This window comes from Eleutherodactylus coqui, chromosome 2, assembly GCF_035609145.1.
Source record: "Eleutherodactylus coqui strain aEleCoq1 chromosome 2, aEleCoq1.hap1, whole genome shotgun sequence".
NCBI classification, from domain to species: domain Eukaryota; kingdom Metazoa; phylum Chordata; class Amphibia; order Anura; family Eleutherodactylidae; genus Eleutherodactylus; species Eleutherodactylus coqui.
The window spans coordinates 23,966,209-24,110,387 of NC_089838.1; the positions used below are offsets into that span (position 1 = coordinate 23,966,209).

At 45.4% G+C, this 144,179-nt stretch overlaps 3 protein-coding genes across 4 annotated transcripts in view; 1 reads left to right on the forward strand and 2 right to left on the reverse strand.

Moving 5' to 3' along the window:
• Positions 1-11,737: 11,737 nt before the first annotated feature.
• BLTP3B (bridge-like lipid transfer protein family member 3B) lies at positions 11,738-101,398 on the reverse strand. Of its 2 annotated transcripts, XM_066590486.1 has the most exons (21): positions 101,172-101,398; positions 75,339-75,501; positions 74,950-74,988; positions 73,489-73,580; positions 68,022-68,211; positions 64,658-64,798; positions 59,618-59,794; positions 57,241-57,421; positions 54,989-55,072; positions 54,446-54,628; positions 52,461-52,567; positions 47,849-47,990; positions 44,845-45,038; positions 40,355-41,727; positions 37,986-38,152; positions 37,309-37,451; positions 34,920-35,070; positions 25,735-25,991; positions 22,273-22,381; positions 19,201-19,409; positions 11,738-12,524 (listed from the first exon to the last, which is right to left on the reverse strand). In XM_066590486.1, the coding sequence occupies exons 1-21, from the start codon at positions 101,213-101,215 to the stop codon at positions 12,402-12,404; spliced, it is 4,269 nt and encodes a 1,422-aa protein (XP_066446583.1). In that variant the 5' UTR covers positions 101,216-101,398; the 3' UTR covers positions 11,738-12,401. The 2 variants fall into 2 exon arrangements, with proteins under 2 accessions (XP_066446583.1, XP_066446584.1); XM_066590487.1 differs by lacking the exons at positions 11,738-12,524; positions 19,201-19,409; positions 22,273-22,381; ... (1 more) ...; positions 34,920-35,070; positions 37,309-37,451 and having other exon boundaries at positions 37,986-38,094.
• Positions 101,399-122,404: 21,006 nt separating this feature from the next.
• Positions 122,405-131,674, forward strand: CKAP4 (cytoskeleton associated protein 4). The gene is made up of 2 exons (XM_066590489.1): positions 122,405-122,880; positions 130,275-131,674. The coding sequence occupies exons 1-2, from the start codon at positions 122,551-122,553 to the stop codon at positions 131,586-131,588; spliced, it is 1,644 nt and encodes a 547-aa protein (XP_066446586.1). The 5' UTR covers positions 122,405-122,550; the 3' UTR covers positions 131,589-131,674.
• Positions 131,675-142,943: 11,269 nt separating this feature from the next.
• Positions 142,944-144,179, reverse strand: part of IKBIP (IKBKB interacting protein) — an 18,858-nt gene continuing 17,622 nt past the window's right edge. The window contains exon 3 of the mRNA XM_066590491.1: positions 142,944-143,782. Coding sequence (XP_066446588.1) covers positions 143,045-143,782 — 738 coding nt within the window. The 3' untranslated portion in view covers positions 142,944-143,044. The remainder of the gene's footprint in view (positions 143,783-144,179) is intronic.

Genomic DNA, 144,179 nt, shown 5'->3' on the forward strand with positions numbered 1-144,179 from the left:
ATGCAGTTCACGACCACAGGTCCGTTTCTGACAACAGGGGAGGGACACAAAGCATTGGCTGGCCAAAATGACAGCACCGCCTTTCGTCGTCATCTCGATATTGGATACGAGTGGTCAGAACTTGGGAGAACAGGAAGGAGAATCGCTGCCGCGTGCTGGACCCGAAGCGACTGACGGACAGCCACCGAGCTGCAAGCGCTGCCCCGTCATCTATATGAGCCTGTCCGTTAGTAGAAGCTCACAGCCTGCCACTGCGAGGTACTACCTGCGGCCTCGCATCCTCCAGTTATAGCTTGCATAGACCCCCCCCCCTCCCCTTTGGGATGCATTCATAGCCATCCTGGGCCGCGGGTCGGACACCCCTGTCCTAACCAATTAAAGGGGTTGTCCCGCGCCAAAACGGGTTTGTTTTTTTTTCAATAGGCCCCCCGTTCGGCGTGAGACAAACCCGATGCAGGGGTAAAAAAAAAAAAACGGATAGTACTTACCCGAATCCCCGCGCTGCGGCGACTTCTTACTTACCTTGCGAAGATGGCCGCCGGGATCTTCACCCACGGTGGACCGCAGGTCTTCTCCCATGGTGCACCGTGGGCTCTGTGCGTTCCATTGCCGATTCCAGCCTCCTGATTGGCTGGAATCGGCACACGTGACGGGGCGGAGCTACGAGGAGCAGCTCTCCGGCACGAGCGGCCCCATTCAGAAGGGAGAAGACCGGACTGCGCAAGCGCGTCTAATCGGGAGATTAGACGCTGAAATTAGACGGCACCATGGAGACGGGGACGCTAGCAACGGAGCAGGTAAGTGAATAACTTCTGTATGGCTCATATTTAATGCACGATGTATATTACAAAGTGCATTAATATGGCCATACAGAAGTGTATACCCCCACTTGCTTTCGCGGGACAACCCCTTTAACCTCAAGTTCCATACAGATGAATAGAGTGACAGTGCGCATGCTCTACCACCACTCCATCCGTATGGGGGAAACAACCCCCTATCTTTTGGATAGGGCGTAACTTTAAATCTTGGATAACCCCTTTAATAAATCTGGGCCATTGTTTTAAGCTGTTGGCTAGTTTAGAAAACCTACATTCATGCACTTTGTTGGGGATTTCTGAGTTAATAGAGAGGATCCTTTCTTTAGGAGTGGAGAACAGTTACAAAGAGAGTCTCTAACTCTGGAGGACCCGTCCTGTCCTGCATTATAAAGAAGACTCATTATTATGAATGAGCACTGTGTAATGCTTAGTTTCCCCTGTGGTGGCACTGCAGAAAAATTGAACACTTATTACTAGATTTACCCACAGATAAGAACTTATCACTGGAGGTCTTAGCGGGTGGAAAACTTGAGATTAACTTTTTGTCAAGCGACCCTTCTAAAAAATAGGGATTGTCCAAAGCAGAAAAAAACCTTTAAATCCAGTTTTCCCAACTGGCAGCTCAATAAACTCTGCATAAGCAGTCAGTAACAGTAATCCGTCCATAGGAGTGGCCGATATTCGTGTGACTGCAAGCCTTGGTTTATTATGATAAGACAGAAAATTGAGTTTCTTTATCTGTTTACCTAATATATCTCCTTCTACACGTAGAAGTTATTTCCCGGGAGATCAAAAAAGACGAAGCTATTTGCCATTTGCAACTATAAAGGAAAATATACGGTGGAGATAAAATGTGGTTTAATGCACCTTGCCCAGACTGGCATAGTATAATTTACAGTGACCTTCATGGTTTGCAGAAATTCGCAGTTGCAGACACATCAGCAGAGCTGGAAGTCTGGTGGCTTGTTAAAATGTAGATTTAAAAATAAATCTATAAAGCGGAAAAAAAAGCAGCCGGCTCCTGCGGACGAATAATGGCCGTCTCCCCATTACACATCTATACTGCATTAGGGAGGAGAGTCAATGAAAGTGTTATAAGAGCCGATTTAGCTACAGGAAGGACGAAAAGGGAATTTGCCAAGAAGATTGATCACCTGCGCTAATATAGTTGCAAACGAAGACAGAAAAAAAAAAACACCAATATTACGGCCGGTACGGTGACTGACACAGGGGGGCATAATTTACCACCGTTTGTTTAGTGTCTCTTGTAGGGTGCACTATTTTATATTTTTACTATGTTACAGTGGCATGCTGCCAGACTGTGCCTCAAGTGTTGTGTTGGGGTGCATTTTCCTTGTCTGTGGCCCGGGGCATAGGGGTGCAAAAACTGCCCTATGATAGTCCGCATCAATGGTGAAGCATGTGGTTGCCAGGTTGCCCATTAAGATGCGTGGATTCGTCTTATGTGACTGGCTCACAGCCAAGAATAGATCCCAAATCCTGGTTCCACTCAGTTAATCTGGCAGCAGGAAGCTTTTCCAAGCTTAGGCAAAAGAAAGATGGGCGGTTGTATTAGGGCTGGCTGCAGGGAGTAGTGGGGAGGGGGGGGTGTGGACACGGGGCTCCATATTTTACTGGGCAATAGGATGGAGGTTGTACTGGGGCCTCGTGCGGTGTACATATATTACATTACTGATTGTAATGATCTCCCGATTACATCCTGTATTGTACTGAAAAGCTGCACTCACTATTCTGCTGGTGGAGTCACTGTGTACATATATTACTTATCCTGTACTGATCCTGAGTTACATCCTGTATTATACTGCAGAGCTGCACTCACTATTCTGTTGGTGGAGTCACTGTGTACATATATTACTTATCCTGTACTGATCCTGAGTTACATCCTGTATTATACTGCAGAGCTGCACTCACTATTCTGCTGGTGGAGTCACTGTGTACATATATTACTTATCCTGTACTGATCCTGAGTTACATCCTGTATTATACTCCAGAGCTGCACTCACTATTCTGCTGGTGGAGTCACTGTGTACATATATTACTTATCATGTACTGATCCTGAGTTACATCCTGTATTATACTCCAGAGCTGCACTCACTATTCTGCTGGTGGAGTCACTGTGTACATACATTACTTATCCTGTACTGATCCTGAGTTACATCCTGTATTATACTCCAGAGCTGTACTCACTATTCTGGTGCTGGAGTCACTGTGTACATATATTACTTATCATGTACTGATCCTGAGTTACATCCTGCATTATACTCCAGAGTTGTACTCACTATTCTGCTGGTGGAGTCACTGTGTACATACATTACTTATCCTGTACTGATCCTGGGTTACATTCTGTATTATACTCCAGAGCTGCACTCACTATTCTGCTGGTGGAGTCACTGTGTACATACATTACTTATCCTGTACTGATCCTGATTTACATCCTGTATTATACAACAGAGCTGCACTCACTATTCTGCTGGTGGAGTCACTGTGTACATACATTACTTATCCTGTACTGATCCTGAGTTACATCCTGTATTATACCCCAGGGCTGCTCTCACTATTCTGCTGGTGGAGTCACTGTGTACATAGATTACTTATCCTGTACTGATCCTGAGTTACATCCTGTATTATACTCCAGAGCTGCACTCACTGTTCTGCTGGGGAAGTCACTGTGTACATACATTACTTATCCTGTATTATGCCCCAGAGCTGCACTCACTATTCTGCTGGTGGAGTCACTGTGTACATACATCACTTATCCTGTACTGATCCTAAGTTACATCTTGTATTATACTCCAGAGCTGCACTCACTATTCTGCAGGTGGAGTCACTGTGTACATACATTACTTATCCTGTACTGATCCTGAGTTACATCCTGTATTATACTCCAGAGTTGTACTCACTATTCTGGTGGTGGAGTCACTGTATACATACATTACTTATCCTGTACTGATCCTGAGTTACAGCCTGTATTATACTCCAGAGCTGCACTCACTATTCTGCTGGTGGAGTAACTGTGTACATACATTACTTATCCTGTACTGCTCCTGAGTTACATCTTGTATTATACTCCAGAGCTGCATTCACTATTCTGCTGCTGGAGTCACTGTGTACATACATTACTTATCCTGTACTGATCCTAAGTTACATCTTGTATTATACTCCAGAGCTGCATTCACTATTCTGCTGCTGGAGTCACTGTGTACATACATTACTTATCCTGTACTGATCCTAAGTTACATCTTGTATTATACTCCAGAGCTGCATTCACTATTCTGCTGCTGGAGTCACTGTGTACATACATTACTTAGGCCGGCAGCACACGAGCGGATATTTGCTGCAGAATCCGCAATCGGCAACCGCAACAAATACCGTTCTGAGAATGCTATGTAAAAGTGCTTCTTCCTGCACACTCGCGGAAATCAATTGCAATTTGCACGAGCGGAGGAAAAACTGCAGCATGCTCTATTTTGGTGCGGATTTCACACAGACGGCTTCCAGTGAAGTCAGTGGAAGCCGTCCGACACATGGCCCTTCCGCAACTGACATTGCGGAAAGGTCACGGATTTCACATCATTGCCTATCAACAGCGTGAAAAAAATAATCAGATATTCCTCACTACTGGTGGTCTGTCAAGGACAGCCTGAGCCCGGTCACCCTGTGTGCCCTCACTGGTCCCAACACCTCCTTCCAGTCTGGTCAGACGCTCCTCTCTACTGGTGGTCTGTAGGGGGTGTCCTGAGCCTGGTCACCTTGTGTGCCCTCACTCGTCTACTGGTCCCAACACCTCCTTCCAGTCTGGTCAGACGCTCCTCTCTACTGGTGGTCTGTCGGGGGTCCCGAGCCCGGTTGCCTCGTGTGCCCTCCCGCATCCACTGGTCCCAACACCTTCTAACAGTCTGGTCAGAGCCGCCCAGGAGGCGGCCAATTCATTGATACGACCATCCAGCTTCTTACATCCCAGTAATGCGCCCCTCTTACACTCTGGTAACGGGGTGAAATCAATTCTCTGCATCATAGAGGTATCTAGTGGTCAACAAGCTCTACACAAGCGGAAGAGGAGGTCACTACACACAAGGAGCCTCAGAGAGCCTTTTATAGGCCAAGGGGGAACCAGTTTTAGGGCCTCAGGTGACCGTTCATCTAATCACCACAACTCTAATCATTTGTATATCTGTCTGAGATGTAGTTACATGCAAGGTTTTGCAGCAAGACGGCAACTCCTACTAGGGGCGCAATTTTGGGGGGGCAAAGCGTACACATTTTTTTTAATGGCAGAATACATAAAAACGGTTTTCACCTGCATTTATTTGATTATTAATACAATATGGTATCATTGTTCTCCAAGTTACAATTCTAGACAAACAATCTAAGTGCCTCACATCCACGGGTCTTTCATATGGATGGTGAGTGCGATATTGTACCATTCATGTATTTTACTGAATGCATTGAATCAACCACCACAGTCCAGGGAGAAAAACTAGATGAACCCTTGAATTTCATAACTTGCACATCCCTCTTTAGCAGCAATCACCTTCTCCAAATCTTTCCTGTAGCTGCAAATAATATTTACACGTTAAGGAAATAGTTTGGACTATTCCTCCCTACAAACGTGCTCTAGTTCATCAATATTTCTGGGATGCCTTGTCTGCACAACCCTAGGCAGGTTATGCAACAGGATCTCAATAAGGTTAAGGTCTTGTCTCTGGCTGAAGTGTAGGTATAGGGGGTATAGAGATAGTCACTAGTGGGTCTTGATGGCCAACCAGGAGAGGAGAGGAGACAGAGGGGAGAGAGGAAAGAAATGGAGTAAAGTAAGAGAAGGGAGGAGAGGAAAATGATCTGTTTTCAGACTACTCACTGCCAAAATCAGTCCACAGTCCTTTGCTACATTGCATTCTGGGATGAATGCATGTTTCTATATGAGATGACCATATAGAACTCAATGTAATAACTATATTGTACAGAACTGAAGTCTCCTGAGCGATATCCATCAACAGTCTCATTTTCCGAAGGACTGTCCCGTGACCCAGGGTGCGGAGGTCATGCAAATTTAAATAAAAATGGAAGGGCTGTGTCATTTTAGGAGCATCCTACAATTTGAGATTCAAACATTGTAACTGAGTATTCTGGTCCCCAGTCCTATTGTATGGCATGTTTAAAGAGTCAAATCACAGGTGCCGCTGTGGAGGCCTTAATATTTCAGCACTAATTTGCATATTGAATGGTTGAGGAGTAGGCGTGAGCAGGTCCTACACAGGCATTGAACAAGCAGGGAATGATGGATGTGTTGAGCTCAGAGACATAAAAAAAATTATGTAGATTTAATCGCTAATTAAGCTTTAAACTGGGGTTAAAAAGTGAACTTGCACTTTGAGAAGTTTGTCGATGCCTTTATGATAAAAGCTGCATGTTAAAAAGCCTTATTGTGATATTCAGATGTGCGCTATAACGGAATTTCCTGCTTTTATAGACTATAGTTAGCAGCTTCATCACAAACTATTCTGTGTGAGAATTTTCCAAGTCCAAGAACAAAGCAAATTAAACTGCGAGTAAGGAAAAGGCGGAGGTTTTATTATCAGAAGCCGGAGGTGGTCTCGGGTCAGTCTATTTATAACCCCTTCATTGGTCCCCACTAATTTTGTGTAACATACTTAGCTGCGGAGGTGCAGGCAGCCATGCTGTTACATACAAAAGGCGGGATTACTATTTACCTCTCGCGCATAAACAACTAAAAGCTTCAGAATAGTCTAAAATTAAGACTTTGAATTGGTACATCGAGGCCGGTTAGGGAAGGTTCTCCTGATGCCCTAGTCCAATACCAGACTTTTCTGATAGGCATGCTACATTATAGGCACATTTTTGTTCCCCTTGCATTCAGACTGCCCACCACAGATGCCCATCTCTCCTTAATGGGGTTAACTAGAAAAACATTTGAAGATTGCTTTAAAAAAAAAAAATCCTCACCTGATCCACCACCACTCCCATTCTATCAATGCCTGGTCTCTCAGCAATGATATCCCAGGGGCACAGGGACATGTGACTACAATGATTAGCTGCAGGGTCACACTCTCTATTGTTGGGATGCCATCGTGCCTGCGAAAGGAAGTGGAGAGCAGCAGGGGCCAGGACTCTGTGGAATGTGAATGGGAGGAGATCTAAATTTTGGGGCGTTTCCTGAGCAAGTTTTCAAAAAAAAAAAAAAAAAAACTTGGGATCTGAGTAACCCCTTTAACAAAAACAAAAATCAAAACAAAAACTGCTGGTCTAAATAAATATTTCCCATTATGCGGGCAGCAAGTTTTTGCAGTCTACCGGTCACTTAAGAAAATGACAAACAATTTGACAACCCCTCTGCTACGTAATAACATCATGTAGACAGTTTCCACTGTATGGAGAGTATTTAAAGAGAAGCACCCAATTATATGCGTAATATACAGTATTTCGCAGCTAGATCCAATTTGTAAAGTTTCGCCCTTTTTGACTTCAGTATAACTAGCAGCACTTACCTGCTGTATGAAAAAACAGAATGCTGTAGGCTGGCTTCCGCAGATCTCTAGATAGTAACAGCTATGTAAATGTAAATATGTCTGCAAAAGAGTCCTTAAGTGAAGAGTAGGAAGGACTCTGCAGCGTCCGAGGAGCGAGCCCTCAGCCGAGGAAACAAAAAAAACTATAAAACACAATTTTTTAAAAGGCATTCTGACTTTGTAGCATTTTTTCCACCTCTGCCTTAAACTTTTGCACCAGTACTATATATACATACACACTTTTGTAAAAAAAATGTTAAAAAAAGTCAAGCACCTGAAAGGTTTGCTGCATGAAGTTACATCTCAGGCAAATATACAAATGCTTAGAGTTGTGGTGTGATTAGATGGACGGTCTGGTCACCGGAGGCCCTACAAGTGGTTTCCCCCTTGGCCTATCAAGGGCTCTCTGAGGCTCCTTGTGTGTAGTGACCTCTTCTTCCGATTGTGTAGAGCTTGTTGACCACTAGACGCCTCTATGATGCAAGCCAAGATATTTAATCCAGTTAAAGAGAGTTTGAGAGGGGCCGCATTATTACAATGCGCAAATCTGAATGGTTATAGCAATAAATGGCTGCCCCCTGGGTGGTTCAGACCAGACTGTTTGAAGTGTTTGGACCAGTGGATGCATAAGGGCAGGAACACAAGGTGACGGGGTTCAGGACACCCTCAACACACCACCAGTATACAGAATCGTCTGACAAGCACAAGACGTTACAACTGTTTCATCGTATGGCATCCAGATACAGGTGGCACATTCCTTACAGGAGGCACTTCCAGGCACTTGGCTGAAGGACATTTGGTCTTACGGTGCCCATTACATGTACTGCCTTTGCCACCCACCGATTGTCGCCTCCATTTGCAGTGCTGTCGTAAATGATGAAACAGGATGATACAGAATGGAACTGGGTTGTCTTCAGCCTCGAATCCAGGTTTAGTTTGGGCACTGACGATAGCCGTGTTGGTGTCCGGTGACCTCAGGGTGAGCATCTCAATCCTGCCTTTGCTGTGGAGCGGCACACTGCTTCCCCTGCTCGTGTTATGGTCTGGGGGCCATAGTGTACAGCAGTTGGTCACCCCTAGTAGTGGTACAAGGGACATTGACAGCTCAGTGAAATGTTCAGGACATCCTGCAGCCACATGTGTTCCTCTCATGGCGGTTTCCCAGAGGCAGCATGATAATGCTCAGCCGCACACACAAGGGGTCACAGGAAGCCCCCTCAACATTGTCACACTTCTGTGGCTGCCCGATCAGCATATTTAATCACCAAAACAACGTGTATGGGACCATCTGGGACACCAACTTCAACAGCCTGCGAGTTTGCACAAATGTTACAGCAAATGTGGACCGATATGCCGCAAAATACAATGCGGAACCTGTATACCTCCATACCCACCCGTATCACATCTTGTATCCAAGTTAGAGATGGCTCAACAGGGTACTAGAGCCTCCATGCCCGCCATTATCACATCTTGTATTCAAGCTAGAGGCAGTACAACAGGGTACTAGAGTCTCCATGCCCACCCGTATCACACTTGTATCGACCAAGCTAGAGGCGGTACAACAGGTACTAGAGCCTCCATGCCCACCCATATCACATCTTGTATCCAAGCTAGAGGCGATGCAACAGGGTACTAGAGCCTCCATGCCCACCCACATCACATCTTGTATCCAAGCTAGAGGCAGTACAACAGGGTACTAGAGCCCCCATGCCCACCATTATCACATCTTGTATCCAAGCTAGAGGCGGTACAACAGGGTACTAGAGCCTCCATGCCCACCCATATCACATCTTGTATCCAAGCTAGAGGCGGCTCAACAGGGTACTAGAGCTTCCATGCCCGCCCCTATCACCTCTTGTATCCAAGCTAGAGGAGGTACAACAGGGGTCAGTCTTCTGTAATAAATTCTCCTTTTGCTCTGATATTGTAATCACTTGTCCATACTCAGAAAAATTATTCCGTGGAATTAGAAATAGTTCTAATGGAAAGATATAAAGGCGTCTGCCATTTTGAATACTTTAAATACTCTGGGAACACCAACGTGGAGGTCTATTTGCCTGCTGCCCTACTTTTCTGTAGCCCATCCTGTAGCTACTATGGTGATGATGAGCGAGTGTGAGGCAGAGCGTGTAATTACATAATACTTACACACAAGTTGTCTGTATGTGTTGTAATATTCTATCCATCCATCCCAAAAGAACAACTTTGTGTGGACTTCTTTAAGAATATATAAAAGTATGAATTCATCATTCTCCAACCTCAACCTGACTTGTTATTGTATTGGGGAAAAAAGACATTAGAAATGGGAAAATTAAGTGAGGTGAGCAACTTTCAATATCGGTGCTAGACTAGCCAGGACATTTTATACACTGCCAAGCTTGTGGGGTTTTCTTGTACAATGATGCCGAGCATACCAAGAATGGCATATCTGACCATAGCTTGTGTCTGGCATTTGCAGCTCATCCACATTCACTTCAAGGGCGCTGAGCTGCAATACCAGTCACAATCTGTGGACAGGGGTGGTGCTGTTGTTGGAAGAAAACCACCATGTTTTTCTAATCCTGCATAGCCTTCTTTAAACATATGAATCTATCTATCTATATCCGTTTTGTCGGGACCGACTCTCGGACACTTTATGGATCAGCCTTCTCCAGGCTGTTCCGTTTTGGACTCCTTTGATCGTTTGCATGTCGGCAACATTCTTTTGTGGCCAGGTCTTATTTTGCCGCTGACCACTCCAAGCAATGAATTAGCTTGCATTAGGTGGCCAAAGTATGAAAGGCTGCTTCATAATTTTGCTGTCCATCATAAACCTTGGTTTGATGCGGTTTGGACAGTTTTGTTCGTGATCTTGGCGGTAGAAGGAAGTCATAGGAGTTTCTTTCAATACTAAAGTTCAAAGGCATCAATCTTCCTCTGGTCCGTTTTCTTCAGTGTCCAAGTTTCGCAGTGGCAAGTTGTGATTGGGAAGAGGATTTCATTGATTTCATTGACCATCTGGCATTTCATTGCATTTTGAGGTTTTTGTTTTTCCAGATCTTATCAATTCTTAACTTTGCGCTCCAACCTAGCGCAATTCCTAGTTTTATTTCGGGTCCCAATTCTTCATTGCGGTCGATTTTCGACCCAAGGAAGGTGAAAGTCTTGAACTGCTTTGATTTCTTCATTGTTGATTCAGATTTTTCCTGTTCCGTTCCCAGCCGTTGTCATGATCTTAGTTTTTTAGATAATTGAGTATAGACCAACCTTTTCACTTCCTCCTTTAACTTTTATTAACGGTTCAAGATCTTTCTGGCTTTCTGTCAGCAAGGTTGTATCATCTGCATATCTGAAATTCTGGGTGTTTCTCATACCAATCTTGAACGTTGGACTCAAGATCGCCTCTGTATACAGGTTGAACAATGCAGGAAATAAGATGCACCCTTGGAGTACACCACTGCCGTAACTATAGGGGATGCTGTTGCACCCGGGCCCAGGAGCTTTAGGCTTCATGTCCACAGGGAAAAGAAGAATTAAAATCCACAGCGGATTTTAACTCTTCGCCCGCACGTGGATCCGCACCCCATAGGGATGCATTGACCACCTGCGGGTAGATAAATACCCACGGATGGTCAATAAAAGTGAATTTAAAAAAATATGGAGCATGACAAAAAATGGACATGCTCCATTTAGGTGCGGGTCTCCAGCGGGGACGGCTCCCGCAGGCTTCTATTGAAGCCTATGGAAGCCGTCCGGATCCACAGGAGACCTAAAATAAGAATAAACTTACCCGCAGCGGACCGTGCAGATCTTCTCTTCTTCACGGCCGGCGGCGTGCCGCGCGCATGCGCCAGGCCAAAGAAAGAAGATCCGGCCGCAAAGAAGAGAAGATCTGCACAGTCCGCTGCGGGTAAGTTTATTCTTATTTTCAGCCCTCATGTCCGCGGGGCAGGAGGGACCCGCTACATGAGGCCTTAGGGAGCCCGTAAGGCCTCTCTTCTCCATATAGGGAGCCCAGTACTATGAATAAAGCATTATAGTTGGGGGCCCTGTTACAGGTTTTGCATTGGGGCCCAGGAGCTTCATATTACACCTTTGGCGTATACCTTTCCTGATTCTGAACCATTCTGTGCTACCGTTTAGAGGTCCTGACTGTAGCCTCTTGGCTCGCATATAACTGTATAAGTTGCCCCCGATGTCCTGGGACTCCCATTTGTGTTAGGCATGGCCACAGCTTGTCGTGTTCAGTGCAATCGAAGGCCTGGCTGTAATTTAGAAAGCATATGTAGACCTCCTTCTGGTATTCTCAGACCTTTTTCCATATGAATAAGATTTAAAAGTTTCCTCCCTTGAGTAAGCCATGCCCTAAAATAAATCACCACTACAAAGAAATCAATGCAGCTGCATCAAATTATTTATTGATAGTGCAAATAAAAATTTTAAAATAATCCTCGAAACAATATTAAAATCAATTCTGCCTAAAGATAATTAACATTACTCAGTGTTACTTTCCTTAAATAATTAAACAATTTCCCAAAACATTTTCCTGTTAATACTACGGGAAAAAAAAAAAAAAAAAAAAAAAAAAAGGCAGAGCTTCGCCTTTAAAGTTTAATAGACAGCTACGAGGGTTTGGTTGGGATTAGGAGGGGAGAAAAAAAAAAAAAAAAGTTTTTTTTTCCCCCTTTTTCCAAAAACAGCCCCCCTCTTGTCCATGGGTTGAGTTTAGTAGTGCAGCTCTTCCCCATTCAAGTCAACAGAACTGAGCTGTAATAACAGAACCACCAGATGAACAGGAGCGGCACCGTTTCTAGAAGGTAGACCCTTTTTTCTAATTCTGGATGACCCCTTTAAGACAACGGAGCTGAATGAATGCACTGTAAGGATGGTCGTGTAAAACACTGAGTCTTTATACTTCGTTTTCATGTCCGCCAACGAAAAAAAAAAAAAAAAATTGTCTTGCTGACTTTCCAATTAACGTAATCTAGCCGTAGTCAGAAATGCTACTAAATGTGTCCAACGGGTTATAGTCCAGTACAAAATCCAAGAGCCAGTGCTATTTGTCCAGTGTTAGCCTCTTAATCTGATGAAGCAAGCTGTCCCTTTGCATGTGGGCGTCGGCAAGAGCAGTCTTGGTTTTGGCCAATTCCTGCTTCAGACATTCATTTTCGTCAAGAAGCTGCAGAAAAAAAAAAAGAAGAGAAATACAAAATTACCAAAATTTTATGCATAATAGTTTATGATTTACAGAATGGACGGCTGAATATAGATTCTCTCCTGACTTTTGCCTAAAGAGGAAAAAAAAAAACAATGTAGGAAAATCCACGTTTGCCACCAATGCTGGGGCTCATTCACATCAGCGTTGTTGTTTTCTGTTCCGCCAGGGGGGGGCAGCCAAATGGAAAAAAAATGTCTCAGCTTTACTTCCTGTTGATTTCAACAAGATTTTCTGTTACGCTCAGCTTGGCTCTGTCTGCTTTTAAATTTTTCTAACCCTCTACATGCCCCAGGTACACATATGTACATCCTGGGTGCGGCTCTTAATCCTTTACATGCTGCTATCAATTCTAAGAGTGGCATTCAATTCCTCCACCTGCAATAGGATCGTGAAGGGTCATCAAGGTCTTACTGAAGACCCCCAAGGCTGCCATATATTTCTGCCTGTTAAGACGTGCCAATACGATGCCAGGTGAAATAACATATACTGCACTACTGTATATGAAATAAGTGATCAAACAATTCCAAGTTCAAGTCCCCTTAAGGGACTGAAAGCAAAAGTGAAAATAGGCAATAAAAGGATACTAAAAAGTGCGGCTCCATTTTTTTCTATGGGGAGGAGAGAGATAGCCAAGCAACGCAATGTGTCTGTGTTCTATTGAGTGGAATGGAGCCTCTGCGAATGTGCGACCAGCAGCTCCATTCCCCACTGAACTACAGAAATGGGATAATGCATCTTAAATTGTGAAATACAGGGAACATGAGTCCCCATTCTTGGGATCAGTAAGGCTCTCAGGGTTTGGACCCTAGCCAATCTATCAGTTTTCACCCCATCCAAAAATTACCTATAATCAAAACAACACTTTAGCTGTAAACTTACCTGGAGCAACCAGTGTCAGACAGCTGCTCACGAGGCAAATAGGATCATGGGGGGGAGCAACAAAAGAGGTCTAGGGGCTCATGATGAGAACATTGTTATTCCTCTTTAAAAGTCACTGGTCAGACCACACATGGAATATTGTGGACAGTTTTGGGCAGCGGTACTCAAGAAGGACATATAAGAGCTTGAGCGTGTACAAAGGCAGGCAACTAAAGTAATAAATGGAATGGGCGGACTACAATACCCAGAGAGGTTATTTAGCTTACAAAAAAGACGGCTGAGGGGCGACCTAATAATCATGTATAAATATATCAGGGGACAATACAGAGATCTCTCCCATCATCTACCTATACCCAGGACTGTGGCTGTAACAAGGGGGCGCCCTGTACATCTAGAGGAAAGAATGTTTCTACACCAACATAGAAGGGGGTTCTTTACTGTAAGAGCAGTGAGACTATGGAACTCTTTGCCTGAGGATGCGGTGATGGCGAACTCGATAAAAGAGTACAAGAGGGGCCTGGACGCCTTCCTTGGGCGATACAATATTACATGTTATAGTCACTGATTACTTCAGAAAGGTCGGTGATCCGGGGATTATTCCGATTGCCAGAATGGAGTCAGGAAGGAAATTCTTTCCTCTAAAATGTGAAAAAATTGGCTTCTACCTCGTTTTTTTTCTGCCTTCCTCTGGATCAACATTGGGGGGTGTAATAGGCTGAACTGGATGGACATGTGTCTATTCAGCCTTATATATGTTACTAAATCACTTTGTTGCATTTTTTGTTTTTTGGAAGGTGAAATGAACCAAAAAAATTAAAAAGAAAGCATTTCGATTCAGTTTTGCCGTTTCCCTTTTTTAAATAACATTTGCCAAGCGAGATAAACCTGGGTCATCACAGATGCAGCAATACCAAACATATATTTTTTTTTCAAGACGGAAAAGCGCACAAAAGGGTTTTGAATTGGGGGGGGGGGGGATTTTTGTCTTATTTGTAAGCTTTTTTTATGTTCCTGTAGCGGACTTGAACTATGCCTATGATCAATCAGATAATACACTGCAGCACTTCTATTCTGCAGTGTATCATCTCTGGTCTTGGCTACCACATGCCATGGCAGATCTGGAAGCCATTGTACGGCATCCAATTGGCATGGCAGCCTATCAGCCCTCTGCGATTAAATGGCAAAGGGCCAATGACCTAATAGCAGGAGCTCATTCTCTCGGTTAACCACTTACATGCTGCGATCAACATTGCTAAAAGTCATCCATGTACAGCATTTCATATTAACCCCTTCTCTATCAGGACATACATGTATGTCATAGGGTAGGAAGAGGCTAATAGCATATCTTTCATCACAAACCACCCATTATATCACATGACTGACTGCATTTTTCTAAAGTACGACCTAAGAATTTCCATTCAATGACTGCAAACAGAGATATTGAATACAGCAAGGAATTGATGCAGACAGTCTACTACAAAACTGTGTCATTTATGATATAAAGTAACAGCGATTTGCCAAAATTTGGATACGAATTAAGCAACCAATACAAAGACAGACAATGCTGATTGCATCTGAAAAGATGTAAAATGTGATAATTACGCTGAAAAGTGAGCTTTAACGCTACGGTGCACGAGGATTCTAAAAACGCTTCTGAAAGATAACAGCCGCCATCACAAAGACCAATAAATATTTCAGCACCAGCTACTTATTAATCTAGAACTCGCCATAAAGCGCGTCAATCTCCTCCGAGACATAAGAGGTGGACCGGGCCCCCAATCAGATCTTCTGATTACACTGCGCACTTCAAAGACATAAGTGATAATTAACTTGGACAGAGAGTTCATGGAGCAGAAAAAGTAGGTTTTTTTTTTTATGGAAATCATCATTTCTTGCCTTTAACTTTTGTCTGATCTACAATTACTCTGCATTCTATTAGTCTCTTTTATCACACATTTCCCTAAAGCGCAGTCATTTTATCTGAAATAGGAAAAAGAGAAGCGAGATACGGCGAGTAGATCTATAAAACCGGAATTAAAAGCCAAATCTGGATGTAAAAGAGAAGAACGTACCTTTTACATTAACCCCTTAACGAGCCCATTTTCACTGCTGTAGATTAAGGTATCCTGTGCTGCCCTGAAACGCCTTCCCTACTAATAGCTTAGCTCCTGCTGTAAGGGCCGGGATTGGCAAAAACTCCAGTCCCAGCCATTTAACCCTTTGATCACTGCAGTCAATAGTGACCACAGCAGGAGGTCTTTTTTTCATTCAAGCCTTGATTCATCTGTGTTCCGTCGAAGGCCAACCCAACCAAAGACCGCAGCAGTGAGTGTTCTTTCAAAGACCCACAGGGACCGTTCAGCTAAGGATCACTTAGACATATTTGTGTTTGTTCGAGAGCCAATATGCATTAAGTAGGAGGGCAAAGTTTAACAAAAAAAAGTCAGGAGCCAATCAGCATTCGGTGGGAGGCACACACAAGTACAAGCACAAACTTCCCAGCAGAGTTATTGGCTAGTCGTCGAAAGACAACAATTACATATTTATATCAGACGATAATTAATCAAGCAGCGACTAATTTTAGGGGAGAAATAATGAAGCGACTAGTGCACGAATTCTCGCTGGTCACTGGCTGGTTGCAGTGTTTACATGGAACAACTGTTACTTACACTCCATCGTGTGACTTTTTGGACAACAGTTGTCCCACATCAAATCAACTTAAAGGGGTTCTGTCACTAAAAATGCTCTACTTATCTATTCCTGCCCCATCAGTCTACTTACCAGATTTTCACCTCCCTTATCTTCTCCTGTCTCCTGCAGTCCAGGGGGTCACTTCACCTCCAGCTGCCTGATTCTTCTCCTTCCTGTGAGGTTATGTACATTAGGTTGGCAGTCTGCCAATGTACGTTATGTCACAGATCACAGGCCAGCAGGAGGACTGCCTATCTTCTTCAGAGATTGCTCATGCAAGCTGTCTCTGAAATAGATTACAATTCCTTCCTAGGCAGTGAAGCTACAGCACGGGGATGTGACCTTCACTGACCCAGCAGGAAGGAGTTTGTGATGAGCAGCCTTCATAACAAGCTGGGCTCATCCTGCAGTGAGCTGACCTGGGGCACTGCAGGAGCTCAAACAGGAGAAGATGTGATAAGGAGACTGACAGGGAAGGAATAGGTAAGTTTAGATAATTTTTTTTTTTTTTTATGACAAAACCCCTTTAAGCTAAAAACTTTAGAAACTTTACGCTATGGATGTTGCCACAAATATGCATCGATTCAGCAACTGCATTCACAGTGTTCTATGCGGATTCCCATTAACGTGTCATCACTTGCTGTGGCTTTACAGTACGGAAAAAAAAAAAAAATCATCACACCCAAACTCTGCAGCAGAATTGGAGCATCTGAAGCTACCCTAAGTGTATAATTTAATGCATGAATATCTCTTCTGTACATCTTAAAAGAGTCGTTTTGTTTCTTTGTAAAATGTTCTTGGTTTTCTGCAAGATCTGCTCTGGTGAATGGGACAGTCTTAGAAGTTAGTGCAACAAATTTGCTGCATGTAAGTAAATCCTAGGTCCTGCCCTTTGCAGCAACAGCCTAATGACACAGACTAAGAATAGTCATAAAAACACAAAGGATAATGTGATAGTGTGAACAGAGAGTCTTGTGAGGAATGAGCTGGCCCAGGCACTGAAGAGCTGGGAGAGAGCTGAGAGACCGACTAATTCTTGGAGTGGCGCTACCTAGCTGTTGCAGTACATGTGTCAGAGAAAGGTCTGAAAAATCAGCTGCAATCACCGACCACAAGCACCAAGCTGTCACCAGGAGAACACACCAGCAAAAGCAGATAGATCGACAGTCAGTATCCGGATATTCAAGTTCTGTTGGTGTGTAATCGTGGATGGCATCACCCAGGCTTTTTATCGGTACAACGGATTGTTTTGACTTCATCACTGTACAGCCTCCCCAAAGGTCCTGTGCTAACAATTTGTTCAGGAGACAGTGACTGCATATTTCAGGTAGCGGATTTAGTCATTGGGTTAGCCCAAGTTCCTACAAGTTACTACAGAGACTCCTATTTTCAACTAGCATCTCTAGAGCTATTTACCCCTGGCCAGGGTAAACCATTTACAGACTGTGATTATTATATATTGCGTGCACAATATTAAGGACATCTCATCCGCAGGGTATAGACTGAGTTATAGCCTTAATTGAATGTGTTAGTAATCGGTTTGCATTGAATCCAATTAAATACTGTTGTATGTTCTTGTCATATTTTTTTGTTGTAATATAGTAACATAGTATGTAAGACCGAATGAAGACAATGCCCATCTAGTCCAGCCTGTTTATCCTCTTGTGTTGTTGATCCAGAGGAAGGCAAAAAACCTCAAGAGGCAGAAGCCAATTAGTCTTTTTGGGGGAAAATTCCTTCCCAACTCCCTAATGGCAATCAGACTAATCCCTGGATCAACCCCTAATAGTTCCTACCTGCCTGTATAACCGGATTAACAATTAACCTAAGATTTATAACCTATAATATCCTTCCGCTCTAGAAAGACATCAAGTCCCCTTTTAAACTCCTCTATGGATTTTGCCATCACCACGTCCTCAGGCAGAGAGTTCCACTGTCTAACTGCTCTTACAGTAAAGAACCCCTTTCTGTGTTGGTGATGAAACCTGCTTTCCTCTAGAAGTAGCGGATGCCCTCTAGTTACAGTCGTAGTCCTGGGTGTAAACAGATCCTGGGAGAGATCCTTGTATTGTCCCCTCATGTATTTATACATAGTTATTTGGTCGCCCCTCAGCCGTCTTTTTTCCAGGGTAAATAACCCCAATTTTGATGCCTCTCTGGGTATTCCAGTCCCGTCATTTCATGTATTAGTTTAGTCGCTCTTCTTTGAACCCCCTCCAGCACTAACATCTTTCCTGAGCACCAGTGACCAGAACTGTGCGCAGTATTCCATGTGAGGCCTTACAAGTGCCTTATATAGTGGGAGGATAATGTTCTTGTCCTTCGCCCCTATACCTCTTTTAATGCATCCCCAAGACTTCATTAGCTTTTGCAGCAGCTGACTGGCATTGATTGCTCCTGTTAAGTCTATAGTCCACTAGTACCCCCAGGTCTTTTTCCATATCACTTTTCCCTAGCTGTACCCCATTTAGTGTATATTGGTGACGTCCGTTTCTTCTGCCCATGTCCATAACCTTACATTTATCAATATTGAACTTCATTTGCCATTTTTCTGCCCAAGCCCCCGGCTTATCTCGGTCCGTTTGTAGCCGCACATTGTCCTCCGTTGCATTGATTATATATTGTATAATTTAGTGTCATCTGCAAATATTGATATTTTGCTGTGCAGCCCCTCTATCAGGTCATTGATAAATATATTGAACAGTATGGGGCCTAATACTAAACCCTGTGGCACCCCACTAGCGACGGTGGCCCATTCAGAGTACATTTAGTAACACATTGTATGTTCAGTCTAGCCATAACTGGAATCATATTTCGCACCTGCAACTACATCTAGAACTGTGGCGCCCTCTATGGAGCGGTGTCTGCATATGTCCTCTTCACCATTCTACACATGCAGTAATCTCTTGCTTGAGATGGACTGATCCCCACTGAACTGAGAGCTTTACATCACAAAGAAGCTGGATAATCAGAGCGTCACTTTCAAGGTGATCCCAAGGTCAGAGTCTAAGACTATGATTAACACATCAGAGCTCAACCCTTCCAGCAACGGATAGAAGTAACGTACCTGCTCCATATTAATCACTGGCATTTTCCTATCGTGGCTCCTTTCTACATCCAGCGGCTCAGGGGGTGCGGGGCTGTCACAAAGTGTCTGTGTGCATATTGTAGCGGTACTTCTGTGCTGTGTACGTCTGGTACTGTCAGAGTTTACTGGAGGGATCTCATGTAATTCCTTGTGAATGACACTGCTGTCAGTGCTGGAGTCTGGATTACCTTTAAATGAAAGAAAAGGATGTTAGAAATGTCTTAATAAAAAGTCTTCATATATAGATATTAGGTGTCAAGACGACTTGGCGACAATTCACCAGCCTACATATCGAGGGCATGTCCGGGGGAGAAGGGGAATTTGACTGAAACAAAGCTGTGGCAAATGTAGCTTATTTTACATGTAAAGCTTATAAATCTGTGGATGTCACCTGACTGCATTGCAAAATGGTGAAAATAGTCGCTGGCAATCCACAAGTTTTCTGCACAAGTATGAGCATGCTGTGGATTGGAAAATCCATAGTGGGCACGGATTTTTGTGCAGATTTAGGGGGGGGGGGGAGTTCACTTGTATTGTAATGTAAGTTACTGTGGATTTCTGATGCAGAAAAATGCAAATTTGGTACCAATTAATACGTTTACCAATAGAGACCCCTTTAAAATGTTAAAGGGATCATTCCCAGCAAAAATATTCATCTACAGGACAAGTGATAAATGTATGATCACGTAAGGGTCAATGGCTGGAACCTCCAGATGTCACAAGGACAGGGCACCCACAGTCCTCCAGCTGAATGGAGAGGCGATGCCCATGCATGACCCCCGCTCTACTCACTTCTATAAGACTGCCTGAGATAGCTGAGGGTATTCCCACTCCATTCACCCAGGGTGCATCACTCATCAGCCCTAGGGGTTCCTGCAGTTAGATCCCCCAGGAATAAAACATTTATCACTACCTAGTAGAAGGACCTGTCCTGGGAAGGCGAGTGCAGTCTATTATCATCCAAACGAACGAAACTGAGTGATAATTATTCAGTTTAACCCTTTAAGGACCAGGCTGTTTTGTACCTTAAGGACCAGACACTATTTAGGCAATTTACCCATGTGGTGGTTTTACTGAACCATTTTTTTCCTTTAGTTACCAAAATTATTTTTGCTGCGTTTTTCTTCCCCATGACATATATGGCTATTTTTTTTAATCTCTTTTTCGCAGTTTTCTGTTTTTTAGTTTTATTGGGGGTAAAAAGCCACCAAGAATTTTTTTTTTTTTTTTAACATTTATGTCCCCCATGACATCATATAAGATCTCTGGGGGACATTCTCATGCGCTTTTTTTTTTTTTGACACTTTTCCACTGTAGCTGGAGCGTCCATAGGAACCCCAGTTACATAGAAACACATCCCTCTGTAATGACAATAGTCACTTATACAGCTGATCTGGGTCTGCTAGGATCCTGCAGCTGTCACGTGACCGCCGGCTCACATAGTGGAAGAAATACTTCCACTTCTTAGTACATAGCGTTCATTGAGCGCTATGTACCAGGGAAGGAGAAGGCAGAAGTGGTTAAAAAACAATTCTCCCTTCTCCTTTGGCTTCTTGGCTGTGACTAACAGCTGACAACCCAACCTGCTGCTTGAATGCAGAAGCAGGGGCTTTAATCCCCTGCCACATTTTTACTATTGGCTGGGATTTAAACCCAGGACCAAGCGCCGTAGATTTACAGTGCTCGGTCCTAAAATGGGTTAAACACAGGCAAACAACTGAACGACAAGTGCGAGGTTCTCGCTCGTGGTTCAGTGCCACCTGGTATAAAAACCAAAAACAATCGGAAGAGTGATCAATTAAGGTAATAAAATACAAAACAGTGGAAATGGAAACTGACTATTTCATGCCTGGCTACAATACGAAACATAGAAAACTAAAGATCCTTTTCTGTGTAATTTGTTCTTAATTCAGTACATATGGCCTCACTTACCAAAGCTCAACTTTCATTTCATAAACAGCTCTGGTAAAATGAAAGCTGATCTCTCATTGGTTGCTATAGGTAGCGAAGACAGTCTTAGGCTTCTTTCACATGAGCGCATATTGGCCGGCGATTCACGGCCGGCCTATATGCACTGTGATCTGATGCAATGGATTCCAATGCATCAGATCCTATGGGCATATTTGTGAGACGTAAAGACGCCCGGCCAAGCCAATATAGCACCGAGCGTTTTTACGTCGGAGCCAAAACATAGTTCTGGAACTATATTTTGACCAGAATACGTCCAGCCGCTGCACGGGCTCCTATGGGAGCCCATGGCAGCGTCCGCAGTTGGGAGGAAGTTTAGCAGCATTGCTTCTAAACTCCCTTTCTCTCTTCTCCCCCCACCCGTGCAGGCTCAGCTGTCTTTCTCCCCTCTCGTTCTGTGCAATGGGAGGGGGTGGGATGGGGCGGATCCAAGCGTTGGTCCACCCTGCCTCCTACCATTGATGCTATAGGCAAGGGGCGGAGCTAAGTGCCTGCCCTCTCCCTGCTCCTTGTCCATAGCCATCAATGGGAGGAGGCAGGGCAGACCGCTGCTTAGCTCTGCCCCACCCGCCCCCCTCCCATTGCATGGAACAAGGAAGAGAGGTGAGCCTGCGATGGGGAGAGAGGGGAAGTGGGCGATGGCCTGGTGAGCTCAGCGCATTTACACCAGGCTCATCAGGCCATATGAACGGGCGCACAAACGTCTGATTTGTGCGCCCGTTCACCAAATCTGTAACTAACAACGTAGCGTATATTGGCCGGCTGTGAAAACAGACAGCCGATATGCGCTCGTGTGAAAGAAGCCTTACTGTTAGCCATTTTTGATAAATGAGGCCCTTTAGAATTTCTATCAATGTATCCAAACTCTCAGCTGTAACCTAGTTGGGCAAAATTAGACAAAAAAAAAATAAGAAAAAAGTTGGTTTCTGGCACAAAACAGCACCACTCTTATCAATGGTTGTGTCAGGTATTGCAGCTCAACTTCAAATCACTTGAATGCTGCAATACCAGACTCGGCCCATGGATAAGGGTGGTGCTGCATTTCATACATGACTTAGACAAACAAGGAGCATTTGTGCTTACCTTTGATACAAAAGGATCCATCATCATACCTCTCAATTAAGAGATTCTGAATATTAAGGACAATTGGCTCCGGTTCTGGGTCACTATTGTTATTCCTGGGGCTATCATCCTAAAGGTTGGGGGAAAAAAGAAAAGCCGTAAGTCACTGCGCCATCATAAAACATGGCAACGGCAAGCTTGTGCCGAGTAGCTGTCTGCATAGGAGGACTGATATACGCATCACTAAAAAGGTACCAGGAGTGAATATGTTATGTATAATCGATTGATTTCCTCTCATGCACTAATCACTGGGATTCAATGCGCTCCAATAGTCGCACTTACATTCATTGTTTGGAAGCTCTTTGTAGCCCCATAAGGCACCACACTCCGGATAGAACGCATAACTACAACAGATATAGCAACAATTAACTGGACTGACAACTTTCTTCGAAAGTTATCTTATCTTAAAGGCAATTTGTCTGGTCAGAACAGCACCATAAACTAAGTAGGTGGTGGGGAGTCGGGTGATGGAATGTTTATGCTCACCCATTCCCAGCTACCCACAGTGTCCGCTGATCAAGATCGCGCTGGGCACAAAGAGAGGTCTCTTTGAGGGCAGAGTGCACACTTTCCTATAGACTTGTAGAGTGATATCTTCATGCATAGGCCATTCTTCACTGGAGGCCATTAATAGTTAATTGGCAGGGGGCCACCTCTCGGGACCCCAGCTGATCATGTACAGGGGTACAGAGCAGAAACAGTTGGCTCTGACTCCTGTGTAGTGGCCAAGATTTGTAATTATTGGTGCAGCAGTCATTGATTTTAATAAAAGCTGTACCTACTATTACCAGTGCTGGCCAAAACACAGAAGTCAGAGCAGCAGCTGATGCTCTGACCGCTATAGATTGTGGCGCTGACACCTGGTCAGCTGATTGGTCAAGGTCCCGAGCGGTGGACCCCAGCCAATAAACCTAGTGATGACCTATACTGAGCATAGGCCATCAGTAGTACTGTATTTGTATGGAAAGCTCCTTTAAACATACATCTGTAGTAGTGGATATAGGGCTTCAAAAGTCACAAGCAGCTGTGGATTATAACGTGGGCAATTCGGGTGGCTCATGGTTACCTACATTGCCAATCATCATAAGAACATCTGCAATAGCTGAAGCCACTGGATGCACTGTAGTGGGCAGCACACAATGTAAGGAGAGAGGGAAGTAGCAGGGAGAGAGGGAATGTGGTCTTCTGCCTTACTCCATCCTGGATGAGTTGCAGCTTCTAATCTCCTCATGTAAGAAGTCTGGCGACAGCAGAAATGGGGAGGAGAAGGGGGGGGGGACCAAGAATATATGGCGGCTACACACTATATATGCAGGTGGGTATACATAAGGTTATATAGTTAGAGCAAAATAGGGTGTATGTGGGGCGCAAAATAGCCATAACCAGAGGTTTAGAAGATATGGATATAGTTCCGAATATATGACTATGCGGGGAACTTTTTATTATGTCGTGTAAAAGCAGTGGCTTTCACTCTTTGCAAAATCCGCAGCCAAATCAGCAACAAAATCTACGTGTCACACCTGCACAAAAGTGCTGCGGATTCACACGAAGGTATATCGGCTCGGTTTTGAAGCCGAGCTGATATACATCGTCCTCATCTGCAGGGGGGGGGGGGCTGGAAGAGCCAGGAGCAGGAACTGAGCTCCCGCCCCCTCTCTGCCCCTCTGCACTATTTGCAATGGGGAGAGGCAGGAAGGGGGCGGGGCTAATTCGCGGGGAACTTAGCCCCCGCCCCCGTCCCACCTCCTTTCATTGTAAATAGTGCAGAGGGGCGAAGAGGGGGTGGGAGCTCAGTTCCTGCTCCTGGCTCTTCCATCCTCCCACCCTGCAGATAAGGATGACGTATATCGGCTCGGCGTGAAAACCGAGCCGATATACGTTCGTGTGAATCCAGCCAAAATCTGTAGGGAGGGGCACGAGTTTAAAGAACAGCCTGCGGGATTAGTATACCAAATCCACAACTGGGCACGGCCAGACCTATGAAAAATGCAAGCAGATGCTTAGAAATTGCAGGAGACTGAAACGTATCCAGTTTTGTTCTGTCTTTTTATTGTATTCTTTATTTTGCCTATTTATCTCCATTTTATGGTTAATAATACATACACATAGAGGGAAGGGCCAGTGGTGAGCAGCGCCTGGGATTAGACCACACTTAATCTATAATTTATAGTGTAATAAACATTTATAGAGTAATACAAGGAGCCATTATTAGTGGTGATTCATGTATGAATATTTTCTGCAGACGCAGTATTGGGAGCTTTGGGAATCCCCAGGGTTTCATAGATATTGGGCAATGTAAGATAATGGGTTTCTGCATGTGGTGAAGTTGTAAAGTCATTTTTCATCCAATATCCTTCATCCTTGCAAGAGCAAGAATTAAGCAAGATGCTTCTTACTGCCCAAAACTTCCCTTGGATGATCATAAAGACCCAGTTATAGCAATGCAATCCACATTGGCCATAACCTTCCCATGATACCTTTCCGCTCAGTACTATTGGCTAGAGAAGAGAATTACTATGAAGAGTTCTTAGTATTAGGTAGGTATCCATCGTAGTCAATGAATGCCTCATGATTCTTCAGATATGCAGAATGCAAATTAGCTCATACAAGAAACTCCACCAAAAGAGGATTGAGTATATAAAGACAGACTGTCGCGGCTGGAGGAGGTACATCACAGTTGGGCCGTTCTTCCTTTTAGAGGGGTCTCTGGTTTTGGCTGACATGAGCTACTATGCATACTTTTCCCCATGGAGCATCATAATAAATCTCCATACACCCACTGGGTCTCTTCAATGAGAACCAGTACCCCCTCAGATATGCAGACCTGAAAAGTAAGCAGCTTCCTTACTTTGTGCTCATAGTTGATCACCAGGTGTTTCAGCATTGGAACCAATGGTGGTCAGTTCATCATTGATGGAAGTGACCTTGGGATAGCTTTTCTCCAAATTAAGCAAAACCCTATATAACTGCGGAAATTCTACCACCATACTTAGTAATCATGGGCCATGGCTATATATGTAGAAGACTATATGGACATGATGAGGACAGTACGCAGAGGTCCCATTGATGTGGTTGTATGGTAAGAAAACACAATGTATGCATTGACGTTTGCCCATGTCCTACTCAACATTGTGAAATCTATGCAGCTACAGAAAACATTTGGTGGAGGGGATTGTTGCTAAAGGGGGATAAAGCAGCTTATTAAAATTCAAGGGTTCACTAACATTCCCTCCATGCACTTTGGATGATTACTCAAGGTGCTCAAAAACAGACTTGAAATGGTACAATTCTGTGTGCTATTAATGAGGTTGTATTGGTCTAAAATGTGACTAAAAGAACAAATCAGACCGCAGTAACCAATGCAGAAATCCAATAATTCCAATGGGGTCACTTACTTTGTCTTGTAACTGTTTAAATACTAACCTGTAAGTGTAGCTTTGCCTTCTGAACTCTTATCTTCATTGGCATAACTTCTGCAACTGCATCGTCATCTATGAAGTGATGGATATTCGCAAGGGTGGAGGTTAAGAACTCGGAGCTAAAATCTGTCACTTGGCACTGGAGGAAACCATTTTCAGCAGCAAGTAGAGAATAGCGCTTAGCACTAGGACCGGTCTCCAGTCTCAGGCTGATCTCCGGACATGACTTTCTGTGCTCCACCGATGACTTTTGATCAGCATCTGTTTGAGGACATAGAAATATCAACATCTGCTCTTGTTGACCTAAATATAGCAGATTGCTCCACATTTGCATTCTGACATCCACATAAAGACTCTTATATATAACATACTCTACCGTGATGCAGCATGGTCTCTCTTTGCCAGCTGCTGCAATGAATGTCTGTGTAGGGTTGACATGGATATCGAGCAGCGTATGTACCGAGCAAACGACCATCTCAGCAGTCAGACTACTAGGCGCTTTATTTGGTGCCAGTTTTAGTTGTTTGCTTTCCCTAACCTGGTTTTGTTTTCTATTGAGTTTATACTTAAAGGGGTTCTGACACACACACAAAATTTTTTTACTCACCTTGCCTGGCCAGGACCGATCGCCAGGCATGTCCCCTCTAGCCGGCATCTTCTTCTGTGGCTTGTAGAAGCAGAGCAGAAGTGGTCAAAATGACCGCTTCCTGCTCTGCTCCGTCCGTCAGCCACTTCCGAGGTGAACGGACGGGCCGCCCACAGCAAGCAAGTCACAAGCAGTGCTTGCTGTGGGCGGCCCGTCCGTCCCGGCTGAACTCCGAGATTCTGTGCGTGCGCAGTGGAGACGCGGCCCGTCCTGACTCCTGTCAGAGGGCAACTCTCTACTGCGTATGCGCGCGATCCCGGAGCGGCGCGGCTCGTGGAGGAAGAAGCAGAAGAACAGCGCCTGCCGGGAGATGAACCCCCCCGATGTCAACAACAACAGGAGACAAGGTAAGTATTAGTTTTTATGCTTTAGCAGCCATTAAAGCATGGGTTCCCTGGGTCCATTAGGCAGACCAGGGAACAATGGCTGCTAAAGCATAAAAAAATTATTCATGTCAGAACCCCTTTAAAGAGTTTGTCTGGGACTTCAACTATTGATGACCTATCCTGAGCATGGGTCATCAATATTAAATCGGCGGTCGTCTGACACTCAGGACCCCAGGTGATCAGTTGATCAAGTGTAAAGTCTGAGCACCACATTATACAAGAGTCGGAGCAGAAGCTCCACTCAGAATTCCCATCAATCAGCTGACTGCATCACCCACTAGCACTATGGATGGCACTGGAAGCACTTAGTACTATCCATATTGTAGTGGTCCCAGTTTCGCGCTGCAGGCACAGCTCTCATTGAAATTAGTTGTGGGGATTCCGAGGGGTGGACCCTCGTCGATCAACTATTGATGACCTATCCTGAGGATAGTAAATTTCCTGGGACAACTCCTTTTAACTTATACTACCTTGATGTGACTTGAATACTGCCCAATTACCCTCCTGTACCACCAAATCCAACTTTGCTACATCACAGTTACTGAAGCCTATATTGCCCGAGTACCCTCCTGACTATCAGAACTCTACCACGTTTCTAACTCTACTACACTACCATTATAGATCCCTAACCGTGCGAGCAGGAATTATTTGTGGCCATAACCTATACCAACCATATCTCCAACTTCTCTACCACTTTTCTAGTTCCACCAGGCTAACTGAAAAGTACTAAAGTCCTAGGGTCTCCCGATTACCTTGACCATGCAAAGTTGTTGAAAAAACAAAGGGGGGGAAGGGGGGGTGCTGTAGGTGAAAATCGTACTGGCCGATTGGTTCTCTCTATGGCCTTCATAAACAGACTACTACAAAGAAATCTGGTGAATCTCATTGCTAGGCAATGGGATCAATTACAAACGGTATCTTTCGTATATCATATAAGGGAGAAATTAACACCAGTGATGACAGAATTTGGAACATATGCCTGCTATATTTAGTTTTCATAAACGGTACCTATGCATCCAAATTCCTCTATCTTAGTTTATCTCCATATGTCCATTTATCCAACTTCCTGCTTTAGTGGAAAGTATAAAAAAAGGATATCAAAGAACTTCTCTCAAGGGCTTTTTACAAGTCCTGATGGTCAAGCAAGAACGTTCGCCTGAATGCTTGTTTGCGCCATCATCAGGTTGTGTAAATATGCCCCCAATCAGCTCATGGACAAGAAAACAGTCAGTCATTGGCTGATCACATTTTTTAGGAAGACTAGATTGACCCGATGTTTGCTACGTTGTTGAGCCGAGGATTCGGCTAGAATTTTTCTCTGTCCACGGCTTGGTCCATTTCACGTTTTGGGGACAAAATCACCCCGGTAGACACTTGAAATGAAAGTTGCTTAACAACGCTTGATTCTGGCTGAAGCACAACAGCAAAACTAGACTTAACATAGGAACTTTGACCTGGCCTGACAGATCACTAGTATCAAATTCAAATTTTATGATTTTATGGTGGTGGTGGTGAGGATATCACAAATCTAATGACACCAAGATCATCCACCAAAGGTCACACTAAGGGGTCAAAGTGTGGTGCAAGGTAAAGTCTGTAGACTTTTTTGTATTAGATGTGAAGCCAACCAACAATAGTTGTACTGGGACAAATGATATTAACGATCCTTCATCCCCATACCAGCGATCTTCTGTTTGTGAATGGCAGTAAACCACCACCAATTGGCACGCTTTATTAATCAGCGTTGATTCTCGGCCTACGTAAAATAGGACCCATATAAAGAGACAGGTTTGAACAGAAGAGGAACTATTACGTCCATGGAGTGAAAACGGCAGAAGAGGAAATTAAGTTTTCCATCTCCCAGTACATTCCTTATTGCAACATGCAAGGATCCATGAACACCACAATCCAGAATATCTGCAAGATATCCTCTTGTCCTGTTGGATATGAGTGTCAAGAAGAAAAAAAGAGCCCGTTCCAAGAGGCTGCTTCTTGGCTTTTCTTTGGGTACTCCATAGCCATAATCTCCAGTCCAATTCTGATGCATGCCTGACTGCTGCACATTTAACACTTAAGAAAATAAATAGAATTGTAGCCATGAATCATCACAAAAAGGAGGGAAAGAGTAAGGGTCCTGTTACATGGAACGATCATTATTCAGTTTATCGCTGTATCATGTGAAACTGAAGTGTTCACTTTAAACACTGCCAGCGACTGAATGACAAGAGAAGGGGAAAAAAAACCCAACAACGATCGATCTGTGTAACAGGCAGTCATTTATTTCTGAACAACCGCATGTTCACTGTGAATGGAGGCGGATAGCCGAAAACAATCTCTGGTCCGCTCCTCCTCTATTCAAGAGTGGATGTGCTTCCGACCAATGGTGCTGCAAGTACAGGATTCACAAGGTTATGGTCTCATACATGCAGTAACAGCTGTACGGCAAGACAAAGATTCCATACTTGTCAACAGTGCAATACCAGAAGGCAAATAGGTGGAATTTACGCAAATGTCCATAAAAAGGGTGAATTTTTACATTAAAATTATATGCAAAGTTGCCTCATGTTTTATTTGGAAGGATCGGAGTTTGGGATAGTTTTATCTAGTCGTTCCAAGGTACAGTGATTTTGTGACCCCCCATAAGGTGTCTAAAGATTCTGGAGGTAGTCCAGGAGAAACGAGAGGAGGGGCATAACATACTATGCAGAATGAATACCTCCAGGGTAGAATACCACAGTAATTTAGCATGTAAGCTAAAAGACTTTTTTTCCCTCATCGATTCAATATGAATCCATGGGGAATGAAAGCATATGGAATCCATGTCAGAAGTTTAAAGCATATGGATGTACAGTATAGGCCAATAGCAGTCCATGGGCGCCATACAACGTGAATACAGCCCTCTGCAAGGGCCCTAAAAGGTAACTTCCTCCAGATTTCATTCTCCAGTAAGGAAAGGACTACATGGCAACTGAGTGCAGCACATGTCACAGCATTGCATGCAATGTAAGTGAATGCTGCACGTTGCCACGACAGATGCAAGGAATCCAACAGATTTGGTGGATTTCTTGTGATTGTCATTTTGCAATATGATCACATTGCGGCTGTATAGCCCAAGCCTAAATGTCAATTGGCAATGATTTTTTTGTGTGCAAGGAAGAAGCAGATGATATTAGGAGCTCTCATTGAACACTTCCTATCATCTAGGGTTAGGGAAGGGCAGATGGCTCACATACCATTAAGAAATCGCGCTTCACCTCTAGAGCAGCGTTTCCCAACTTCAGTCCTCACCGTCATGTTTTCAGGATTTCCTCAGTGTTACACAGGTGATGTAATTATTATCAGTGCCTCAGACATTGCCATAAGTATTCTTACTATAGAATATCCTGAAAACGTGACCTGTTGGTGGTCCCTGAGGACTGGAGTTGGGAAATATTGCTCTAGACCTATACTGAGACGATTCCTCCAGTTTGCTCTAGCCTTTTGAATCTAGTAGAACAGTGCCACCAAGTGGTCAGTACCAAGATGATCACTTATACTACACAATGAACACTGCCCTAACAGATTTTTTTTTTTTCCTTAGGGTTTACAGTACTTGTATTTGATGCCTGTATTACATCCAGATTTTAACCCAATATTAGCAAATACATCAGTTTACATATTTTATTACCGTAATTGAAGTATGTAGCATGTTCAATTACAGAGGTCAAAAATATGTCATCTATATTTACTTGTATTTTTGGTTGGGCAATGCAGTTGAAAACATACAGATCTTAAAAGAGATCCTCTGGGACTTTATTATTGATGTCCTATATACAGGGTAGGTCATCAATAGTTGACTAGCGGGGTCTGCTACGCAGAATCACTGGTGATCACTGTTAGTGTATAAGGAACCAGTAGCGGACCATTCCATGACCGTGGCCAGGGTTGGTAATTGCAAGCCTTGAACATGCAATCCTCTGATCGTTCGTATAACACACTGTAATACTTTTGTACTGCAGTGTATTATGCCTACTGCAGTAGATTTTACAGACACTGCAGGCCGGAAAGCCTGGTGTCATCGCAACCGCACCCCCTCTGCACATCATGCATGATCAAATCACTATGGGGCCAGTGGGCTGACAAAGGAAACCACCGTCCTCTGTTAAGGCATTAAACACAACTGGTATCAGTGTTCTCTATGATCCCACCTAATTGTGATGGGTGCCAGCTGTATATAATAATACAGATAGTACCCGCAAATGATGGTGCGGGCATAGCCCTTGAGCCTACACCATCACTGCACTACAATAGTACAGTGGCTCATGCTAACTGCATGCAACCTGCAACGTACTGTTATAGCATCCTCCACACATTTAATTTTTGCATTTCTTTGGTCGCTCTGCCTGGACCGCCGTCCTGCTTAGCACTTCGTACTGGTATTAAACCGAGTTAAAACATTTAACCCACATGAAAAAAAAAACACAAAAAAACAGTTTTTATTAAAAATATTCTACCGCTTACTGTATACAGCTCCAATCGTTATAGACAGTAGGCATTCTGGTAGTTGTGTTACTCCCATCTGCCACTTTTTCTACTGTCTGTAGGTCGTCAAGATGAATGGGCAGAGGAAGTAGTGTAACACATGACTGCAGGATCAGACAACACAGGATTTCTCTGTAACCATGGAGACACACAGGCCTGCATTGGAACTGTATACACATTGTACAACATTTAGAAAATCAAGACCATTTGCAAGTCGGCTTCATTTGTAATTCTGAAGGATGGAACTTTTGGGTCGTTTTCTCTGGTGGTTCTAAGATACCGCAATACAACAATGATGATGATTTGTGAGCCCTATGGTCTACAATGTAACCATATGACCAGAAGCCTGACCCAAGAACAACATTGTCAACTACGAAGCCTAATTAGCTATGGTTACCCATTTATCATGGTATACTGTATGTACAAGAAGTAAATACGGGCATATATGTGGAATAGAATGTGCTCGCCGTTGTAGAGCTCTCCGCTTCTCTTGGCAGATGGCTGTAAATATGTTGTGTTCTCCATAATCCCCCTCGATGTGTGCTTGAGGCACTTGTGTCTTTACAGATTAATTTAAGGCAATTGGTTTTATAAAGCCATAATTCCTAAAAAAAACAAAAACCTGCAGTTCCTCTCTGGGATTTACGACACTGTGTTACTGCTTGGAAGGTACCCACAAGCATCTAAGGGGAGTCCTCCTTTAGGAAGATTTAGCCCTTCCCCTCGTGAAGATGCCTCCTACTGTACTCCCAATATTAATAGTCCCCGTCCCAGATGGATTAGTCCGACTGTATTAGTTGGCCTAGTTTACGCCAGATTTTACAACAAAAATTTGTGTGAAAATTTGGCATAATTTGTGTTACATCCAGGCCATGCCCCCCATTTCACAAAGCCACACCCCCTTTTAGACACGTTGAAAAAATTAAAATGCGCAAAACGTGTAAGAGTTTTCCGGCTTAAAAGAGAACTTGTTATAAATTAACTAAGTATTAAAAAAATACATCCCCCTGCTCCCTGCCGCCTCCCCTAACTGCACCATCACTTAGTTTATGGTACTATGGGGACGTGACAGGAGCCCTTTAAAGAAAACCCGTCACCTCTGTTTAGCATGGTGCATAAATAAAGCACAGAACTAGAATCAGGAGCTACAACCTTTTCCAAAATGTATTTACCTTGCTCTAAATAAACGCTGAATAATCACTTTTTGAACATTTCCTGCGCAACATGTAAGTTACCGTATGCAGGAACCTCTCTGCTGGACTTTCCCATAAACCCGCCACTCTCGCACTTGTGCTGCGATTTAGCTGCCCAGTGCATGCACAGATGTACACTGCAAACCTTCTCATAACAGGGACAGATCTGCGCATGCGCCGGTCAGCTATATCATGGTGCAAGAGTGTGATCTTGCAGCACTCCATGGATGGCGTTTAGTACATCATCCACATCATAGGGGAAGAGAGGGGTGGGCCTACTGGATAATACACCAGCCACCAGAGACGGTCTGGCCCACCGGATCTGTCTGCATTATTTACATGCGGCGCAGGAAATGATTCAACTCTGATTATTTAGGAATGAGTTTACCAAGAGCGATGTCTGAATAAGGTTTGGGTCCAGCTGTAGCTCCTGACTCCAGCGCTGGGTTCTACTTACTACACCCAACAATGCTGACAGGTGTCCTTCTATTTGTCCTAAAAACTAGTAAATTTTCAATAGTAAATCTGCCCTATTGTGTTGGAATTCAGCACCGTTTTCAAGATCTCTGCTGACTTCAGTGAATAAGAACATTCTTCTTTACATTAGGAAGGCAGAAAACCTGTTAAAAAAAACAGCCCTGCGCTCAGCTGAGAAGCAGATACAATGGTTTCCTGTTTAGGCCTCATGTCCACGGGGCCGATCGGATTCTGCATGCGGATTTCTGCTGCAAAAGACCTGCGGAAACCTTATGCGGGAAATAGCGGATGTAAGGCGGTTCATCCACGCAGAAAAAAAATCTGCAACCCCACCTCCCTAACTGATTCCAGTCTTCCAATCCGGAGCGCATCCGCAACTGTATTTGCGGATGCGCTGCGGATTGTCCGCATCCATTGACTTCTATTGAGCCTGTCCGCACGGAATCCGCACTGAAATGGAGCGTGTGCGATTTGTTTTCCGCACCAAATATTCCGCAAATCAAATCCGCATGCTTGAATTCAGTTGTGGATGCCAATGCTTCCCTATGGGCACTTTGAATTGTGGATCTTCTGTGTGGGTGACCCAATGCGGATTCTGATAATCAAATCCGCCCTTGGACATTGGGCCTTAGACAATGCTCTACGAGCTAAACACATCACAGCTGCTACACACATCTCACAGTAACTGCACCAGTAGAATAATAATATAGGAGTATATTACAGGAAGTAACTCTTGAGCAGTACAGGATAAGTAATGTATGTACACAGTGACTCTACCAGCAGAATAATGAGTGCAGCTCTGCAGTATAACACTAGCAGTACCACATAAGTAGTGAAATAGGTATAAAATTATTTTAAAAGTGGGCATATCCTTTTTTTTTTTTTAACAAACCACAATATGCCCTCTCCGCCACGATTTGTGGTGCTTATGTGCCACTTTTTAGCTTATGGATTCCAGTGGAGACAAAAGCACTACATTGAAAAGATGCAGGTAGAGAGCATAATTGTAGTAGTAGTGGGTATTAGTGTATTTTGACGCCACCTGAAGCTAGGGGTTTGACAGGAGGAACACCCCTCTCACACCCCTAGCTTTGGATTGGCTCAAGAGCTGAAGGTGCTAGTACCCTGGATTAGTGGCAGAAGGCGTCGGGGCTCAGCGAAATAGGCTATGTTCTGTTCCCTCCACCCCTCCGTGTCTGCTCCTCACTCGCGATGCCCACCTCCCCCGTCTGCGCTGCGGGCTACAGCGCTGCACTTAAAGGCTCATGTCCCCCTGTCTGAGGTCCGTGTGCCCTGCTTCCGCACTCACTGCTGCAGTCCTCAGCGGCTGTGCTCCACCGCCGTTAATGTGACATCCGTGCCGGGCGCTCCATTGCTGATAGCTGTGGCCCTCTGTGCTTGTGGTCCGCCGCAGGGAAACCCACATCAGGTGGGGGTGGAAGGTGGGCGTTGTGTGTTTCTGCACTCTGTGGCCTGCGCATAATATCTTTCCCCCTGGTCCTGTCGCCTCTCTGCTGCCGCAGCTCTGTTCAACTCATATCGCGTGTGGGTGCCACTTGTGAAGCGCCGATGCCGGCTCAGTAGTAAGCGCTTCAAGACTATTTAGCCTCTGTGCTCCAACTGTTAGGCAGCCTGCCCGTTTGCACGACGGGTCGCAGAAAAGCATGTTACCACTTATTTTAGTGGGCTTCCAGGGCCTATTTAGTAGCCTGATATTCAGCCAATCAGGTACAGGGGGCGTCACCCCCGTCAGTCTTGACTCCACCAGGACTTCCTGGTGGCGTCAAGATACACTAATACCGTAGTAGTGCTATGGGCTTAGAAGCAGAAGCAAAACATAGCACTTTGCAAGAACTATGGCATGCCTTGCCTACCCCCACCCATCCCTTCTTTGGGAAGAAGTGAAACAGGTAGTTTTCAAGGAGAACCCCTCTGTAGTAAATATATAAGGGAAGACATTACTTACTCATGTTCCGGCTGTTGAGGTATTGCCAGACACCAACATTCCCTAGCTGTTTTGGTATCACTTGGTTAATCTGAAGACCAGCAATGACATCTTCTCCTTTGATGTCAATCGCGCCATTAATACCGATGATTTTAAATACTACCACGGACATCTGTGCAGAAGAGAATAAAGGGGGGGGGGGGGGGGGCTTGTTAATGGATCCTGGATGCACATGTGAAAACTGCAATACAATAACCTATCAAATGTAATTGGATACCTGAGCAAGAATCAAAAGCAGTATTTATTTGCATATGTTAATACTTAGTTGGGTCTCCTTTGGCCCTAATGACATTGGATACTATCTGTGACATACGATCTACTAACACCTGATACACTTCAGCTGGTGTATCCCTCCGTTCATCCTGCAAACGTCTGTTAAATTCTCTCAAAAAAGATGCATTGGACCACCTACAAACAGCATGGTTATTGGACAGTTGAGCAGTGGAAGAACGTTCTATGGCGTGACGAATCATACTATTCCATTTTGAAATTAGATGGACGTACCTGGGTGTGGAGGATGCTGGGAAACACCTTCTGCCTGAGTGTGTTGTGCCAACTTACAGTTTAGTATGACAGAGTTTCCATTATAGTATGGGGATGTTTTACATGGCATGGTCTTAGTCTATACCCTGACATTCTAGACACGTGGTGACGAACCTATGGCACGCGTGCCAGGAGGGCACGCAGAGCACTCTCTGTTGGCACGCACATGCTGACGGCTGCTCACCACTTTAGTTATTACCAGTCAGGGCACTATTAGTGGCGCCAATTCCGGGTGCACACACTGACGGGATATTTCTCCATTGACCTCTCCTCCTTTATTCCGCAGGAGGAGTCCAGGCGCACACACATCTGTACCAAGAAGAGAAGCAGTGGCAATTCGATGACAAGGAGGAGGTAAGTATATTAAGTATATCTGTCTCAGGGGGACACTATTACTACTGAGGCCAATATAGGGGGCCACTGTAACTATTGACGCCACTGTAGGAGGGTCACCATTACTACTCAGGCCACTCTGCATGCAGCAGCATACCTCGAGCAGACTTAGGGCATATTTACCCATAGCTGAAGTTTCCGGGGCAAATTAAACAGCATTTCCACATCCCAAAAACTCTCACCATTGGTGCGGATTTTTCCTGGAAATCAGCCACGTAGTCGCAGCCAATTTCATACTATGTGGCGCTCCCCCTCACCTACTCCAAATGCTTCGCTCTATAAGCGCTCCCTAGCTTTCGGTTCCCAGTAGACTGGTCAGGTGAGGCCACTACTGGTTCCTAGCAGCCTGAAGTCGGGGAGCCTGATTACAGGGAAGCCTTCAGAGGAGGTGAGGGGGGGGGGGGGGGGAACGCTGCACAGTATGAAATCAGCTGTGGATACGCCACTGATTTCCAGTCAAAACATGCACCAATGGAACTCCAGCGCTCCAACTAGGAAAAAACGCAAGGCGTTGAAATGGCCCTGACCTTTTTAGAACGATGGAGGTAAAATAATATGTTGTGATAAGCTCCGCCCCCTGACATGTTGGCACTTTGCAATGAATAAGTGGGTTTTGGGTTGCAGTTTGGGCACTTGGTCTCTAAAAGGTTCACCATCACTGTTCTAGACAATAATGTGCTGGCAACAATGTGACAATACTCTGGGAATGGTCGGCCATACTTCCAACAAGACACCGTGCCGTGTCACAAGTCCAACACTATTTTACATTGTTTTGAAGGTATGGATATTCCATGATTGGAATGGTCTGCACTGAGTCCCGATCTGAGCCCTACTGAACATCTGTGGGACAAACTGGGTCATTTTTCTTTGAGAAAAGTGAGCAGATGTTTGCAGGATGAATGGAGGGAAATACCGGCTGAAGTGTATCGGACGTTAGTAGAAAGTATGCAACGTAGAGTATCCGATGTCATTAGGGCCCAAGGAGCCCCACTAGGTATTAACACATGGAAATAAAGAATACTTTTGATTCTTGCTCAGATGTCCAATTACTTTTAGTAGGACAGTGTATTTTTTTCCTAATTTTTGCATGTTAAGCTAGTAGCTCATATGTGATAGATTATGGCACAAGTCCCCCAATGTTAAGGCACCCTGTACCTGCAACAGTTTCTCTCTAGATTGGTTATGCACAACAGAATGATCAAAATTAAAATTTGCTGTTACATTTGAAGCAATCCCCAGCCAATAACCTCTAAAGATAGAGCTAGAATTTGGATGCCATGGGCGACAACTTTACTTTAGTCATTGCAGACGTTTTGATAAAGCTGCCCTGATGTAGTTAAGAGACTATGCATGTTGTTGGAAATGTAGAGTGGCAGTATGCAGCAGTTGGAGAGGCGGATCTGTATAGAATTACCACATCTTGTCTGGAGTCCTGTGTACTTTCATCCACCGCGCTAACTGCATCTGGCGATGACACGCAGTAATCCTCGTTCCTCAGCTCCACGCTGGCCGTGTCTACTGTAGACTGATAATTCAAGGAGGAGAAGTCTTCCAAGCCTAGGAGAAAGAAAACTTGTATAGTTAGCCATCTGTAGTGAAGTCATGTGCGCCACACTGGGCATAAAAAAAGTTACCCTCTAGCAGCACCTGAGAGGCTTCTGAATACGGCAGACCCAGTGGGTATTTGCTAGGCCTCCAGCTGCCAAAGCAGCCCATCAGCGCACTGCAATCGTGTCATGGATGAAAACCACTTAGATGACACAGTCAATAGAAACAGCAGCATCTAATGCATTAAATAGCCAGGATTGGAGGTTTCTCCAATTCCATCTGTTAGAGCAGGAACCCAGCTGTCATTAGAGAGCCAAGATCCCGCTATACCCAACATGAGCACCTATGCTGGGCTAAACCTGCTGCACAGTGATGATACGGCATATGAATAGATCTAAGGCCCTTTAGTGACCTCAGTAAAAAGCTTTATTAGTGGTCAATAAGGTGTTAATCAGAAAAAAAAATAAAATTAATATATATATATACACACACGCGCACGCACACACACACAGGTCAGTTCTTGAATATTTGCCTTCTTCCTACCTGCTTCTAACGGGTCACTCCCATCACTCTCCACCAAATGTTCATCCAGCAAGTTGCTATCGATGGAGATATTGTCCAAGGAGAACTGGGAAGGAGTCCTCTTCATGTTCTTGTAAGAAACAGAGAAGGTAGGCAGGTTGGACGAGGAGCGTTCCTTAGGGGTTCCACTTAACAAAAATATATGGAAACGAGGTTTCAAAAATCAAAACTAATAAAAACTTCAAAAAGTGCATAATAAATAAGGAGAGCAGAAACAAAAAGTTGCAAAAAACTTAAAGGGGAAGTCATAATTTTCTGTGTTAGTCTATGAATACCGTTACCTAAAAGGAAACAAGTCTGTAGTAAATTTTTCTAGCACTTTAGAGTATGTCCATGGATTGGAATTTCTGACATAGATCAGGTTACGTCCGATTGTCACCTTTTTTGGCTGCCTGAATGCTTTAACGTCATGATGATCTATTACGGCGCAGCTAACGAAAGCAGCTGCAAGATTGTCTAAGATTGGCCATATACATTAGGTTTAGATTTGGCGAACTTACCAATTTCAGTGAGCACGCTTGTGGGCCTTCCAGCAGATATCCGAGGAGAGAAGAATCAGGCAGTATCTTATAGTGGTCCCCTGCACACGGGCGGGATTTCCCGCAGAATTTCCGCCCGTGGAGGCTGCCATAGGATTGCGTTAGAAAACGCAATCCTATGCAGACGGTCACGATTTGTCCGTGCGAAATCTCGAGCGGCATGCTCTATTTCTGAGCAGTGCTCGCAGAGTCCCACACAGAAATGTCACTCCCCGGCCACTGGCTCCGCTCTGCGCATGCACCGGCTGGCCGTCAGCTGGCACAACACAGAGCCGGAGACGCGGGAGCAGGTGAGTGCCACACTGCTGCCTGCAGGGTCTCAGGTCGGGTCCCGCTGCGAGAATTTTCGCAGCGTGATCCGACCCGGCCGTCTGCGGGCGGCCATAAGCTTAGCATGCATGTGTATAAACAAGCCAAACAAGTGTTCGGCCTACAGACACCTATGGAATATGGCCCTATGCTGCAAATGATGTCTGAAACACATAGGGGGGAATTTATTAACCACTTTGTGACTTCCACCATACATGTTTGACGCAAGTGAGTAGGGTTTGTATGGGTCGCCCTCGAGAGCTAAGCCCACTTCCTATGCAGCAAGTGCTGGCTGTCTATGACAGCTGATACCCGGCTGCAACCGGAGTACTCAAATCTGACAGCTACTTTTAAAATGTCCTGACAGAGGACAGTAGAATCCTGAAGTATTGCAGTAAGTTGTATAAGCATTCAAATGATCACTAGTTTAAGTCCCCTATGAGGACAAAGTAAAAATAATCAAGTTAGCATTAAAAAAAAAAAATCTTAAAAAAAAAATAAAAAAAAAAAAAATTCCAATTTCAAAAATAAAATTAAAGCAAAAACATCATATTTGGTAATGCAGCATCCATAAAATATTAAAATAATGCATTTTTTTTATACTACATAGAAAACACCATCAGAAAAAATAAATAAAACGCCAGAATTTTTTTTCGGCAGCCAGTCTCTCTAAGGTAAAATGTAATAAAAAGCAATCAAAAAGTCAAATATACCAATGGTGCCAATAGAATCTACCGGGCATCATGCAAAAAGTAAGAATTCACACAATCCCATCAAATGAAAAATTAAAAAAAAAAAAAAAGTTATGGTACTCAGAAGATGATACGGTTTTTTTTTTGTTTCCTTAAAGAGATTGTTATTGTTTAAAAGTAGTATAGCAGAAAAAGAAGCTATGGCATCACAGTAATTGTACTGACCCACAGAATAAAAAAAGTTCGAATGTCATTTTTGCTGTACTGTGTACGCTGTAAAAACAAAGCCAAACCAGCCCCCCCCCCCCCCCCACACCAAAATAAATAAATAAATGGCGGGGGTTTTTTTAAATTTCACTCCACTTAAAAACTGATTTTCAGTAAACTATATGGTACATTAAAGCAGCATTATTGAAACATGCAACTCATCTTGCAAAATACAAGCCCTCAGACAGCTAGGTCCGCAGAGAATGTAAAAAAACTTTATTGAAAGTTGGTACCGTAGTAGAGAACAAAAATTAAAAAATTAAAAATGCCCAAAGGGTTAAGATTGGCATTTTATTCCGTGCGCTGCAGCAAGATGCTTCAATCTTAAGAGGCGCACACCTCTTGATCAATTTGACGTACCTTTGACTGTTCATGTGCCACAAAATGAAATTTAGCATAAATGGCAGCAAGATTGTCAGGCTGTGAAGGCCCCACACCCCTTCACCCTTACATATCTAGGGTATTCCAAAAAAAATAGGATTCATACAGAATATGATAGGAAATAAGATGGTCAAATCCTTACCTGGTGTCAATGTGCTTCTTCTGCAACTCTAAAAAATGTGCATTGAGGAGAGGGTTATCCGTTATAGACTCATTATCAGAGGCTTGAAGGTTACCAAAGTTTTCTTCAATATCTTTGACAGGGTTGGAGATGCTGTCATCACTACTGAAGTGGTCAACATCATTAAGACCATTGACATTGATAACCTGACATAAAGCTCCATCTTCTCCTTTCAGCGATGTCCTATCAGAAGCCCCTTCCAAACTGGGCGTCCTTTTCAAAATGTCAGTGTCACTAGGTGATTTGGTCAAAGTCTCTGGCAAAACAACCTTTTTGGGTTCTAGTATTGCTCCCGAGTCACCACTGACCGAGTCCATGAGTAAATCAATAGGGGGATTAACCACGACAACATCTTGAGTACCATCTGATGGAAGAGTTGGTTTATTGTCCCCAATTGGGCTACCATCCCGGGAAAGCGGGCAATGGGGCATGTTTTCCTCTGGCAATGGATGCAGCAATAAAGAAATTTCAGCACTTTTTAGCAGCACGCCTATGGACAGTTTGGTCTCCTCCGCTGGTTTCCCAGTCACGGCCTCCACATCCTTGCGTAGATTGTCCATGACTTGCTTTAGTGAATCCTGGAGCAGCAGTAAGAAAATATACTGATAGTGATTGATTTGTAAACTGACATGTTTTTGTATGTGTGCAAGCACTTGGATGTCCGCTTGAGGAGACTCACGGACAGGGGGGCAGGACAAGCTGCTGTCTAGGGACTGGGACTTCTGTAATGGGATGCTCCGGCCATCCAGTTCAGTGCTGTAATATTGTTTTAATAGTTTCTTGCGCTGAATACGGCCGGCAAAGTCCGTAGATTCGCTTTTGGAAAGATTTACCAGAGGATTGCAGCTAGCGGCAATCTGTTTCTGAGACTGGGCAAAACGCGTGGGCTGGCAGACCCAGATTGAAAATGGAAAAGCGTCGACAAAACCTACCGGTCTACCTTTCCCACTTTTTATCCCTTCGTAGTCAACCCAAAACTGTGTGAAATGTATAGCCCAGATGTCTTTAGCAGCAGAGGTTTTTAGTGCATTGGTGTCCAGCTTTGGTGTAATGAATCCCTTGTATACATCATGCATTTTAGTATCCTGTTCAAAAGCATGCCTCTGGAATATGGGGTGCAGAAAGTCAAAACTGTCCACTGACTTGGGGAAGGAGGTGAATGATTTAGAATAGAAGGGGTATTCTTTAAAGTCTTGAAATATGGCTTCAAGGTCTGAACGCCTACAGTTAGGAGATTGCCTGGTGTTGCTTGCTATCATTTCAGATGTTTGGATACTGATGGCTGTTGGCTGGTCATGGTGACAATCAGTTTTTGTTTGAGAAGGTATGATTAACTGTGGAGAAAAAAAAAAATTGGGGTGAGGGGGATATTGGGGAGAAAATTGGAAAAGAATGAGTAAGAACATTAAGAGATCAGTGATAAACACCATTATTATGCAGCCCACAAAAAGCCTGTTGAGATACCATTCATGCCTATATTGTGTATTATATGCATAGCACACTTAGTCTTCATATGTCCTTTCCTCATTAGTATCCAGCAGGGTCGCTCTCTATGCAATTATGTGAAGACAGGAAATTTTCTTTACCAAAAATAATTTCAACCAAACCTGGATAATGCAAAGTTCTACTTTTGACCTATAAGACACAAATTGTGGACCATCTATGGTCGGTTCGTGCTTGTTCTTTATAGGTCCTCCTTCCCCATCCTTTAAAGGAGTTTTTTGGGACTCAAGTATTGATGATCTAGTCTTAGAATAGGTCATCAATATTTGATTGTGGGGGTCCGCCACTCGAGTTCCCCAAAGATCAAATATCTGAAGATGCTTGACGAAGGCTCACTACAGGGCCGAAACGTCGCTTTTGTTTTTATGGAGATTCAATAAAATAAGCACCTGATGGTGCCGTCTGCATTTTAAAGAATTCCTGGTGTGCTGCTCTATTTTCTGAATTCCTTATCTGTATCTGTACCCATACCTAAACCATGCTGCACAGAGACACACCTTGAACCTTCTGGGCCCCAATGCAAAACCTGTAAAAGGGCCTCCAACTATAATGCTTTATTCATAGTACTGGGCTCCCTATAGGGAGAAGAGAGTCCTTATGGGCCCCCTAAGGCTCCTGGGCCTGGGTGCAACCGCATCCCCTGCACCCTCTATAGTTACGCCCCTGGTCCGAAGGATAGGTGATCAATATTGGAATCCCGAAAAACCCTTTAAATTTTTTTTAACTCGATTATATCTATCTACACTCCAAACCTAGAAATCAAGATCTGTGGGCCACTTCTGGCGCTACTGGATATAGATACAGGGATCAAAGTGGCGAGGTTGAATCCTTTATTTATTACTGCACATTGTAGTATCAAACGGGCAACTTCATCAGGTAAAACCATTAAGGTAAAGCAGAGATCCCATCCAAAACATATTTAAACCCCCCTGCTTTTCCTTGATAATTTACACCTGATGAAGGCAATACCAGGCTCGTACTAGCCAAACAGGGAGTCTGTGAATCTCCCTGTGGCCCCCGAACCAACAAGTGTGCCTTTCTATGTATTTCCTATTAGCAACTCTGATAAAACAACAACTACTTACCTGAATGCCAAACTTGTGGCAAAATAAAGGTTACATTGTCGACACAGTGGGACCTGTCTACTGTACCCAGGGGCGCACTTTCTGACTATGTCCAAGCAACACAAGGGAGGATGCAACAGCCATAAAGTTGCAAGATGCAGCAAGGATCATGGCTGCTCAGGAACCGTAGCAGCTGGAATAGGAATGCCTTAGCAAGAGGCCCGATTCCTTGGAGGAGAACCTGTCACGACTCTTGAATGACAGGCGATTTTCCAGTACTCCTGCTCAGTAAGGCTAGGTCTTCATGCAAAACTGTAGCAAAAAAGCCAAATTTTGCAGTGATTTGGGGGGAAAATCAGAGCATGTAGGCACATTCACTGTGGAGCCCTGCTAGTAAGAGGGGAAGGAAGCTGTATCAGCACGTGAAGGCCACCAACTGGTCTCATCTACAGACCACACAAGCCAGAGTACATCTGCCAGAGGGCCACAAGGTGAAGCAGTTAAGGAACATATATTTAGTCTATTTGCATTATCCACAGAGTGTACACTATGAAGTGCTGTGGTTTTTTCCCCCTTCGGTGATTAACCCTTCAAATATAGTACACTAAACAGGGTTTAGGGTATGGCTTCCCATTGTTTCAGGAGGCACCTCACTAGCCAGAACTTGGTAATACCTATGCCTTACAACTCTCAGACTGAGTTTAAGGAGCTACCCTTAAGGGTTAAATCATTGCTATGACAATGGACTGTGAATTGCAACAAAAATTGTGCCAAAATTACTACATGTGCTAAAATTTGCCTGAAATTTTGACACTATGCAACTGAGCATGCCCCGAGAGCTTTCTGGTGAGAGGATAGCAGCACTATAAAAGGTTTTGGGTGCTACGTCACAGGAGAAGAGAATGGAGACTATGTAGAGCTGAGGTGCTGCTGAACAAAGGTGCAATTGCCTGCAGAGAGTGGCTGCCAAGAGAGGAGAGTAATGGCTGGAGCTGTAACAAGAGAACAGTGATGAGGGTGTGCCTTTTCGCCTGTAGCCAGAAGAGAGAGTATGTGCCGAGTCTCCAACCCAGTAGGACATCTAGACATCACAAGGATGCCAGGAAACCATGGTAGAGGAGAGATTCTGACCCTGAACTAGCATGGATCATTCAAAGCGAGTACTCCCACACGAGATACGGTGAGACTGGCTTCAGTAAAACTGCTAGGAGTGTACACCGTTCGGGCCATTACTAGCTGAACAAGTCTCTAAATTGTCTATAAAGTCATCTCCAAATGGGATTGACTTCTTCCAGACCTTTGTGTAAGAGCCTCGACCCAAACTGAGGATCCTCTGGTACTCTATTGGGCCAGTCCAATCCTGAACCTCGCTAGTAGTTGAAGTCCATGCCAAAAAGTAAAAACAGACATATTATAATAGAACACACTACAGTTTAATATTGCAACTAAATAGGCAACTTTTTCAGCCAAAGAGATCCTGTGTTTCATCTTATCCCGTACCATGAAGAAGTGGACACAGTTTGAGAAGCCCTTTTTTTTTTTTAATAGAAGGCCTCGTCAAATTTACGCACTGCAAGAAACCTACTCCACTTCCAGTCCCTCTCTCCCGTCACCACCATATTACAGTAGGTTTCTATATGGCCATTCGATCGGAAGCCTCCTGTATGACCAGACATTATCCTTTATGAAAAATATCCCTGTAGTGTGAAGAATGAAGCCAAATTTTGGAAAGTCAGCATAAAAGATTTGAATGCGGGCCTGGCAGAGTGTTATAAAATATACATGACTTTTATCTATCATTTATGTCTAGATTAGCTGATCCACATGAAATACCAAGCTGAATTATTCAGTAGTGTTTATGCAGTCATCACTGACTTGTTTTACCTTCAGCATGAGGCCATCTACCCGGATGTCGATATGCTCGTCTGACTTTGAGCTGTCGTTCAACATGTACATCGCCATGAACTGGTCGACGCTCTGCCTCAGGTCCAGGATAAATTGGTTCAGCCACAAAATGCTCCGCTCATCCACGGTTAACTGCAGAGCATTCAACTGGACATAGAGGTTGGGACTTGGTACTATGGGAAATACATTTTTTTAAGATTATGTTAGGATAATTGCACATTAAACAACATTTGAGTTTTAGGCATATATATAAAAACTTGAGTATCTGGGCAAGTTCACACTGCATGGGTCATACTCGTTGGCCATGGCCCCTTCTCTCACTTTTCCCTCCTCTCCAAGTTGCAGACATCCTTCGGCCCTTAGGTGTGGTAGTTGCTGTCACTTTTGCCTGCCTCTTAAAGCGCTAGTGCATGTACCCATTTTTCCCATCCCCAACCTATCCAGGCACTTCCCAGGTTAGTTAAGGCATTGTTCCCCCACTGGAAGGTGCCTAAACAATAAAGTCCCTTGTGTTTCACATGAAAGTGTTCCAGTATTCTGCTTGCTACCCGGTTTTGACCTACCCATTTCAACCTTGGCCTGTTTTCTTACTAAGTCTTGCCCAAATGCCACCTGTCCTATCCTCCAGCCTGTTATACTGACTCTGTACTTGCATATTCCACTACTACTATGCTTCGGTGTCTTTTGGCCCACTCGGGTCAGCTGTTATTGTACTGAGACTATTTCTGGAATAACATTCAAAAGGCTCCCTGCGGCGAAGACCAGATCCCTCAAAATGGGACTAACAGGTGAAGACCAGGTGACCCTTCAGAACATCCCTTGAGAGTAGAGTAAAGCCAAATCAGTCAGTCCCACAGTGGGTCCACTTGAAAGCATGTGCCTAAGGCATCCATAGGAGGGAAGGGCACCGCTTTACAACTAAAATAAATAGTTATGTTTGTGTAACTTTAGTGATGCTGACCATCTTGCTTTGAAAGCAGTTTAGCAGCAATAAAATCAGCACACCACTATCTGTGTGCTGATAACATCCAGATTTGCTGTACAGAGGTCTATCATAGAGTTTATGACTTCCTCACTCTCTGGCTTCTCCATTCTGCACCGCAGGGGTTAAGATTCCTTCCTTCTGTCTCACTCTAAAGGTGTAAGGAGGAAGAGCACCCAGATTACAGGGATTTAGCCTTGAAGAAACAGGCAGATATGGTGTGTCATGGTAGAAGGGGAATTAGAGTGTACTGTACTGTAGTTTGTGCATGTATGGATGTAAGGTGTGTGTGTGTGTATACACACATACACACACACACACACACACACACACACACACATTTGTTTCTGTAATTCTGCATCTACATATACATTTGTGCATATGTACATTTATGTGTGGGCACTATGGATGACATATTAATGCCATACTTGCCAACTACCATGGAATGTCTGGGGGACTTCCTTGAAAAAAGGGGAGGTCTCCTGGACTCCCAGAAGATCCAGCAATGTCCCAGTTGCCGCGTTTTCTTTTAAATATCCTGAACTCTCCTCTCCTGCAGCCCTCTTCACGATTAGACACCGTTCCCGCACTAAGATGTTGTCTGTTGACTACAGTAGTCAGGGACCGAAGAAAACTGCAGCAACAGGGTGAGAATCAGCATATCATCTATGGAGTCTATTTTGAGGAAAACCCTGATCTGGGGTCTGTAGTAAGAGGGAGTCATGTCTGAGCATCTGTATTTATGGGGTCTTAGTATCTGTTAAGGGGATCTGGTCTAGCATCTGTATTTAGAAGGTTGGGCCTGTATTTGATTAGGGGGGTCTGGTGAAAAATCAGACTGGGAGGCCTATTGCATATAAATGGGCACAGCACAAGGTATGCCACCCTATGCACCTTTTTAAAATGTCTCTGATGTCTATTCTCAAAAGTATGATTCACACATCATTATTTACTATGCTGTCGTTTTCTGACCCAGGGTTTCTTCTGAATCACCAAAAATGGTATTCAGATGGAACCACCAAGCAGAAGTGAGAACTTTAATGAGTCAAATAGAATTACAGGCTAGAATGAGTTATTTTTGGTGAACAGCACATTGTAGTCGACTGCGCCATTCTGTCTTCCAATAATAAATTGAAAAGAATGGAAACCATGTCAAACGGCGATACCTCTGGAATCTGGCCAATTAAAACCGACAGCTCCATCCAGGGTTCTGTCTGAGTGCAGTTTTCAGTGATTGAGATAGAATCCCTGGACAAAAAGGCTGGGTGCACAGTAAAGCACTTACACGGAGCACATTCAGACTGTGTCTAGGGCAGCACCCCCTGCAGCTATAGCCCTGGGTCCACCCCCACTGCGTTACAGCATGTCTGTTTGGTGCATATTCCAAATGTATCCATAAGACCCCTTTCATCCAATCGATGGCAAAAGAGTATCCATTGGGGTCATGTAAAAAAAGTCTCTAACATGCCTAGTCTATCAAACCCTGCATGTCATATTGATATCTGGATTTTGTGCTATTTTCGCCTTCGGGTATCTAGTAGGGATGAGCGAGCGTACTCGGAAAAGCACTACTCACTTGAGTAATTTGCTTTATCCAAGTATCGCTGTGCTCGTCCCTGAAGATTCGGGTGCCGGCACCGAGCGGGGAGCTGCAGGGGAGAGCAGGGAGGAACGGAGGGGAGATCTTTCTCTCCCTCTCTCCCGCCCGCTCTCCCCTGCGACTCACCTGTCAGCCGCAGCGGCACCCGAATCTTCAGGGACGAGCACAGCGATACTCGGATAAAGCAAATTACTCGAGCGAGTAGTGCTTTTCCGAGTACGCTCGCTCATCTCTAGTATCTAGTAAGAAAAACTCCTCTGTTGCATTTTGCGGATTCACTATGGTTTACAAAGATTTTTTTTAAACTACTCCCTATAAACTACAGGCTGAAGCTAGTAAAGCCGATAATGATGTATCTTTGGGGATCCTGTAAGGTAATTCAGAGAAAGAGTTGTTCTTACTGGGGAAATTCTTTCCATCTGGGAAATAATATTCAGTAAATTCAATATGAATCGCAGACATTTCCTGGGGAAGATACAAGCTCTTCTTATAGCAAGAAATCATAGTCTTAGGGGAAGATCGACACTGATCCGCTGTGGACACCTGAAAAACAATAAATTTATAACAGTTCTGTCAAAAAGGTCATTGCAATATATATATATATATATATATATATATATATATATATATATATATATATATATATTAGGGCAGAAATAGAAGCAGTTTTGTTTTTTAACGTCTTAACATCCACAACTTATTCATGCACGGTCCCAGATTTTTACCTGCACTATGGCAAATATACAGCTCGGATCTAGAGAAACTGCTCTAATCCTGCAATTAGGCCAGAGCAAAGGTGCTCATACACCCTCAATAGTCATCGGCCAAACTTTCATTCAGTTAACAGCCGTTCCTCCCGACTTCACTGATGTGCACACTTACTTCGGCCGAGCCCATGTCTTTTACATGGGGAGAAGGAGATAAGCCACAGCTAGACACGCTAGTGCAGTGTTCTCCAACTCCAGTCCTCAGGGACCGCCAACAGGTCATGTTTTCAGGATTGTCTCAGCATTACACAGGTAATTATTGTCAGTGCCTCAGACATTACCACCGGTGTTCTCACTATAGGATATCCTGAAAACATGACCTGTTGGTGGTCCCTGAGGACTGGAGTTGGGGACCCCTGCTCTAGTGGAACCAAAAGGATCAGGTGTTGAAATTCAATATCCCGGATTCCTCTTTTCCCAGTCATTAGGGGGAAAGTCCTTCATGCATTCAACAGTCATCTGGTTCCACCAACATCGGCAGTTCAGATGACTGTAGACTAATGTGTATGAGGGCTTTTAGTGTCGTTAAACTGTGAGGGTATATGTATATATTGCCATATGTTTTTTATGCTTTTATACCTGTATGCAAGTTCTATTCAAAGTTAAAATGAGAAAAACTTATGTCGCCTTACATCAGATATTCCAAAAGTTTGCAAGGCTGAGAGACATGTGTCCAGAAATTCAGAGATGATACAGAACCGAACACGAAGGCCGTGTGCTTGGCTGTTTTCCCAGAGGCGCCGTATCAAGATAACGACTGTTTAACTACGTATATGATTATCAGTGTCTCAGCCGGAAATCCGGACTTAACATATATGGTTATGCGGTGAATTTGAGCCAATGAGACCATCACCCATTCCTAGTGATGAGACCAAAGGGTATAAGATCCCATGTAATCTGTAATAAAGTGCGCAGTTATGTCCCCGTGTGAGGAACTATACCAGACCTCCGTGTGTGGTGTCTCTTCTTTACCGCCGGCAGCGGGGCATTGGGGTGGGCCTGATTGGTGCTGTACGCAGAATTTCCCTGACAAAACCATCAAGTTGCTAAAAAATTATCTGGACTTTGAGGATCACAACATTATGATTGTTAGGAGGTTAAAAATTAAGACTTTTCCATTGCAGGGTATTGGATTAGTTAACATTTGATTTGCAAGCTTTTGATTTAATATAAATGGTGCTTTACAACCCTAGTGCACCCAGAAAACTGGGGGTTTTGGTGTGGGTGGGGGGGTGGAGGAGGCGGACAATATTTTTGAGACATTTAAAATAAATATACATATATGTTACTCAGTGTTCTGAATACTGAGGAACGGAAGACATTAAGAATAAGAAGGAGTTGCCTCTTCAGGCTCGTCATCTGTCAGGTTCTTAAATGGCTTTTCTGTGTATGTCGGTTTCTGGCTAGGTTTTCTCTGGAGTCCTTTATTTTAGCTGTCCAGCCATCCATAAATCCCATCTGCAACAAATTACATTCTTGGAGGAGGATGGATGCTGGGAGGCAGATATGATATGAAAGGGAAACTTACATCTATAGTCTTTAGATTAGACAAACACTTATGTCTCAGGGCTAATACCCTGTTTCCCTGGAAATAAGACATACCCTGAAAATAAGACATGGCATGATTTTCCAGAATTTTTGAGGATGCAAAATGATATTTCAGGCTTTTTGAGGATGCTTGAAATATAAGCCCTACTCAAAAATTAAGCCCTGCTAACAGTTAATTAAAAAAGTCTATTTAAATAGTGTCCAGACAGCTATACATGTAAAAAAGTTAAACCTTTTTGAACAAAAATTAATATAAGACACTGTCTTATTTTCAGGGAAACAGGGTATGTACTCATGGACAACTATTTATGCGTGTGTGGGGAGTCATCCAAGATTTTGACATTTCCCATGTAGGAAATAAAAAAAACCAGAAGTATATCTAATATATGTACCATTGAAATTCTCCACCTGAACTATGCAGTAACTGTCACCAACAGTCCCTTGGGGACCAGGCTGCGGTGACATTGTGTTCATGACTGTCTCCATTAATTCCTTGGGTGTTATAACCACATATCATCACTCAGCTACCATTACTAAGGCCTACAAACAGGCCCGATGGGGACCATTTCTAAGGATACGTCCAAGGCGTAAATGCTGTTCATTTTACACATCCACAATGGTGCAGATTTTCCTTACCCATTTCTGCAAAGATTTTACTAAAGCTCTGCTCACATTTCCCCCCCCCCCAAAAAAAAAAAATCGACTTGCTGTGTGGATTTAAAGTCTACAGGCGTTTGCTGCATTTCACCCTTTGCGATACATAGGGTGAAATCTGCTGCAAATTTTCATACAACACGTGGTTTGTGCTGTTGCGGCAAAATGCCACTAGAGGGCACAAGCGTGGAGTTACCAGATAATGACGTCATATAACGGAGGAATACAATACCAGAGCTCACACAAGTATGGTTTCAGTAAAATATTCCTAGCTGACCACAATCAGGCAGCTTTATTTATAGCCCCATACATTGGGGTGTTACAACATCATTGGACGGTTTTCAATCCCACATCTGATTGGTTACTTTAGACATTAAACTGCATTCATTGGATACATTCTGATTTTCTTGACAGAGTTCCAAGTGGCGCAGTAGAAATTTCTTACAGTTCTTATCTTATCTCAACATATGTGTCCCTGCTCATAGCTAAAAGCACACGGTCACGTGTACATTCCATGCTTACTCTGTAACGTAGGTAATAATTCAAACATCACACACACACACACACACACACACACACACACACACACATATATCACACACACACACACATATATAACACACACACACACATATATAACACACACACACACACACACACACACACATATATCACACACACACATATATCACACACACACCACACACACACCACACACACACCACACACCACACACACACCACACACACACACACCACACACACACCACACACACACACCACACACACACCACACACACACCACACACACACCACACACACCACACACACACACACCTTCCCTCTCCATGACGTAAAGTGTACGTCATGGGAGCAGGGCCCTTTCCGCAAAATGATGTACCCTTACGTCATAGGGACGATCTTGCGCTATCCCGCAGCTGGTAACATCTAATTGGGATTTTATTCATAGATTTCCAAGAAGAACAACAGAGGGACAGACCAATGAAGAGTTCTAACAAAAGAGGTTACAAAATCATTTCCTGGAGCATGCAAGTATTCACTAGAAAGAGGTCAGGAAAGCAGGTGGATCCTCTTTACCCTGTAGAGGTGCACAACACAGAAGGGCCTGTAGAGGGCTGCAGACAGGACTTCTGCTGCTAGGGTTAACACCAAGGGGTGGAGCAGGAACCAGATAAAAGCCAGTTCTTGCCAAAAGCAAGAGAGAGAGGACCAGTGCAGCAGGCTGGTGGCCTAGCAGTGGCCAGAGTCCGACAGGGGTGACAACCCTGGACTCACACCCAAGTGGGGTGCATATGAACGGTGTATATTGACGTTGGATGATATTGCTGTGTACCACTAAAAGTTATGGTACTTGTACTTTAAATGACAGGTAGTCCGGGGAGCTGTGTCTCATACTCACCTGGTCCCCCTTTCCTGTGTTGTTCCCAGGTGTAGTCAGCATGCACACACAAGCTCGACTCTTTTCAGAAGGCTGTGTGCCCATTCCCATTTACCTCTATGGGATTGTGTGCGCAGCATTCTGAAAGGAGTTAAGTTTGCTTTGAACGCACCAACTTTACTAGTAAACACCGCAGGAACAGGAAAATTGATGAGTATGGCTCCCTGGATTCCACATCACCTAAACTATAAGCACCATAACCTACTTTAAGGTGCTTAGAGTCGATGACAGGTTCCCAGTTTACACTTCGCATGAGAATAAGGACCTCTACCCAAAAGAAGAGATTTTTTTCCATCCACTAACCACATTTATTATGCGTCCACCGGATAGGTTATGTATTAAAATCCTGGAAGACCCCACTGATCACTATAACAGGGGTCTACCATTTGTGGTTCCTCCTCACTAGAACATCCACACAAAGGAGGCGCTGTATGGAGTGGCAATCAAGCATGTACTTTACTGCACCATAAACCGGTAGGGTGGATACTTGACAGCCAAACAACAACGATCTAAGCATAGAAATACAGATCTAATATAGAAGCACGATAAAAAAGTGTTAGGATGTTTGCGATGTAATGTCACTCACTTGATAAATATTAAAATCAGCAAGTCTAACCACAAAAGAGCTGGATAATAGTTTGGATTGGAGTTGCTCCAACGTTGCTGTAGGAAACGACCCGCTGGATTCAGAGCCTGAAAAGACGAATATATATTAAACTGCTGACAAAATTAATAAGTGCGCCCCCCCATACTTATACAATGCATTAGGAATGACGGTAAAACATATGGAATTAACCCTTTGCAATCCAATTTTGGATTTAGGATTTCCTAGGGGGTTTTTCTCTTTCTGCCATTATACAACGACACCATCTGCTGGCTAGAGCCAGTACTGCAGTATGGGACATGCTGGAGAGGCCCCCGAAAACAGAGCGGCCAGTAATATAAAGTAAGAATACCCTGCCGGACATATTCCGACATCGGAGCTGTACAGCCTTCAGTCAGAATGTCTTTAGACGTCAGACAGTGGATTGGAAAGAGTTAAACTAAATGTACAATTAGTCTATGAATAGATTGCAATAAAGCCCTTATTTTACTCCAGAGCTGAGATCACAATTCTACAGGTTTCTGAGCTAACCTAGGATTCCTCACTGACTCCATGCCCATAAAGAGCTTCGTACAGCGGGAGTTTTCGTCTTCCAGACGTCTTACAGTAGTCTGGTCTAGACAGGTTATCTGTCTTGCTACATTACAGAAGCTCAGCTCATCTGGAAGGGATATTTCCGTCCACAGACACGTTGACCGTTTGCAATAGAACAAAGCAGAATTGTAAATGCAGCTTTAGTTGGCTGAAATGCTTCCCAAACTTTTTCATGGATCCAGCTGGTTTCCATTTCCTCCTTTTGAAGTTGTTAGTTAAAACCTCATTATGTAAAGTTTGCTAAACTTAAACAGGCAGTCTGGGGCAAAAACAGTTCTCAAGTACTCATTTGGGCTAATTGAAAGTCCCTCGGAGTAAAAAGCAGCTACATAAAGATCTCCTCCTGGCAGCCCCATCTCTTGGTGGTCCTGCACAGATATTGGACATGCTGTAATCATTTTTAACCCCTTAAGGACCAAGCTGTTTTGTACCTTAAGGACCAGACACTTTTTAGGGATTTTACCCATGTGGCGGTTTTACTGCTCTATTTTTTTTCCTTTAGCTACCAAAATTATTTTTGCTGCGTTTTTTTTTCCGTGACATATAGGACTATTTTTTTTTATATCTTTTTCACTAACTTTTTTTTCCCGGTTTTTGTTTTATTGTGGGAAAGAAGCTAAAAAAAATTCATTTTTTTAACATAATTTTTTTTAAATTATTTTTATGTTTACACTAAAATAAAGTATGGGAATGGGTTCCTCTATTTGTTTCGGACATTTTGATATATAGTATGTATGGTTTTGGTTTACAGGGCGCATACGGTGACGGTTTTTGTTGGCGTCGGCTTTGTGTTATTCTCTTTCTTTTGTATGTATTGTTGTTTTATTCATTTATTATGTCCCCCATGACGTCATATAAGACCTCTGGGGGACAATCACATTTTTTTTTTCTTTATTTGACACTTTCCCACTGTAGCTGGGGTGTCCATAGGAGCCCTAGTTACAGGGCAGAGCAACCCCTGTGGTGACATTAGTCACCTGCAGAGCTGCCAGGATCTAGTCTGACCCTCCAGCTCTGCAGTAGCAGGGAATCCCAGGAGGTCACATGACCCCCCGAGGCTCCCGTACATCTTACTTTCACTTTCCCTATACAGTGCTCATTGAGCACTGTATATCGGGGAAGCAGAAGGCAGAAAGGGTTAAAAACCCCTCCTGCCTTCTGCTCCGGGTTATCAGCTGTCACTAACAGCTGATAACCGTTTCCTGCCTCTGGCTGATTGCAGAGCAGGAGATTTAAAGCACCGGTGCTCTAAAAGCCCAGGACCAGCCGCCGTAACTTTACTGTGGCTGGTCCTAAACGGGTTAAGGGCTTTGCAACAAAAAGGAAACTCCTTGTATGTAAACAAATGACAAGCTAATCCCAGAAAATCTCACCTGGGTGGGAATACTGCTGGGGTATGTTGGGCATGGATTTTGTAGGCGACCCAGAACCATGATCCTTTACTGCTTGCTTCAACATATCCACATTACACTTAAACTCCTGAAGCAACTCCTGCGCCCAAGCACATCTCGTCTTGGTGGCATCTCCGTAATACATCCAGTGGCTGCAGCTGTCATCTGGGAACATGAGAGTCACAAGTGAACATGTAGAGAGTCAAGCGCTGTACAAACTGACACATTTACTATTAGACAACATTAAATTGGGGCTTAATAATGAAAATACCGGCTGAAAAAGCAAAGGTGGAGACGCTGCTCATAATCCAGCACCAATCATAGCCTACTGATGCCAGATTAAAGGAATGAATTATATATATTTATGTACTGCCATGTAGGTTTGACTTTAAAACCCCGGACGCTGCCAACTGTTTTCAAACAGATTGGTTTATGATCATCATGTAATAACTTTGGATATTTTAATATTCATTGTATTAATAACTAGTATTCACCATATAGGACAAAAAAAAGCACAATACAAACCTTCCCTATGATATGGGTAATAGTCCACTGTTAGCTGACAAAATGACAACTGCATGGCTCCTCCCGTAATTCTCCTGTCCAAAACTGTAAAAGAAGTGTTAATTTATACATATAAAGTGAAGGATAAAGCTAATAGAAAAGCTACAGGTAACCCTAACCCCAAGTAGACGTATACTTGTGCTGTATATGTGTGCATCGGTCATGTTTCTTAACTATTTATCACCATCCAACATCACTCACCCGTCACTCTATGCTTTCCCTATATCCAACCTCTGCTCTCTCAACCGTCCCTCTAACCTTTCCCTTTACCCAACCCTCTCTCACCAGTTACCTGATCCTTTCCCTATACACAACCCTCTCCTGTTTTTACTGCTCATCCTATCTTTCCCCTACACCGTCTCGCATACCACTCATCCTGTCCTAACCCTGTCTCACCAGTCACCCTATCCTTTCCATACACCCAACCCTTACCTTTATCTCACTCGTCACCATATGCTATGCCTACGTCCAACCCTACCCTCTCGCTTACCTGTCACCCCATCCTTTTCCTATACCCAACCTTTTACTCTCTCACCCGTCATCCTATACTTTTCCTATACTAAACGCTCTTCTGTTTTTCCCCCGTCACCTTATCCTTTCTCCATACTGAAACCTCTCTCTCTCACCAGTCATCATATAATTTCCATATGCCCAACCTGCTCACGCACCTTGTTCCACCTCTAAGGGCTCCCACCCACTGGCGATATTTTCTCCACTGCGATGCGATTCTAAAATTAAAGTCTCGCATCGCAGTGCGAGAAGAAAAAAAAATTGTCATCACGCTAACATATCGCCAATCTTTTCAATGGGGCCAGCGGCAGCAGCGCTAGCCCCATTGAAAAGAGATGGAGAATGCCGGGGACTTCTTCCGCAGCTGTGACAGCTGTGACCCGCAGGGATGAAGGAAACTCCTGCCACAGCTGTGACAGAAGTCCCCGGCATTCTATTCCATTGCTTGAAATCAATGGTTTCAGCCAAGCCCCGCGGAATAATTATCAGGGAAAGGGCTTGAAATATAAGCCCTTCGCCAATAATCATCAATAAGTGGTGAAAAAATAAAAAAAAGTTATTACTCACCTCTCCTGCGCTCAGCCGCATCCTCCGGCTGGCTCCCCGGAACTGCTATGAAGCTCTTTCAGCAGTCGGGGATTTAAAAATTCCCGACTCTTGAAAGGGCTGAGCAGATTGGCTGAGGGCTCAGCCAATAGCAGCTACTGCTTAGCTATTGGCTGAGCGCTCAGCCAATCACACATAGCCCTTAGCTAATCATTCATGAATAGCTATATCTTAGAATAGCTATAGAATAGAATGCCGTGGACTTCTGCCACAGCTGTGACAGAGGATTCCTTCATTCCCGCGGGGATGAAGGAAACTCCTGCCACAGCTGTGACAGAAGTCCACGGCATTCTCCCTATGCTTTCAATGGGGCTAGCGCTGCTGTCGCTAGCCCCATTGAAACCACTTGCGATATGCCGGTTCTATACCGGCCTCTTTGCTGTGATGCAAGAGTTTTCTCGTGCTCTCGCAGTGCAAGAAAGAAAATATCGCAAGTGGGTGGGAGCCCTTAGGGTGCTTTCACACTGAACAATTATAGTTAAAAAAAAACCAAAAACCGCTGGATGGTTCGAAATTGAATAATTACAGATCGAACGATGAACAATAATTCACTTGCTTATCATTCATTTCATGCAAGCATGAAAATCATTGGCTCGTTCACTAATCTTTCGGTGTAAACACCAATCGTACAGTCGTTCCCGTTGGCACAGTGACTGCGAGCGAACGATTTGTCTGCCTTTTGGCATTACAAACCAACAGTTAGATGTGCTCTAGAGATGAGCGAGCGTACTCGAAAAAGCACTACTCACTCGAGTAATTTGCTTTATCCGAGTATCGCTGTGCTCGGGTCTGAAGATTCGGGTGCCGGCACGGAGCGGGGAGCTGCAGGGGAGAGCGGGGAGGAACGGAGGGGAGATCTTTCTCTCCCTCTCTCCCGCCCGCTCTCCCCTGCTCCCCGCTGCGACTCACCTGTCAGCCGCAGCGGCACCCGAATCTTCAGACCCGAGCACAGCGATACTCGGATAAAGCACATTACTCGAGCGAGTAGTGCTTATCCGAGTACGCTCGCTCATCTCTAATGTGCTCCTTTTCCCTATAAGAAGGCTTGTCTGATGGGCAGCTATCCTAAATAACTGGAAAGGCTTTGGATTTTTCACCTTTTTCCTTAATGTGAATGTCATCACAGATGTGCAGATCCAGGTGGGAAATAATTAGATGATAGGAGGTTTCCTTCACATCGAAGTCTCGGAAGAGCTTTAAAATGGCTTGGTTCTGCTCCGGTGTTGCTGAACTTTGCTGGGTCTTCACTTGCTGGGAGCTGGTGGGGGGCGTCCAACTCTGTAAGTTGACATTAATGGTTTTATTAACTTGATCAAAGGGATCGTCTTTCTATATACAATCACTAAAGAGGTAACCTCATCGCTCCCAAAAGAAAAAACAACCTGTTCTCACATCCAGGGACTGTGAAGCATTACATTGCGGAAATCAAGGAATGCTAGTAAGCCCCCAACATAAAATCGGCTCAGCTATGGCTAATATAGGGTGGCAATAAGAAACCCCTCTGTTACTGCCATATGCTATAGTACTATTTTGGAAAGGATATTGCTATACAGAATCCCTAGAATAATCTATTGCATCTTCACTAGGCTCCAGGCTGCCATGGCAACCATCAGCAACCGAAGATTGCATTGTGGGGGACCAATGGAGGGGACAGTTTCCCCTGCTGTCCACCAGCTTAGATGCTGCAGCCAGCGTTGACCGTGGCATAAACGGTTAAATGGTCACGATTGGATCTCCAATTGAGGCCATTGCCAGTGGGTGTCAGCCATTCAACCCAGCTGTCATCCATCAAGTATGGCGCAGGCTCAGTTCCCGGGCCCACTCTATACACCCCCCGATGCTGGTGGATATACATGTATGCCCTCTTACGCAAACTGGTTAAACTTATTCTTCAAGAATGTTTGGCGATTTGTTTTACATTTTTGATGTCACAATCAAATTATTTTTAAAAGGATCCCAATATACTACAGTTTCCACACACTGACCACTAAGCCGAAAAGTAGTTTGCCACATCCTGCTTTGTAGAGAGAAAACTTTTCAGCAGTAATCTCATTATCATCACAGGCAGGATTACAATGACTGTAACACATATATAAATAGAACAGAATCCACTAATCACAATAGGGGATGTCACTGCTCACCTCCTCCCCCTCCCTGCACAAGTCACAGAGCATGCCCATAGCACTCTCCCATAAGAGTCAGTGGGACAGCTCCTGTCCTTGTCTCCTATTGTCCAAGTGGCTGCTGTAAAGTATCCCTCCAAGGCTGCATTCACACAGGGCGGATTTGCCGCGGTTCTGCCGCAGCAGATCCGCCCGCGGCAAACCCGCCCACGGCCGCTAATCTCTGGATTAGCCAGCCATGTGGACGAGGTTTCTCAGAAACCTCGTCCACACGGGATGGCTAAACTGCAGCAGTAAATAAATGTGTTCTATCTAAAGATGAGCGAGTATACTCGCTAAAGGCAATTGCTCGAGCGAGCATTGCCTTTAGCGAGTATCTCCCCGCTCGAGACGGAAGGTTCGGGTGCCGGCGCGGGGGAGCGGTGAGTAGGGGAAGTCATCAGGAGGGAGCGGGGAGGGAGAGAAATCTCCCTCTGTTCCGCCCCGCTCTCCCCCGCAGCTCCGTGCCCGCTGCCGACACCCGAACCTGCAGTCTCGAGTGGGGAGATACTCGCTAAAGGCAATGCTCGCTCGAGCAATTGCCTTTAGTGAGTATACTCGCTCATCTTTAGATAGAACCCATTTATTTCAACGAGTCTGCTCACATAACCGTATTTTTTCCGCATGCATTTCGGTCACACCAAAAAATACGCAGTATGCTTTATTTTCCTGCGCATTTGCGCATGAAAATAGCACATATTGAGCTAATTAACTAAATTGCTCATTGCAACGAATCAGAGCATGGTTGCATGTTTTTCTTGCCCATGCAATATGCAGTGAATATGTGGGCGTAAACGCTCTTAAGCCCGTGTGACACCGGCCTTACAGGACTTAAGCTTGCAATCATTTGATTACACCAGTGTTTCCCAACTCCAGTACTCAGGGACCCCAACAGGTCATGTTTTCAGGATCTCCTATTGTCCTGTGGCAATGTCGGAGGCGCCGACAATAATTATATCACCTGTGCAATACTGAGGAAATCCAGAAAACGTCACCTGTTCGGGGTCCGTGAGGACTGGAGTTGGGAAACACTGGCTTACACCATATACTGCAATACTTCAATACTTGGCATTTCTGCCAGGCCTCAAACCTGTATTAATAGGCAAAAATATATGGCGGCCCTGGGAGCTTTTAGAAGGGCCCCATCTGCCATAAAAACTGAATGGCACTTCGCAATCTCAGCTTCTGATCCCGCTCCATAGAAAAACCACACCACCAGGATATATATATATATATGCCCTGGAGCATGAAAGGTTAATTAGTATTAAAAACAATGAAGGTGGTAGATTCCCTTTAACAAAAGGAAGCTTACCTGTGCGGGCTGTGTGGAGGCGGCCATACTCTTCCTCTGCGTAGTGGACTTCTCTATTACTTCACTTAGGGACTTGGCATACTGGACCATGGCCTTCAGCTGCGAGTCCGTCAGCACCCACAACAGGTCATCCAGCATGAGGACCAGCTTTGATGCCAGCACGTTACAATCTTTTAGCTGTTGAAAAACACATGCTGAGGATTAGAGGACTTCTCTTTCCTGCCCGTGAGCCCCTCTAGGAGTCAGAGAGGAGAGCCACCAAGTATCTATATACTACATAACTGGCGATGTAAATGAATGGCGGCACGTTATACTACATTTCCATGGATGAACCTCATCTCTAGAGATGGAGCTAGTCAAGGCAGCCGAGGGATCGTCTTTATGAGATATTAATAAAATCATTTCGGTGGCGTTTGTAATTTTCTGAAACATTGCAGTTTTCATGTTGGCCACTAGGGCACCCATAGTACACTATTACCAGTTGATCACAGGTTCCCTTTTAAGTTGTAATAAACTATAAGGACCATAAACTTAGTTTTGGCGCTTATAGATTAGAGTGACTCTTTTCAGAAGGCTGTGGGCCTGTATTCACATTCATCTCTAAAGTAGCGCACGCAGCTTTCGGAAGAGAATCGCGCTTGCTGTACGTATGCTGACTTTGCTGGGGAAGACTGCAAGAATTTAGGACGGGGGGAGTATGAAAAAAGGCTCTCTGGACTCCCCGTCACCTCAACTATAAAGACCAGAACTTGTTTCATGGTGCTTCTAGTTGATGACAAGTTGACTTTGTATTTATTGCCATAGGGTTGGACATGATTATACAAGCACTGGCACAGATTTACTATTGAAATGTGTTTGTTTTCTAGTGCAGATTGTGCCAGAAGATTGTCCGACATGGTTTGCACCCCATTTATCATTGCTTTCTAGACACTTTCTACAGCTTTTCAAAAATAAAAAAATAAAAAAAAAGGCATTTGGCTTTTTAAAAAGCAGGTATGGCCTAAATGTGAGATTGTGCATATAAAAAGGAAAACAAATTATAGTGCAACTTTCTGGTGAAAACTAAACGAATTATTAGGTGCTATGCGGCCGATTTAGGCCTCATGCCCACGGCCCCGTTGGACTCCGCCAGCGGAAGATCACAACAGAGTCCGAAACTGCGCCCTCCAAAGACCCTGACTCGCCGGCAAAAAGCGATGACGCAGCCAGCGGTGGCCAGCGATGTGTAATCACGCGATACTTCCGCTGTGCTCACGGCATGACGAATGGCTTCCATTGACTACAATGGAAGTAGGCCACGCGTTTTTCTGCGGCAATTAGAAATCGCAGCATGCTCTTTCACGCTACGGAGTTCCACGGTAGAATTCCACAGAGTGAACATTGAGCTATTAGGTTCAATAGAACCCAATAGCTGCAGGATAACACCGTGGATCACCGTCTCCGACGGCTTAAATCCGTCTGTGGGCATTAGCCCTTACTAAAAGCGGGACAAATGTTTATATATTGTCTAATTGCCTACTTTAAGTTTGCACTGCCTACCTTAAATTGTGCCAGATTTATTACAGTGATCTGCTGAGTGATAAATATGTCAAGGTTTAAGACTACCTAGTCTAAATTTATACCCCTAGTTGGCCTCGTTTATGAAAAAAAAATAAAATAAAAAAATAGTGCCTCAAATTTTGGCGTACAATGTTACATTTACGCCATGCTCGTATTTCTATGAAGAAGTACAAGTGGAGAAAAAAAAAAAGAAAAGCACCCAAAAGTTTCTAAAACACATAGTAAATGTGGCGCAAAGCATGCTCAACAATAAAAAAAATAACACATTGCAACATAAAACTAATATTCAATAGTAAATCTGTCTCACTGCCTAAAAGTCTTAAAATATACCAGATTTAGTACAGCGGCCCTGGTGGATGATAAATATGTCAGACCTTTAGACTGTCTAGTCTAACTTTAGATATTGGTTTAGTTTATCCCAAAACTTGGTGCAATTTAGGCCACACCCCCTTTCACAAAGTCACAACTAGAGATGAGCGAGCGTACTCGGATAAGCACTACTCGCTCGAGTAATTGGCTTTATCCGAGTATCGCTGTGCTCGGGCCTAAAGATTCGGGTGCCGCTGCGGCTGACAGGTGAGTCGCAGCGAGGAGCAGGGGAGAGCGGGCGGGAGAGAAGGAGAGAAAGATCTTACCTCCGTTCCTCCCCGCTCTCCCCTGCAGCTCCCCGCTCCGTGCCGACAACCGAATCTTTAGACCCGAGCACAGCGATACTCGGATAAAGCAAATTACTCGAGCGAGTAGTGCTTATCCAAGTACGCTCGCTCATCTCTAGTCACAACCCTTGGTCAGACGAGTTCAAGGGGTATCTGAAAGTGTCTAAAAACACTATAAATGTGGGGCAAACCATATAAGACAGTTTTGTGGCACAACTTGAACTTGAAAACTGGTGTAGATCCAATACAAAGTCTGTCTCCATAGATTAAGACTAGACATTCTGAAGGTATGCCAGAATGACCAACCAGCAGAACCCGTGGGATTAATCTGGTCTATTTTAAAGACTGTCTAGTCTACATTTCCACAAACAGACCGTATTGGTAAATTTTCACCATTTATGTGCTGTTTTTAAACAGGTTATAAATATAAACTTTGAAAGAAAAGGCCCCCTATTGTTCCTCCAAGTGTTACACCTCTTCACCCTATAGCTGGAAGACTCCCCCCATCTCCAAGTTATGCGGTTATCCTCTCCATGGACTTATATTTGTATAGAGCTCTAATGGAGTCAACGGAAAGCTCCCAGAGCTCAACTTAAAAATATGGAAATCTTCAATGGACGAGTACGGTCCCCCCAACATGTAACATAGTAGGTTAGGCTTAATGAAGACAATGTCCATTTATTTCAGCCTGCTTCAACCCCTGTTGCTTATTTAGATGAATTTAGAAGATAATGATAATTAAACTGTCCACCCAGCAGGCAAAAATGGTACAGCCTCAACTAATGCATAAATGGGACAGATTTGAAAGTGAAAGTAAAACAAAATTTCTCTCAAGATGGCAGCTGATAAGCATCAGACAGGAAGCTACACTGCATGGAAGTGGCTGGAATACACCGAGAAGAACTCCAGAGTGTGACAGGTAATCAGATGAGGTGTGCAAGCATGGAAAGTAGTCTATACTGGGAGTATTTTTCTGCACTGTCACTTCCTGAGGATGTATTCAAGCGAGGGGTAAAAACATCACCAAAAAACACATCAAAGCCACACGGATGTCTATCATGGTATTAAGGTAAAACTCATGTGGTATTGCTGATGTGGTGTTTGGTTCTGTTTTTACTGCATCCAAACCACCAGTGTGAATACACCCTGATGTGCATTAACTTATAGCAGACATTGTATTTAATTTTAGATTTTGGTGCAGATCCACAGCGGATTTCATCATTTCAACTGAAAGGCCATCAATAGTTTACCACTGGACAACCCCTTTAAGAAGATCCCCTTGAAACTACATGCATATACCAACTGAAGGCTTAGGGCTCATGTCCACGGGGAAAAGAAGAATTAAAATCCGCAGCGGATTTTAACTCTTCTCCCGCGCGCGGATCCGCACCCCATAGGGATGCATTGACCACCCGCGGGTAGATAAATACCCACGGATCGTCAATAAAAGGGATTTTAAAAAAAATGGAGCATGAAAAAATCTGGACCATGCTCCATTTTCATGCGGGTCTCCCGCGGGGACGGCTCCCGCGGGCTTCTATTGAAGCCTATGGAAGCCGTCCGGATCCGCGGGACACAAAAATCACATTTTACTTACCCGCTCCGGTTCTTCTCTTCGGCGCCGCGCCATCTTCTCTCAGCCGCGGCCGGATCATTTTGCTTCGGCCCGGCGCATGCGCGGGGCACGTCACCGACGTCATCGTGCACATCCGCCGAGCCGAAGAATGAAGATCCGGCCGCGACGAGAGAAGATGACGCCGCCGCGAAGAGAAGAAACGGAGCGGATCGGAGGTAAGTTTATTGTCATTTATTCTTCTTTTCAGCGCTCACGTCCGCGGGGCAGGAGGGACCCGCTACGGATTCTACATGTAGAATCCGTAGCGGGCCCGATTTTCCCCGTGGACATGAGGCCTTAAAGGATGATTGGTTATTAGAGATAAGCGATTATACTCACGAAGGCACAGAGTAGTGCCTTAGCCGAGTATCTCCCCGCTCATCTCTAAAGATTCGGGGGCCGGCGAGGAACGGAGGGGAGATGTCTCTCTCCCTCTTTCCCCCCTCCCCCCCCCCCGCCACTCACCTGTCACCCGCGCCGGCCCCCGAATCCTTAGAGACCAGCGAGGAGATACTCGGCTAAGGCACTACTCGCTCGAGTAATGTGCCTTAGCGAGTATCATCTCTATTGGTTATGTCTGGCTTCCGAACGATGGCTAAAAAACTGGCATTAAAAAGTAAAGTTGCCCTTTCAAGAGGCTGTACGGGTGCAAGGCAGTTTTTTGTTTTTTTTAATTGATCTGGGCCTGTTTAAACACTAAACTCTGCGGCACTCAGCTGTCCTCTACCGTAGCAATCCAGGGCAACAGCTGCATGGGCCTCCTGAACTTTGTTTTGGCACTACCACCTGACCACTGCAGCCAATCAGAGGCCGTAATGGTCATGTGCTGTTCTCCGGCCATCATCGTCAATATGCTAGGAACCATGATGTCAGGAGAATGGCACCTGACCGCAAAACAAAGTCCGAGGTTGCAGAGTTGGATCACAGGAGCAGAGAATGGGTAAATACCCCAACTTTTATGGCTTTAACAGGCCTATGTCAATTTTGTTTAAACACGGCTGACATGTGGACAACCCCTTTAAGGAGGGGCCATGGAAACAATTACTTCAAGACAAGAATGTTCAAGAGCTTTATAGTTTCCATTTTTCGTTTTACCTTCCAAGTCATTATACTGTGAAAGGGAAGAAAGCGTTTTGAAGTGAACAGGATGACAGATGGAGCAATGGAGATTTCATGGCTCATATTAAGAATAGAAACATTCGTACTCACTCTTCTCTTCAGCGTGACTCTAATTTTGGACTGATTGGTGATCAAACGGACGGGTGCGCTCATTAGTTCATGCTCACTACTCTGAATGGCATCTGCTTCTATCCGGATCATCTGCCAGTTTATCTCTTTAAATGTCAGTACCTTAAAAATAAAATAAATCCTTAGTAATTGTCTCCTTCTCATGTAAAACACAGTACAAGGCAATACTGGAGGGTATTTGGGAATTGGGATGAATAAGCAACGTTTTTTTTCCGCTTCTTTGACCCTAACCTGTCCCCTATTCAATCAAGCTGCGAAAAGCATCTAAAGATTTTTTCTGTCTCCCAGGAAATCAGTCAGTCATTTTCCCCTTCTTCAAAAAAATCTAATCAGACTGTAAGGCAACAGGCTGCCGCAGGAGCTTTTCCCCCGCCGCTGCCCTGTCTGCAATAGGAGACTACAGTAACAACACAGGCTTTAGCACTCATGCACATTTAATACCTGCATAAAACTGCGTAGAAAATGCAAGTTTCTTAGCACACAATTTGATCAAATCATGTGGGCCCATCCGCCACGTCCAGGCAAACCTTAAATTGATGGGTACTTCTTTCTAAGGTATAGTTCACATGGAGTGAATTTGTCACTGAATTTTCATCCGGACTCTCCACATCGGAAATTCCATGGCATTTACAGTAGCAGCAAAAGTAGATAGGATTTTGAAAATCTCATCAACAAGCTGCAGAAATTACCTGCACAAAATCAGTGCAGAAACTGACTTGCAGCGCAGAATTCCCATCCATGGCATGTCGATTTTATCCCAATTAATTCACGCTGAAACTTGCGCCAAATGTTGTGGGTTTGGAGGCAGGCTTTCTGTGGCTGATCTGCAGCAGAATGCCCACTGCAGACATTCCACTGGAAATCAGCCCTTTGTGGACCCAACTAAGGCCCAGTGCTCACAGACGGAAATTTCGCAGCGAGATTCCGCGCGGAATTTCCACCGTTGCCATAGGATTGCATGTGTGCAAGCAATCCTATGGGGACAGCTGCAATTTTGATTGCGGAAAATCAGCGTGGTAACAAAATCGCGGCATGTCCTATTTCTGTGCGAGCCGCGCAGAGGCTTGCACAGAAACGTCACTGCTGATGCGTCGGCTCTGCTCTGCGCATGCGCGGCTGTGCACCCGCTCACGAACTAGAGTTGCAACAAATACAGTAACAGAAGCTCATGCTTCAGCACTCGTACACATTAAGGCTGCCTGTCCACGGGCGATGTGTCACTGCGTTATCCGTGGCAGTAAACCAGCCACGGGTAACGCAGTAAACTCTTTCCACAGGCCAACTATGGAAAGCGCAGCCCGACGTCCATGAGCGGACGTAATCATAGCGATCCTCCGCTCGCGGGATTAAAATCGCGGCGTGCCGAGATTCTCCGCAGGGAAGCTATATATTAGACCTGTCAGTGCTCCTCCCCCGCGGTGGAATATCGCTAGCGATATTCCGTCACGGCCGTTGACAGGCAGCCTTAATATCTGCATAAAATAGCCATAGCTTATGTGCGTCTTCACATTTATTCGCCGGATGTGCAAACCTTTTGTTGGATGTGTAAAAAATGTTTGTGCACCCCAATTTCCCATTTGATAGCATACAGCCAGGTATCAGCTTTCTCATACACGTGGAGACTTTTTAGCCCAAAGAGAGGAGTCTTTAGAGCCAAGTACCCATCCAATAAGATTCGGCAGATGAGCCCATATAATCTGATCAAGATCCTTACATAATTTATGTGCACTTTCACATTTACTTTTTCTCGGATGTAAAGATGTTTGTTTTTTATTGCATGTGCAATATGAGAATAGTCCTATTAAATCCTGCCCACACATTAAGGCCCCGCCCCCTACTCCTCAACCATTTGTAAGACACAAATGGAAGAGATAAGGAGGAAATTGACCCTCATGTTCTCTGTAAGATTTTTTTATAAGAACCTTTTCAGGATCATGCAGAAAATCTAGCAGATGGAAAACCTTTGTGGGCAAATTTTCCCTTTGGTCACTTTTAGCACTCATTTCTAGGTTTCTACTGTTCCTTTTAAAGGTGTTGTCCCACCCAAAGAACCTCTCTACAGAATAGGGAATAGATATCTAATCGGTGGTAGTCACAGGACGGCGGCATAGATAGCCCAGCGCTTGTACTTAACCATCTCACAATCCCTTTAAAAGAACAGTTACAAGAAATGTTCTATGAGTTGCTTCTATGGAAAACCAGGAGCATGCCTTACTAATGTGCCACTAGAAACCCCATCAAATTAATTAACGGGACTGTTAGGAAAAAAAAACATCCATTTACCAGAATGCAAAATCTGTCATGCTCTGGTCTAGAGATGAGGCAGTATACTCGCTAAGGCACATTACTCGAGCGAGTAGTGCCTTAGCCGAGTATCTCCCTGCTCGTCTCTAAAGATTCGGGGGCCGGCGCGGGTGACAGGTGAGTTGCGGCGGGGAGCGGGGGGGGGGGTTGGGAGAGAGGGAGAGAGAGATCTCCCCTCTGTTCCTCCCCGCTCTCCCCCGCCGCTCCCCGCCCCCCCGAATCTTTAGAGACGAGCGGGGAAATACTCGGCTAAGGCACTACTCGCTCGAGTAATGTGCCTTAGCGAGTATACTCGCTCATCTCTACTCTGGTCTATATAAATGAAAAACCCACAGCAAGATAAATCAGCAATTCGTACGTATTCACATCCTCAAAAGGATCCCATATGGTTACATACCAATGTAGCAGTGCTAACGCATCTCACGTATATGTGCTGCAGCCATAGCACGGCACGGCAATGCCGTGTGCACAGAGTGGCAACAAATCACACTACACAAGTAGTGTTGCAGCACATTACACTGCCGCCGGCATGGTTGGAGCTGCTACATCAGTATGTAATTAAAGGGGTGTTCCCATCTCAGACTTTTATGGCTAATCCACAGAGCTGGGACCTGCATCTATCTTCTGTTCTGACCCTCATCATCCCTGGACTGGTTGTATGAGATGTGCAGAAATACGGAAACAGATGAGCAACCTTCACTACATGGCATGCATAACTCTCATAGAAGGTCAATGGGAGTTACGCCAACATCATAGCACAGTTTTGGTAACTACTGGAAGCAGTTGTGCTCGGCTGTGTCCATGCTGCTGACCACCTCATATAGAGTGGCGTTAAATAATTAAATAATCCTGAAATTCTGATAATCCGACACTTTCACTGGATGCGCACCAATTTATCTGCACTAATTGGCAAACCCAGATGTAGTCGAAAGTAGTCAGATTCAAACCCAGATGTAGTCGAAAGTAGTCAGATTCAAACCCAGGTCTTCAGTGCTCATTGCCCTTTTGGTTGACCCTTTACCTCTCCACGCTGGGGATCTTGGATCCGAGTGAAGCGCAAGTCGCTGAGCTGCCAGTTTGCGTTCACACTGTATATCCTTAGCTGGGATAATTCAAAGGAAGCATTGAAAGCCTTCGCCCGAATGCGGATAATGATGGAGTTCACCGACAGGGAGATGCCTTCCACTACCTTTTCAGCAAATCCGTACTCACTAGAAAAAGAAAAGCAATTTAAGTGATTTAGTAAAAGCGTATTTACATGCAAAGCCGCCAACAGAGACTTCAGAGAGAGTTTAGTGGTCGGGGCGCTCGGCGCATCTCGAATGACCCAAGAATGCGTTTATAGACAATGCTGGACCGGGCTCAAAAACAATTAAAAAAAAAAAAAATAGCAAACGGCTCCAAATTTCTAGCAGGCCAGGAACGTAAGAAATACATATTTATAGCATGAACAGAATTCCAGCCCAGATTAATAGTCCAGGTGTCGGTGCAGGCCAACGCAATGACAAATGATAGCACATCCGCATCTCGCTGCACAGGACAACCATTTATGATATATGCTTGGCTGCTCTCACATAAACCAATAGATATTTCATATAGAGGCCTCGCTCAAACCCCAGGCCAACATAGTTCAATGGCATTGGTCTTCTCCGTTGTATCTGTCCAGCCGATGCTCTGAATCCTCTTAACCCCTTACAGAGCTTGTGCCAAGATGGCATGCCCTTATTTATAAGCTAGGGTCATAGACCGGAAGCCCCCCATGGTCTCATAACGGAGAGCGGCTCCCGATCTGGCGGGCCGTCTGCCATCTTGGTAGTAAAGAAGAGCCTGTGACTAGTCACCCAGTAACTAGTCACCCATGACTCCTTCAGTTGGTAGGAGTCATGTGAGGCTGGCTGCGGGTTCCCCCAACAAAACCAGCTATTTGCCAGGAATGTCGAGAGCGACAGCATGCGAGCCCCTGCATTATCAAAGGGGTTTTGCATCTTTGCAAAACCCCTAAAAACATTTTTTGTAATCCTTGCTTTTCACAAGTCACACAGACTTTATGTTTTACATGATTAACATTTTTTTTGTATTGCTTTCTGTCACCATGTTGTGCCATAAGGACTGTGCTAGGGCAGGTTTTTTAAAATATTGGCACCATTTTGGTGTACACACGGGTTATAAAACCCCTTAACGACCGTCCATATGCCTTTTGCCGGCAGCCATTAAGGGTCCTTCCTCTCATGCAATCACCTTTTTACAGGGCTGCATCAGAAGATGTGATTGGGTGGTCCCAATGGGTTGCTATGGCACCTGGAGGCTTGATGCAATGTTTTATAATAGATTGATAAAAGACGGTGATATTCAAGCCCCCCCCCCCCCCCCGCCCCCTAAGTGTGACAAAAATAAAAACAAATAAAGAAGCATTTTACAAAAAATATATATAAAAAAATAAATAAATATAAATCATCAAAACCCCACCTTTCCCGCTTTACTAGGACTTAAAAAAAAAAAACACCACAAATCTGGTATCACTGTATTCATAATAATCTAAATAAAAGTTAGTACATTATTTAACCAGCACAGCGCCCACCTTGGGAAAAATAAAAAATAAAAATACAAAAACACACGGCGAAAAGAGATACATTTTGCCCATCTCAGCTTAAAAAAAAAAATAGAAAGTTATCAAAACATATTGTACCATTATAAATTAAAACTTGCAAAAAAAACAGCCATTTAAAAAAGGAAAAAAAAAAATAGGGAAAGACAGAAAGAAAAAAGTTAAGATAGTGAAAAAGTTGCAGAAAAAAAAAAAAAGGGGAGTGTCAGAGTTCACTCTGCTTGTACAGGCAGATACATCGTTGTCTCATTCAAACGGGAAATCGTTCCCTCATTCTAAGTGAAAGACAACGACTCAACAATCAGTATTTAACCCCTTAATGATGCGTCCCCCCCTTCCCATTTTTGTTTCCCCCTTAAAAAAGAAAAAATCGTAACTCCTCTATTTATCCATCGACGTCGCTATATGAAGCCTTGTTTTTGCGGGACGAGTTGTATTTTTTCAATGATGCCATTTAATGTACCACATAATGTACTGAAAAACACTTAAAAAATTCTAAGTGGAGTAAAATGAAGAAAAAAAAACAACAAAAAAAAGCCATTCCGCCATCTTTCAGTTCATCTTGTTTCAAACTGCAACAAAAATGACATAACTTTATTCTACGGGTCAGTACGATTAGAGTTTTTTTACTGTAGTATTTTTATTTTTTTTTCAAAGACATTTAATTTTTTTCAATTATTTTCTGCCGTTATCTTCTGCACGCAATAACTTTTTAAGTTTTCCGTCAACATGGTTGAGCGAGGGCTCTTTTTTTGCGGGATGTCCTGTAGTTTCCGTTAGTACCAATTCGGAATACATACGACTTTGTGACCGCTTTTTATTGCAGTTTTCTGGGAGACAGGGTAACTGAAAAAGTGCATTTTTGGCGTTTTTCTGACTATTTTCACCGTGCAGAGTAAATAATGCGCTACTTTGATAGATCGGACTTTTACGGATGCGGCGATACTAAATATGAATTTTTCTTTAATGATTTTGATTTTTTTATTATAGATATGGCAAAAAGGGATGGCTCGATAGGCAGTCTTCCAAGGCAGCCCTGGGGCCTCTTTGAAGGCCCCGGCAGCCATGGCACCTGCACGGCTACCCGATCTCACCGTGAGGGGCGCCGTATGGGACCCCTGAACGTCGTTCAGGGGATTTAAATGCCGCTGTCAGAATTGACAGCGGCATTTAAAGGGTTAATAATAGCCGTGATCAGCCGTACGGCTGATTGCAGCTGACGCCTGCGCTGTATGAAGAGAGGTCGCCCCGCGACCGCTCTTCATACATACCCTGACGATCCAGGACGTAAATGTACATCCTTGAGCGGGAAGTGGTTAAACCGAACGATTAATGAACGAGCCGACGATGATTTTCATGCCTGCATAAGATGAACGATAATTTTCGCTCGTTTGAAAGCTTTCTGAAGGATAATCATAATCGTTCCATATAAAAGGGCCTTTAGTAGAAAGTATGCCACAGGCAGTATCTGGGGTCATTAGGGCCAAAGGAGCCCGACTAAGTATTAACTAATGGAAATATACACTATTGTTGATTCTTGCTCAGGTGTCGATTACTTCTGGCAGGATCGTGTGTACATTCCCACACTGTCCGGCCTGACACTGAACTGGCTGCTAATGCACGCCCGGCACAAATACACACAAGTAACATTGTTTTTATTACAAATATTTGCATTATGAATGTGAAACCCCACAGATCAGCGAGTCCGGAGCGCTGCTGCAGTAACCAGAGGAAATACTTAACATTCTGTAGGGTCTCCTCTTCCATCTGTCACTCACATAGTCTGCATCTCCCATACATATTTATTTGTTGTGCTGATGGGAGGCAGAAGTTTGTGCAAGCAGCAGGAATTTATGATCCCTTCCTGTCGGGTGTCTACAATTCAGGCAGGCGGGGTGGAGTAAGGCCCAATGTCCACGGGCAGGTTTTATTTATAAAATGCAGATCTATAGGCCCATAACAATGCATTAGCATCCACAGGGCAGTTTAATGCATGCAGACGTGATTTTTTTTTTCCCCCGACGTGCGGATCACATATGCGGGAAGAAATCGCAGCATGCTTCACTTTTCTGCAGATTCCGCAGGCACGGCTTCCTTTGAAGTCAATGGAAGCAGTCATATCCACGGCACAGTCACAGCTGTCATTGTGGCTGAGCCGCGGATCCGCGGTAGAGTAGGTGATTAAAAAAAAAAAAAAAAGTGAGCACCTCGCATCCACCAGGGAAAGAAAGAAGAGCCGACCACGATGGAGGTGAGCCCCGCATAGTCCAGACAGGTGAGTAAATGTGATTTTAGGCATCATCGCTGCGGGCACGGGTGGAAATTGCTGCGGGATTTCACACTTGGAAACTGTGCATGTCGGTGGACATGAGGCCTAATGGTGATGGGAAGATTTTCTTGGCTTACCCTAAGAGCAATATTCCTGCAGAACCCTTTGAACACCCAGTGGAATCTGAGCCACGATGAAGTGCTGCAGTTCTGAAGGCCAGAGGAAGCCCAACATGATACTAAACTGGGGGCTTGGACATCAAATAACAAATAAGGTTGAACACTGATAAATGTAAAGGTTCTGCACATGGGCAGGGAAATACAGGTTACAATTACACACTAAATGGGAAACCACTGGGCAACACTGACATGGGAAGGACTTGGGGATTTTAGTTATCTGTGAGCTTATCTGGAGCAACCAGTGTCAGGCAGCTGCTGCAAAGGCAAATAGGATCATGGGGGGGCATCAAAAGAGGTCTAGGGGCACATGATGAGAACATTGTTCTTCCTCTTTACAAGTCACTGGTCAGACCACACACGGAATATTGTGGACAGCTTTGGGAAGAAGGACATATCAGAGCTTGAGCGGGTACAAAGGCGGGCAACTAAAGGAATAAATGGAATGGGCGGACTACAATACCCAGAGAGGTTATCAAAATTGGTGTTATTAAGTTTAGAAAAAAAGACAACTGAGGAGCGACCTAATAACCATGTATAAATATATTGAGGGACAATACAGAGATCTCTGCCACCATCTAATAATACCCAGGACTGTGACTGTAATAAGGGGGCTTCATCTATGTCTAGGGGAAAGAAGGTTTTAATGCCGATATATAAAAGAGTACTGCAACTAATGGCCCATTTTACACGGAACAATGATTGCGCAAAATTCGCTCACACGGCAGTTTGACAGTTTTGAGCGATCTTTACATAACTAAGTAGCTAATTAGCTGCTAAAGAGTTAATGCAGGCAGAGAGGGACATCTCTGCGATAGCGCCGAGAACAATGCAGCTGTTTTGTATATGCAAACAGCTGCTTTGTTCTCGGCGCTTTCAGCTGGTGTCCCACTGAGAACTGCCAGCGCGATACAAACCGAAAGAATGCTATCAGCACCGTCCGCCGAGATATCAGCGTGCGGCGCTTCTAAGGCTCATCGCTCATTTCTAGCTGGCTAGAAATGAGCGATGGATGAACAATGCACGAACAGTGCACAATGGCCGCGCGTTTAGACGCAACTATTATCGCTCAAAAGACTGCTTTTGAGCAAATTATGAGGGATAATCAGTGTCTAAATGGCCTCTAAGGAACTCTCTACCTGAGGACGTGGTGATGGATATTTGGTAGAGTACAATAGGGGTCTGGATACCTTTCTAGAATGTTACAATAATGTTATAGGTTCAGTGATCCAGGGATTATTCTAACTGCCAGATTGAAGTCAGTAAGGAATTCTCCCCAAAAATGAGGAAAATTGGCTTCTACCCCATGGGGGGGGGGGGGATTAGGCTGCACTGGCTGGACATGTGGGTTTTTTCAACCTTACAAAGTATGTTACTAGATGGGTGTCTCTAATTACAACCATCATATCCATCTGCCATTTGTTCTGGTCCGTCTCACCTCTGTCCGGAAGCAGTCACCAGCGGAGAGGGTCCATTACGTTCACGCGGCTCCTCACATGTGCTCATTTCCATTATTACTTTATCTAGGGACTAAAGAAATAAATAACATAAATGAAAGTGCAATGTTTATTATGTTCATAAATATTCATCACCGGTAACAGCAACGGCCATGAATCAGAGAGGGAAAAACAATATTGAACTTGCAATTTCATTACTTTCACAGTTGCAGCGAAAGAAAAACATACATTAGAAAGCATCAAGGTGTCAACTAATCTGCACACTGGAAAAACAACAAGTGATGTAAACCTTTACATTCCAGTAAAACCAATGGGGGCAGATTGAAAAAGAATTCAGCAAACCAATGCTATTTTGTATTTCTAATCCGAAGGTTCCGTCACAGATACGGCTGAAAATACCGGAACTAAAAATGCTGCATGCAGTGCTATTTCTTCCCTCCAAAAGGCGGGCAGCTGGGCGGAAAGTGAGCGGACTCCATTATATGTGTAGTCAGTGGGGTTTGCCCGGTGCCATTTGGTTCCATTCAGAGACAGAACAGTTTCGCCGCAGGGATTTCCCTTTCCTGCTCCCCGGGAGCAGAAATAGGAATCCCTGCCCCAGATGTGAAAGAACTCTATCCTAATCCATCACCTCTTCAACTAAATCACCCATTAGGAAATTTTAAGCCAAAACAGTTATCCAGAATAATATAACGGCGTTCTGCTAAGAACAGTGCCATATCTGTCTACAGGTCGTATGTGGCATTGCAGCTCAGCTCCATTCGCTTAACTGGAACGGAGCTGCAAGGCAATGCCAGATACAACCAATACCCAGGTGCAGTGCTGTTAACAGAAGGCAGCAGCCATGTGTTTCTGCTTCTAGACAACCCTTTTAATAGAAGGGGGTATACTATTTGGAGCCTTGATAAATTACTCAGACTAAGGCTCCTTTCTCACGAGCATATATCAGCTGTTTTCACAGTCGGCCGCTACCATCTGTGGCATTAAAGCTCATGAACGAGCGCACAAATCTAACGTTTGTGCGCCCGTTCACATAGTATGGGCCCTGGCGCATATACGCCGAGGCTGCCAAGCCATTTCCCCTCCCTTCCCCTCGCAGGCTTACCTCTGCTCTTTGCAATGGGAGGGGGCAGGACAGGGCGAAGATAAGTGCTGCCCCGTCCCGCCTCCTCCTATTGCTGGCTGTGGACAAGGGGTGGGGTGGATCCTAGCTCCACCCCTGCCCATTGCCCACAGCCAATGGGAGGAGGCGGGACGGTGCTGCGCTTACCTTCGCCCTCTCCTGCCCCCTCCCATTGCAGAGAGCAGAGGTGAGCCTGCGAGGGGGAGGGAGGGGAAAGGGGCAGAAGATCTGTACTTCTGACATTAGGACTTTTGGTCTAGGTATTCCACAAAGATCACTTTAAAAGTTTCATTCTCTTATGATAAATCAGAAAACTAACCAGAGTAATTGGGTGAGTCTTCAGCTTCGTCCATGGTATCTGCAAAACAAGCAAAAACATGGTATCAGTAATGTTGTAGAAATGAGCGAGTCAGCTAATTATCTAGTTGATTCACTGGTGGTTGGGGCATCCTATGGCAATAAGATATAGTCACTGGAAAAAGCAGACCTTTACTAGTGGTCTTAATAGTAGTGGCACCAGAGAGGAAATTATGTATTATGTGGTATCCAATGAAGTCAATGGACATCTTTCAAATACACTTACTAGTACCAGTTGGTGAACATCCATGAGTTACTTATCAAAAACTTTCAAAATCACACACCAAAACAATTACCCTCCCTCTCTAACAAAATAAAATGTATTAGAATGTCAGACTATTCTGGACTCACCCGAATAGCAGCTTTGTTGCAGAAAACTTTATTGATGGCAAGCCAGGTAGGTAAATCGAGCATGTTCTGCAGCACATCTTCATCAAGTTCCAGATTAGTCAACTGACCTTCTCCTTTAAGGGTGCTGAGGTTGATTTTGTCAGGAGACAGATTCTTTGTGAACCTAGAGAAAGTATTAAACCATAACTTTATATATCTGGTCACATTAACAAAATACAGCATATACTGCCCAGCAGCAAATGTTGACTTATTTTCATTTTGGGTACTCGCAGAGATGCAGTAAGGCCGCTCCCACACATGTGGTTGGCAAAACCTTTCGTTTCGGACGCAGGTTCCTGCCTCCGACAGTGGGTTCATTGTGATGGGTAACTAGGTTCGCTAAACACAGTAAAATAGAGCAGACAGCACTTGAAAATGGCGGCACAATTGAGCACGTCTGCAAGACGCCATCGAAATCAATGGGAGCATTATACCGCAGCGATTAAAACGCTAAAAGCACGTGTGAGAGCGGCCTGAAGGCCCCCACCCACGCACAGACACTGTTGAGTCATTGGAACCTGCCGATTTCTGTGGGGTTGGACAACTCTACTCTCTATCGGAGCTGTTCAACTTAAATATCCTTGACAGATATTAGGGGACAGCGTGGATAGGGGACATTGAATTTCAACCCCCTATCCTTTTGTTCCCCAAGAGATAAGCTTGCGCCAGAGCCGTCTGGTCACAGCTAACCTTCCTAAACACACACATTCTTGGTTGAAGCAAGTGTATATGTGTATGGGGGAGCCAGTGGCAACAGCAGTCAGGTGAATGACCGTTCAGCCAACAGCAGTTGAAGGTGTATGGGGACCTTTAGTGCCTCAGTTCTCTTGCATTTTGGATTTTGTTGAGAGGTATAAGGGTCATGATGTAATCAGGGGCACAATTTTAGAAGGTGTAGAACGTTCCGTCATACCTTGTTCCTGATGCCTGTAGAGGCCCACATATGACCTCCTAAATGCACTAAGAGGACACAGATACTACAACCACCACATAATAGTTAAGGAACCAGTCACAGATCTTTCATTGGGGCCAACTACTTATTACAATTTAATTTTTGTAAAAAAAAGGGAAAAAAAATAATTCTCCCTGAAAATAATCCAGTTGCAGGTTTTCCTGCTGCTGGGATCCCAAGCAATCAATTGTAATTTGCTAAGTGGCAAGTGTTTAATTTCCCTGCAGCGCCACCACAGCTGGAAAGAAGTATTACATTTTCCTCACAGGATGCTCATGCAATGTTTAGATGTGCTGGGTCCTCCTGTAGCTACTCCTTACTCTAGAAGATAATTGATGGAGGTTCTCCACAAGCAACAGCCAAATACTAAAATAATCCCTTTAAGAGACGCATTAGTAGATCTTCAATGAATATTGACCAGTGGGTGTAAGCGGTCTGACCAGAAACGGCTAATTCAGAGTAATTGTCACTTAGCTCGCTTGAAGGAAAAATAAAAAAATTAAGATCCTTTTCCGTAAGCTTGGCAGAAGCGATTGCTTTTATGTCAGTTATGATAGATTTAATTTGGTAATAAAAAAGTCATTATGGGTGGAAGTCACTTCCAAAAATAAAAGCAAATGCTTCTATAATTATCCACAAGAACTGGTTCATCATCATGTAGATATCTTAACTAGAGAGTTCAGATCTATTCATTAAATGGAGGAAATTCAGAAGCCAAATCTGAAAATAAAAAATGTCCTGTTGACCACTGGTGCCCGGGGTAGGGGCGGAACGAAAGAGGAGAATTGTAATTACCATATTAATTCAGGGGCTGTTCCTCAGACCACAGAAGAATCCAGGGTTTTGCTAATCTGCAAGCAGTCTTGGGTGTCGAATGTTAACAATTAGGGCTGCTCCAACTCATGCCTTCTGCTTGGTGGTCAATGTTGGGCAGAGGAACGTTTAACTAATAGGGTTCGTACACATGACTATAATATGGCTATGTAAACCTGAGACTTCCAGTCTATGGGATCCAACTATATTTCCACGTGCATCCAATTCTATTCATTTTCTGTTGGTTTCCACATGTTCTGCATGATGCCGGTATTAGTAATCAAAAGTATTATTTTGGAATTAAATGGCGATTTAAGCTCAGTTCAACATGAAAAAAAATTCTCTGGGCCGGAAGCCCGGGCCTACAGGGGCCCAACTGACCAGGAGAAAAAAAAGTTTATTTTTGATTTATTTGAAGAGATTGTAAACATAAAGAGTGTATTTATAGAACTGTTTTTAATGAAGAAAATGACCCATTGTGTCTACTTCAAGCTATTTACAGTTTTAACCTTCAAGGGATATTTTTACATTTTTTGTCTGGCTCCTTGGCTCTTCTGCACCATAGAAGTCACAATGGCATCGGCAGAAAGGTCTTTGAGTAGACCTGCAAATAGGTCAAAAACATGGCAGAGGAGCTCCACATTGCAAGAAAGGCTGAACAAGATAGTATTACTAGCAACAGAAAGTGAATTGGCAAAAACGGTTGGTTTTTCACATATAAATCAACTGCTCAAATAAAAGCTCGCAAAAAAAGGTCTAAATGATTGTACTACTTTGGAACAATTACTTTGTATTCTATGAACATTTATCTAATAAAATAACTTCTCTATGGTTGGATTTTTTTCCCCGCCTGGACTAAACCACACAGAGTAAGATTTTTAGGGGGTAGAGGGTGGATGGCCTAGGGGAGCAGAGTGTGACGGGGGGGGGGGGGGGGGGGGGGGCATGAAATATTGTGGGGCCATGGAGAGTCTAGATCTAAAGAGGCACTACCCTAGAGTCCCAGGGCATATCGTACCACTCTCAAAAGTCACAATAAAACTTCAAGGGGTATTTTGCACAGTTTGAGAGGGGCGCATTATTAGAATGCAAGACACTAGATGGTCGTATCAATAAACTGCCACCACCTGGGCTGTTCTGACTAGACTGTTAGGAGGTGTTGGGACCGGTGGATGCGTAATGGCACACAAGGCGACCGGGCTTAGGAAGTCTTTGTCAAATCACCAGTAGATCGTCCAATTGTCTGACAAGTGCAAGCATCTATAAAAGCCCATTTACACTGGACGATTTTCCGCTAAAAATTCGCTAATCGCATTTGTTTTAGCGATAATCAGTGCAAGTAAATGGGCGCAGGGCACCCGCATTCGGGCACTTTTCGGTGATCATTAAAATCAAGCTCACTTGATTTTAACGATCACTTTTATCAGTCGGTCTCCACGGGGAGGGGAGCATCTGAGTGCAGATAATAGCCTCAGGCTATTAGCTGTGTTCAGGGAAGGCTTCATTTACATCACACATGTCAAACACGCGGCCCGCCACCTCATTTTCTGTGGCCCGCAAGCTGTGCAGCAAGTTCCCTCACCCTCCGTGCTGCTGTCAGTATGAGATCGTCTATCAGCTTGTTTTGTCTAGTAGAGCAGTCAAAAATAGAGGAGTGCTGATAGCACACTGACAACGGCCACGGAGGGGGGAAGAAGCCTGCAGAAGACATCATCTCTGGTGCGAGGAGAGCGACGCTAAAGGAAGAGAAGCAGCTGCAGGAAAAGAGCCTGTCAGCGCTGAACTCCTCTCACCGACACTTCCTCTATTCATGGCAGCAGATCTGGGGAGACATCAGGGGCCCAAGTATGCAGAAGGATAGCAGCCAGTATACCTGCCAGTGGGACCACATTGGATGCAGGTAAGTATATAGATGGTTCTGCCTTGTATATAAACATATTTGTTTGCCTTGTATATAAAAATGCAAAAGTGTCCTTGTGTGCATGTATTTATATATGTATAATAGTGTGCGTCTGTGTATATGTATAATTTTATTTATTTATATATATATATATATATATATATATATATATATATAAATAATTGTGTGGGAGTTACTTTTTACTGCTGGGGCCACCATCGGGGTCACTTTTTACCACTGGGGCCACCACGGGGGACCCCATTACTACTAGGGCCACCATGGGGGACCCATTACTACTGGGGCCACTATGGGGGACCCTATTACCACTCGGTCCACTATGGGGTTCGCTATTACTATACAGTCTTACAATTACAATCGGCCCTTTGAAGGCAACCATAAGGCTGATGTGGCCCTCGGTAAAAATGAGTTTGACACCCCTGATTTACATACATAATTGGTATTTAAGTAGCCGAGTAGCTACTTGAATACCAATTATTTTTTATGCAAAATAAATCACTCAAACTGTTGGTTTGAGCGATTATCTGCTTGTGTGAATGGGCCTTAATGGTTTCCTTGCAATCATTACACGGCCCCCTGCATCTGACGGAACCATTTCCAGTCACTTGGCTAAAGGACATTTGGTCTCATGGAACTCATTAGGTGTACTGCCTTTGACACCCACCGCTAGTAGTTGTGTTGAGAACGATGAAACTAGACTGGTATGGAGTAGAACTAGGTTGTCTTCAGCAACAAATCCAGGTTTAGTTTGGGCACAGATGACGGTTGCGATTGTGTCTGGAGACCTCCGGCTGAGCGCTATAATCTGGTCTTTGATGTGGAGCGGCACACTGCCCCCTGCTGGTGTGATGATCTGGGGGGCCATCACATACAACAGTCGGTCACCCCTAGTAGTGGTATGAGGTACAATGACAGCTCAGCGATATGTTCAGGACATCCTGCAGCCACACGTGTTGCCTCTTATGGCAGGATAATGCTTGGCCACATACAAGGGTGTCACAGGAGTGCCTCCACAACATTGGCACACTTCTGTGGACTGCCTGGCCACCAGATTTATCGGCAATAGAACACGTATGGGACCATCTGGGGCGTCAACTTAAACAGTTTACAAAATTTGCACAATCTAGAGGCTCAATTAATGTTACAGCAAATGTGGAGTGATAGAGGTGGCACAACAGGGTTCTAGAGCCTCCATGCCCCGTATCACATCTTGTATCCAAGCTAGAGGTGGTACAACAGGGTTCTAGAGCCTCCATGCCCCATATCACATCTTGTATCCAAGCTAAAGGTGGTACAACTGAGTAGTAGAGTCTCCATGCCCACCTGTATCACATCTTATATCCAAGCTAGAGCCGGTTCAACAGGGTACTACAGCCTCCATGCCAGTCGGTATCACATCTCGTATCCAAGCTAGAGGTGGTACAACAGGATACTAGAGCCTCCATGCCCACCTGTATCACATCTTGTATCCAAGCTGGAGGCGATACAACAGGGTACCAGAGCTTCCCTTCAAGGGTTCAATTTTTCACAATAAATGATCCTTTTGCTCTGATATTGTACAAGAAGGTGGAGTGTTAAATATTCATTGGGTTTGCTCCTTGCTACGCAGCTGACCAGTCTTAGGCCAAGAATTTAGGTTTCTGCCTTTTTATTTTCAAAACAGTTTTGCATTCATTGTATTTTTTTTTTTTTATCTTTATCTTTTGTCTTTTTATCCTTTTTGTAAGAAAGGCACCTTTTGCATTAAAAATTGATTAGTGTGGTCCTTGTGGCTATGACCCTATGGGCTTTCAGCAGTGTTAACCTGTTGATTGTGAGCAGTGTGGGTGTGTATGCCAGGCTGTTGGCCTTGTCCAGGGCTGATGGCAATGAGAGTTTGGGGTGTGATCTATGCTGGAAGTGGAAATTGTGTGCAAGATTGAGTGGCTGAAATGGATACAACTGCCTGGGGTAAACCTTGTGGGAGTATGTACGTGACACCATGGACAATCTGTGTCCTTATGGATGGAGGCGACACACAACTGCATTGCAGGCTTTACACCCCTGGTTGATACATTGGGACTACCGGTAATATCGACCATAAAATGGGCCAGTATTACATCAGTCTGATAATGGCCTTCTAGAATAACACAATTTCCATTTCTCTGTTGCTCTCATTCACCTCTTGATCAGCCCACATAGAACACACAGATCTCTTCCAGGTTACGGCGACCCAGTAAATCTTTCACTCTCTGGACTGCAGATCAAACACTTACATGTGAAAAACCAAATTAACTCGAAAAAAACCCCAAAAAAATCACAATGGAGCCATCTGCTTTCAGAGCCCCTTTTTCCTTTCGAGTCAGGCTGATCTTGGACAGTAATGCTGTTGGAAACTTCTTCAGCAACAGGAAAAAAAACCTAAACTTTCAAGAAAAATGTACTTCAGAGGTTGAGTAAAGATTGCAGGGTGTTAACTAGGTACATTGAACCTGGTCCTTGGCTGTAGCCGATACCGGGGGTCTGAGGTGCGAATATATTTGGCCATTTGTAACTTTCCATCTTGTATCCATACAGCCATGATTGTCAATGTATAAAGTAAGGATTGTATAATTTATAGACTTGCTGGAACCAAGTGAATATCTGGACAAAGTGTCACCATTGTCTATAGAGTCTTGTGATCTATTGCCCAATTAATCATGCAAGTCTATCATCATTGTCTTAAGACTGAACTGGGGCCTGATGTAGATTTGAAGCTTATTGTTGCCATTGTTTTAAGAATCAGTTTTGTTGACTGATCTGGTTAATGGTTAATCTGGATTGTGACCTTTTCAAACACACAACTCTCTGCATTTAAAGTTGTAATGCAAATAGTCAAGCAATAATCATAAAATGTATAAAATACAGGAGGGTTTTGGAGAGTTAAGGCGCAATTAAACAACGATTATCGCCCAAAAGATGTCTTTTGAGCGAGAATCGCTGTGTCCATTTACAGGGCAAGGTGATCGCTCAAACGTTGAGCAATCAACTTGCGCTCCGAGCAGGGGATGCAGAAGACAAGTGGTGCCGCTTGTCATCTGCATCCAGCTGTTCTTTGCTCGGAGCAGCAGCCGAGCGCTCTGAGCGGGGTATGAAGAACAGAGCGGTCTAGCTGTGTTCTTCATACCCCGCCTGTCTTCAGGGAGCGGGATACAGCTGAAACAATAGTATCAGCTGTATCCCGCTATGAATTCCTGATAAGGCTGATCGTTCTCTTTTAGCACGCTGAAAGACGATGAGCGACGCCATAACGAAAACTGCACGATGTCAGTGCAGTTACACACAACGATTATTGCTCAAAAGACAGCTTTTGAGCAAATTTTGAGCGATAATCTTTGTGTCTAAATGGGCCTTTAGAAGCATGTTGGACCTGTGATGGGGAATGCCCTCTCACAGTATCATTCCCAAGAGGCCCCCTGTTCTCGGACTTTTCACTGTTGCTTCTCCGGTTGATGCACAAAGCAAAAAAGTGTACCTAAGGCTGCCTATCCATGGGCGCTGCGGATCTCCGCCGCGGGAGCAGGAGCCGGCAGACGGATCTCTGCTTTCAGCCTATCTGACAGATAGGCTGACCGCGGAGAATCGCGGCAATTCGCAGCGCATTATATATATATATATATATATCTTCTGATCTATTCCATTTAAGCCTGAAGAAGAACCCCGTCTAGGTTTGAAAGCTCGCTATAACATCATGTGTTTTTGTGAGCCATTACAAGGTATCATATCTACAAGATTACTTGGGTTTCTCTTGCTGGGAACAATCACATTGTAAAAGCAAAAATACAACAATCCTTCGTACACTTTAGCGACAATTTCAACAATACCTGTCCCATGTAAAGCCGCCTCTACTGTTCTACATTTGAGCCCTAGACATCTGAATTTACACTAGTTTTCTACCCCATATTTGCAACATTCTAAACAGTCAGCAGAAACACTTTTGAAGTACGTTCTTCTTTATATGCCATGTAAACTGCAAGATGCAAAGAAAAGTCTTCTTTCGCAATATGAAGGGAGGCTTAAGAAGTTCAACTGGGAATTATAAAACTTTGTGCAAGCCAGACCATAAAAGAGCTGAGACACAAGGAACGTAAACTGAAATCACTGCATCAGCTGCATCCCGGGAACAACAAGATACTGCAGGATTAAAGCACTCCAAGCAAAGACATCTACTTAGATATATGTGTCCCTACTGGCAGCCATACACAATAAATGGAAGACGGACAAGCCTGCCGATTTTCGGGGGAACCAGTGCTCCTCCCCTTGGTATGGGTCTTTGTATTGGAAGTGTGATAGACAGATCATCGGTGTCACTAACAGGTGACATCCACCTATTACCAACAGGGCTGTAGCACTCTATAAAGTAGATCATCTCCTTCGGCACTGATCAGTAACCCACTTGGCGCAACTCCTTTAATTGGGTAATGAATGATTGATATCCCATTAGAAGAAAAAAAAAACAATGATCTGGGACAATTAGGCATATGCCTAAGGGCAGTTTTGCAGGTAAGGGCCCAGTTATTAGTCTCCATTTGAGAGGTTCCTCCCATAAGTTTGAAGGAGTGACATGCTTGATTTTTGCGATATTCAAACCAACTCTCGCCATAGTCATGTACGAAGTCGGGGGTGGTGGTCCTAACTTACAGCCTTCCATAGTTAACGCAACACCATAAAATTACCTAAAAGACCAGGTATTGCGTACCTATAGGTTTCAGAGATGTAACACGGGTAAAAGTATTACACCCCAGACTGGCTCAGGTTCAGTTGTCTCTTGAACTGGCCCTCTGTGCAGGTCGAAACAAGATATACAAGTTTTCCCTCCTCTATAACGTTATGAAATAATAGAGGTTTTGCAATAAAAGTAGAACCTGAAAAGTAAATCAGAGCTAGAAATGTATATTTTATTTATCTAACGAAGATGACCGGACGCCTCTACGACGCAGAGAAGAGATTTCACCCCGTTATTAGAGTCTAAGAGGGGCGCGTTATTGGGATGCGAGAAGCTGGATGGTCGTATTGACGAATTGCCGCCACCGGGCCGTTCTGACCAGGCGGTAAGGAGGTGTTGGGATCAGTGGATGTGTGAGGGCACACAACGAGACCAGGCTTAGGACCACTGACAGACCACCAGTAGAGAGGATTGTATCATCATCCGACAAGGAGCTCCAAATGTTTAGTTGTTTTCCACCTGTATCACATCTTGTATCCAAGCTAGAGGCAGTACAACAGGGTACTAGAGCCTCCATGCCCCTGTATCACATCTTGTATCCAAGTCAGAGGTAGTACAACAGGGTCCTAGAGCCTCCAGGCCCACCTGCATCACATCTTGTTATCCAAGCTAGAGGCGGTACAACAGGGTACTAGAGTCTCCATGCCCCTGTATCACTTCATGTATCCAAGCTAGAGGTGGTACAACACGGTACTAGAGGAGAGGGATTTTTTTTTTTACAAATTTTATAGAATAACAAGGAATAACCAGGCCATAAATATTAAGGCGGCTGTATAGGACATACACCTCTGTTCTCCTCAACAGTGCAGGTTCTAGAGGCGAGACCCGCATCTGACATTTATAGCCTATCCTTTTTGGATATGCCATAAGTCTTGGGAATGCCCATTAAGTTTTTTAAATGCAAAAGTCAATGGAACTTTTTTGTAAGATGCGTTTTTAACATTAGAAAGTCCCATTGACATACATTAGTGTGTGGGAGCCCTTAGCTTGGACAAACCTAAAAATTTCCTAAAAATGTCATCTGGAAAGGACTATTTTATTTTGGCTACTTCTGTGACATTTAACACTTCATCCTCTACTCGAGAAGTGCTGGAATGTTCTTATAAGAAAGTGAAAGGAAAACAGCGATTCTATCTTCCTGTTTTTTGTTATTTCACTCTTAGCATTCCCCATTGGTATGCTAGGACATGACCACTGATGCACAGAGCTTACAATCTATAATACGCAGTCATCATTTTGCAAACCACAAATGAAGCCACAGTTGTGCTTGCTCCAAGCAGTGCGGATGGGCTTTAGGATTTCATTCAAGGGCTTCTCCAGGGTTAGAAAAACATGGTTGCTGTCTTTAAAAAAAAAAAAAAAAAAAAAGGGAGAACAGCCCCACATCTGCCCACAGGTTGAGTGTGGTATTGCAGCTCAATATCATCGCTCAATGGAGTGGAGCTGCAATACCAGACACAAACCATGGACGGGCGTTCAAGGAGGAGCATAGCCTTATTGTTGGGAACATGAGCAGGACACAAATGCACTTCTGGCAACAGAGATGTGGTCACGATATACCAACGAGCATTGCACCGTCGTAAACAATGCCTGGATTGTGCTGCCAACGCCTACGGGGCACTGGTGATCTCTTCCCACTCTACTACTGTGACTGTTCCAAGTAGAACTATTCATCTGACTGGCATCCTGTGAGTAGAAGGCGATGCCCCAGTAGTCGGGCAGTGCTGAGCGGGTATATGCGGTAGACCTTAGTGTTGCATGCTCACCTGCAGAAATTACAACCAAGGTTTAAAGGTGGCCAAATACAAAAGATGGAAGTAGTCTGAAGCCACCAAGTATCTCATCTATATAACAAGATCCCAACTTTCCCTGACGGCAGGAAGGATCAAGTATGGAAGATTCCATGATTTTTATGACTGATCCTTTGTTCCCGCAGAACATAAGTCCCTACCAGACAGATCTGCAGGTGCTGAAAGCAATGTGCATGTATATACGGGAGCACTACTAGACGAGAAGCGGCCAAAGACCCCAAATCCCACCGCTGTCATAGCAGTAATATCAGAGTGACATTGTTGTGGGCATCAGCATGCAGACGCTCATCTATGCCGACACTCACAGTTACATTAAGGTCAGCCTGCTAATATCCTTGGCATATTCCTCAATGTGGCAGGTTAGCAGGGGGCAAAGAAGTAAGCAAGGACCATAGAGTAAGTCAGTATATCGGCCCTTTGTTCTATAACACATCAGAGGGAACCCCCTTAATTGGTCTTTAATAGTCCAATGTAAATTGTGAGCCATAAAATTAAAGGGAACCTGCCATAAGCTTGGAACTAAGCGACACCAACGGCACGTAGGGGGGGGGGGGGGGGGGAGCTAAGCGACACCAACGGCACGTAGGGGGGGGGGGGAGCTAAGCGACACCAACGGCACGTAGGGGGGGGGGAGCTAAGCGACACCAACGGCACGTAGGGGGGGGGGGGAGCTAAGCGACACCAACGGCACGTAGGGGGGGGGGGGGAGCTAAGCGACACCAACGGCACGTAGGGGGGGGGGGGGGAGCTAAGCGACACCAACGGCACGTAGGGGGGGGGGGGGGGAGCTAAGCGACACCAACGGCACGTAGGGGGGGGGGGGGGGAGCTAAGCGACACCAACGGCACGTAGGGGGGGGGGGGGGAGCTAAGCGACACCAACGGCACGTGGGGGGGGGGAGCTAAGCGACACCAACGGCACGTGGGGGGGGGGGAGCTAAGCGACACCAACGGCACGTGGGGGGGGGGGAGCTAAGCGACACCAACGGCACGTGGGGGGGGGGAGCTAAGCGACACCAACGGCACGTGGGGGGGGGGGGGAGCTAAGCGACACCAACGGCACGTGGGGGGGGGGGGAGCTAAGCGACACCAACGGCACATAGGGGGGGGGGAGCTAAGCGACACCAACGGCACGTAGGGGGGGGGGAAGCTAAGCGACACCAACGGCACGTAGGGGGGGGGGGAGCTAAGCGACACCAACGGCACGTAGGGGGGGGGGGGGGGGGGGGAGCTGAGCGACACCAACGGCACGTAGGGGGGGGGGGGGGGGAGCTAAGCGACACCAACGGCACGTAGGGGGGGGGGGGGGGGGGGAGCTAAGCGACACCAACGGCACGTGGGGGGGGGGGGGAGCTAAGCGACACCAACGGCACGTAGGGGGGGGGGGGGGAGCTAAGCGACACCAACGGCACGTAGGGGGGGGGGGGGGAGCTAAGCGACACCAACGGCACGTAGGGGGGGAGCTAAGCGACACCAACGGCACGTAGGGGGGGGGAGCTAAGCGACACCAACGGCACGTAGGGGGGGGGGGAGCTAAGCGACACCAACGGCACGTAGGGGGGGGGGGGGAGCTAAGCGACACCAACGGCACATAGGGGGGGGGGGGGGAGCTAAGCGACACCAATGGCACGTAGGGGGGGGGGGAGCTAAGCGACACCAATGGCACATAGGGGGGGGGAGCTAAGCGACACCAATGGCACGTAGGGGGGGGGGGAGCTAAATTAGAGTATGTCAACGGTTTCTGATTTTATTTATTTTTTAAATTAAACACCGCAATGCCCGCATACCTGGTAAAAGTGAGGTTTAAGCACAAAAATGTGATTTGCATAATGGGCCATTGTCTGATAACACACTCCCTTTAAAGGCAAGGGTGTGAAACTCCTTATAGTTGCCTTCAAAGGGCCAATTGGAATTATAGTAAACGACTTCAATGGGTTTGTTCACATGAGCAGATGATTTCATGCGATGCAACGGAGTGAAACAATAATAATACGTGGCACGGCTGATTTGGTACACATTGAAATAAGCCATTTAAGTGAATGGGCCGGAGCAAATACACATCGAATACAGGCAAAACGTGAGTATTCGTTGGGTATTTGCGCACCATTTCGATGGGCCCGTCTGCTTTCTTTTGCGTGCGTAAATACACAGTGTATTTGCGCACATGAAAACATGCCGGAGTGGCCAAAAAAAAAGCGTAGGCATAATCGATTTTCAGCTGCGCAAATATGCAGCGTGTTTGCACAACCGAAATGCACTGATGCCTGAGTGAATCAGCCCTAATCGGGACCCCCGTAGTAACAGCGACCCCCGTAGTAACAGCGACCCCCGTAGTGGGCCCATACACTCTGCATACAGGAGGCACATGCAGATGTTGGGAGGTTAAGAGGTCAGCGATCACAGACTGTACTACCGCTATCAGACTGAAGCTGCTGGCGGTGCGAGTAGAATCCCTGTTAGGTTTGATACACGGCCGGCGGGCCACATAAAGTGGGCAATGAGCCAGCTTCGGCCCACAGGTCTTGTGTTAAGGGTTGCAAATACGAGATGTCCGATTCTGCTAAATCAAGTTCAATGTTTCAATACCTGAGGAGTCGGTATACCATACTGGCAGAATTACGCGGCTTCGCACGGATCTATTTCATGTACAGCTTTGTGGTTAGATAGAACTACCGAAGCGCCTGGCTTCCTGACGTGGCAGACTTGGTGCAGCCATACATAAAGAACAGACAACACATGCATTATATATGGATCCTGTGTCTGCATAGCCATAATACAGTATGTGTGACATATGATTATATACACTACACACATGCGGACATATTGACTACAGCGGATATGGCTGTATATACATAAGGTAACAGCACGCTGCAGCTTATAAATAGCAGGATAGAAATAAATCACAGGTTGGTTATTTGTCCCCGCTCTATAAAGTCACAGGTTAGATAGTAACTCGCACCCAGCTATGTGCCAGATCTTACATAACTCCAAAGTGCGAACTGTAAAATACAGATTTATAACAAGGAAGTACGCAGACGGCTCCTCCCGCACAGAACATGACACCGAGTAACCCAGCCGAAGGTCAGGAATCACTGGGCCAACCACTATATTACACCACTACCCATGATCAGCGAACAGACTGCAAATCCCTCACCTCTGTAATACGGGAGCAGGAAGGGATTTACTGTAGATAAAGGTTTAAGATTTAGATAATTGATAGGAAAATCTAATTCCTTACAAAATAAATGGTGTTTTATGGTCTTTTTTACCCGGGCCGAGCTGTTGAGCAAACAATGGCTGACACTCGTCCCAGTGATGCTCGCTCCCATGCTGTTACACAGGAGCAAGTATCGCGGGCATCGCTCACAACCACTGGGTACCGCAAGGGGTTGCAATTGCCTCTCAGCCCCTTAGCGAAAGGGGGCCCCGCAGGCCCCCGCCATATACTGACTTTTCAGTCAGCTTAAAAAAAATTAAAAAAAAGTTGCAGCAACTGCAAGAAGCTATCTTGTCTGCATGAGCCAGAGCTGCACTTGCTCACCGTGTACAAACATCACATTGCTTATCCTGTACTGGGCCTAAGTTACATCCTGCATTAGGCCGGTTTCACACGGCCGTGACGGGCTCCGCCGCGGGATTCCGCGGCGGAGCCCAACACAGCGCCCCCCCAGAGACCCCAATACTTACCTCCAGATCCGGCGTCCTACGTCCCACATGACGCTTCGGCGTGCATGCGCAATAGAGCGCGTGACGCGCCCACCACGTCGCATGACATGCCCACCGCGTCGCATGATGTGGCTAACGGTAGGCGGGGAAGCGGTTTCATGCTATCTTCCACTGTGCTACAGTGGATGATAGTGTGAACGGATGGCTTCCATTGACTGCAATAGAAGCCTTCCGCGTGTACACCTGCAGCAAATAGAGCATGCCGCGGGTGAGGATGGGTGATTTTACGGTGCGGTAAGCATTGTGCTATTAGGTTCAATAGAACCTAATAGCTGCGGGCAACGCAGCAGATTTCCGCCACGTATTACACTGCGGAAATCCGTCCGTGGGAAGGAGCCCTCATACTCCAGAGCTGCACTCACTATTCTGCTGGTGGAGTCACTGTGTACATACATCACATATCTTCAGCCGATCCAATACTGTATGGCATCCAGAGCCGCTTTTTCAATTTTGCTGTGAAGACAATTCCCAGCATGTCATGATCGGCTATAACTGTCAGGACATGTTGGGAGGCAGAAATGGCAGCAACGAGGCACTTGTAATAAATTTGAGCCTTTCCCTATATGTCCAATCTACGCCAGCTTTGGTAACTCACTTCCCTGTGGTGCCAATCATGTTATCAACTGACTATACAAGGCCTTGCACTGCCTATAATACCATAACCGATACTGTTCTGTCACAACATTATCCCTACAGGTGGTCCCAAAAGGTCCTAGGGCAGTGATGGCGAACCTTTTAGAGACCGAGTGCCCAAACTGCAACTCAAAACCCACATATTTATGGCAAAGTGCCAACATGTCAGGGGGCGGAGCTTATCACGACATACTATTTTACCACCGTCGTTCTAAAAAGCGCAGGGCCGCTTCAAAATAGACAGGGTGCCGGTTTTGACTGTTTTTTGGATGCAGCAATACTGCAGAACGTCCTCAGGGGAAATTTCTGTGGAAACTTCTGCAGCATTTCCACATCCAAAAAGCAGCCAAAATCTGCACACTGTCTATTCTGAAACAGCCCTGCCCATTTCCACCACAGGTAAACATACATAGCGATAATAGTGACCCCCACCCAGCGGCCCGAGCGATAACAGTGCCCCTTCCAACATCGGCCCCCAGTATGAGAGCGCCATCCCACATCGGCCCCAGTATACCCCAGTATAATAGCGACACCCCACAGCGGGCCCCCACTATAATAGCGACACCCCACAGCGGGCCCCCACTATAATAGCGACATCCCACAGCGGGCCCCCACTATAATAGCGACATCCCACAGAGGGCCCCCACTATAATAGCGACATCCCACAGCGGCCCCCACTATAATAGCGACACCCCACAGCGGGCCCCCACTATAATAGCGACACCCCACAGCGGGCCCCAGTATAACAGTGAGACCCCATAGTGGCCCCCAGAATAATAACGACACCCCACAGCCACTGCCCCGCCTCTAGCACTCGTGCCATAGGTTCGCCACCACTGTCCTAGAGCTCCACGCTGGCCAGAGATTGTACACATAACCATCCCAGGGGAAAGAATACACAGGAACAATCATCACTGGAACGACCTGTCAGGCATCTGCACCCGGCAGGTCGTTCCATCTAAGGGCACTGAGATGAGCTCTTATAACACAGTACAACAATACGTTTTTACTTGATGTAAAGACTATACTTGTCAGTATGCAAATCAGTAGAAAAAGCTCTGTCCAGTCATCACACATTTCTGGGAGATTTTAGCTCTGAAGCAAGCAGAATGGTGAATGCAGCTGTGGAGTAGGAGACAAGCTGTGACTTCAGCAACAATAAGGAATTGAAACCAAAAGTATACTGGAAAACTATATAACTTTTCATTATCCAAAGAGTAACCTTTAGGTTTTGGAATGAGGGAACCACCTTCACCCGATACATAATGTCTTTTATTCCTTCTAGCTGCTCTCCTTATCTGATCCATGATTCACAGAGGAACACATCCAAAGTCCTCTCTATTGTACTCCGTGTTTACATAGCCGCTACCAACATGTAGATGTCATGCACCGCCATCGCTGCTCATGTGCCAGCCTTGTCACGCATCAGAGGAATGACAGAACACTGATGACATCACAGAAGCTCCAAAACGTCACTTTTTCCAGCTACCCACCAATTATGGTTTTTAAAACAGGATGTCTCATTCCATATTGCCCCATACTTCCTTGGACAGCGCAGCAGGAGGAGTACGCTTTATGGCAGTTGCAATAAATGAGAGATAGCAGACAGAAATGTCATTAGATAAATAATCAGCCTCCAGCGATTGAATCAAAGGGGAGTGAAAGGAGAATTGCATAGTTGCAATACCTGTGTGCATAGTGCCATTGCCCTGCCTTTTACCGACCTCTAGTCGTGCAATACAGCTAACATTAAAGGGGTTGTACCGGGATCACAAGTTGTCCTCTATCCACGGGAAAGGGAATAAACTTGCTGATTAGTAGGGGTCTCACCAGATACCCCAAGCTGATTTTGAGAACAGGCTTCTCCTCTTCCTCTCTCCCCGTCACTGCTGGGGTTGCTTCTCCCTCTACAGCGACATCAAAATAAATGGAGAGCTGGCCAAACATGTACTGTTTTTAACGGGGCTAATGGAAATACTTGAACACTTGCCGCTCAGCTATCTCCGCAGTTACATTGAAAATTAATGGAGCGCCAGCTCAACCAGCGGTCCATTCAGTCTCCTGTTCACTGTGGGGGTGCAGGGGGAAGAATAGGGAAACGAGAAACCAAATACTTAGATCTGCCAGATCTCAGCAATTTGTACCCTATCCTGTGGGTAGGGAATATCTTGTGATCCTGGTACAACCCCCTTTAACTTGCCCACCCACTAATGAAAAGGAAAGGACTCTGCTCCTCCCCCAGTCTATACAGCAAAGCTTGTAAATGAGCCACAGAAAACAGGATGCAGCAGCCTATTGGGTCTACTTTAGTAGTGCGAAACTAGAATATTGCAAGAATTTTCCTCTATAGAGCTATTTAAAAAAACATTTTAAAAGTAATTTTATATTAAAAACGGCTTTTTTTTAAATCAGATATTCCCTTCTTCTCCGAGTGTATCCCCTATCCTGTGGGTAGAGGTAACTTGTGATCCTGGTACAGCCCCTTTGGCGATAGCTGGATTGTACTACTAGACACACACACACACACACACACACACACACACACACACACACACACACACTTCCGCTCACTCCAACAGGCTTAAAGGAGATGTCCCGAGGCAGCAAGTGGGTCTATACACTTCTGTATGGCCATATTAATGCACTTTGTAATGTACATTGTGCATTAATTATGAGCCATACAGAAGTTATAAAAAGTTTTATACTTACCTGCTCCGTTGCTGGCGTCCTCGTCTCCATGGAGCCGACTAATTTTTGGCCTCCGATGGCCAAATTAGCCGCGCTTGCGCAGTCCGGGTCTTCAGCTTTCTTCTATGGAGCCGCTCGTGCCAGAGAGCGGCTCCGTGTAGCTCCGCCCCGTCACGTGCCGATTCCAGCCAATCAGGAGGCTGGAATCGGCAGTGGACCGCACAGAAGAGCTGCGGTCCACGAAGGTAGAAGATCCCGGCGGCCATCTTCAGCGGTAAGTATTGAAGTCACCGGACCGCCGGGATTCAGGTAAGCGCTGTGCGGGTGGTTTTTTTAACCCCTGCATCGGGGTTGTCTCGCGCCGAACGGGGGGGGGGTTTAAAAAAAAAAAAACCCGTTTCGGCGCGGGACATCTCCTTTAAGTAACAAAAACATTGTCAACTAGTCCATTTTAGCTTTGGAAGCCCCTTTTTCTGAGGCAACTCCTTGTTTACAAGAATTATTATTCTCCTTCTCACAACCATCCTTTTATTTGTGAAAATAAACCCAGGTTTTCATAGCTCATTACCCAAAGGAAACAAAACAGCCTTAGATTGTACGCTCCATTTGTTGGAAGGGTAACCATACAACAACCCTGTTTCTTTCATTCCCATTCCCTAAAACTTGGTGATTTAGACAGCACCCAGGGGCCGAGATGGTGCCCAGGCCTCAGAGGCCTGTGGGCTCAAGACTGGCAGCCAGTGACCGAAGATGTCACATAGCGCGGGGATAGGTCCCAGAAAAGCATCTAGTAGAACAGGTGGTAGGTTCCACATACATAGCTCTTCTTCACTAACTCTGCAACATTAGCAACAGAAGAGAATGGAAAAGGCCCGAGACGATGCCATCCTTCTCTCCAACAGGATAGGAAGGTCATAAAAGTGGATGGTGGTGGAGGTGTTATCCAGCAGAAGAGGCCCTCTTGTCTTTTATGGTCACCACAGCCAACAACTGAGGATAACGATTTGTCTTATTGTTACATTGTTTCATCACTTAAACCATGCAGAAACAAAGTAACACAAATATTTACACTTGAGAAAAAACAATAAGCAACATAAAAAGACACACGGCATGCAGTACGCTGTGAACGGAGATATTACTGTACTGTATATACAGTACTTGTGCATGTCTGGGGAGAGACTACAGCGCCGCTGCTGTGGGAGCACCGAGGCGTTCAGATGACTTACAGGAAATACAAGAGAAAGGTGACTCTATAGCGGTGACGTACTGACGATCTGTCCTACTTGTCCCTTTCTGCAGAGACACCGCGATAATGAAAGACTGGGTCTGTACCAGACTGTTCATCAGTGTCCGATTACATTATGATCAATACGAACAAGATCATTATATAGTATACACTAATATATATATCTACTATGAATTCATCTCCCATATGAACCCAATTAATCCAGCGTGCAGCAGAAGGCTAGCCCTATATCAGATCATCAATGAGGCCATTTTTACACGAAGCCATACATTATTCGCCCCAAGCGAATGAGCAAACGATGACGCAGTTCGCTCATTCACTTGGCAGTCAATTTAACCACACTGATAAGTCGCTTATTTTTTTCTTTAACACGATCGATCAGTTCGCTCTACCAGTGAATGCGACCGACTGAATGATCGGTGTTTCAACCAAATGATTAGCCAGCGGGCCAGCGATGATTCTTATGCTTGCAGGACAAGACAGCACAATTATTTTCAGCAATGCCTTGGAGATACGGGTCCCATCCAGCAGTTGGGAATCTCTGATCTTCCAGCACGGCCGGCCTTGATGTATGTGTGCAGACATACTTACAAGCGGACCTGTAATGCAGGCACAGACTAGGTTGGAGATGTCCTGTGTTTCCTGCAGAAACCACATTTTAATTGCCCTGTGTACAGAACCCGGTGACCTGCACACAAAGCAAAGCAAATATTATAGGGCCGCTTCACACCCAGCAAATAGAATCTGCTGCAAACTCTGCATATTGGAACGTTATTTTCAATTTTATAGACCTCCCCACCCCCCCCATTCCCGCAACTCACCGCTCACCCCCGTGAATCTTTTGGCACGAGCGGGGGCATGTACTCAAAAATGGCAATACTCGCTCAAGTAGTTTGCCTTAGAGAGTACGCTTGCCCAACTCTAATCATTTTGCATAACGTGTTAATGGACATGAATGTCCATTAACACTTAATCATTTTCATTTGCGTGTAAAAGGGCCTCCAAAAGCTGTTTGCAGAGCACAGCATGTGGGCTGGGCTCTGCATACAGCTGCATTGTTCTCGCACATGCGAGAACGAGTTTTGAGCGATAATCGTTGCGTGTAAATGGGCATTTAGGGTATACCATCAATATTTGTTTACCAGGGGTTCCGACTAAATGCGGCAAGCTGCAGTACCAGGCACAACCTAATATACAGATCAGCAGTTGTGCCTAAGGGCACAACAGGCCACCACCAAACATTTAGGGTCTATCCTAAGGACAGGCTATCAGTGTTAGGCAAGGACTATACAGCGACGTCTGCCGTGTGACAGCAAGTCCCAGAAAAGTCACGTGACACATATTTGTGCTACTTACTGCCGCGCAATTGTTTCACAATTGCGGTGTTGCTTTTAACAGCACAACAAAAATGTAGAAAAGCCACAGGTGACTTCCATTCATGTCAATGGTAAAAATGGCACTGGGGACTTGTGACCTGCAACCACGGCCAAGCTGACACTAAGATTACCACATATTAAGTGCTCGGTGGACGCGTGTGTGGAGTAACAGGGACCGCACACGGCCTTAAAAATACATCTGCGCCTCTTACGTTTCTTACACTTACGCCTCTGGCACACTATCAGAAGCTCAGTTACGTTTGATAACCTGCAAGCTCCTAGGCCCCCGTGAAATCTGCGACAGGGCCCCCTATCATGTGCCTTCTTATATGCTAGAGAGATCTTCAAGCCCCGTCTGGCACCGAATCTTGGATGCGACAGTTACCCCTGTACCCTTTGTAGTGACGCCTCTGGCAATATCTCTGCATACCACCCGTATAGTGACATTTCAATACTCTGACTAGAAGCGAAGTTGTCCTAGTTCTGCCCAAGTTGCTCACAGATGAACATCAGCAGGAATCTTGATGTCTCCTAATGAAATATAATTGCTTATAATAGCCTATAACATACCAACGGAAACTCGGCGCTCTACTGCCACGCATGACATCATCCCTTCCCTTTACCCACAGTACACTGTGTACCAATTTTAGAAAAGCTGCCTGGTCATAGAAGAAGACTGCCTGCAATTTACAATGTCATTTATGGGAGCGGATGGTGACTGGTGTCATTCTTATGTTTTTACTCCAACAGGAATTTACAATGGAAAAGAAATAATCAGGCGAGATAACTGTATTATTAATGCACCATTTAATTATTCATGCTTGCAGCGTGCTGGAAAGTAAATCACTTTGTCTGGTTAATGTGAAATAACAGCGAGAGTCGTGACAGCGTCTTACCATGTCAACAGTTGTGACTCACAAGGAAAAATGGCAAGTATGTGGTCAGGTATAGATATATATATATATATATGACATGCTGGTCAGCTGGTTCACGTACGGATTGATACTGGATTCAGGCTCATAGCTATACGGACATTGGATGTGGGTAGATACTGCCTTGGCGCTGGGTTGGGTTCACACAGGGCGGCTTTGCCGCGCGGCAAATCCGCCCACGGCCGCTAATCTCGGGATTAGCCAGCCATGTGGACGAGATTTCTCAGAAACCTCGTCCACGTGGGACGGCCAATTCGCTGCGGTAAGTCCGGCTGAAACCGCAGCTGCGGCCGCCGCAGCCACGGTTTCAGAAGATGCAGCATGTCTATTCACCTTTCCTTTTTTGTCGCGGCCGCGCTCTCCTCTATGGGAGCGCCGGCCGCAACGGAAAAGCAAGCGGCCGGGCCGCTTCAAAGCCGCCGCGGCTTAAACCACGGTGGTTCTCCCGGCGGAAATCTCGCGGTTTTTGCTGCGGCCAAACCGCGAGATTTCCGACGGGAATCTGCCCTGTGTGAACCCAGCCTAAGGCTGCATAGCCATATCATGGCTCTGTAATAGGATCCCCTTCAAGTGTATGAATGTGACAAGAGAAAGTCCTTGTGTGTCCAATAGATGCCGCACATATAGAGGTCTTCTCAACAACATACATATGCCACCCAACACATGCTGGCCCTACAGATCCATACTAGTCCAATGGGCCACAAGACATCAATGCTTACCACAATGTAAGGTTCTGCACATGGGCAGGAGTAACGGATGTCACCAATATACACTAAATGGGGTACTGCTAGGGAAAAGTGAGGCGGAAAAAGACCTGGGGTACTAGTGGATTGTAGACTAAACTGGAGTAACCAATGCCAGTCAGCTGCTGCAAAGGCCAATAAAGTCTTGGGGTGCATCAAAAGAGGCGAGGGACGAGAACATTATCCTCCCACTATATAAGGCACTAGTCAGGCCCCACATGGAATACTGCACACAGTTCTGGTCACCGGTGCTCAGGAAAGATGTTACAGTGCCTGAGGGGGTTCAAAGAAGAGCAACTAAACTAATACATGAAATGACGGGACTGGAATACCCAGAGAGGCTATCCAAATTGGGATTATTTACTCTAGAAAAAAGATGGTTAAGGGGTGATCAAATAACTATGTATAAATACATGAGGGGACGATACAAGGATCTCTCCTAGGATCTGTTTATACCCAGGATGGCGACGGTAAAGAGAGGGCGTGCACTGCATCTAGAAGAAAGCAGGTTTCATCACCAACACAGTGGGGGTTCTTTACTGTAAGAGCAGTGAGACTGTGGAACTCTCTGCCTGAGGAAGTGGTGATGGCAAAATCCATAGAGGAGTTTAAAAGGGGACTTGATGTCTTTCTGGAGAGGAAGGATATTATAGGTTATAAATCTAAGGTTAATTGTTAATCCGGGTATACAGGCAGGTAGGAACTATTAGGGGTTGATCCAGGGAACAGTCTGATTGTCATTAGGGAGTCGGGAAGGAATTTTTCCCCCAAAAGGGCTAATTGGCTTCTGCTCTTGTTTTTTTTTTGCCTTCCTCTGAATCAACAACACAGGAGGATAAACAGGCTGGACTAGATGGACATTGTCTTCCTTCGGCCTTACATACTATGTTACAAACCATGTTACAATGCTAGCACTACTGTACCTCTCCCATAAGTCAGACCTGAAAGTTCCACATTTGGAGACAACAAATTATTAAGGGGTTCACTCTTGGATAAAAGGAGATGGTCAACATCTCACACAGGTATGCTGGGGTAATTAAATGGGTAGCCCCCCCCCCCCCCCCCCCAATCACAAATTCCCTAAACCCACCCGCTTGGGCACAAGATAGACATCCCGATTCAAGCTCCCATCATCTATTTACTGACCCTGCCTCCTCCCAAGAACCAAGGTAGACATTAGCAATGCCTGAGATGGAGCAGAGGACTGACAAAAGTGATGTAAACCCTCGTCCAGCATGTACAAACGTGGTGCCAAAAAGGACCACAATTGCTTTTTTTCCTTGGCCTGAAATCAGTAGGGGCTCCAAAACTACAGAAGAACAAGCTCCAATAGTTTTGCCATCACCAGTACTTTTCCAATGGCGGAAATGGAAGGGTTGTGCCGAAAATACCTGGAATGGCAAAGGGGCCGGTTTGTATCTACCTTGGAGAATGGCAGCAAAGGCTTGTGAATGCCATTTTTGGTTGCCGGACAAAAACAAGTCTATTGAAATCATAATGAGATTTCAAATGTCACCTAAAAGATATTCGTCAAAGAGATTAAATCAATGGCAGTCTATGACTACAGCCACCAGGAATGCTGCATCATAGTGCAATGAAAAGGAGAATACCTCCTGAACCTTGACCTGGCTCTTAAAGGAGCAGCCTTGGGTTAGATGGCACCCTGTGTGGAGTTTTTGTGTGTCCCCGGTCATAAAGGAAAAAAAAAACAAAAAAACTATATATATTTTACACTAATAATGGAGCAAAGGAGTAGAATCCCCACACTAGAACAGCTCCGTGAATAAATACAGCCCCAGAACCAAGCTCAGAACATAAACGTAGTAGCTGAATTAAGTAACTGTGTTGCAGGGATGCCGATAAGGCAACAGCAACACCTTGGAAGATCAGAGGGGAGGACGACGATTCATGTAGCTCCTCAAGACACTGCCACATCGAGAAAGAAGGTCATCCGGTTGGGTGGACTTAAGGGAAGCAATTGCCTGCAGCCTATATTCACCTGGTGCCCACCATAACCTTGTGTGACCGCATGGGTTGCATGGAGCTAAGGTCAGCCATGGCTCTTGATCCTACTTAAGAGTAGAATGTCCATTACTGTGCTAAGACATAAACACCTCAAACATCTTCTCTTCCCCGTTACTTCTGTCCTAGTGGCAAGTTTGTCAACTACAGATGAAATGATGGATCTACAACAGATCTATTCATATAATGGTCTTGATAGGGCAAATAATCTTAACATCCCCCACTGATGGGAATACCCATCCCAGATATCAGGCCTCCGGAGGGGTGTATGGAGACCAAGTCTAGACTTTCCATTATTTTTGGCCATGCAACTTGCAAATCTAACAGAATCGATGTCCAAAAACAGTCCTAAGGGCATTTACTGAGCAATCTTCCCAAACATATTCCTCTCTGCTGCTCCTTGGAAAAAGAAGATCACTTGGAGCAAATCCACACCACCACAAAGCCAGATGATGCTTCCCGCTGACATCACATATCTAGCGTGGAGACGCCCGAGTCCCATTTCCAAAAACTCCCAAACTGTCCAGAATGTTATTCTTAAACCGGCAAAAACCAAGATCATGCAAACTTCTGATTCCTAGACAGTGAGCCACCAGGCCAACTAAAGAGCCTCGACGCATGCCAACATTATGGACATTGGCACGGAGAGGGTGAAACATAGTGGGCAATGATGACGATACCATGCCAACTCGGAGATGACAAACTCCTTCAGGAACATGACATATAATGTAAAGGGGGTGGTATAATAAATATATAAATACACTTGTCAGGATGCCCAAAAGGAGTGGCAGTGCCAGGCAACGATGCCAAACAGGAGCTGCGGCCTCGATAAAGTATCACTGAGATCAATAGCCTCTCAATGCCAATACTACATTGTATACGTCAACTTACGGAAATCGCCAAAAACCACTAAATGGTCTCAGGGCTTTCCTAATGACCACAATGCCTCATACATGGGGATTGTGTGGGTTGCAGCTTCCCTGCCCTCAGGCCTGCTATCAGTACATCGATTTAACCCATTAACAGCCAGAGCGTTCCCATCCTAAAAGGACCAGACAGTTTTTAGCGCTTTGACACGTGTGGCGGTTTTATGGCTTTTTTTTTCCATGGGCTGCCAAAATTATTTTTGATGCTTTTTTTTTTTTAGACATATAGGGCTGTTTTTAATGCCTTTTTGGTAGCAATTCTCTCTTTTTCACTTTATTTTATTAGAGAGTCACACTTGTTTAGATTGGGTGTTTTTTTTCATTTTTTTAATATATATATATTTCTACTTTATTCTGTTATTTATTTATTTATTTTTTAACTTCTTTTTACAACTTTTTTTTGTTTTGTTTTACAGCCATGTCCCCCGTGACATCCTATAAAACTTCTGGGGGTCATTCACAACATCATTTTTTTTTCTCCACTATAGCTGGGGCATCCCTAGGTGCCCCAGTGACAGGACAAAGAATATCCCAGCAGTCACTGGCAGACTGGTCAGAGGGTTGCCAACTCCCTACAGCTCTGACATGGCTGGGGTCCGCCGGCGATCACATGATCGGCGAGTCCCATACAGGAGATGTCACTGTCGCTTCCTGTACCTTCAACCTAGCGCTATGTAGTGCGCAAAAGCGGTTTATAAGCGGGTCCTGCCAGCTGAGTGCCCAACCTGCTAGATTACAGAACCGCGAGCTTTAATCCCGTGTCGTATTTTTACTACAGATTAAAGCTCAGGATCAGGCGCTCTACACTTATGGCGCTTGGTCTTTAACGGGTTAAAAGGTAATTCCCCTTTAATAAAAAAAAATATATATATATATTCCCTAGCATCGGGACGCTGACATTTCTCCGCCTGCGTCTAATAACGTGTTTGGCGTACAGTAGTAAATTCCCCAAAAAGGTGGAGAAAGGATTGATGTGAGCGATCCGCCGCAGCACCCAGCAAGGTGGCAGGAGACCCGCGTATGAGTCCCAGCCGGAGCAATCAGTGCCAGTCCCTGATGTCCCCTCAGTCCCCGGCATGACATCATGTTTACAGACCTCCGTGCACTCCTTACACCCCTAGGAAAGGCAAGCGCTCCAAACATCCGCTGCCTGACCCTCCCCAACCGCACAACCACCCCAACCCTGCCCAGAATGATACATTGTAGCAAACAAGGGCACCAAGCACCGCAGCTGCAGCACTGCTACAATGTATCACAGCACTGACCTGGATAAATGCTTCAGGATCTGCTTCTTGATAATCCCAGCCATGGTGAGCAGGGGGTGCTGCCGTCCTATGGGGGGTCCTCATCTAGACTCGGGGGGTCCCTCCATGTTTACAACACAGGGGTCAGGCTGGAGGGGGACTCGCAGGGTCCAGGAGTGGGGCGCACACACAGCACCATCACACAGCTTCCATGTTAGCCGCAGCATTACCTAGGCACAGGCAGCAGGGGGCGGTGCGGAGTGACTCATGCTGGGGAGTGGCAGAGGGCCGCACAATAGGAGGGGGAGGGATAACCCTTTCATGTCTGGCTGGAGTGCTGCAGAAGGAGGAGAGGGGATGGGGCACCAGGGAGAGAAAGGAGGACGGTAGAGGGGACAGAAGACGGCATAGAGTGTAATGAAGGACTAGTCGTACGCCATATCTAACGTAAAGACAGGCTGTGCTGCGGTTTGTTAGGGTCTTAAAGAACGTCTGTCTGTGTTGCCCATAGCAACCAATCACAGCGCTGTTTTTATTTTGCCTCAGCAGTGGAAGGAATGAAAGCTGTGCTGTGATTGGTTGTTACTTATACCGCTGAGGTAACATGAAAGCTGCGCTGTGATTGGTTGTTACTTATACTGCTGAGGTAACATGAAAGCTGCGCTGTGATTGGTTTGCTAGTCCTTATACTGCTGAGGTAAAATGAAAGCTGCGCTGTGATTGGTTGCTCTTCTACTGCTGTGGTAAATTGAAAGCTGTGCTGTGATTGGTTGCCATTTCTTATACTGCTGAGGTAATATGAAAGCTGTGCTGTGATTGGTTGCTATTTCTTATACTGCTGAGGTAAAATGAAAGCTGCGCTGTGATTGGTTGCTATGGGCAACAAACTCCTATGAAAACTGTCTAAGGGCTATTTCACACTGGCGAGAAAATTGTGTGAGATGCACAAATATGAAACTCATTCTTTAGAATGGCTTCACTCACACTTGCGCTGTTTCCCTGCATGGCGAGGAAACACATCGCAGCGTGTCCGTTCTTTTTATGATATCAGCCATTGTTTTCAATGGGACCAGCCGTAGCACCGCCAGCCCTATTGAAATCAATGGGAGAAGTTTGCGATCTCCTGCCGCGGGTGTTACAGCGGGGATGAAGGGCGCCCCCGCAGGGATGTAGTTTCCTTGTGCAAACGCCTGGCATGCAGGGGTGTTGAGGATTGCGAGGGCCATGTGGAGCCGTGAATCCCCCTAATGACGCCCTCGCTGTGTGCCGGCGCCCTAAATGACCCGTCAGAACCGTCCGCAGGAGATTGTTTTGTCGTGTAACGCAGATTTTGTTGCGTTTTTAGCTGCGGAAAGTCTTGCGGTTTTTATTGCATTTTTTTACTTTAATCGCTGCATCTCCTGTAGGTCAGGCTGGGTTCACATGGAGCGGAATCCCGGCGGAAATCTTGTGGTTTTGCCGCAGCGAGATTTCCACTGGGAAAGTGCAGCTCCAAAACCTGTGGCACGTAGCCGTGGGTTTTGGAGCAGCTTAGCTGCATGCTTTTCCATTGCGGCCGGCACTCCCATAGAAAGCAGCGCGGCTGCAACGGAAAAAAAAAATAGACATGCTGCGGCCGGGGAATTTGCCGCCACAGATTGGCCGTCCCGTGTGGACACGATTTTTGACAAATCCCGTCCACATGGCTGGCTAATCCCGGGATTAGTGGCCACAGCTGCACTTGCCACAGCGGAATTGCGGATGAAATTTCCGCGGCAAATCCGCCCTAGAAATTGGCAACAATAATCCTTGTCCGCTGCGGAATCGCACATGGCCGCTATCAGGGCTGCTGGCGGTCTTACTACCTCCTCTTTCCATCTCCTTTATCCTTCATGTTAGTAGGCGGCTGCGCCTCCATTAGGAGATCAGATTACAGTTCTGGGATCGAGTCCGGCGGGATTTTTTCCCCGATTACTTTAGGGATCCAGTGGCAGCTTCACTCGGGCCGGTTAGGGCGTCCATTGCTATCAGGGCACTAGTTTTCTCTCAGCCTACATGTTGCTATAGCTTTGCTTTAGGGGTTATTGTATCTTCTGGCTTCATAGCTCATCCTGACAATGTTCCTCACATAGCTCCTCCTGTCAGAGGGCAGTAGTCCTCAAGGGTGCTAGATTTTTCAAGCACCATTTTCATATTAATAAAGTTAACCCTTTCCAATCCACTGTCTGACCTCTGAAGGCATTATGATTAGAGATGAGCGAACGTACTCGTTTAGGGGGATTTCGCAATCGAGCACCGCTTTTTTCGAGTAACTGACTACTCGGGCGAAAAGATTCGGGGGGCGCCGGGGGTGAGCGGGGGGTTGCAGAGGGGAATGGGGGGGGTAGAGAGAGAGCTTCCCCCCTGTTCCCCACTCCACCACGACGCCCCCCAAATCTTTTCGCCCGAGTAGGCAGTTACTCGAAAAAAGCGGTGCTCAATTGCAAAATCGCCCTAAACGAGTACGTTCGCTCATCTCTAATTATGATTCAAGGCTGTACAGCTCCGACGTTGGAAGAAGTCCATCAGGGTTCTCTTACTGTATATTGCCAGCCTCTCTGCTGTCGGAGCCTATCCAACGTATCACCTCATGCAGTACTGGCTTTAGCCAGCAGATAGCGCTGTTGTATAACGGCAGAAAAAGAGTAAACTCCCTAGGAAAACCAGGATACAAATTGGATTGGAAAGGGTTAATATAGTAGCGGCAGGTCTGTGCGGGTCTTCTGCGTCCCGGCCGGATCTTCTTTTTTCCGCACAGCGGATGTGTTCTGGTACACAGGCGCAGTAGGAGTTTTTCTTTTTTCAATGCCTGTTTCCCGCGGGATCCGCAGTACTTCTGCAGTGTCAGCTGTGGGCGGGCCGCGGATCGGATGCCTTTCATTGACTTCAATAGAAGCCGTCAGTGCAGGATCCGCAGAAAAATGGAGCATGCTGCGATTTGTTTTTTCTCTCGGAGCAAAAGTCAGACATGAAAAGATCGCAGCGTCTATTATTTTGGGGGGGATATTGGAACTATGGAAGCATTCAGACGAAGGAAAAAATGGACAGGACATCAGCGGTTGAAATTTCCTGCTGCACGAAAATATAGGTCTTGATCTATCTTTGGCGCGCAAAACGCAGCAGTGTTCATAGACTTGTATGGGAGCTGGAAAAAAAGGGAGGCGGAGTGAGTTCTCCTACGCCGCTAAACCCAGAAGCGCTGTGTCCCCACGGGGATGAAGGGAAGCCCCATGACCTCTCTCTCTCGTCCATGAACTCCCGAACAGCGGCACATTTTTTCTGTCGCTGATACCGCTCTGGAATTCTCTGCGGAAAAGTCGTCCATTTGAGCGATTTTCGCACGTGTTAGCTGCAACTTTTTAGCACGGCTATCTTCTGCGCGATTTTGATGCCCATGTGCATGAGCCCTAAGATGTATACATGTTAGATTAGGCCATTTAAGGCAACTTTACACAGGGCGATCATCGTCCGAAATCTTTGCTGATAATCGTCCCCTGTACACACAGCTGCCAAGAAACCACTGAGTTGTCGGAGTTGCTTGAAAGACGGCTTTCTACCGTGTTTCCCCGAAAATAAGACAGTGTCATATTAATTTTTGTTCAAAAAGGTTTAACTTTTTTACATGTATAGCTGCCTGGACACTATTTAAATTGACTTTTTTAATTAACTGTTAGCAGGGCTTAATTTTGGAGTAGGTCTTATATTTCAAGCATCCTCAAAAAGCCTGAAAAATCATTTTGCATCCTCAAAAATTCTGGAAAATCATGCTATGTCTTATTTTCAGGGAAACAGGGTAATGGAGGCGGGCAGACCAGAATGACCTCGGCCCATTCCCCCTCCAATCACTTGAACAACTGTCATTCCTGTGTAGGCACCGGAGCGATAGTCGGGGCAGTTCGTGGGGCGGCCGTTGGCTGCTTATGCACCTGTAGTCGTCCTGTGCAAAGGGACCTTTAGCGTGAGTCCTCTGAGACAGGATACCCCAATCAAAGGGGCTCTGTGAGATACGGGGGATATTTGCTGGGGGTCTTCACACGCTAAGGGTATGTTCACATGTAGCACAATAGAGCACAGATTTTGATGGTGATTTTACCCTTTCATTTGGATCCGCAGCCGATTCCACCTATAAATTCAGTTAAAGAAGTGAAAACTGCACCAAAATCCACAACATTATCAGCATCAAACGGTGCAGATTTTGATGCGGATTTTGGAGAATCCACTACACGTAAAACACGCCAAAAAAAGAATAACTAACATTGTTGCCAATAGCAACCAATCAGAGCTCAGGTTTCATTTCAATGAAACAATGGTACAATGAAAGCCGTGCTGTAATTGGTTGCTATGGGCAACAAAGATAGTGCTTCTTTTATATGACAGCTTTGATAAATGAGGCCCATCATACTGCGTGAGAAGCTGAAGGGCGTTTTATGAACTCTGCTTAGGAAGGTCCAAATATGACGACTGTAGGAAGTGGGGGACAATATTCGGTCATCTTGTTTCTGGGGCTCATTGTAAGGGGGATTTCAGATAATTCCAACACAGCAAAATGTGTCCCCAAATCTGCATGCCTTGCATGTGAACTTTGCTGTGGATTTGCTAAAGGCAGCAAATACATGTCAAAATCTGCATGTGAATGAAAACGCATGATTATGAAACCAAGGATTTTCAATGGTTTCATTCTCATTTGCTATGCTTTCACTCCTGTGATGCTGCGTGAAAAAACAATCGCAGCATGTCTTTTACGTTTGCAATATCGCCCATTGTTTTCAATTGCGATCCCCTGCTACGGCTGTGGCAGGGGATTCCTTTAACCCTTTTCAATCCAATTTGTATCCTGGTTTTCCTAGGGGGCTTACTCTTTTTCTGCTGTTAAACAACGGCGCTATCTGCTGGCTAAAGCCAGTACTGCATGACGTGACACGTTGGATAGGATCCGACAGCAGAGAGGCTGGCAATATACAGTAAGAGAACCCCGACGGACGTCTTCCAACATCAGAGCTGTACAGCCTTAAATCATAATGTCTTTAGACGTCAGACAGTGGATTGGAAAGGGTTAACCCTGCAGGGATGTGAAGCTGTCGCATCCAGGGTTTTCACGTTTTCAATGGGAGAACATTGCGATCTCCTGCTGTGGCTGTGACAGCCACAGCGGGGATGAAGGGAACTCTTGCAGGGATGCGAGGCTGTTTACATGTAGAAATGCCTGGCATCCATTCAGAAGGATTGCAAGGGCGATATTGGCCCGTGAATCACAGCTGATATCGCCCTCGCCGGTGTGCAGGAACCCTGAGACAATGGATTTTGGTGGTGATTTGCCGTAGATGAGTTCTCTGAAAGCACCTTTACAGGGTCATTAAATTATATGTCATTTAGGCTATGTTCACACGGGACGGATATGCAGCGAAATTTGCGCAGGGCAGTTGATAAACGGTTCTGTTTGAGACGGATTTTGTGGCGTTTTTCTCAGCTAATGATGCAAATTTTAGTACAATGTTAAATTTGTGTTCGTCTAGGCGGAGTTTTCTCTGCTCCTATGTTCCTCTATATTACCTTAAAGGGGTTGTCCCGCGCCGAAACGGGTTTTTTTTTTTTTCAATAGCCCCCCCCCCCGTTCGGCGCGAGACAAACCCGATGCAGGGATAAAAAAAACAAAACGGGTAGTACTTACCCGAATCCCCGTGCTCCGGCGACTTCTTACTTACCTTGCGAAGATGGCCGCCGGGATCTTCACCCTCGGTGGACCGCAGGTCTTCTGTGCGGTCCATTGCCGATTCCAGCCTCCTGATTGGCTGGAATCGGCACACGTGACGGGGCGGAGCTACGAGGAGCCGCTCTCTGGCACGAGCGGCCCCATTCAGAAGACAGAAGACAGGACTGCGCAAGCGCGTCTAATCGGGCGATTAGACGCTGAAGATTAGACGGCACCATGGAGACGGGGACGCCAGCAACGGAACAGGTAAGTGAATAACTTCTGTATGGCTCATAATTAATGCACGATGTATATTACAAAGTGCATTAATATGGCCATACAGAAGTGTATAACCCCACTTGCTTTCGCGGGACAACCCCTTTAATGTTATAATTCTGCTGCGAAAACCTGCAGAAGAAGCCGCTTATATGCTGCTCTCGCACAACATTAAAATCCGCTCCACGCAATTACGCAGCGGATCTTTTCCGCTTTGTGTAGATAAAAAAATTACTATGAGTGTGTCTACATGGGGCGAAAATGCTGCAGGATATCCGCAGCGGAAAATTTCACAGCATTTCCGCATCCAAAACACATTGGTGCAAATTTTGACCCCGTCAACTACCTATATGGGAGGAACGCATTGGGATTAGATGCATTGTTGGTCATAAGGTCTTGTAGGGTTACAGCTGGGTTAGCCTCCGTTGAGTGGGGCCGCGCTTGTCAGGGCGGTCATCCTACAATTAGACAGGGTGATCGTAGGTCTTGTATAGGGTCAGTGTGCCTTCAGATTATCGCCTTCACTATAGGCCGGCTGTCCTTGGAAAGTTATCTATGTGTGTAGTAGAGTCAACAAACCATGAGTACTGCTGTATGACCCTTGACCCTAAGGCAGGTATTTTTTGTTTATTATCATTTTGTGAGTGTATATTGGGTTAATAGTGGCTTTAAAGTATCTTTAAATAAAGGTTTATATTTGTAAAGGTGAATCCTTTAGCAGTATTAGATTTTGAAACGCTGCAGATTGTACGCCGGAAATTCTGCAGCGTATCTGTCCCATGGGAGTCCAGCCTTATAGTACTTCTAGGTCTTTTCCTATGGGACAGAGGAATTTTGTTGGGCCCACCAGGCCCCAGGAAATGGGTGCAGCTGCAATCTTTGCGCCCCCTAAAGATATAATCCTGATCATGCAGCATTAGCAGTTTCTCGTTGAGTTTCATGTTGAGGGGCCTGTAATACGCCGGAGTTAATATAAATCTATAGGGCTAATCACATGTCCGTATTTTTTACAGCCGGTTTTCAAAAAAGTGGCACGATCTATTTTTTGCATATCTGCCTCTTAGAGATGAGCGAGTATACTCGCTAAGGCACATTTCTCGAGCGAGTAGTGCCTTAGCCGAGTATCTCCCCGCTCGTCTCTAAAGATTCGGGGGCCGGCGGGGGTGACAGGTGAGTTGCGGCGGGGAGCGGGGGGGGGGGGGGGGAGAGATCTTTCCTCCGTTCCTCCCCACTCTCCCCCGCCGCTCCCCGCCCCTCGCCCGGCCCCCGAATCTTTAGAGACGAGCGGGGAGATACTCGGCTAAGGCACTACTCGCTCATCTCTACTGCCTCTATATTCGTGTTCTTTTCTACTGGGCAAATACAGATCTGTCTCCCGCGCGCAAAATCCACAGATCAATTTTCCCATGGGGAATCAATGACCATCCACGGTTAATTTAACAGCCACGGATGTGATTTATTTTGATTTGCGGATTTCACGTACAGGGGGGAAAAAAACACTTTGTTTTAACGCAGATCACTCGCAAATGGGCCCCATTGATCTCAATGGGTGCGGAAGATACGCAAATACATTTGCGGATGTACTGCTGTTTTGAAGGTTCAATTCAATAAGGAAGGTGGGGAAAAGGCTGGAGGCGGGGTTGTGTTTTTTCACGCTTGGATGATCCGCACATAAAAAATCCGTTTTCATTTTCTGCGCAATGCAATTACACACGTAAAATACACGCTAGTAAACAAACCCATTATAATCAATGGGTTCTATTTTCTGAATACTACACGCGCAAAATATTTGTGCACAAATACACTCGTTGGACACCGGCCTAAGGCCTCACGCATTTTTGCTGCGGAATACGGGGCTGGCGTCAGCCTCCAGGTTCACAGCAATATCCCTTCATAGCTTGCTATGGAAAAATGATTCTTCATGCGTACGAGCGGAATCCAATTCTGGTTTACGTTCGCGGATGAAAAATCGCAGCATGCTCTATTTTCCTGCGGTTCCCGCACGGACAGCTTCCATTGAAGTGAATAGAAGTCGCCCGACTTGTGGCCCGTCCGCAATTAACAATTCGGGGCAGGCCGCTGATTTTGTGGGAAATGCAGGAGTTTTAATAAAAATTTGCGCATGTCTGACGGCGAGCTGTGCGAACCATTCACAGTACAGAGAAGCCAGAAGAAGACAGGTCCCCATGAAGAAGACGACAGGTATGCAGGGTGACCCGCCACCGTCATGGTCGGATTCCGTGTAGGATTCCGCAGCCGGAATCCAGACCTGCCGTTTGCATGAGGCCTCAGCCACATATTGATGTCACAGATCTGCATGCGGATTTAGATTGAGATGGATGGGACACGGAAATGGCGCATGTGTGAACATGAGAAAAATTCCATCTGCAAGAGTTGCCCCATATTGACTGCTGCTTCCTCTTTATCTGCAATGTACCTGCAGGCAACAATGTATCTGGTCATGAAGATGAGTCATGATGTCATAAATATACACTTACGGTAAGTTCTAGTCAGCATGTAGAAGTGGGGAGGTTTGGGAATAACATCTATTACACGGAGTCGGTGACTAACTGCCTCCCACCACATCAGCAGCAAGTTAGCCAAATGCACAATGTGTCAAATTGTAAAAGCAAAAATAAGTATAAAGTGCAAAATTTCCATAAACCAGCGCTGGAATATAAAGCAGCCTACACAGAACCTCGTGTATATACAAGTAGCAGATTCTCCACAGCTGGGAATATATGTAGCATATCTGCACTTATATCCTCATCAAAATTACACACCATTTTAATGCAGATCCGCAGCGGATTTCATTCCTTCCATTTGAATTCAAGTGAAAGGGTTAAAGGGGTTTTCCAGGCAGAGTCCGCTATCAGTGTATCTTGACTCCACTGGAAGCTAGGGGTGTGACTGGGGGAACGCCCCTCTCACACCCCTAGCTCCCGATTGGGCCAAGCCTTGAAGGTTCTAAACTAACCCTCACCCTGCCTGCTCTCTACTGGCCCGCGAAGTTCTGCTCGGTGACGTCCGGTCCCCCGCGGCCATTTACTGGCGATGTGCTGCCACAGACACTCCTCCTGCTGTCTTGCGCCTCCTGCTGCAGTCCTGTGGCTGTGCACTGTGATTGGTAATGTGCTGCTGCACAGTGCGGCCGGCTGTGACACTGTCTGCCCACCGCACTCTCCTCTCCCTGCGAAAGGTCAGCATCAGATCGGGGGGCTGCCCGCCCTGGGTCTGCTGCTGGCGAAGAAGAGCTGGGTCACCGTGCCTAAAGCTAGAGCCTGCTGTATGCTGCTAAGCTGCAATGAAGGCCTTCTTAGTGTGCTGCCAGGACCTGCAGCCCAGCCAGACGTTCAGCCTATCAGTTACAGGGGGCGTCACCCCACTGTCAATCTTGACTCCACCAGGAATTCCTGGTGGCGTCAAGATACACTAATACCCATCGTGCCTGGAGCAGACGCCGCTGCTCTTACTGCTGGATAGTGGCCAGCGCTTGTAACTGCAGGCTGGAGTCTCATTGAAATCAATGGGAGCTGTACCTGCAATTACAAGCACCGCCACTACACAGCGGTCAGAGCAGCGGGTTCTCCTCCCATCCCAGTGTATCCTGGCACTTTCAGCAGGTGCTGCCTGGAAAACCCCTTTAAGGCCTCCTGCAGACAGGCATATTTGCATTGGGGAGTCTGCGGCGGGCGTCTGCCTCCTGACTCTGCAGCAAATACAGCATAGTATTCAATGGCAAAGCACTATTTCATCTCAACGAGCGGAAATTGATCGGGATTTTCCGCTCGCGGAGCATAAATGACAGCATGCTGTGATTTTGTGTGGGTTACGCACGGCCACGTCCAGCGGCACTTCCATGGCGAGCACTGCGGAAGTATTGCGCAATACGCGTCATCCCCAAGAGCCGGCGACTACTGCGCATGCGCAACGGAGTGTGCAGAAGCCGTCAGACAGGTAAGCTAGGGACACCGGTCAGGCACTGGTTTGAACTCCGCTGCCAGAATCCGCCCGTGTGCAGGAGGCCTAAGGCTCTGTTCACAGGGGGCGGAAATGCTGCAGAATTTCCATGTGGACTTTCCGCACGCAAATCCCGCAGGCATTTTTAAACCTGAGACTAAGCAGTAAAGTGACCAAGATTTGCAAAAATCAGTCATACGCAGTGGACAGTCCACTGTGGTAAGGCCATACGGAAACTGAAGTGCGGCGCAGAATTTAAATCTGCGACATGTCAATTTTGGCGCCATCACGGACTTTCTTCTCTCTATTGGGAGAGATTTCTACAGCAGAATTCAGGCTAAAAAGCCGCTCCAAACCCCGTGCCAAATGGAATTTCCGTGCGGTCCCGCTGTGGACATATCGCAAGATTTCCATCCTGTGTGAACCCAGCATAAATGTGCCGCGGATCTGCACTAAAATCCAGATATTGTGGATTTTGACACAGATTTTGGTACAGATTTTTCTAAGCTTCACTGATCTACACTGCTTCCGTAACTCCCATAGAAGTCAATGGGAGTTACACAAACTGAATAGCACAGTGAGCTACGCTGTATCTGCAGCTCCTGAGCTGTGCTCTTTGCATAAGGCCTAAATGAAACGGATCAAAAGAGGAATTTTTATATACACACATACATATGAAAAAAGGCACAGACATGGTGTGATTAATTAATGTGTTGTATTACCTGTGTTTATTTCTCTGTGATTCGATATCACACTTGCCACCATGTGAGAGCCCTGTGGATGCGAAGCATTTTCAGCCTCGAATCGCTGCGTGAATAGAGGGAATCCCCGCCACAGCTTCACTGCCGTGGCGGAGGATCGTGAGGGTCTCCCATTGCTGGGGCCGGCGCTGTGTATTATGGACGATTCTGCTCCCGATGTTAGGTCCGCTGACCTGAACTGATAGCATCATGGGAATATATAATGCTATCAGTTTGGGTCATTAGGTTTTGCTGGTCCGCTCATCCGTTCTAATGCTGTGAGTGCAGGTCAGTAGACACTGATCTGGGACACTCACCCGTAATGCGGGCACAATAATGCACCATTATTAAGCTCCTCTGATAGCGACCTTACCACGATTTCCTGCAGGGCTGCAGTACTATTAGGGCTTCAGCACATTGGGCATATTTGGGCACAGTTTTTTGCAGTATGATGCGTGGGAGAAAACACGCGATTTGCTTTATTTTTGTGCGCATTTGCACACCAAAGGCATCATAGGAGTCTGAACTGGGCGATTTCAGGGGGTAAGCGATACCCCCGGGGACTATCATCTGCAGAGAAAGGCAATTTATGCCGCAGATCTTCTCAGCAGCGAGTGGATGGCATTTCTAATGCCTGGACCGTAAATGCTGTGAATTTCCCACAGCTAAGTCTGCTGCAAAACATCTGCAGCATTTCCGACCTTACTCTGAAGGAATCCTAATATTGTTCCCCTGTCGTCTTCATGCAGTATCCAGTCATATTTCTCGCTTGCAGTACCAGTGTTCACCACTGTAGGCAGCAAATCATCTCTGTAGACACCGACATCACAGTCTATGAGATGTAAATCTAGTCATAGTCTATCCTGATGTACAAGGAGGAGGTTGGTATGCTGCACTGCCCTGAATACTAAACGGCATGCCTCAACCATGGAGATCACTGACATAAAGCAATGACTCTTAGCACCAACACGCAGTTATTTACCAACCTTCCATTTTTCAGGGGATAGTCCATTGAAAAGGAGGAGCAGAACATATGTAAATCTGCATACAAAGGCCCTTAGTGTGTAATTTTCTTAAAGCTAACTCCATCCATGTCCTATTTTTTGAGGAAACTGACTTGCAAGGCTCTAAGGTCCTGGGACTTAAAAACACCTTTTGTTGGCTCTGCCAACTATTCTACCCTCTTTGTCAAAAAAAAAAAATCGCGCCCCAAAAGAAGTAGTTATCCTTTTGCTGTAAAACTCGGCATGCAGTTCCATCTCAGGCAGATCCGTAAATGATGAGAGTTGTGGTGATTAGATGAATGGTCTTGTCACCAGAGGCCCTACAAGTGGTTCCCCCCTTGGCCTATAAAGGCTCCCGGAGGCTCCTTTTGTGTAGTGTCCTCTTCTTCCGCTTGTGTAGAGCTTGTTGACCACTAGACGCCTCTACGACGCAGAGAAGAGATGTCACCCTGTTGCCAGAGTCTGAGAGGAGCGCATTATTGGGATGTGAGGAGCTGGATGGTCATATCGATGAATTGTCCCCCCACTGGCCGTTCTGACCAGGAGGCGTTGGGACCGGTGGATGCATGAGGTCATGCATAGAAGGTGACCGGGCTCAGGACATCCCTCAACACACCATCAGTAGAGAGGATCATCCGATCATTGGACAAGCGCAAGCAGCTCTGTTTCATTGTTCGCCATCCAGAGACAGGAGTTACAGGCCCCTGTCTCTGTTGGAACCATTTCCACGTGCTTGGCTTAAAGGGGTTCTGCCAGTAAAATAAAAAAAATGCATACTCACCCACATACTGGCCTTTAAGAGTTAAACCTATAAAAAGAGTGAAAAAAAAACTTACCTAATCCCGTTGTTATTCTTCCTTCACTGTTTACCTGCCCCATGCAGGGTCAGCTCCAGCAGCTTCTGCGGGCTCTGGCTATCCGGGCCGCGTCTAACCTCTGCAGTCAACGGAGAGTTGATATCGAGTGCGCATGCACGACAGGAAGGGGGACGCATGCGCACTCGCCGTTGACTCTCCGAGGATGGCAGAAATTAGATGCGGCAGGGTCAATCAGCGCCGACCACTGACCCACTTTGCCAGCTTCTGCCCTGTGATCAGACAGCTGCCGGAGAGAAAAAAAAGGAGCAGCAGCCTCCCGGTGACCAGCCCCGACGGCACAGGTGAGTCCATACTGTGGAATTCCTTTGACACCCAACGTCGTCTCCTTTGCAGTGGTGTTGAGAACTATGAAACTGGACGCTGCAGAGTGGAACCGGATTGTCTTCAGCGATGAATCCAGGTTTGGTTCGGGCATGGATGACGGCCGTGTTTGTGTCTGGAGACCTAGGGGTGGGTGACTCAATCCTGCCTTTGCTGTGGAGCTGCACACTGCCCCCACTGTTGGTGTGTGATGGTCTGGGACTCCACACCCAGCCAGCTCAAACATCCCACACTTGTAGCAGTGTGCTCCTGGAAACCAACAGAACTACAGGTCCCGGAAGCTCAAACTAACAAGTCTATGCGAGCTTCCTGCGTATTTTTGCAAAAGATAGGGAAAGACCTATCTTCTCCTGTGGTGTATAAAATCAGCGATCGAAAACTGTGGATGATGGAGGCCAGATTATTTTCTAAAAATGTACTTTTACTGAACCGAAGCCAGTAGAATATCTCCGCTCCGTAGGAGGGTTCAGAACTTGAATGTTAACAAAGTTTTCAAAACTCTCAGAATGGCAAGGCACTTCTATCTTTCTGGTTACTGTCCTTCTTCTGAGTACTGCTACATAATTTCTTTTCCAGAAGTCCGCGGCACACTCTAACATCACTGCCTCGTTGCAGCAGCTTTCGATGTTCTGGATGCGTTTCACGGTCTTCTTTTGCAGGATCTAGTCCCTGTGGGAAAGGAGGCCCCTCTCCTTCCACGCGGTCTGTGTCTTTTTTGGCTCTCTTGGTTCACCAGTTTCGACCCCAACGTATGGGCCCTTCCATCGCCTCTTTGTACTGAGCTGCTCCCCCAGAATGGGGACAGCTCTCATGTCCTCTTTTCTCCTACTGTCTTGTCAACTACAACCTTAACAGCCTACTCGCATCTTATGGAAAGTATCCCTCTATAGAGACTAGCCACAGGCCTATGTGAGCTGTGTTCACACTCTTGCCTTCTGACGTAGTTGTGTCCAGCTGCTGTAGCTCATCAATCATGATATCTGGGGCCAATGCTAGGGGAGTAACCATAATAGGTGCAGAGCTTATGGTTGCACCTAGGCCCTGGGACCTTCGGGGACAACAGGCCCATAAGGGTATGTTCACACTATGAAAATTTGCAGCAGAAACAGCGTGCAATCCATGCAGATTTCACATCAAAGCCACAGCAAAGCTGCACCCATGAATTATCCCGTTCATTGAAAGGGAATCCACCAAGTAGCTCATGTGGCGCTAGAATCCACTTGTGGATTTCAGATCCACGTACGTAATATGAAGAAGTAAAATATTACTTCTTGATGCACATGGATTTGCTCCGCAGCGGGATCCAACTCTTTACCCAGCCGGTGACCCAGCTCACCTGTCCAGATTCTTTTTCTGTACTCCGGGAGCGTCAGATGTCGACCCGGCATGCATGCACAGTACAGATAAAGTAGCGCTATCGTGAGGCGATAACGCGGATCACGCGACTCTTCTGCAGTGCTCACTGACATCAATGGAGGCCATCAATGCGAAAAACCGCACAGAATGGAGTATGCTGCGACTTTTCTGCCATGAGCGGAAATTTCCGTTCGTGTGCAGGAAGCAGCAAGTCTCCATAGAGGCTATGAGCAGTCTTTTTTGTGGAATCCAAGGGCAGCCGCCGGACCCGGATTACACAAATCAAATCTGCCCGTGTGCTGGAGCCCTTAGAGATTGAGTCCGTTCTGAAAAAATTCTGCTGTGTAAATATACCCTAAAGGTGATTTGACACTGGCAATCTCAATTTTGCCACGAAAAAATCGTGGCAAAATCGCATTTTTTTCCCACAATTTTTGAGCACCAGAGCAGCTTTTTCTCGCAAAAACATCACTGCCGCTTGTGATTTTGTCGCTCAATTTTGCTACAATTTTTTAGCGCGAAAGTCAATAGGACTTTCTAATGTTAAAAATACAACGCATCACACGAAAATTACAAGTTCATGCTTTGCAATGCGATAAGGGAGGCCCCCATAGAGAAACATTGGAGATAATAAAAAGCAAAATGCAGAGACAGAGGACAGTCTGCGATTTTTTTTTTTACTATCTTTTCTCCTTAGGGAGTTTCAGTCATTATTACAAGGCTTGTATAAAGAGTCTAACTTTGGCTTGAAGGAATGCTGCCTTCCAATAGGTGGCACTGTAGAGGTATTATTCCATCTCCCTTATTTGCATATTACCCAGAGCAGTGTGCATGGCCTTTTGAGCCTCCTCACTCACCATCTATGTACTCTCCCTAAGGAGAAAAGATAGCGTTTCTGACCCCCATCCCTGGCCTCTCACTAGCAAAGCCAGACTCCTACTGTCACTGATGAGGGGCAAATGCCCTGAAACAGCTGTCTGTACATGGAGTCTGGCTTTGCTTTTAATTTCCAGTCATTGTTACAAGCCTTGTATAAAGAGTCTAACTTTGGCTTGAAGGAATGCTGCCTTCCAATAGGTGGCACTGTGGAGGTATTATTCCATCTCCCTAATTTGCATTTTTTTTTTCAAGCAGCGTCCCATAAGTGAAAACATCACAGATGTGAAGGAAACCATTGTAAAGCATGGGTTTCATAATTATGCGTTTTCTGTCTTTTACATCTCTATTCCTATGGTCCCTGGCCCAAGAGACCCTGGGGGGTCATGGACAGGAGAGTTAATTAAAAATACTGCATAAATTGCTGAGTTTTAGTACAAATGAAAACAGATACAGTTTTGTGCTAATGCTATCTTTAATTACATTTTATGGATATACTGTAAACAGTGTGATGCAGTTGGAATAAAATACTTTTGAACCATAATTCAGCGTCTTCATGGAAACGCACAAATTTATCACGAGCGCGAAGGCCCCCTAAAATCCCTCTAGCACATATGAGCGGACCAGCACTATAAATGGAGCATTAGGGCTCATTCATACAGGTGTAATTTCAGTTTGTGAAAACAGCCCAATTTCAGTGCATTTGTGACAATGGCTGTGTGAATGGGCCGTTATAGTCAGGGGGGCCCTGTTACAGATTTTGCATTGGGTCCCAGCAGCTTTGAGTTACTCCTCTTCCAGGCACCATATTGGTCAAGGCATGGGCCACTAAAAGTTCTTTTTAAAGTGAACCTTTTTTTTTTCCAATGAAGAGTGCCGATCAATGAGATTGATGTTTGTTTACCTGGCCTTCACACGGGCAGATTCAGAATGTATGGTGGATGAACAATCATACATATGATCGTTCGTCCCTCCATACATATCATCAATACTGGCCGCCCCCATTCGCCCAATTGCACAAAAGATGCGATCAGCGGATGACTGAGGCCGTTTCACACAGTTGAGATTCTCGCGCCAGATTTGAGCGTTGCGAGATGCACAAATCTCGCACGAATATGAGAATATGAATCCCATTCTTTGGGCGTTCCTTGCATCGCCCATTGTTTTCAATGGGGCCGGCCAGCAGCATCGGACTGCGTGCTAGGAGCACACGAGTGCGATGCGAAGTTTGCCCATTGAAAACAATGGGAGACACTCCATGATGCTGACAGCCGCGGTGGAGGATTGCTACTTCCCCGGGAGTGATGCGAGACATTTTTTTCTACAAAAATGTCTCGAATGAGCGAGAAAATCGCATATTGGCAAGCAAGATATCACGCCGTTAAACACGCACTCGCCCATTTGAAGTTAGTCTGAGCGTTTGCTTCGTCATCGGGTGATTGGATGCAGCTTCATACTGACCAATTATCAGACAAATGAATGTTCTTATAAACTTTCTTACCCCATCATTGGTTGTGTAAAAGACCCTTAACCTAAGGTGACCAGACATCCCGATTTAGGCGGGACAGTCCCACTTTGGGACCCTGTGTCATGCTTTCCCTAGGGTCCCAAGCAGGACAGCCATTTGTCCCGCTTATGGGACGTCTGTCCCACTTTGTCCTGCTTTCGGGATGCGCAGCTCCCCGGCTGGTAATCACTCGGTGGCGCTGCAGCCGGATGCACACACTGACGGCAGTGTGTGTGCATCCGGGAACTTCCTCCCCTGACTTCTCCTCCTTATTTCTGCAGGAGGAGAGTGGAGGAGGCGCTGCTCCTGGCGGTAACACTTCCACCCGCAGTAGCACTAAGAAGATGAGGAGGAGGTAAGTATATAGTTCTCTGAGAAGCTACTGTGTGGTCACTATGTCAGCCCCAGGAAAAAATAGTATTATTACTGGGGCCACTATGTGGGTCACTATTGCTACTGGAGCTACTGTGGGGGGGACTATTACTACTGGGGCCACTGTGGGGGATGCTATTACTACAGAGGCCACTGTGGGGGTTACTATTACTACTTGGGCCACTGCGGTGGACACTATTACTACTGGAGCCACTGTGGTGGTTACTATTACTACTAGGGCCACTGTGAGGGACACTATTACTACTGGGGCCACTGTGGGGGACCCAATTACTACAGAGGCCACTGTGGAGGTTACTATTACTACTGGAGCTACTGTGGGGGTCACTACTACTACTAAAGCTACTGTGGGGTCACTATTACTACTGGGGCTGATATAGGGGTCACTATTATTACTGGGACAACTATGGGGCTCGCAATTACTACTGTGGTCACTTTGCACGTAGCAGCATACCTCAAGATGACTTATGTTTACATGTGGCGGGAATGCTGCGGAATTTCCGCACCCAAAAACCATTTTGACTGGAAATTTTTTGGATGTGGAAATGTTGCAGAATTTACTCCCTCACTTTTCTGAAACGAACTTGTACTTTTTATAATGTAGAAGCATACGTTGTGATAAGCCCCGCCCCCTGGTCACACCCCTCTGTCCCGCTTTGACCATGGGAAAATCTGGCCACCTTAACTTAACCTGGACTTAATGACGAGCCTATTTTGTGCCTTAAGGACCAAGCGATTTTCATCATTGCATTGAAGAGCCATAACTCATTGACATAATCGTATGAGGGCTTGTTTTTTTGGGATGAGTTATATTTTTTAATGGCACCACTTTGGGGTACATGTAATATGTTGTATAACTTTTATTACATTTTTTAGTGGGGGAGACGAAAAAAATGTTAGAAATTCTGCCATTGTTTTTGGGTTTACAGCATTCACCATTCAACAAATATAACATGATCACTTTCTTATCTGGATCAGCACGATTACTGTGATGCCACATTTAGATAGGTTTGGATTTTTTCAGTACTTTTGCACAATAAACTATTTTCACTGTCCCATTCTAAGGCCTCATGCAACGGGCGGATTTGACTTGCAGAACCCGCGTGGAGGCACGCGTGCGGGAGGTCCGCAAATGAAGCTGCCAATAGGGAGACGTGGGCGCCCGCAGAGCAGCTGAAAGAATGCGGATGTGATTTTTTTTCCCCAGGAAGAAATCGCAGCATGCTCTACAGAGACGGCTTCCATTGAAGTCACATGGTAAAAATAGAGGCCTTTGACAGAAAAAGACCCCACCCCTATCATCTGTTTCTATGCTGTAGCTGCTAGTGATTGTGGCACGTAAGGAGTTAAACTGCAAAAAATCTTCTCCTCTCCTAGTGGTTAGAGCAGGAGCCTGGCTGTCAGTAGTCAGCCAAGGTACTGCCTTAGAGTGCATTCAGACGACCGTATATCGGCCGGGTATTCACGCCCAGCCGATATACGTCGTCTCTCTCTGCAGGGGGGGAGCCTGGAAGAGCCAGGAGCAGTGATCTGAGCTCCCACCCCCTCTCTGCCTCCTCTCCACCCCTCTGCACTATTTTCAATGAGGAGAGGCGGGACAGGGGCAGAGCCAATTCCTGGAACTTAGCCCCACCCCATCCCACCTCCTCTCATTGCAAATAGTGCAGAGGGGCGGAGAGGAGGCGGAGAGGGGGCGGGAGCTCAGAGCACTGCTCCTGGCTCTTCCAGCCTCCTCCCCCTGCAGAGAGAGACGCCGTATATCGCCCAGCGTGAAAACCCAGCCGATATACGGTCGTCTGAATGCACCCTTAAAAAGATGTTTGTGCAGGTTTAAAGCCCACCAGTGAGGTCAATTAAAAGGCGTATTGGCCGTCACTAAGGGTTTTACCCCTGAGAACGCACAGCATGTCTCATTATCAACAGGCAACTCCTGCCATGAGGCAATTCCTCACGGCAGTCTACATAAAGTAAACCCTTAGGCGGCAGTCTACAGGATCTCTGAGGAACAGCAGGTTGCCATCCAAAAAACTAGCTGTTTTTTTTTTACTAATGGCAGGGAAAAATAATTGTCTGCTGCGAGCAGCAACTCAACAGGCATTTCACCGAGCCGGCAACTGCTGCTGAGTCTGTGACCACTAACCTCTTTCCCCGGGCGTCTATGCTGCATACAGGAGGGCGCACACAGCAAAACCCTTTGGGCTGCTGCCAGGCCATAAGCCAATAGAGGGGACACTATTACTACTGGGATTACTATAGAAGTCATTGTTACTATGGGGGACACTATTACTACTGGGGCCAATATCAGCGTCATTATTATTACTGGAACCTCTATGGTGGACACTATTACTTGGGGACCACCATGAGAGTCCATATTATTACTAGGGCCACTATGAAGAACACTATTATTAATGGGACCAATTGGGGGATCACTATGACTATTGGGACCACTATTTTTTCTGGGGCCACTATGGAGAACACTTATTAATGGGACCAATAAAGGGATCACTTTTACTACTGGGAACACAATGCATAGACAATATTATTACTGGGGCCACTCACAGGATCATTATAACTCCCAGGACCATTATGGGGTTACTATTATAGATGAGTGAGTATACTCGCTAAAGGCAATTGCTGGAGCGAGCATTGCCTTTAGCGAGTATCTCCCCGCTCGAGACTGAAGGTTCGGGTGCCGGCGGCGGGCAGAGAGCTGCGGGGGAGAGCGGGGCGGAACGGAGGGGAGATCTCTCTCTCCCTCTCTCCCCCCCACTCCCTCCTGCTGACAGACGCTACTCACCGCTCCCCCGCGCCGGCACCCGAACCTTCTGTCTCGAGCGAGGGAGATACTCGCTAAAGGCAATGCTCGCTCGAGCAATTGCCTTTAGCGAGTATACTCGCTCATCTCTAGTTACTATTACTATTTGGCCCACTGGAGCACTATTACTCTGTAACATCAGACAAGTCTGAATGGTTCAAATACGTATTGGGTATCTTGTGGATTGGCGCTTTCAATGCCTGTAAAAAGAGGGTGTTTTTTGCAAGGGGAGCGCCATTTCACACTTCGCCTCAGGGAGCATCAAGGCTTGGGGTGCCCCCGATTACTACAGAACAAGGTCCCTGCCACATAACACACGACATGAGGAACGCACAAGGTAAAAACAGACACCTTTTTGCTAGGGTCACACAGGGCGGATTTGCCGCAGCAGATCCGCCCGCGGCAAAACAGCCCGCGGCCGCTAATCTCGGGATTAGCCAGCCATGTGGATGAGATTTCTCAGAAATCTCGTCCACACGGGACGGCTAATCCGCTGCGGTAAATCCGGTTGAAACCGCGGCTGCATGTCCATTCTGCGCTGCGGCCGCGCTCTCCTCTATTATGGCTGGGTGCACACACGACGGATTCCCGTCGGAAATCTCGCGGTTGGGCCGCAGCAAAAACCGCGAGATTTCCGCCGGGAGAACCGCCGCGGTTTAAGCCACGGCGGCTTTGAAGCGGTCCGGCCGCATGCATTTCCGTTGCGGCCGGCGCTCCCATAGAGGAGAGCGCGGCCGTAACATAAATAAACAAAAAACCGTCTGTAAACAGACATGCTGCCTCTTTTGAAACCGCGGCTGCGGCGGTTTCAACTGGATTTACCGCAGCGGATTAGCCGTCCCGTGTGGACGAGGTTTCGGGGAAACCTCGTCCACATGGCTGGCTAATCCTGAGATTAGCGGGCGCCGGCGGATCTGCTGCGGCAGAACCGCGGCAAATCCGCCCTGTGTGACCCCTGCCTATGGGAGCGCCGGCCGCAGCGCGGCCGGGCCGCTTCAAAGCCACCGCGGCGGTTCTCCCGGCGGAAATCTCGCGGTTTTTGCTGCGGCCAAACCGCGAGATTTCCGACGAAAATCTGCTCCGTGTTACTCCTCTTTTAAAACAAAAGCATGCACAGTGAGCAAACGTATTCGATGGGGGCTCCTTACACAAACTTTCTGGCTGCTGCAATCTACCTCTAAATCGGTGCAATACACGACGGCAGCAGTTTGTATCCGAGGACACCTCATCAGTCCACACCTACAACATGCAGAATATTTGAGGAAGCATCTAGTTTCATTGTAACCAGACAGCTTCCCTAGGGATAGCAGTATGTATGCGTGGCAGTCTCCCCTGCCTCCTGCAGGAGGGGCTAGCCTGGGTGTGATCAGAAGGAGGGAGCTGCTAACTTTTTTTGCACTCCCCCCAAAGTTTAGAAAGTTCTTTTTGGACTTGAGTCCAGCCCCACTGCCTCCTGCGCTGCAGATCATTGGTCTAGAGACCCACAAGGAAGTTGCAATACTAGCTTATTGATTGCACATCAGCAACAGTTGCCACCACAGCACACTGATAATCACCCTGGCTTCACACCATGGCTAGTGCAAGGCATAGGAATAAAAGCACCTCTCCAGAAAGCAACTCCCAGGCTGCGGCAGCTGGCAATGATGTGGCAAAGAAGACCCCAAAACCTAACAAAGGATCATCTTCATCCTCCTCCTCCTCGGCATCATCAGGGAAATCTAAGGTCTTCAGTAAACTATTGACATTCCTGTTCTATGTAGTTGTGATCGCAGTGGCGGCTAGCACGGGCTGGCTAGTATATAACCTCCTGGAAGAAGTCTCATTGATAAACCTCAAGTTGAGCCACTTATCACACCAGAAGGGAGAACTGGCAGAAACTGTGAACACCCTCCAGAAGCAGGTAAATGGGTGGTCAGGGTATGGCGTTGGGGACTTTCTATATCATTGATCTTTGTTATTTAGTATATGTAATGTGTTCCGCTGTTGATAAACCCAGCTCCCCCAGGATCCAGAACGGTCAATCCACCTAATCATTCCAGCGTGGTTGCTGGTGCTATGCGGATTACCATTCGGGGGTCTGGAAAAGCTGGATGAGATGTATTGGGAGTGAATTAGTCTTTAACCAGCTTTCCCAAAACAGATCTAATTATAGTGCTTTCATGGTTACATATATATATATATATATATATATATATATATATATATATATATATATATATATATTGTAGCTGTGTACTAGGAATGTGCAGAATCTGTGTTATTGGGGATGATTTATCAAAACTGGTGCAAAATAGAAGTAGAGCAGTTCTCCATGACACTTTCTGCACCAGTTTTTAGTAAATTCCCCCCCCCCCCCCCCCCCCCCCCAATTTGGCTTGAATTCTGCCGTGTAAGCATTTTCTATATTTGTTGACCGGTAAGTACCCCAAGCCAATGTAAGAGTGACCCTATAAAATGAGGCCCATTGATAAATACAGCCGGACATGGACCCTGATTTAACAAGAATAGCCCCCCTCAACTTCTGCATACAATCCTGCTAGCTCCCTATATAGCCCTGGCACCAGAGCGCAGCTACAACTGCAACCTCTACACCCCCCTTCCCAATATCTGTACCTCTGTTTGGGTACATCTAATGCACGAAGGACTACTGCCTCTAAGGTTTCCTGTACCCTCTGTTGTGCAAAGTGCAACGGCAAATGTGTATGTCGCCCATTTCTGTTGTCTGGGCGTCAGCCTTCACATTAGGGTTAGGATCTGCCATGGCATTAGAAGGCCAAAAAACTGGGACTACATGGGTAATGGGGAGGGACGAACCTCATCATGGATTCCGGCATGTCTAGGATCCCACTCTGGAGGGCCGTGACCACACTAATACTCTGTATACTCTTGTATTATATACCAGTGCTACGCAAATATACTAAGCAAATGTTACTCTAAGTGTTTCCACTAGCCGTTAAACGCTACACCGCTATCACATTCCCCGGTGCAGATGGACAGGGCTGCAGGGATCCAACCACCCTTTATGTAGTGACCTTGTATTTGCTCCTCTTCATTCATAGCCGCGTTGCATTTGCCTATAACCTTTTAGCTGTGACTTTTTTTTTTTTTTCTCCTTTCCCGAATTTATTTTTGGGTCCTACGTAAATAAGTGGTGTCCAGTATTTATGTGAAGCACATATGCCTGGAACGGATGAATGACCAAACTTTACTAATGTTCATAGCAGATGGTCTTGTCCTCTACCAGAGGACACAAACCCTGCTCTACGCTGATCGATTTGTATATTCCATAGCGCTGATATTATCTCTTATTTTGGGTGTAGCCTCTTACCTTATGCAATTAGACTCTTCACAGCCTCGATCACACCCTGATGTATCAGCTCTTTACATTATTGTATGAGGAAGAGTCCACTAAGTTTTTGAACGCGCTTTTATGAGTTGCTTATGGAATGAGGGGACCTTTGGTAATTGCAATATGTGGTGTACGGGGTTATTCTACATGTCCGTATATAGCAGAATTGGTACAGATCTTGATGTGGATCCACACCCGTAGCGCTATGTGTGACTGTACCCTAAAGGGCTTTTTTTGGGAATTGGGCAATGATGATCAAGCCTTAGGATAGGTCAACGATATCAAATTGGTGGGGATCTGACTTCCCACACTTCCACAATCAGCTGTTTGAAGCCTTCTCTTCCGCTTGTGATCACATGGCCTTTCTGCATCATAGTCCTATTCAAATGAATGGGATTAAGCTGAACACCGGGCACAGCTGCTAAGCAATGTATGATGGCATGCTTGGTATACACTGAAGACGCTGCAGCACTCACCCAAGTGCCGTGGGCCCCTTCAGACAACTGGTCAGCTGGAGTGCTGTTATTGAGCTATTGAACCCCTACTAATCTACTAATCTGATATTGATGACATATCCTAAGTATCGGTAATCAATATCTATTGTAAGTCCCATTAAACCCCTTTTAAGTGTGTCATACGTACAGCCGTATTTAACCCTCTGCAATCCAATTTTGGATTCAGGGTTTCCTAGGGGTTTTTTCTCTTTCTGCCATTATACAATAGCACCACCTACTGGCTAGAGCCAGTACTGTGGTATTGGACATGCTGGAGAGCTCCCTGACAACTGAGCGGCCAGTAATATGCAGTAAGAATACCCTGCTGGACGTCTTCTGACATCGCAAACTGTACAGCTTTCAATCTGAATGTCTTTATACGTCAGACAGTGGATTGGAAAGGGTTACTATGGAGCCCATAGGAAGCCATGCGATTTCCATCGGAGACCCTATGAATGGAGATTCTCTTCTAGGGCAGAATAGCTTCGCACATAGTCTGTATGGAAGAGAGGGACTCTGTGTTGCCATACAGTCTTCTAGGGCTTAGGGCTATGTGGCAACTTTAGCCATATGGTCAAATATCACAGTAAAGCCCTGCCACATGGCAAACTAATGGAAGTGAATGTGGTTGCTTTGCGACTGGCAAGCTATCATGACTCAAAGATCTCAAGAAATCCTGTAGTAACTTCCATTAGTTTGTAGTGTGACGGGCTATACCATGATGTTGGCATGGGTCACAGCTAAAGTCATCATGTAGCTTTAGGCTAAATCTGACAGTCCTATATGGGCAGTTCAGCATAGTGGAAAGTCGTCTAGTTTCTTTGGCAACATAGCAAATCTGGCCTTCCAAAATCAAAACTGCCTCCCTATGAGGCTTTGTAGACCAAAGATTAATTAGGCTATACTGAAAGGGATTATCCCACCTAGAAAATCCCCTTTTAATTTGCTGCTCCTCTAACAGTGAGCTGCTTGAACCCCATGCGAAAGACTGCTAAGAATAACTGGGTGACCATTCAATGCATACTAGTGCCTGGTCATTGGTTTTTGTTCACATGGGACATATGTTCAGGTCAGTGTCCTAGCTATGTATCTAGATACCCTAGATAAGTTAGAGAGGGGTAGCCCGCACTCGCCACTGATGTTCCTGGTTTTGGTTAGGCCTTTAAAGGACCTTCTACACCTTATTGATCGCACAGTCTTACTCTCCCTAGAGCTGCCGTTCCCAAGATGTACCTTATTCCTCAGGTTGGCCATAGCTACACTGGCAGCATTGTCATAACTCTTCTGGGCGTGTTTTCTGGAGGAAGTAAGTCTTGGGATGACTTATGGACTGTTTTATGAAAATGCCACTCGGGCATGTCCCATGTATTTGTGTAGCGCCTACTTATTCTGCAGTGCTTTCGAGGCACATGGGGAACACAGACAGGGCGAAAATTACAGAGATTGCAAAAGCTACCTGTGGTATTCAATTATTTGGAAACAAAGGGGGGGTTGAGGGTGATACAGAGGGTACAGGGGCAGGCATTGGAGCAAGGGGGGACACAGCAATGGAACGATAACATGTGATATACAGTTTTTAGGACACAAACGAGGTGGGGGTAGTACAGGAAGTATGGGGCAGGAAGAGTACATGATAGGCAAAAGTAGAAAACCATAGGGAAGGGCAGGGGGCATATTGTGGGGGTGGGGGACTAAATCAGGAGTTTTGCTACTTTGAGGAGGCGCATCTGAAGTTCCTCGTCAGGGATTGTCTGGATGTTTTGGGGTAGAGCATTCCAGAGGATTGGTGCTCTAGAGAAGTCCTGGAGGCGAGTGTGTGAAGTACGTATTAGAGAGGTGTTTAGTCTGTGTGTGTTAGCAGAGCGTAGTATGTGGACTGGGTCATGTGTGGACAGGAGAGAAGTGCTATATGGTGGCACGGCGCCATAGAGAGCATTGTGGGTGAGGGTGATAAGTTTGAATTGAGTTCTGTAGTGTACGAGCAGCCAGTGGAGTGACTGGCATAGTGCAGGGGCGTCTGAGAAGCGGCTGGATAGGAAGATGAGTCTATCTTCCGCGTTTAATATGGATTGGAAAGGGGAGAGTCTGGTGCGGGGAAGGCCAGTTGTCGGGAATGGATGAGGGCGACAATAAGTGTCGGTAGCGTGCCCATTGTGAGGAATGGCCTGATTTTAGCAATATTTCTTAGGTGCAGGTGGCACATTCAGGCCAGAGATGGGATATGGGGGGGGGGGGTGTAAAGGAGAGGTCAGAATCAAGTGTAAGCCCCTTCTCCCGACCCCCACCCTTCCCCAAGCTAGCGGGTGTGCTGTCTGGGGGAGGGTGGGGTGTCGGCTGGTTGAGGGCGAAAAGACAAGGGGATCTCATTTCGAGAGTCTAAGTTTGAGAACAAGGGAGGACATGGTGTCAGAGACAGCAGACAGTCGGTGATGCTTTGCAGGAAGGGTGCAGAGATGTCGCGTGAAGAAGTGTATAACTGGATTTCGTCAGCGTAGATGTGGTATTGGAGGCCAAATTTGCAGATGGTTTGTCCAATTGGGGCTGTGTAAGTAGAGAAGAGAAGGGGACCAAGGACTGAGCCCTGGGGGACCCCAACAGCAAAGGGTAGCGGAGAGGAGACAGAGCCAGTGAAGGAGACGCTGAAAGAGCGGTCAGAGGTAGGAGAACCAGGAGAGAGCAGTGTCCTTCAGGCCGGCATCTTTAAATGTGCATATAATATGATTCCGTATTCAGATAGAACTAATACATGCTAATTACAGGATGTTGTTATTAAACTATGAGAATATTCATATTGAGATCAAGCAAATCAAAAAACCTGTTCCATCTCGGAGTCCAGCCAATCGCAATGCGGAGTTGTCCCTACACTCTAAGAATGCTGTTTTTCCAGCATCCAGCGCTCCAGGCGGTTAGAATCGACTGCATCATTTCTTTGCCAGCACAGCACATTTGCAACCCTGAAGTGCATTGAAGCATCGTCTCGTTAGCTTATCTGAGCAGAAAAAACTGGATTTCATATGTATTTTGTAGGAGCGTCTTCAGATGTTCCTGACGCATTTGCAGCTTTTCGGGGTTTTTTTTTTGTTTTTTTTTCTATTGATTTCATTTGCAATATGTGTTGGTAGCAAAACTGGTTCAGTTACACAATCCTTCACTTTACTAGATCTTATCTATATTTAAAAATGACTTTACAGCTGGGACAGAGCTTCACATAAGAGAGATTTCTATAGTGTGTATCTTAGAATATATATCTTGCTTTGTGGTCCTTGAGACCGCTATGACTTCTTTGTCTGCATGCCCCACAAAGAGAACATATATATGATGGAGTTGAGGAAGATGGCTTATTAGTAGAAATGAGCGAGTATACTCACTAAGGCACATTACTTGAGTGAGTAGTGCCTTCTTAGCCGAGTATTTCCCCGCTAGTCTCTAAAGATTCGGGGGCCGGCGGGGGAGAGCGGGGAGCAACGGAGGAGAGATCTCTCTCTCCCTCTCTCCCTGCTCCCCGCCGCAACTCACCTGTCACCTGCGCCGGCCCCCGAATCTTTAGAGACGAGCCTGGAGATACTCGGCTAAGGCACTACTCGCTCGAGTAATGTGCCTTAGCGAGTATACTCGCTCATCTCTACTTATTAGTCCACAGTTCTGAGCTGTCTAGAATTCAAAATATGCTTTGGTCAGCGACCTCCACTGACCCCTCTGTAAACTTGAGTGCTCCACAGCTAGAAGTTTGCCAATTATCCCCCCCCCCCCCCCCCCCAATGTGACCATGGGTGCCAAGATTTGGGCAAGTAAAAATACAATGTTGGATTTTTGTTTGCAGCAGATGTTGTGAGTGAGGTTGTACCAAGCATGTTAAATTAGTGTCAGTATCTGCCAAAAATGATATAATGTGTATGGTTAGCTAGGCTACAAGTAGATGATAGTCTCAGACTTGTGCTTTTGTCTAACGATAATGTGACTTCCATTAGACGGGGTATTGAATCTGAAAGTGGACTTGTCATAAGATAGATAATAGATCCAATTAGCCGATGAACGAACGTTTGCTCATTTGCCCACTGATCAGGAGCAATCATTCATAAACATTTGTTTGCCTGATCATCAGCCTGTGTAAGCTGGCCGCACATGGCTGGATTTGCATTGCGGAGTCCAGAGCAGGCGCCCGCCTCCGGATTCCACAGCAAATATCACCCATGACATAATATGTAAAAAAAACCGTTTTTTTCCTGTACACTAGCAGAAATAAAAAAAAAAAATTTCGGAGGAAAAATTGCAGCATGCTCTATTTCAGTGCAGATTCCGCACGGACATTGTGAAAAGGTCGCAGGTACCCGCTTCGTAGCCTAGCAACGACGCGGGAAAAGCAGGGATGTAAAAAAAAATGTAAAATTGCACTGCACATGTCCAACGACTCGCCATGCATACCATCCGTAGTATGGATTAATTGAAAGAATGTCAAGTAGGGGCGAATGTCGGCTGGGCACAGGGTCGGACTCCACTACGGGCTCTGACCTGATCATGTGCAGCTGGCCTAAGGGTGCATTCCCACGAACGTATATCGGCTCGGTTTTCACGCCGAGCCGATATACGTTGTCCTCGTGTGCAGGGGGGGGGGGGGGATGGAAGAGCCAGGTGCAAGAACTGAGCTCCCGCCCCCTCTCTGCCTCCTCTCCGCCCCTCTGCACTATTTGCAATGGGGAGAGTCGGGGCAGGGGCGGGGCTAATTCTCTGAACCTGGCCCCGCCCCTGCCCCACCTCCTTTCATTGCAAATAGTGCAGAGGGACGGAGAGGAGGCAGAGAGGGGGCGGGAGCTCAGTTCCTGCTCCTGGCTCTACCCCCCCCCCCCCACCTGCACACGAGGACAACGTATATCAGCTCGGCGTAAAAACCGAGCCGATATACGTTCATGGGAATGCAGCCTAAAAAGGACATTTTGGAGGTGGAAACTTCTCATTTGTTCTAATAACCTAATATTTACATTCACCCTTGACGCTCATTAACCTCCAGCAGGGTCACAGGTAGGGAGGGCTGGTGGGGAATGTATCCTGGGTCTCATAGGAAGCTACAAAAAACACTTTGAATTTACCAGACTATTTAGATACAGGGTTAGCGCAGATTTTTGCCGCGCTTACATGGAGCGATTATTGCTCGTACAATCATTCAAACAAGCGAAATGGAATGATCGTTCAGTTTAAATGCGAGCCAACGAATGAACGACGAATGAAAATCATGCACTTCTCGTTCATTAAGTTTCATTCGGCAAAAAAAAAAAATCAGCGTCACCTCATTCCTTTTTTAACACTGATCGTTCAGTATTTCACATAGGAATCGTGCAGTCTAGTTTCATGAATTAATCTTCCCTCCAACTGAAAGAAATGCTAGAACTCAAAGCCAGTAATACTTGACTTTTTTTCTCTTGAAGATTATTTACAGTCTCTTAATCTTCTTTTCAGGTCGATTTACTTGAAAAAACAGTTGGAAGAGTAGAATTTATCTCAAAAGACATTCAAGAAAAGCAACAAAGACACGACACTTCTATCAAGAACTGCGAAAAGGAGCTGGATGTCGTTGGTGTCGTCCTTAAAAAGCTACAGAAAGATCTTTCTAATGTCATCCAAGATGTCAAAGACCAAGGTGACCGGGATCTTGACCTCTTTGACAAAACCATGCGGGAAAAATTTACGGAATTAAATAATTCAATTAACGAAGATCTGTCAGAGCTTTCTGAAGTACAGAAGTCAAGCCAGGAAGAGATTAACATTGTGAAGGCCAAAATAACTTCTTTAGGAGACTTAAATGCAATCGAAGATGATGTGAAGGCCTTAAAAGATCTCTCCACTCAATTAAAATCCTCATTTAAATCTAAGGAAGAGTCCATTGAATGGTTAATGAACAACTCCTTAAATGTGGATTCCGTTACGGCCAACAGTAATGAAATTGAGGCTCTCAAGAATGAACAGAACAACTTGAAGAGAGACGTTGAAGAACAAAAGGTGGCGGTGAAGAACATGGAAAAGATTTTAACGAATGGAGATTCTAACTTGAAAGGAGAACTGGAGAGAGTCATCCAGGAATTCGAACAAATTTCCTCTTCGGTTAAAGAGATGGAAGGAAATTATATCTCCGCCAACAATGATTTACTTAAAGAAATTGAGACAAACCGAGATGGCATTGAGCTGAGATTAAAGCCTCTTGAAAGTACAGTGGAAAAGCTGAATAATGAAGCATCTTTGAAGACCAGTTTTGAAGCATACAGCAAAAGGCTGAATGCCGTTGAAGAAGCCATCACTGGCTTGAAGCATGGGTCCTCTTCAACTGGTCAAGGAAGCCCTGAAGTATCTGCGACCTTGTCGACCGTGAAGGAAGCTCAGCAAGCATTATTCCAAGAAGTAAACAAGCTGAGATCTTCCATTGCAGTCCTACCAAATGCTGCTTCTGATTTTGAGAAATTACAGGTGGATATGACTAGCGTCTTAGAAAGTCACAAACAGCAGATTGAGGAGTTGAAGGACGACTATGAGCAACTGAAGAGCAATGCTGCCTCCTCCGACCGGGCGCCCGGCATTGACGGTTTAAGCTCCTCAATACAAAAACTAGAATCGGACTTGAAGATGATGAGGGAGGCCGTAGATAGCTTGGTAGCCTATTCAGTGAAAATAGAAAGCCATGATAATGATCTGAGTTCTGTTAAAGAGTCTGTTGAGGACCTTAAACAAAGTACTGATAAACTGTTAGTTAAATTTGAACAGATCCAAGAGCGTGTATAACTGAGCCACCTCTGAGCAAAAGACCAATGTAGGAATTTCGAACTAGTTCTAAATGTGTTCGCATTAAAATGTTTTTTTTTTCTGTATTTTATGTCTTTATTTAAGAAATACTTTATTTTTCGGGTGTTTTTTTTTCTTCTAACTTTTCTTTTCCGATCGAGACTTATCAATACATTTCATTAGAGGATCTGTCACTTTGCCTCTTTTAATAAATACTAGAGATGAGCGAGTATACTCGCTATGGCACATTACTCCGAGTAGTGCCTTAGCCGAGTATCTCCCCGCTCGTCTCTAAAGATTCGGGGGGTGGGGAGCGGTGGGGAGGAACGAAGGGGAGATCTCTCTCTCCCGCTCTTCCCCCCCCCCTCCCCTCCCCCCGCTCCCCGCCGCAACTCACCTGTCACCCGCGCTGGCTCCCGAATCTTTAAAGACGAGCGGGGAGATACTTGGCTAAGGCACTACTCGCTCGCTCATCTCTAATAAATACTTGTATTCACCATAGAATAATTCTTAGAACTTGGATGTAACCATTTACTTTGTTAATATGGGACCTTTTACGCAGGCCGATTAAATTGTTCAGATTCTCGTATCCAGCAGGAATCTGTACAATTGTCGTTGGGTCTAAATGCATGTACCGATTCAACGACGAATGAAAACAAATTTGATTCTCGTTTGTTGCTCAGTTTATGTATGCAGAAAATTGAACAACTGATCGATCCGTGTAAACAGGTAGTCGTTAACCTGTAAATGATTGCCTGTTTACTGTAAATGGTAGTAAGCCGGCCAGAACGAGCCCCAGCCCCGCTCTTTCTCCATTCCAGTAAAAGCACATGGAACAGTCATCTGCGCCCATCAGGTTGCCCTGTGTAAAAGAACTGTAAGTTGTGTCCCTACCCATCTTGAAACTATCCAATTAGTACTGGCAGTTTGAGGCTGCATTCACACGAACGTATATCGGCTCGGTTTTCACGCCGAGCCGATATACGTTGTCTCTCTCTGCGGGGGGGGGGGGGGGGGAGGATGGAAGAGCCAGGGGCAGGAACTGAGCTCCCGCCCCCTCTCTGCCTCCTCTCCGCCTCTCTGCACTATTTGCAATGAGAGGAGACGGGGCGGGGCTAAGTGGGGTATTACAGGTCAGCTCCATTGAAGTGTGAATAGCATGAGTAGTAGAAGAATGGCACAGTGCAGAGCCGTTGCTCCAGAATTATTTCATGAGACATACAAGTATTTACTAAAACAAAATGTGATTGTTCTCAGTCAGAGAAACCAAGTAATCTTGTAGATATGATACCTTTAATGGCTAACAAAAATACATGATGTTACAGCGAGCTTTCGGACCTCTCAGGATCCTTTCTCCATCATAATGAGACAGATCTGCATGGGGCATATACACGAGTAAATACAAATGTACACATAGGCAAAGGCACAGACCTAGTCAGACTAATTTGCACCTACAACAATACCAGACAAGATGAGCAGAGAAGTAAATACTTAATTAGTTCCCTGGTAATGAATGTGCCAGTTTTATGATCTCTAAATTGGTGTTAGGGGGTCACCAGGCCTGTGTGTTATCTCTCCTTCAGACCTACAAATAAGGAAGATGAAACAATACCTCTGCAGCGCCACCTATTGGCTGTCAGCATTCCTTCAAATCAATGTATGACTTTTTACTAAGTCTGTAAAACAATGATTGGGAATAGCACCCTGTTTGTTTTACTAAAACAGACATGTCAGGAAAGGTCACAGGTTCTCTTTACAGCTACATCTACAATTGCAGTTTCTTTGCACATCAATTGTCCTCTCCCAAAAAAAGATCATATGGTGTTTAGAGTGTAACTGTCCTTTCCAAAAGCTTTTGACATGTTAAGCTTTGGTCTGTAAGAATCCAGGTGCTAAGACTCCACTGATCACTAGAATTAAGCAGAAGTGCTTTTTCTGCTCGCTAGCAGAAGACAGGCGCCTAGACCTTCTCTTGATTCCATATTCATCTAGCCAGCAGCCACAGTTTTTGGATGAGCTCTTCAGCTGCTTCTAGCTGTGAGTGGGAGTCTGACATCCTATAGTGGCCCAGAGTTAACAGGGCCCATTCATAAGTATGCATGCATTTGTCTTGTGCTTACGTGTTGTCAGTGTCTTATACGTTGCATGAATATGATGTGTATTGCATAGCTGCAGCATTGAATGGGTTCACTGTCTGGGTTACGTCTGGAAAATGTATCTTGAGTGTCATGTGACCTTGTTCCATATATGTGTTTGCAAGGGGGGGGGGGGTGTTCTGTTCTGGACTTGCAAGAGAGAGGAGAGACGAGTGCTGTTCTGCGAGTGGGCCACACAGACACCATCCGCTCTGTGTGGTCCGAAACGAAATGGGCTGAAGGGTATCCACCAGCCTACCCTGGGCCTGCTTTACCCAGGAGATACCAGTGTTACCCCTAACCACTGTGGGAGAAAAAGAGAGAGGAGCCGCCATGCAGCGTGGAGTGCCTGTCTGCCAAATGTGAGTGTTGACTGGTAGAGAGTTGGAGAGTGTGAAGGAGATTGGCCAGGAGCGTAACCTCGCAGATGACATGGCCCGTGGACTCGTCCGTCATCCTGTGAATCCTCCCTGTCACACCACTTTGTGTTTTTTGCACCATTTTCCTGCTGGTGTGTATTTGACTGTTGAACTGTTAGGGCTTCTACCCACTAGCGTTGTTTTTAATGCTACAACATTAGAAAGTCCCATTGAAAAGCAGTGATATCGCAGCGTTAAAAAATGCTAGTGGGTAGAGGCCCTTATACTTAAGTAAAGGAGCATTGATGACCCTTCCCAGCTTTGTTTTAAATGTTTTCCCTGTGTGGACTACTTATTTTTCTACCATCTGGATTCACCGCAGTGGAAGGAACGATGCCGTCACGAGTGACAAAGAATATTAAGGTAAACCACCACTTGGATTACCCCCGTGAAACTCCCCCAGCAGTAACTTCGACGGGGTCCAGTGCTACCCCCAGGGGAGGAGATAGTAGAGCCTCGTGACAAGGCCTCTATCTACCTCGCTATCTCCTCAGCTGTGGGCCTGCTCCTTGGACGTTGCAAGGTCAAAAGCTTTTGGAAATGACAATTACAATACAAGTCATAACAACTATCATACATAGGGGCATATTTGCTATTGAAAATGTGCTACTTTTCTGGCGCAGAGTGCCAACAGCTTTTACATGCTGTGGACCACGTTTATCATGCAAGTCTGACACTTTCATATATATTTTTTTTCCTCTCCATTCAACCAAATGACGAGGTTTTATGGAAAAGGGGTGTGGCCTGAATGACAGTGCAAAATTTTGCTGCAGTGTCTGCGCTGAAAAGTGTAGAAAGACCCAAGTTTAAGTAAGTCCTGAGAATAGGCGATCTGCTGCTTTGGATCTCTGCTGGTCAGCTGTTCACTGGTCACCATAAATGAAGAAAGTGCTGAAAGCAGATTGAGCTGCTGCAATGTTGACAGCGCTGCTTGGTACTGCTGGTGCAAACAGCCCCCACTGCAATGCACACAGCACTATCTGCTTCCAGCACTATCTTCACCGACAGCAGTTGACAAGTTTGGCAACTTATATGACTAACCCAAGAAGCCTGTCTTTCCCCTACTAAGACCTGACCCGAAATACTAAGGCCGAGTACTAAGGCTGGTTGCACACTGGCGAGGAAATCGTGCGACTTTTCCATCAATGCAAGAGCACATGAAAATGCAGAATTATGAAACCCATGCTTTTCAATGGTTTCCTTCATAGTTCTGATGTTTTCACTCATGCAATGTTGTGAGGAAAAAAAAATTGCAGCATATCCTATCTTTTTGCAATTTTTAAAAAAAAATTTTTAATCGCCCACGTTTCCCTATGGAACCTACTTTCATCACATCGCAAAGCAAAAATTTGCGATTTTCGTACAATGTTTTCTTAACATTAGAAACTCCTATTGTCTTTCTTTCAAGAAAATAGCAACATAATCGCAAGTGGCAGCGATGTTTTGGTGAGAAAAAGCAGCGGTGACACCGCAAAATCGCAGAAAAAAAAGACGCAATTCTGCCGTGATTTTCTCGCGGCACTATTGCAATCGCTGGTGTGCAACTAGCCTATAAACCCGTTTACACTAAAAGATGATTGCTGAAACAACAGTTTGAGTGACAGTTTTGAGCGATCATCTTTGCATAACTCTGAGTAGCTAATTAGCTACTTAACTGTTAAGGCAGGCAGCGCGGGATACCACAGCGATAGCTCCGAGAACAAAGCAGCTGTTTTGTATATCCAAACAGCTGCATTGTTCTCGGAGCTTTCGGCTGGTGTCCCACTGAGATCTTCCAGTGGGATACCAGCTGAAAGAATACTATCAGCGCCGCCTGCTGAGAAAATCAGCGTGCGGCACTGATAAGTCATCTGTGATTTCTAGCTGGCTAGAAATCACCAATGCATGAACAGTGCCCGATGGCAACACGTTTATCGCTCAAAAGATGGCTTTTGAGCGATAATCGTTGTGTCTAAATGGGCCTTAATTCTTCTGCGTTGTAGGAGACTACATTTACATTGTGTGATACATGATACGGATGTCAGTATAGCCTTCTTGCTCACACTCTATCAAGGTGGCCCTTGTTGCCCAAATTGTTTAGCCCCAAAGCAACAAGAGTGAAGAGGGGTGTTTATGCAGGTAATTGGAATCCTGTTCACAAAAGAGAGAAAATGTCAGCTGTTCATAGCTATATATATCCAGAGGATTCTTGAGGACAAGGCAAAACGCAGCACAATACAGCAGTAACATCTCCGAAAGGTCAGCGGCTAAGAGTAGAAACCCATTACCACTACATGGAGCTGGCTTTTTCATTATTATTTAAAGGGAATATCTCACTTATTTTTTATGAATTTAAAGCAAGACATGAAACATATTTTTTTAAACTCATTCGCTACCTGCTGCATTCGACTTGGAAATCCGCATGCTGCACTGAACATCCGACTCTCTTTCACAGTACCGTGTGCATACTCTACCGTACCAATCTATGGGAGAACGCGCACACGATAGTATGAAGAAAATCACCTGTCTCCCCATCACCTACCCTAACAGCACCATAACTTAAGGTGCATTTAGACACAAAGATGGCTTTTGAGCGATCATTTTTCATAATCTACTAATCGGTACTAATGCCTATTAGTACCAATTAGCAGCGTGTGACCTGCCTAGAGCTGAATTTATTCAGAGGACCACCCGCTGTTCTCTGAATAAATTTCTTCTGTTCTGCCTGCGAGTCTGACAGCTGAGAACAGCTGAGACAATGCAATCAGCTGTTATCAGCAGACCCCGGCCAGAGCACGGCGTGCATTTCGTCTTATCAGCTGTTCTGTACGATGGAATTCGAGCCAAACTGAAGTCCATCGTTCGGAGAAAACTGAAAGATGGGCACATTCACACGCAACGATTATCGCTCAAAAGATGGCTTTTGAGAAATAATCGTTGTGTCTAAATGGGCCTTTAGTTTATGTTGCTGCAGGGAGGGGACAGGTTTCTTTTTGGTGTAATCCTGATAATGAGATGACTGCTGAGAAGTTTTCGCTACAAATAGGAACTATCCGATTATTATTAGGCTTAGTAGTCAGTGTGAAAACTGCAAGATTTCAGGATTTTTGAGATTCATCTGCATTTGACAAATGTCCAGACTGGGTAACACCGATGTTGCAAGCATTCTTGTTTCCTGACAAAAGTTTTAAATGAGCTGAAGTCAGCCTAGGGCCTCTCTTTCATGGAAGCCTTGCAGAAGTAGTACTGGATCTAACATGCTGAATTTCCTTCCATTAAATGTATAGTAAACCTTTAGCAGAAGCAGAGAACGCTGAGTGTCCCTTTTTAAGGACTCTTGCATTGCCTTACGGAAGACATATATTTCTACAGTGCAAAAGCATATGTACGATAGAAGCAGTCCATGGAGAAAGGGGACTCCGCGATGATTGGCCCCACTCACTTTTCTACCGGTTAGTTGCAACCAATGCAGGTCTCTCTTCTCCAGAGACACTCAATTCCCCAAAAACGACAGCGGTTGGGAAGTGTCTTAAGGAGCATTATAAGATGCACTTAGAGAATTAAAATTAGTTTTAGTGGTTATTTTATCCATGGGCCCAGACCTATTTGGGTCAAAAATCTAAAAAAGGAATATATTACCAGATATAGATAAATAGGTCTTGTGTGATCACAGTAAGAATACAATATGTCTAGTGTTCCAACCCAAGTCATTGGGTTGGACCACTGACATGAATAGGGATGTAGATTACCAAGCGCCAGTTGAGACAATTATGCTTTCTGTATGTAAGTCCATGAAATAACTTTCAGTTCCACCACATTTTTCTTCTTTCTAACCACCAGTGCTGCAACATAATAAACAAACAAAAAACACCAAAGGGTGTTATTACTTTTTTTTTACTCTTTCCAGGTGTCTGAGGAAATTGGGTTTGGGTTTGCCCGTCCTGGAGAAAGGTGCTGTCAGATTGAACATAATTCTTCCAAGAGTAAGGCCTGCTTCACATGGACGTAAGCGTAATTGCGCAAGCAAATACATCCGTGTGAAGCTTGCCTAAATGTATACAAGGGTCCTTTTAGGCGGAGCGATTGTGGTCGTCCCACCAATTGTTGCTCCGGTGATAATCTTTCACTGAATGGAGGTGGAGTGTGCCGGAGATTGCTTCTGTCCCACATGCCTCCATTCACGCTCCATAGATGATTGTCATTTGATTTTTATGCCTGCCTAAACAATGTGTGACGTCTTGCTGCTGGAAGAGTTAATAATGACCAACAATTGTTTAGTTTTGCACAATCCAGCGATAAACTGGCTGTAACTGAAGCCTTCCTTCAATGCTCCGTCTAATATTAGAGACCATGAATGGTAGAAAATGTAAATCCCTGTGGTGGTGGAGGAGGGCTCCTGCTACAGCCCGTTGCCTTACAGCCAGAGACCGAAGAACAAGTTGGGGAGGTTAGCTTTGTTTTCTTTATTGTATGTTGCCTCACAGAGGACGGCACAGGCACAATGATATCCTTTCATGTATTTGCATCATAAATGACATCACTGGCATACATCGCCCTCCGTGCGGCGCAGGTACAAAGGCTGTGCAATGCAAGGCATCTCTAGTAGAGATGAGCGAGTATACTCGCTAAGGCACATTACTCGAGCGAGTAGTGCCTTAGCCGAGTATCTCCTCGCTCGTCTCTAAAGATTCGGGGGCCGGCGCGGGTGACAGGTGACTTGCAGCGGGGAGCGAGAGGGAGAGAGAGAGATCTCCCCTCCGTTCCTCCCCACTCTCCCCGGCCCCCGACTCTTTAGAGACGAGCGGGGAGATACTCGGCTAAGGCACTACTCGCTCGAGTAATGTGCCTTAGCGAGTATACTCGCTCATCTCTAGCTACCTCAGCTGGAGACTTCGATCAGGATTATGGACATGTTTTACTGGAAGAAGGTGGGAGAGAGCCTGGAGGAGTAGAAGTAAGGCACATCGGACAGTTCGTCAGTATTATGAATACCTTGCATGAAGTGCGAAAAAGATTTTTCTTCATTGAACGATCTGATCAACAAAATAAAGGTAATTATTGGCCCAACATCTTATGCTAGAAGTAATTTATATGCCAAGAATCCTAGACTTCCTTCAAAGGGGTTTTCCCATGGCTTAAAATTTCTTTACAACTGCTTTATCCTTCCTGGTGTAGTGTCCCAGAGTTGGGTTCCCTCGACCACTTAGGAGTTTGTAGGTTTTATGTGTGTCTCATGTCACTGGTTGGAGTGTTGAATGGTAGAGTATTATCTGTCTTAACTAGAGATGATCGCGTATACTCGCTAAGGCACATTACTCGAGCGAGTAGTGCCTTAGCCGAGTATCTCCCCACTTGTTTCTAAAGATTCGGGGGCCGGCGGGGGAGAGCGAGGAGGAACGGTGGGAAGATCTCTCTCTCCCTCTCTCCCCCCCGCTCCCCGCCGCAACTCACCTGTCACCTGCGTCTGTTGTTTTAAGTGAGACTGCCTCGAAGGAGCGTCCAGCAGGTAACTGTGGCTGCGGATGGGTATGCCTTGAGAAAAGAACTACACTTTCAACCGAGTGACTTTAAAGGAACTGTAAATGCTCTAAAGGTTTATGCTAGATCACTGAATGCTGTATTTTGCCAAGCTTGAGTGACCTGTGTTATTGCAAATTTCCACGTTAACCATGAGTAAAAGAGAACCATGTGCTCCCGGTTTCTGAAAAGTCTTTTGTTGTGGACTACACTTTATTCTGGGTGAGTAAATTCATTACTTATTCACGGGCACTGGCGTCACGATGATAAAACAAGGACACCACTGAGAGAATCAGGTAAAAACCCCTTTAAGTCTCCCCCAGCATGCGGCTGGGCTACCCTTTGGCCATCTTGGAAAGATGTCCCCAAGTGTGGGGCAGCTGAGAACATCCATGGGCATTTCCGCTCCATTCACTTCTATGGGACCACGGCAGATAGCCAAGCACTTGAACTCTACCACCGGCAGTCCCATAGAAGTGAATGGACTAGAGGTGCACATGCGCATCCATGCCATCACAACAATTTGGGATATTTCAGATAAAAGCTTTGGTGAGACAACCCCTTTAAGAGGCCTTTAACATGAGCTAATGCCAAACAACGATAGAACAAGTTGATGTTCCTTGAAAGGGTCTTCACACAGACCAATGCAAATTATATGGGGGGTGAATAATTATTGATATGATAGTTTATCTCCCCCCCCCCCCCCCCCCCCGGGGTAGGTTGGGATTTACCAACTTCTATACAGTCAGAAGTCACAGTTTAATGTTCCACTGCCCAAGTTGGCATACATAGCAATAAATGTATATGTGATATTAGAACACAGTCCCACCTTTACGAAAAGTGAAGCAAGTAGAGTGCGAGACAAGTCATCGATTATTTCGGTTGCTATGCCAATTGTAGCAGCACAGTACAATTCTAACCCTGCTATAAACAACCCTCCAGGTGAGAACCGTTCAGTTTTGTTCACACAGTTTTTACAAAGCCTCCGATAATAAATGCAAAACAAAGGGCTGCGTGATGGGAGCTGCAGACGGCAGGCTGTCCCCGGCTGTGCTTTGTGATTCATATATTGATTTTTGAGGCTCCTGCGCATAATCTGGTATAACATAAAGAGACGACTCCCAGCATGGGATTGTACTAGTAAATGCAGATCACATACACTTAGAAGGAGCGGAACTGAATTCACCATGTATTAAAGGAGTTCTGACTTAGAAAGCCCATTCTAAAATACCATATTGATTTTAAGGGAGAATGGCCTCAAAGAATATCTCTGAACTAAGTTATAAAGCGGTTATGGGAGGTGATAGGGAGCCAGGTGATGTACTTTTCATACGCACCTGCTTCCTAGTTCCTCTGGGTTCCCTCTTTGAAGATGGAGCACGAAAGTCTGACTCTTTTAAGATTACCGTGGGCTTGCTCTCTCTAACGAGTCTTAACTTTTAAGGAGGTGACAGGTTCCCTTTAAGCAGGAATTGAAGATTATGTAAACCGAGCCATAAATATGGAAATACCGTACAGGATTTTAATCATTAGCACAGAGTTGCCCATTTGACCCCTGCTTGGCTGAGAGTTTTCCGACCAAATTTGTGTTTACTTCACTTCTTGCTCTGCTCTGGGTGGTTTTGGGAGCCAGCTGGAAACAGCAGCTGAGTAGCTGAAACCACAGGTGTAACTTGAAGCTTCTGTGTCCAATGCAAAATCTGTAACAGGGCCCCCAACTATAATGCTTTAGTCATAGTACTGGGCTTCCTATATGGAGAAGATGGGGCTTTTCGGGCCCCCTAAGTCTCTTGAGCCCAGGTGCAACGGCATCCCCTATAGTTACGCCCCTGGCTCAAACCCCTGGAACCTTGTTGCTCGGGCAGATGTTCACTTCTGCCCGACAGCATCTGTGTCATATTACCTCCACTAAAAATCAGTCTCTACCTGTCTAATTGAAATATGATTTATAACCTCCTGTAACTTAAGGTATGCATTTCGTACAGTGTTTCCATATTTTTGTCCACCCCCTGACATAAGAGCTATATGCAGAATGAGCATTCGGTCAACACTATGTTCTCCAATTCCTCTCTTGTACTGCATGAATGAAAGGGAATGAGCAGCTGCCAGACACCTCCAATGGCGATCATCTTGGGAAGAAACCAGATAAAGCAAAGATAAAAATCTAACTACCAATAAGGGCTGTCTCCATCAGCGTCCACCCCATGGGAAACTCATCACCTGTCTCAAAAACCGCCCCCCCTCCCTCACCCATCTTTCCTAATCCCTCCCTCTTTCCCTTCTAAACTTAAGTTAGGCCCTGGCCAGGCCAGGCCGCCTATATTTTGTTTCTGTTATTCAACAGTCCAGTTCCAGAATTGGATCGGGATTCGGCCAGAGAGGACTACTCTAATGGTTTCTGGATACGTTCTCTCTCCTCCCAATCCATATCTTTACATATTGCTCTTATTTTGTATTAATGTGATTGACGCTTTTCAGTTAAATGTTCTCTATTCTGCTGTAAAAATTGAAAAATTTCAAATAAATCACAGTAAAAGAACAAAAACAAATTTAACTACCAAACCCTGTTTACCCCTAAAAAAACCCCCATCACGTCAAGGAACAGTTTTCATTAAACCAAAAGTATCTGGCATTATACAAATACAGTAATGGGAATGTTGATTGCCAAAGAGCGGGGAGAACAGCGTGTCAAATGATGGACACCCACGATTACCAAAGGAACACATTGACTCTAATGGGTTCTGTTGGGTTTTAGTCATTTATGACAAATCCTGAAATAACACGTGAACACAGCCTACCATCTATGAAAATACTGACAGGTCGAAAGCAAGGATTGTCCCATGAAATGTCACACAGCTATTACACCGTGAAGATGGATACAGTTTGCAGGCCACCAAACCTTGGTACTGGGGGACAGTATAGTCAACACCTGCTGCTTTAAATCTGTCAAAATTGGTGATCTCTAAACAGTTCCAGAGGGTATTGGGTCCTCATGCCCACAGTCATACTACAGTTCTTCTTTGCTCCCTCTATTGAAAGCTTTACCGAAGAGAATATGGATGGAGTAGAGTACAGTAAAGACTATGTGCTGCCTTATAGGCTTTGCATGTGCATGAGGCCCAAAGCAGTAGCTTTCTGCATTACCAAGAGGTCTATCAATACAAATTGTAAAAACCTCTGAGAGAAATGGTCAATGGATTTTGCAAGATTCTAGGTGTTCTTGAGTGGGAGTTAAAAACTTAAAAACATGACTGTTGACGAAAATAAGATCCAGATCAATAAAATCAGTAAAACTCAAAAAAGTATAAAACAAAAAAGTCACTTTAAAATGGAATGTGTTGTGCACACCAAACCTATACATGCTCCCCCCCCCCCCCCCCCCCTCCTCTCGGAGAAGTTTAACCTCCTACACGTTGCTAATTTTACTGCTTAGATCTAGGACTTCAGATTTCATCACGGTTAGGTTGTACATTTTATCACTCAGCAGGTTAATATCTCTCTCTCTGTTCAGTAGTTCAGATGCCAAGCGGCCAATCCTTACAGACAGATCGTTTATCAAGGCTTCTAAATGAGCAATGTCCTTCTTGATTGTGAAGACTTTGGGCTTCAGTTCGTTGGCGAAATTTACAGCCTGTAAGACCTTCAATCGGTCGCTCTCTAGACTGGAGAGTTTATCAGAATTGTCAGTGAAATTGCCCCTGAGCTCCATCAGCCTTATCTTTATGAGATCTATTCTGTCTGAATTTCTAGACACCGAGCTCTTCAACGAGGTGATACGGTCAATACTTCCAGCTAAAGCATCTCCGATTCTCTGTACCGTGTTCTTCTCAACCGTCACTAATTTTTTCTCCAACTCATTGACAGAGTCGGTCAGGGAGAGAACGTCAGTCTCCATCCCCGATATCCTCCTCACATCTGTCTTCACGGTGGCAATCTTGCCAGAAACCTCTTTAGAGTTACGTGTGGTGGTCTGTTCTACTTGGGAAACGGTCTGTTCAAGGGTGGTAAGGTTGACTTCCAGCTGGTCTCGTTCTTCAGAAATGTGACTTGTCCATTGCTTAATATTGGCAATGTCTTTTTGCAACTGTTCCATCTGTTCAGTAATTTGAAGATTCTTTGTCACGGTCTGCGTGGTTTCTTCCATCTGAAAAAGAAGTATAAGAAAAGTGTTATAAGTTTGGCAAAAACAAAATAAGGACCAATTTAGGCCGGCTGTCCACGGGTGATGTGGTATCCCGCGGCGAAGTCCGGGAGCAGGAGCCGCCGAATCTCCGCCGGTCAACCCTATCTAATAAATAGGCTGACCGCAGAGAATGGGGGCAATTCGCAGCATGCTGCAAATTGCCCGCCATGAGCGGAGAATCGCTCGTGGACAGGTGCAATGCTATGGGAAGCGTCGACCAGGCGAATATACCGCCGTGGACAGGGGGCCTTAAAGGGGTTGTCATACCAAAATAAATTATTTCCTATCCATAGGACAAGGGATAACTTACTGATCAGTGGGTCTTCCCAAGAACAGCTGTACGAAGCGTCCCAAAACA

What these genes read in the sequence shown, in the direction of transcription:
- BLTP3B (XM_066590486.1), bottom strand. Translation starts at nt 101,215, where the DNA reads ATGGCTGGGATTATCAAGAAGCAGATCCTGAAGCATTTATCCAG. An exon ending in AAGAAGCACATTGACACCAG is followed by an intron (nt 38,153 to 40,354) that starts GTAAGGATTTGA and finishes ATTTTTGTTAAG; the next exon opens with TGGAACCCCTAAGGAACGCT. An exon ending in CCTCAACAGCCGGAACATGA is followed by an intron (nt 25,992 to 34,919) that starts GTAAGTAATGTC and finishes GTCCTCAAACAG; the next exon opens with ATGCTGATCAAAAGTCATCG.
- CKAP4 (XM_066590489.1), top strand. Translation starts at nt 122,551, where the DNA reads ATGGCTAGTGCAAGGCATAGGAATAAAAGCACCTCTCCAGAAAGCAAC. An exon ending in TGAACACCCTCCAGAAGCAG is followed by an intron (nt 122,881 to 130,274) that starts GTAAATGGGTGG and finishes TCTTCTTTTCAG; the next exon opens with GTCGATTTACTTGAAAAAAC.